Here is a 139,895-nt window from a genome sequence, read left to right as displayed (position 1 = left end):
AAAATGAGTATCATGAACAGTAACTGAAGCTTAGATTAAGTTAGAGTGTGTGTGTGTGTGTGTGTGTGTGCGCGCGTTGAATTCACCTTCTTTGCCAGTATCAGTGTGTCTTCCTTTCCATTCTCTGCCTTGGTGCGAATGCGCTCCGACAACTGGGTTACCTGCTCATAAACCAGCTCCTTCTCCAGCAGCTGGGCCTCTCTCTCTGCCAACTGTACCTCCAACTACACACAGACAGGCACAGAATTCATGAGTTGAACAAGCACAATCATATAGCTATGAGAATACTTAGTGAGAGAACTATAGTGGAGTTTAACTGTACCTGTTCTATCTTCTTAATGAGCTCTACAGGGGATGGATCTTCACCAATCAGCTTTTGTGATCGTTCCTCTAGATCCTGGTCCCCCAGGGCAATGATGCGGTCCTTACACTCTGACAGCTAGCATACACACAGCAGACACACCAGGAGAGGTCCATGAACTCAGAATTAACAGAGAATCCATTTCATCTTTTTAATTGGTCCCGCAAGCCCCCACAAATTAGCCATAATGATGTACTTTTGTTTGTTGAATTCAAAAACCTGCATTTTCCTTTGACCTAGGTTTAGTAGCTTTAGCTGATAATAGATCAAATGCATAGTTATTACTGATGCCTCTGCTAAAAAAAGTATCGTATGGTGGCAAGTAAGATTACGTTTTTATTACTCAGCCTCTTCCCTCTTTTATTAATTTGTGAAAGGAGAGAACAATTCAAATGTGGAACAGGCATCATTCACTTGACAACAACTAGAAAACACCTTCAGGTTGAGACACCTTCAGAGTTTATCTGTAAAAGATTCTTGGGGATTTTCTATTAATGTTTTGTAACAAACATGCTGTGCTTCCTGAAAGTCATACAACAAAACATAATTTTTTATGGGACAGTTCAGCTTTGAACTTATTTACATAAAGTCTTTAAGTAATTAGACTTATTCATAGAATCATGTATTCAAGAAGATCCTATACATTGTGAAGGCTTGGCTCTGAATGTGCACTGATGCTCGTTTATTGCTGAGCAAAGCTCAGTGTCATTCAGCTAATCATATACAGTCAGCCTGGACACACACACACACACACTCCATGCCAGTCACTTAGACAACATTTCAGCTGCTCCATTTATGTTACAACAGAGAAAACATCAGGTGTCGAGAAGAAGCATGAATGTATGTGCATATCAGTTTTGGCATTTAAAAGTGATGAAAAAAGCAATAAATGAATGGAGGCATTTTTTTTTAAAACATCAGCTCAATCCTCAACTTGAAGCAGACCTGACCAGACAACCCAGGCAGTGCTCCAGTCAAGTTCAGTGTTACAATAAAATATGGGAATGATGAGAAGAACAGAAATCTTATTCCTTCACACAATTCTCTGCCCTCTCAATAATAGCAAAGAAATTAAAACAGGTACCTCAGAGTAAAATTAAGCGTGGAACAACCCAAGCAACAAGAAGACAGATTTAGCCAAAAGAGCTGTGTGGTCATGCAGAGCTTCTCGAAAGTTGGAATTTGTTTATCATGCAATCACAAGATAGGAATTTATCCTGCAGTTAGTTTATAATGCATCCACAACTGCAGTGTCGTGACTGAAGTCACTGTTTTCAGGAAATCACCAACATGTGCAAATGACAGGAAGCTTGTGGCAAAACAGGACCAGGCCTTTCCCTAATGGAAGGCTCTCAGGCTTGCATAAGCTGTAAGAAAATCTCTTGCTAAAGTGTTTGTTTTAGACCACTTGATTTAGGAGATGTTGATTTTAAGAAAGCCTGATGTTTAAACATGGCTCAGTATAAAACTGGGTGGATTTCATCCAGTTCATTTATTATACTCGTCTCTCTGTGCATTCTTTCTACTAATGGTCAATGCTGCATTATCAGTGCAGATAGCAGAAATCGAACAGTTTCACACTTTTCATCTACACAACTCAATATTTACATTATTGTACATGACAATATGTTTTGTTTACATTAAATGCAGATACTGATGAGTGTCTATTTAGATAAATGCGTATATGATTTCATCAGCAGATGTTTATGGCAGTGCACACTAAGAAATTACTTAAAGTAGCAAAAGAAAAAAGGCCTGCATATTTAGTATTTGGTAGTAAGTAAATAAACACAATGTCATTACATTTTTCCATTTTAAAAAGTACGTACAATTCAGGCTTTAATGTTACACAGACTTTTGAGAAATTATTTGTAGTGTTCAATAGTTTTAGGAGAGTAAAGAACAAATCAACTCTACATTATATTGTGTGCTCTTATTACCTGAATCTGCAGTAAGGTGCACTGCTCCTCCAGAACTCTCTTGCACAACACCTGTTTCTTGGTCAGGTTGACTTTCCTCCTCTCCTCATTGCTGAGCATTGTGAGGGAACGGATCTCCTCTTCTATGGCCTGCATCTCCAGGGAGCCCTCCTGGATCACACACTCTTGCATATTCACCTTCTCATAATAGATATGCATCTCCTCCTCTCTCTTCAACAGCTGTGCACTCCTGCCAGACATACCAACCAAACACAAACACACACACACACACTCTTACCCAGGCTCATTTGTGAAGATATCTGCTGAAGGGCAACAGTCACATTCCACCCTTGGCTCGAGACCACAGGTTCACCCTTAACCCACCAGATCGCTTTGTTGGCTAAGGGTGAATATCCACTGGCTCAACAGCTCAGCTGCTGAGTTGTCTCCACCACCACCCTCTCAGCCCCTCATCACCGTGGTGGGCCGCATGCTGCCTCACCGCTTTTTCCAGCTCTGGATGACGGTGGCGTGGCTCTGGCGCATGCACAGCAGATCCTGCTTCTGGGCATTGATGGTGTATGTAAGCTGGTCTATGTTTAGCTTCTGCTCATCTCTCTGCCGCCGCGTCTCCTGGAGTGCCAAGGCCACTTTGGAGATGTCATTCTTCACGCTGTCCCTGATCGCATGGCTGTGGACACCTTTCAGACGGGCCTTCTGCAGCAGCCTGTGGAGGCACCAGGAGAATGACGCTGCTGTGTTGTTGTTTTTTTTTTACCCACACTGCACTGGGGAGTAGCAGTACCCCCTGACCTAAGAGCTGATGTTGCAGACTTTTTTGCACATGATGGCTAATACGGTATGCTACCTAGTCAAAATGACCTCTTTGTGTTCGAATATGACACCATGTACCTGAGCTACATTTTATCTAAGCTATCACTCATTTACACCCATGGCGGGGGGTAAACTGTGTGAAAAATGTTTTGTGTCCGTCTAACACCTCACAGTTATGAAAAGGATAGTCTTTACTGACTGAGTTATGAATTTGAGAGAACCTCTCTTTACTGAATGAGTTATGAATATGAGAGAACCTGTCTTTATTGACTGCAGTGGTGCGCAGGATCTCAATCTCATTCTCCAGGATTTTGAACTTCTCCCTCATCTCTACCATGCGCTGGGTAGCAGTCTGGATCAGGTTCACACACTTGTTCCGCTTGTGCTTGACAATGTCGTACAACTTGGCAGACACGCTCAGTCTGGCCACAACAGGGACACAACAGTATATGGTCAGCATATGCATACAGACTCACTGTTATATGAGCAGTCAACATATGTAACGGTTAGAATTTTTATGATGAATAATATTAGCACAAACGTACAATAGGAATACTAGATAGTATTCAAGCTTTTTCAAAAGGTAATGCAATGTACACTATGAGAAGGAAATAGAAGCTTAGTGTGTGATTTTCTATTTCAATTCCCACCCCCCCTTTTTTTTTTAGCAGCACAGTAGAATCACTTCCTTTTAACTCTTTCATTCTTCCAGGAGCTTACCGTGTCTGAATGTCCTGGTACTGCTTCTTGTGCTCCAGAATCTGTAGCTGTTTGCCCCGCACATCCTGTTTGATTCGGCTGTATCTTAACTGTAAAGAGATTGGTGTCAGTTGGCTCATGACAGCATGAGCTAGCTCATACAACCCATATGCACTCCAGAATCCATTTCCTCTTGGTCGATTTTTAAGAAGAGAACCTATGCAGAGCCTGCACAGAAATCAATGGCAAATGTTTTTGTTTATTTGAAATAAAGCCTGACGTGTTGCCTATATAAAAGTATGATAAGACATGCTTCTGGACATTCATAAGGGTGTGACATGGGATGTTCAGAGCAGTAAATCACTAGGTTACGCTTGACCTTTTCTTCAAGGTCGAGCGCTAGCTTTGGATGCAACTCATCATAGTGCACACCTAAGTGGCTATAGGCCCGTATAACTGATCTGTGTGGAGTGTTTTTTTTGCAAAAATTGCAGCTGTGGTGCAGAAGTGGAGTGGGGCACTGTGCCTGAGCTTTGAGCAGCTCGCGGCTCTTCTGATCTCTCTCGTCTGCTTTGATGTGCGTCAGGGCATGAAGGTGGTGCAGTTGCCCTCGGCGCCGATTAGACTCCCCTATCAGAGCCTGCTCCTGCTCTACACACTGCTGCACCACATGGACCTCAGCATCTGTTACTGACTGCTGCTCTCATGCACACACACGCACACATATACACACACAGACAATGAGCTGAGGAATTGAACAAAAGCTGAACATGTACAATGACATACCTGTGAGAATTTTTCGTGAGAGCTCAAAGGTTTAACTTTACCTGTTTAACTGTACCTTATATCAACATAAATGTCTATCAAACTTTGTGGACTATTAGGCTCTATACAACAGAGGAGTACCTGATGAACTAAGTTCAGTTTGAGGCTGTCTACTTCCTTTTGCAGATCCTTCATTTTCCGTAGCAAGTCATCATTCCCAGGCATTATATCCCTCTGGAAGAAACAAATATGTTTATTAGTGCTATCAAATTTAGAAATGGTATTACTCATGTCTTGCTCTACTGAAATTTATTTTTGTACCATACTCAACCAGTAATACATAAATTATTTTGTTCAATAAGCATATACTATGTTACAGCAGTCATGAATTTTACTCATGCCTGTGAAAAAATGTAAAAGTCATTAATCAGTGATCAGCATATAGCCAGTAGATTTAGATTATAGAAAACAGTACATTTGCTTTACACAGCAAGTAAAGGTTATCCTTCCAGATAAACAGGGCTTTTTAGTAAATAATTGCCTATTGTCAAATAATTATATCGGCTACAAGTTTGAGCTCTCTAACCCTGTGTTGACAAAGATGAAAGTGGCACTGATATAACACACAACATTTCAGATAATAGCTAATGGATGTATTCACTTGGTGTGAACTGAAGTCCCTATATACAATACCAGCAATCAAAGCTTGGCTGTATCTGTGTCAGGAGCTGCACTGGAGGGTCTCAAAAATCCCTTAATTTTAATTATCAGTCTACATTCTTCATTCTAATGTACTAAATATTTTAAGAACTGATAATACTTTGAACACTTTAGAAGTTTGAAGGCTTTGGTGTATCCATAGTGAGGCATGATAAATGTTCAAAGAATGCTGATTCGTAAACTATGATTTGCTGAGCTGCACTGCAAAAGATGATAGTCATATAAAGGAAAATGGACATATAAAAGTCATTTGTCAAAGTTACACTTCCTGTTTTGCAACTATATGTGTGTGCATCACATGAACAATCTATTTCACTTCCCTTTAATTGCTTTAGCCAACCACAACTGTCATGGTATTGTGAGCTGGGCATGGTGATGTCCACTCAGCCGTGCACTAGTGACTGACCTGGGCCTTGGTTTGGTTGTAGTGCTCCTGCGTGTGGAGCAGAGCGTCTCTGGCCACCTTCAGCTTAAGCTGCATCTTCTTGAGGTGCCGCAGCAGCCTCTCCTTCTCTCGTAGCCGGTGTGCCAGGGTCTCGTGGAGGGTCTTCCTCTCCACCATGCTGTGGCTCAGGTTGATGTCCAACACGCCTCTGGGTATCACAATAGCAGAAGTCATCAGAATTAGATCTACAATCAGCCCATTTCATTGAGAGAGAAAAAACAACAACAATAACCACAACAACAAAAAAATGCTATAACATACCGTGATTTTTACAGTATATCTTATTTATCCACTACATTTTATCCACCTCTGTCCCAGGAGGACGGTCTCCTTCTCCTTGGTCATTTCCATCTCTTTGAGCAGCATGCTGTTCTCCCTCTGTATGACCTCAACGTGAGCCCTGTGGCCCTCCAGTGTCCTCGCCACGGCCCGCCGTTCCTCATCCAGCTGCCTGCACTGCACCTGCATCCTCGTCTTCACCTCCGCCAGGTCTTGCAGCTGTTTCTCCAGCGCAGCCTTATGTGTATCCACGTCCCTGTTACACACACGCACGTGCATACACGCCCAAGCATATTCATATGCACACACGCACACATACACACGCATGCACACACACAAGCACGCTGCCTTATTACCTCCATCTTTGAAGATTTCCACATCACCACCTGCTCCTTGACACTTGGAGGTGACTACAGAAAATGCTGGACTGTCTCACAATCCTATATCTGGTATATTTATAAGTAGAGGCTTGAGCCACTTTGACATTACCCTACGAATCAAAAAGGCTTTAAAGTACTTGCATCTTTTTGCGTGTGATTCTCTCAATCTCTTTCCCCAGATGACCATGCATGGAGAGCAGCTGAGCCAGTTCAGCCTGTAGACAAAGACAACATGCACATCAAAGGTCAGGACAAATGGAGCTCTCTCACTGACAGATGGAGCTTACCTCCCTGCTCTCGATCATCCCCTTCTTGTCCTCTAGTTCCTGCTGCTCCTTCTGCAGCTGTTTGGTGCGGGCCTCCAGGTCTTCGGCTAAACCCCTGATCTCCTCCCGCCGCTGGGCAATCTCCTTCTTCATCTCCTCACAGCTCTCCTTCAGGGCCATGTACTTCTTCTCTTCATCCTAGGAGAGTACACACACCATCCAGCAATGAACATTAAGCACACTTAAGACCCGAATATGGAAATTAAAACACAATGAACACTACAACCACCCCATAATGTATCACACTTACTACAGGCTTGAGTTGGCTCCCATAGTCTTTCTCAAGACAAATCTTTTCCTCTTGCAGACTAAAAAATATGCAGAAACACATATCATAGGAACACATAGGAATTTTTTTCCCCCATAGAGATCAGATAGCAATTAATTATTCTACAGGAAAGAGGAACCTAAAAATTCCTGGAAATCAAGAGGAACCTGGAAAAAAAGGTTTCTGTTTTTCAGTTGCAGCTTTTTGATTTTTAGTACTGTTTGTGGTTGCTCAGCACTAAGTGTACATTTGCACCAACAATATATTGTGAAATTTGATCAGAGGAAGTCTTTAAACTTGTCATTTCTGAGTAATTTGGTGACTAAAAATGCTCACAGAGTTCTGGGGCCTGACTCATTTTGAAAATGTTCAAGTAATTAGGGAAAAAAAATAAAATCAAAGGTAGCTTGCATTTTTACACATAAATTGTTCTGACTGTATTAATTATTTGATTCCAAGGAAGTTTGAATTTGAGTGGTTTAAGGCATTTATATTTTATAGAATGAAAAAAGCTGGGTTTCTGAATTGGTTGAAAAATGTGAACTCAGGTTAATCAGTTGAGGAAAAATTTCACCATCAATTTACTGGTGACGGCAGTTGCATAAAATGCTCTCTGGAGCTTTATTTGTTTTTTTAACATACACTCATGGTAAATATTTAATGGATTTCAATTCCGTGCAATTTAATCTGTTTATATAAAAATCTGTTATCATATAAACAGTTAAGCCCACTGTGCTTGCTCAGTGCTAGCACTTGGGAATCAGCAAGAGAAAGGCAGTTGACAGCACAGTAAGTAAGGTGAATTCCTGAACTGGCTACGGATGAAGGATTTTTACAGGCATCCGCGGAAAGTCCATCTGGGTCTTGTGTGCTCACTGTCTAATGGGGTAAATGATCCTTTCTGCTGTTGCAACAGCATGGCCTCACAGAATATATGATTCACTTATATTGCTCACTACAGTGTCATGAAAGAATCTATTGAGTGATGATTTTAATTACACTGAATATTTCATTTATGATTCACCACGGACATAAATATCATATCTACTGATATACAGCCAAAGGCTCAGGGGTTCCATATTCTAGCATTCCTCCCTCCCTTACATATATCCTTATCCTGACCTATGATAAGACTTGAGGAAATAGGTTCCCTCTTCCAGTATGCGTCTGATTTCTATACAAACGTATCTGCTTTTTGGCAGAGGTGTTTTTGGACACAAGGAAAGAAGTGTTGAGAGGAGACAAGCGGAGGGAGAAAAAACAGGCTTGCGTGGTGTTGGCAACCTTTAGCAGCAGACTTCACTTGGCACAGTCACACTGCTATTTATGCACACGCACCCACATGGTTGCCTGGGGTCTTCCAGGGCAAAGGTGATGGTGTGTCTTCACTTGCCTTGTACACAAATGTACAAATATTCATTCCAAAGTCCCAAGGAAGACCATCAGCCAATGCAAGGGTCAGGTCAGAAGAACCCCCTACCAGTCGAGCTGGTACTGCATCTGGTACTCCCTCTCCTCGGCCGCTCGGAGCTCGTTGTGGAACTGGAGGATCTGCTTCCTCATGTGGCTGGTTTCTGTGTCCTGGCCATCTGGGAACAGCTCGGCCTTCTCCAGCTCCTGCTGCTGATGCTCCAGCTCAGTGCGGAAGTGCTTCTCCTCCTGCAGTAGTTTCAGCTCGGACTCTTGAGAACTTTGAGAAACAAGCAAAGCCACTGGCAGTTACTACTTGGTATGAATTGATAGTAGCTGAGCCGTTGTATAGTATGCTGTCTGAGCTGCTGCATAATAGGTTGAGTCAGGTCTTACCTCCTCAGGGTGGCATGCAGAAGATTGAAACTGGCCTTTAGTCGCACCATTTTATCCCCACTGATCTTCCCCAGTGCGAAGAGCTTGGGAGGATTTCAGCAAAAAATAAAATCATTACAAATATCAAGAGCCCCTGAAGAATGAATACATCCAGTTTGTCTTGGGCATGTTTGAGGAGCATCTGGAATACATCCACATGTTTGTAGATTCAGTCAGACCAGTGTTGCGCACTTGTTAGAAAAGTATATCCCCAGACTTGAACAAAAGGACAGACAAACAGACTGTTTTTTTTCTTATTCTCAATGGGTTATCATATCCATCACAAATGGAGAACATCTGTGTTTGTTTCCACTAGAAACTCTACGTCTGAACATGTTTTGAAGCAGTGTAGCATAAAGAGCTTCATACTTTTCAGAATAGTTTATCGTCAACATATGGCCTCGATATGCTGCTGATGAAATACAAATCAAAGGGCCATAAGTCTGTGGATTGACGGTTCAGGTATTTGCTGGCCTCACGGCAATGTCATTTAGGCACACACCTTACACAGCACACAGATGAGACAAATGGACTCAGTTGACAAAGAAAACCTCAAGCCCTTGGGTCCTGCACTGTTGCACTATGTGATAGCTAGGGCATGCAGCCATGTGATATGACCTAATTTAAACCTGATACTTGCTTTACATTTTTCCAGCTAAAGAGAATAGTATAACATTTCTGCATTTAACTACAGGTACTCTAATACCACAAAATGGTTATATCCATTGCAATACCATTTTGCTCCATGTGCTTATCTCTTCCAACATGTTTTTTTTTAGGACTGGAGAAGACACTTTCTTCAGTGATGTGTTTACTGCTTGCTATTATCACATTTAGGAATTTAAAGATATTATAAATATACTTAAAAGTACCTATCAGACACATGGCAGACATCAGGGAGGAAATGCTGGTCATGTATCTTGCCTGGCAGATTTTCTGTGTTGCCAGTTTCTATTTAAGAGTGCTGTTTCTGGAAGATTGTCTGAAGCAGGAGCACTCTAAGCCAGGAGTAAGAGTTTGCAGTTAGCTCATGGAGTTTAGAGCTTGAGGCTTTCATGTGCATGGTGGGCTTTGAAGTAAGACAGAGACACTTATGGATCAAATTATGTGCTGTTTGAAATGTGCACTTTAGCAATGGCTTAAAATGAAAATGGCCCAGTACAAAAGGTACAAAAGACAGGCATTAGTAAGACCCACACTTGTTATTACCGTAAAATATATGAAAACTGGGTAAAGAACAGGTGACAAAAACAATGTATCCATCTCACTATAAAGATTTTTGGACTGTCACTCCCTCTCTCCCTCCCTCTTAATAATATTACAAACTGGCTAGAAAAGATGGGCAGACTTCCTATGAATTAGTCCTGCTTTTAGGACTTACTTAGCACTTACTCAGAGACTGCGATAATGAATTCGTTATGAAACTATTTCTTTAAGAATAGGATCAGACAGAAATACTGACATTCCCCTCCAAACTTAATGCAGATGACAGAAATCAACAATATTACAGAAAGCCACAGAGGAGGCGTGTAAAGGAAGACGGTAATCTGTGGGCTTATATAACTTTTAAAGTGCTATGGAAATTCAAAGAATTCTGGAAAAGGGTGTGATTCCTGAGTCATGTTCTAAGAAAAAGGTTTAGTGTTGCTTCTAGCGCTGTTAGTTCTTGCTGCACTGCTGTGGAATGGAATTACACAATAGTTCTGCCCCACCCACTGTTACACTCTTTGTCTCTGCTCTGATATTAATGGCACAGCTAATGCAGTGAGAGGCACTTCTCTTTTTCTCACTCACACAGCTCGCGCTCTCTTGCTAGACAACACCATGCAACGGATCATGGTGTGTGTGTACAGTCTGCTGGCAATGGTGCTATTGTACTCGGACTCTGTGGACGTCGATGCCTCTGGCCTGCTAGAGAAAGCCCCTGTGTCCGACACCTGCCCTCAGGTGAGGATGAAGCCTGCTGGCCAGTGCAAAGATGAAGAGGAATGTCCCTACCAGATCACCCTCCCTCCCCTTACCATCCAGCTGCCCAAGCAATTCCGTATGCTGGAGAAGACCATGAAGGAGCTACAGAACCTGAAGGAGACAGTGAGACAGCTGAGGAGCATCTGCCTGGAATGCAGAGAGCAGGCAGACATGGGTCTGCACAAAGACAGCACAGAGACTTCTGATAAGGGCAGAGGGGACGTGCATACGAGAGGCCCCGGCAACGACAGCTCAGGCATTGCCATCCGGGACATACAGGTGAAGATGAGCCGCATGGCAACCAGCCTGAAAAATGCGCGAGGGCAGATCAACACCATGCAGGGGCGCCTGGATGAGCTCAGTCACCAGAGCTTGGGGAAAATGGAAGCCATGGTGATCAGTAAGGTAGAGAACATCACCAGCGTGATCAGCAGACTCAACAACACCTGCTCATCACAGTGCCCTGTACTGGCTTCCCCAGCACGTAAGTTTTATATATATCATCTCAACAAAGATTTACAAAGTTATACATACTACAAGTAATAGATAGCCATATATACTACAAGTGTACTACAGGTTATCTATCTAGAAAAATGCAGAACAATCTGAATCAACATTAATGGTTCTACAGAATCTAAGGCATGTTTTTCATTGTAAAATGAGATGATCAAATGTTTCTACAGAGGTACTACATGCAGTTTATCTGTCAGTGGAGATACTGCAGGTCTCTAAAAGAAGCTTTGCAGATATGCCTGTGAATTCTAAAAAATCAGCTGCGGAATGCAAACTAGTCATAATCAATTTTTTATTAACAAAACCGAAACGTGCCTTGTACCAATTTACCAGGAATCCCTGATGAATGTGAATAAGCCCAAGTGAATCCTACTGGATGTTTCCCTCTATCTTAAACACAGATGTTGAACTTTTAAGTCTGGCTTGAACTGAATAGTTCAAAGATTTCTCCACAATATATGCAAAATTCTTGCAAAGACCCAGTTATGTCTGGTGCCTGCAAACCAAGTTATCTAAAATTATGAAATGCAGAAAATTATGATAACAAAATTATGTTATGCGTAAATAAAAAAGCAATCCAAAGGAACTGGTCCAAGATAACATTGTTTAAAAAGCTCATCCCAACAGAACAGCTAAGAAAGAATTTGATTTTGGGTTAAATAGGCTTTTCTTTTGTATTACAATACTGTATTACTACAAAAGTCTTTGAATAAATTAAGTTCACTCTTGAAAAAAGTATCTGACATAAACTAAAAGAACAAACAAATTTCATCTCGTTCTAGATATCAGAGTGCCTAGTGACTGCTCAGACTACCAAGTCATGGGTCAAAGAAAAAATGGAGTCTACCAGATTACCCCTGACCCCAAGAATGGGACCTTTCAGGTGTTTTGTGACATGGAGTCATATGGCGGGGGTTGGACCATGGTGCAGCAACGAATTAATGGCAGCTTGAATTTCAACCGCAGCTGGACCGACTACAAGAAGGGCTTCGGGGACGTACATGGGGAATTCTGGCTCGGTAATGACCGGATCCACCTGCTCACCAAGACGAGAGACATGGTTCTACGCATCGAGCTTGAGGATTTTGACGGTGTGCGCGAGTACGCAAAGTATGACATGTTCTATGTGGCAAATGAATTCCTCAAGTATCGTCTGTCTGTGAGCGGTTACTCTGGCACAGCTGGGGATGCCCTGCACTTCAGCAAGAGCTTCAACCATGATCAGAAGTTCTTCACCACCCCAGACAAGGACAATGACATGTACCCTTCGGGGAACTGTGGCAACTACTACGGATCAGGCTGGTGGTTTGATGCCTGCATGTCAGCCAACCTCAATGGCAAGTACTACCACAAAAAGTACAAAGGCAAGAGGGATGGCATCTTCTGGAGCACATGGCACAACATGACCAGCGAGTACTACCCAACCAATTACAGGCAAGCATTTAAAACAGTCAAGATGATGATCAGACCAAAAAACTATGCACCCTAAGCTAATGTGTGTATTACTGTAGAAAACAGGATTTTCATGCATTCAAGCACCTTATGACTGCAAAAAACACAGTATTAGTAATAGTTGGAAAACAACTAAAGGGGAAACTTAGGGAAACAACAAGCAAACAAACAAACAAAAAATATAACAACCATGTTTGAACAAACAACAGCTAGTCTTGATATGAGTTAAGTATGTTATGTCACACCAAGAGACTTGCATACAGTGCAAATGGAAACATACAGCAAAATCCAGCTCTAAATGTTAAGATCATGACTTCTTATATCTGTCTTATACTGCCATCTAATGTTGCAGCATAAAGCCTTAAGAAACAAGAATGGGTTGAGTCAATAAGGAAATGTACAGTATTTATTTTTTATTTTAAGCACCTTTATAAGTAATATAAAAAGTCAACAATATTTTGTTTAAAAAGATGTTAAATAGCGGCGGCACCATCTAATTTTGGAATGTGTATGACAATATGTTTGTGATCATGAATGACACAAATAGCCTATAATAGCCTATTAGTCTGTATTTCCATATTATCAAAAATCTGAACTGAAGCACTTTAATCACATTTTGGTTTTCTATGTGTATTTTTCCTTGGTTTTATAAGTATTCATAAATATTCAATATTCAAATGTAGGTTTATCATAGCTTTTATTGAACTTTTGCCCAGTTCAGGTTTTTATCCTGCAAAACTATTGGAAGTTTTGTCCTCTTGAATCTGATTTATAATCAGGTTTTGAATCTAATTTTTAGATTAAAAGATATCAGTCAGTAACCATAAGAGAAACATTTTGTTTCATTTATATTATTAGCATTTTGTTTATAAACAGCAAAGTTAAAAAAAAACTTATATAATGATAGAAAGGTTGGACCAGACTGATGCCATCAGGGCAACAAGAATATCTGGGCTGCAGTGGTCCTGATGTCATAACCTGACCAGTAATGGACTTGATGAATGTTGCATGGCAACAAATGGAGTAGTTTGGGATTGAACACCTATAGAAGACAGGCAAATCTAGGATGGGTGTAAGGTGTGTATTAATGTGGCTAGTGAGTCTAGGTGCAAGGTATGTGCTTCTAATAACAAGGGTACATTTAAAGTCATTTAAAATGGTAAAAGAGGACACTGAAAGATAAAAATACACTGGAAACATTGTATGATCTTTGATTTATGTTTCCACACAGGTTTTTGAGTGGCTCTTAGTTATCTCTAACTGATCTGAATATCTGAAGTCTTATTTAAGTCTTATAATCTTGTTTCATAAATCAAGCATAATACTACTCAATTTACACAAAATTAAAATAAAAAAAAAAAAATTAATTCTGCAAATTCTGTCTCTATCTTTTTCTACATTGCCTCATGAAAGGTGTTAGATGAATAAGAGGGCTCATGTGAGAGCCATGACATGTGAGAACCTCTACCTCCTCCAGACACTGCAGGGCTGGACTGGCTGAGATAGGGTTAGGATGTTCTTCCTGTGAATCAGCCTCTGGAGCTAATGCATAGATGGGCTCCTCCAGCTCACTGGAACCCTGCTCCTCATGACCTCCGGCTGAAAGATTGCTGCTCCCTTTTGGATCACTCATGCTCTGCAAACACTCACAAAAAGTGTAGAGTACGTTCACATTTGGTGAGACCCGTCAAGTTTGCTTTTAGCGATGTTTTACTGGGAACCTATTTTGTACATTTCTCTGAAGGCTTCAATATGACATACACAGTGATACAACATCATGGGAAAAAATGAAACATATTCTCTTGCTTCTAGCAAGAAAAAAATAATACTGTTCCACTTAAAGAACGGTAAATTTTAATTTAAAAAGCATTGCCTTACATAGGCATGTAATTAATAGTCACCACAAAAGCCCCAGCTCTAGTCATTGGACCTGCACCATGTTTATATTTTTGGTAATAAGAGTGACAAACTGTAAGGAAATGACAAGGTAAAACTAGCCCAGTCAACTTTCTTTGCACATATAGCTACTAATGGTCCACAAGTAGGGCTGCCACCCGTCCCTTATAGTACCGGATCATAACGCCTCGATAAATAAAATGCTGCGTCCCTTACTGAATCAACACAGGACGTGATTAGTACCGTAATTTCATATACATTGTTTCATAGATATACTACAGATCGTCCTCACAGTACCAAATCCGTTTCACAAGAAACAACTGGAGAAGCTCATAATAAATAGAATGGGGTAGAGAATGACGGGAGAGAGCCGAGTGCGATCGTAAGTGAACGTCGTCTTTTCTCCATTTACGACAACCTTTCTGAGCAATTAAAAAAAAATGGAACCGGCGCTGTGTGGAGCTGGCAAGCGAACTCCTGATATCACTTTACTTCAACCTGTAGGGTACCAACTCAGTGATGAACAAACCTTTGGTTAATGGAGCAAGGAGTGATAAAAAGTACTTATGTATGAGCAAGTAGAGAGAGACATAAATTGCTTACTGGCTCCACACACAGTAAATACTGACTGAACAGAACTGCTGACAGACACAAAGAGACACTTCTTCTGACTAGATGACTGACTTATTGAATAACATATTCCGAGGAGAGAGAGAAAGAGAGAGAGAGAGAGAGAGAGAGAGAGAGAGAGAGAGAGAGAGAGAGAGAGAGAGAGAGAGAATTAACTGCTCCAGAGAAATACATTTTTCCATTTAATACTAATTAGCTAAAGGTGAATGATCGTAATGTTACACTAATAGTTTCCATGTTTTAGGAATGTTTCTCTAGTGTTAGCCATTTAGATAGTTAGACAAAACTAGCTAGCTATGTTTATTTCTCTTTCTGTTATTTGTTTCAGTTAAATTAGTATTACAAATAAAATTTTTAATCAACGAGTCACGTAATTCTCTGTGCTTTTAAAAATACTTGAAATAAAGCACTTTAAACCATATGCTGCTTTGTGTTTCGACATTCTTGAAATATTATAGCTACGCGTTTACATAATACTATTATAAATCCATAAAAACATGAAAAACGTTTAAAAACAACATTTTTAAACTGTAATGGATGGCGGTGGCTGTCCCTTGCTCATTCACACTGATGGTGGCAAGCCTAACCACAATTCTTTTTCTACTCCAGCTAAAATAACGGTAGCTAGCTAGTTAACCTAGCTAGGTTAACGTTAACTAGATTAGCTAGGGTTAGTTAACCTAGTTGGTATTCTAATGATTCTACAGTAGACACAGGACCCAAGAAATTCATAGCGAAGGATGAACCTTGGTTTATTGATAAATATTAGCTAGATTTATTCTAGATTTTCACTTAAAGTCGCAGCGTTTGTTGATATGGAAAGAAATCAAAAATAATGATAAACTCACAAATTCTCAATTCTTCTTTGCCTCATCAAACTACCTAGCTATATAGCAATATATTATAGAATATTTAATTAAATTCATTTAGCTATCGCTAGGTTAGCTAAGATAACCTAGCTAACCTAACCGATAGCTATCTATTTAGTTAGCTACACTAGGCATACCATACTAATTTAGCTAACTCGTTTAAAGCTATTTGACAGGCTTTGACTTACCGTTCAGCATCTATAATACAAGTTTGCTCCATATAATTAAAACCAAACTGATAAGTAAAAAACTCCGCTGTTAAACAATTTCCTAAATCTCAGTCTCTCTGTGGTCGGACGCGTGCATCTGTCCCCATAGCAACCTTTAGAGCAGAAGAAGGAATTAGTTACTGAAATATAATGTCCACTAGAGGACGTCCGATATCCATCTGTAGAACAATTTGCACTCTCATGGCTTGTTTCAAGTGTCCTCTCTCATCATTACGTTTTTAACGTAGTACTTATAAGTGTATGTGTGTGCATTTATATATTTGACGCATAATATACTTTACTATATAAAGTTAACACTATGCGCGTCCCTTCCACTCTTTTAAAAATTGTACATTTTGTTTGGCTACGCTACATTACTGTTAGATTAAAGGGTTATTGACACTAAGTACGTTTTTTGTTCTGATGCGACATCATAGCGTAATATTCACATTAAAGAATTTTAAAACACTATTGTTTCATTTCTGTTATATTTCATAAATGTGTGGCGGAGATTCTCCATGGTTTTTATATATCACCACTAAACAAAACAAACAGGCCATCAAAGAAAAAACACGCAGGTTTTTTCGTTAAACGATAGACGCTATTGCTAGCAAACGTGTTATTCTTCCCGGGCGCGAACAGGATACACTTAGATAAATATACAACAACTATAAACAGTGACCGTGTTACGAAGGGAACTCAGTGCTATGCTATGGTCCTCCATTTATTTCCTTTAACTTTTTAATTTTATAGTCTCTGTGTTGCTTTTAATAGCCTGGCTGCCTCAAATAGTAGGCCTACTGAATGCTGACGTGGGAAGTTGAGCTAGACATCGTGGGCTAAAAAAGTAGTCCCAATAGATATCTAATCAAGAGGGCATTTCACTGTGTGTAATATAAACACCTGCCAGATAGGCTCTGTGAATTTAAAGATTATACCTAGATTAAATTAGCTAATTTTAGCCAAATCTTATATTTCTTATTACCTTTATATGGTCCTATTGTACTTAGGTGCACATTAGGCGAAAATAATATGCTTCAAGGTATTTAACAGCAAATAAAACGACGTGGATGGCAAAACATATGATGGATTATTGTGACGTCTTTATTAGTTCAAAAACAGGCAGGGCTTAGCCACACTAGCCCATTTGCAACAACAGCCCGTGATAGTATGAGTTTATGGGACTGACATACAGTCGGCCTTTTCAGTCGCGCTGTGTTTAGCCCGCAAATCTGAATGGTTCCTTTAAACGTATTTAATTTTCAATTATTCTTTGTCTCTTGATTCCTTTAAACACTGTGTTCTTTGGTTTTCAGCTATGATTTTCTCTTGGTATACCGATTTTGACTAAGCTTCTACTTTGTTTGATAATCCTCTGGTTTTCACCAACTCTGGGTCTCTGGACTGTGTCGTTTTTCATTATGATTGTTGCGTTTGTGATTTGGTACAGTTTGGTACAATTATTAGCATCTTTACTAGCAACAATGTTGATTACTATACTCATAATTTTACAAGACTGTTCTTTCTCCTGTGTATGAATTGCCTTTGTTACATTAAACTCGGATTACTCATGACCTCCTTAAGATAAACAGTAAAAAGTTTTTTTCTTACTACCATTAAATATACACTGTCCAAATCTTGTTATTTCCTCTGATGTTCTTCTATCCTTCTTTATTTACAAGTTAAAAGAGTCAAACATTCTCAGTCATTGTCTCTTTGAGTTTTATATGTAGTTGTTACCGCATGACTAGATTATTGCATTTCTCTGCTATCTGGTATACATACCTATATTTTTAATGCTTATCGATTCTAGTATTCATTTAGCTTGATGGCTGGTTTAGAATTAAACCTATATTAGGACCATTAGGACTAATTTCCAAATAGACAGAAAAGCATTTCTGTAAATTGCCCTGGATAAATGTTGTAAATACACTAAATTAATTTTTTTTTAAACTATTGCTTGAGAATTCCACCACTTTTATCTTCACCCAGATCATAACCTGACTGTAATACCTCTCTCTTGCCCATCCTTCCTTAGCTTCTGGTCAAATGGAAAACATGAAAGCAGGACCGACAGCAAGATCTGCCTTCTCTATCACTGCATCACTACCTGTAGTTTAGAACTCTTAGAGAATTACCTTCTGTCCAGTTTTTTATGCTCTTCCTTTGCTAGCATCTTCATGATACTTCAAAATCTTCTGTGCATTGTGGGAGAGAGAGAGTTACTCTTCGTGACCTACCAAGAGAAGTCCATGTAAATGTACTGTTTAAACATTGTACTGTTCGTTTCGCACCACTAGGTGGTACTAGTAAGTAGAGTGATTTGCAAGATGTGTGACATGTGAGTGTCATTTAAGAGAGCTAATGCGATGTAATGGGCTTACCTCCACCAAAGTAAAATCTTTATGTGCTGTAGTCTCGTTAAGTAGTATTTTATTTTGTATGCATTTTATTACATTGATATATTACATTTGCGCTTTATTACATTATTATGCATTCAATCTGTCAGAACTTCAACATTTTTCACAATAGCCTGTTTTTAAAAATTGGGGTAAAACATAAAAGAATCTGGAACATCAAGGAGGTATCAGATGCATATAATGGGTTGCTCCTCACCTTTCTATATGAATGAGATAATCATTAATTTGGATGTTTATTAATTAAGTATTATTAATGGATTTTTCCAAACAATGACAAAATTAGTAAAGGGCACCTTGCATTTTTGCACTGGTGTTGAGCTTTTTTGAACATAAGATTTTATTAAAGGCCATAAAATATGCTGTTTTGCGGAATGAAGAATTGCCTTGGGGTTTATGAGAGTAGTTTTTAAACCGTGAACACTGATTCTGAAACTGTGTTTAAGTAATTGTCTTATTATTTCTTAAGCAATACGTTAAATCAACCTACATTACACATGCCACATTACATCATTCGTCTGGCAGTCCTTAGCAGTCCTGAAGAGAAAACATCTGTAGCTATATGAATCATTGTGTCCAGTAAAGAGTGGAAGAATGTTCCTTACAGAGACAGACCTTTATGAGCAGGCAAGAACTATAAAGGAGGCTCACCAAGCCCCCAGCAGTGACACACTTATAGTAACCCAGCAGAGGAGCTGAGACACAGGAAGCCCCCAGCAGTGACACACTTATAGTAACCCAGCAGAGGAGCTGAGACACAGGAAGCTCCATGCAGAGCAGGACAAGTGGTGGGAAAGCAGAGGGGGAAGGTGCTGGTAAGGTAGAGCTATAGATGTTTAGATAGAAAAAGACATGAGAACACGACAGAGGAACAGAAGCAAATGAAAGGCGCTATGGTTAAAGAGAGACAGTATGTATGAATGAACGCAGAGAAAAAAAAAGTTGAGTAAAGACAAATATGAGTGGTAGAAAACCAGAGCGAATGTGGAAAAACAGAGTATTGTCTATTATGTTTACTTGGGAAGATGGAAGAAATTATTCATATGTGACAGAGCCAGAGATTGAAACTCTTGGAGAAAGAGAAAAAAAGACAACTTAAATGTAAAAAGAGGCTTCAAGCCACACTGCGGGTATCCTCAGGAGGCCCAGTTCTCTCTCTCTCTCCTCTCGCTCTCTCTCCTTCCAGCCACAGCTATCCCAAGCAGCTACTTCTTGCCAGAGCTTCCCTGTGGTGGGAAACATGAGTTAGGAAGAAAAGCAGACATGTCTGGTTTAAAATGTAGCTTTATGATATAAACATGTGCTAGCCCAGATAAATGTTATTAATTCAAAAGACACTTCAATTGAAAATACACAGCTAATTTTTTTAGATTTGTCTTTTTGTAAAGATTTTAGGTGATTTTTTTTCTCTCCACATTGCTCACTAAGCATGAACGTCGAAGGGTATAACATTTTTTTATCTAGGTGGTAAAACTATTTTTTTTTAATCTGCACTTGTTTAGTTCACTTCCGTACTTTCTACACAGACCCGTGCATCACTCATGGGGTGAAAACAATGGCTAAAACTGATGACACTTATTTTCAATGGGATTTTTGCATTCCTGTAAATAAAATGCAAATGGTGCCTAAATTTGGAACATCTTCTATAGAGGAATTACTTTAATTTGGCACAAATGATGGTCCTGTGTTTACATTTATACTGAAAAGGATGTTTTCATGTCTCTTAGCTAATTGATGACAAAGACTGGTCATACCATATTACTTTTCTCCAAATATATATCAGAATATTACATAAAATTTAACTTATTATAATCTAGTCAAAAATAATTTGAAATTGGCTAATTTACATTTTGTTCAGCTCTTAAAAATAGCCTAATTAGGACACGAAAGTTTGAAGTAAATCTGTTTTTATGCACCCTTTTTTTTCTTTGTCTTTGTTTTAAATGTTGAGTGAAACCCGATGGGTCTCAGAAAAATATGCTATAATACACTGCATAATTATACTGAAACCAAAATTACAGTGTTGATGATACAGAACTTGAACTGACATGTTGTGATCTCACTGAACCTCAAAGCTATGAAAACATTTTGCCCTGGGGCCATTAATAGGAACCCTCAAAAACACCACAGAGGCAGAGAGAGGACAAAATGAATCATAATAGTAGTTCTTAACTTGAATTGGTGGAAACTTGTTTTTTGTAGATATACATAGGGAATGCACATAGTAGAGTTAGGTGAATGCACACAGTGGCGTTATCTTCACACTGGTAATGGGGGGGGGGGGGGTCTGCTCTCAGTATCATATATAAGACCCCCTCACTAAGCACCTAGGGTCCCTAACCCTTCTAGCATATAGGACCTAACTCCTTCTGAAGCCCTTCTTAAATGTAGACATTCAATTCATTTAAACAGTACGGTGTAATGAAAAGCTTTCTCACAATCTCATTTGTGTACATACATAGAGACCATGCTAAAATACACATAGACAGACTGTAAAGTCCAGACAGTGACAAACAGGTCAAACAGCATACGACATTGCACGGTGAGAATCAGATGCTACACCTAATGGTACTGATCAGTAAGGCACCAGAATAGTATGTTTAGGGAGTACATAGTGTGCTAACGCACATTGTTAACACAAGCAAGTCTAGTCTAACATCTGTGGCATATCAGTCTCAGATGGCCCCAGGGTCTTCCATTACCAGTGCAAGGATGGCATTCCTTAACATCAGGTCTAACAAATCTTTTTTAGTAAATGATTTTATAAACTAATACAAGCTGTTGTGTGTTTAATGTGTCTCATGGAAACAAGGCATGCAGAGGGCAGGGATGAAACTGTTCTCAATGAGACAGCCCCTCCAAGCGTTTTTTTAATCAGTTGTATGAATACATACCAAACTGTAAAGAAAAGAGGTGGATTGGCTGCTTGAGGAACATATTCCGAGACACTTGACATTCCAATACGCCTGACATTCCAGTGCACTTATTAACTTTCTTGTTTCTCTTTCATGTAGACAACGCTAAGAAAAATAATGCCAAAGAACTTTCTGCTTTCTTTGATACTTTTGGTATTTTGTAGCGTGTAACCTTGAATTAAGTAGGGCTTGACAATCTCATCCCTCTGAGAACACTAACAGGAGCATCTACAATACCTGTTTTCTATTTTGGAAGAAAAGCCAACAATGCAGAAAAGTAGGTAACTGCAAAACTCCTTTCGATTGAAAAAGGTAATGACTTTGCAAGGTTTTTAATCGTACAATTAGAAACATTAGATTTTTCAGTCAAATAATAAGACAATGTTATTTTCACTGTCAGGCTGCTATGTCACAATTTAATATAATTGATGGTAACACTTGAAGAAATAGATCAGCCCCTTTAATTGTCTGTGTCTTGATAGTTGCCAAATTACTTTCTTAACAACATATTCAACTTTTTAGCAGCTGATCTGCTGCAAGTGGTTAATGACTCACTCCTAGCAGGCATGTTCCTAAAACAGCTGCCATTAAGCCACTCCTGAAAATTTAAACTCCTAGTGCTTCTATTCTTATCAAATATAAATCTGTCTTAAATCTTCTTTTTATAAGTAAGATAATCGAGGAAGTGGTGTACAATGAACTAGCCAATTTTATTAATGTAATTAGCTATTTTGACAAATTTCAATAGGTTTTCCAACACCATCACAGTAATGATACTGGCCTCATAATGGTCCTGAATAATATATGACTGAATACTGCCTGGTAAAATGCAGCCTATGATAATACATGATCTTAGTGTTGCATTTGACACTGTAGCTATTGAATTCTTCTAGCCAGGTGGGAAAAATCGGTAGGACTATCAGGAACTGTCCTCAAATGGGTCTTCTATGGAAGGCTGGAGTTACTTTGGTCAGATTGGTAGTTATGAATCTGATAGGATAGCTGTAATATGTGGAGTCCCCCAGGGGTCACTTCTTGCTCCACTTCTATTCAATATTTGCTCTCACTAGTTGAAATTCTATACAAAAAATCTTAAAGTTATGCAGATTATATATGGCCCAATAGACACACTTTGTCTATAATTGGATCACATAAATAAACGGATGAAAATTGCATTCAGTTAAATATCTAAACGTAAATACTACAGTTAAAGAATCTCAGCAACACCATATTCAAAATGCTTCGGCAAGAGTTTTAAACAAGACAAAGAGAACAGAGCACATTACTCCAGTTCTAAAATCTCTACACTGGCTTCTAGTTAGTTGTAGAATTGTGTTTGTGATAATAGCATTTATGCTACACATAACTGGAACCAACTTCCCAACAAAGATTTCTACATCTAGGTTAAAAACATGTATATTCTCTTATAGATGGGCACTATATCTTGGTATCGCTTTATTTTATTATTATACTTTATCATTCTTTCTTATTATTTATTATCACGGCACTCCTGTGCAGAACTGCACCAAGAACTTGCCACGGTCCCAATCACCCACCTATTAACCCAACTCACTTGATCCTTATTTCCCCTCTTATTAGTTAAGCCCACAGGTTAGTGAAGTCAGCGATGCACACTGACAGCCCTTAGAGCGACGCACTGCTCCACAGCTCTGCGCTAACCAAAGCCAATGATTGTTTTCGTTTCCTTTGTTGCTGTATAGCAGCTTATCGTCCTTTATTATGATGGATAATAAAGACGCCCTTATTTCACCCTTGCCTGTCACTCTCTCTGTGCTGCCAGCATCACAAGTATTACACTATGTTTATTATTTTATTATAGTTTTATACTTTTTATTATATTTATCTTTATGTATTTTCTCACTTTCTTTCAGTTTATTATTAAATTATTTCATTGGTTTTTTTATTTTCTATTTAAATCAATTATATAACGTTATTATGTTTCTGTTTAAATAAACTGTTTAATGTGTTTTTTTTTTCTTTTTCACAGAATCCTTCCTGTGATGATAGATGTAATAAGATTAATCTTCTTACCCACTGCAATGAGATTACCCCATGTTGGTTCCTGCTACTGCTAAAAACCATAAATTGAATTATTTTCCAACCCGACAGAAGGTGCTAGTTGTTGGCCACACTACACCTGAGCATGGCACAGGCCAGCTATGGTTTGTTTTTTTTATGTGTGTGGGCCCACAGTTTAGTATATGTCTTTTTAACTAAGAGTTTAAGAGTTTTTAGTGTGATTTATTACTTTCAGAGATGGGTATGTCGAATGACTGATGAAAGGTTTTGAAAATAATTGTCTGCCATTCCAAGGTCTACAATATTTTTTCCTTTTCTTTTTTTTACCTGTTCTAATACAAAGTTGGGAAAGAGAAAGTGAGGGGGGTTTTGTGTGTCTATTTATGTACTGGCATGACATCTTAGAACAAGCCAGATGCTTGCGAGTTTTATTTGTAGCAGGATAAGCAACAATTGTAAAGCAAAACAGGCAATGTAATAGCCAGATATACACACCAGGGAATTGCTCAGTACAAACGATAGAACAGTGCTAATACTCCGCAGGGAATTAACGGAATCGGAGAGAATAAATAGCGTAGCAAAGATGAGACACAGGTGACACTAGTAAACTAGTGATGAGGATCTGGTGAGATTGTGCTGGGGGAGATGAGAGTTGCAGTCATGGACTGAGGGAGATTGCGTGACAATTGGGAATTTTGCTCATTTAAACATTTTATTTGGGTAGTAAGTGAATTCTTTAAGTATGTGAATAGTTTTCCCTTTGCAATGTAATAATTCATTTAAATTCTAAAGAGTCAGTAAATATTAATAATTCTAATACATACATGTATCTGGTTCCTACTATGCACCAAGGCGATAACTTCACAAAGCAGATAGAACATAGGTCCTCTCAGTCAGTTTGTTGTGGAGTCTAGAGTCAATGGCTGTAGCTTCTTCAGTCTCCCTAGTAATGTTCCAAAAGGTGGGTGTCAGCTCAAAGTGACATCAGCCTTGCAGACTCCATAATCATCTACACCTGCAGCTCACCAGGACATAAACTGTCTGGTGTAGTCTCCTGTGTGCTGTTTCAGTTTCAATTAATTTGCTGGAACTACACTGGAGATCGATTCTTTTAGAACTAAAGATCCTTGTGTTTTTGTGCTTTGTTTTGGGGAAGTCTCTCTAGGGCCTTAGGCTTGTGGACTCTTTTTATGCACTGATTGACTTTGGGATTGTGTTTGCAATCTAATGGCTTTTGTTTTATCTTGTGGTTAACGTTTTTTGATCTTGTGATTAAAATGCTTCAGGAGCCTCTCCATATTGTCTGCATCTGTGCTCAATCCTTTTTCATTGTGACAAGAAGATAGAGCCACAAATGGTGGCAGTTTCAAAACTTATGGAAGCAGTCTGGGAACTTTGAATCCAACCCCTATTTACTCCCAGTACAGCAGGCTTTAGTGGAGCAGGAGAGCATCAGCCCCTGCCCCTAACATGACTGATCTCAAAAAGCCAGTGTCATCTCGGTTTGATTTTGAATGTACATGTACGGGAGACGCCTAACTGATGTAAGGTTAGTGGCATTGGTTGTCTTTTACACTGCATTCAACCCAGTGTCTCGGCCAGAACACCACTTAAGGCCAGGATGAGTTAAAGACTTTAATAATAACGGCAAGTATTCCAGTAATAACAGTAATAACAGGTATGGTCATTGACTGTGTTCATGGTCTGAAACACAATACACAAATCATCTCAACTCAATCATCTTGGTATGATACATAAATGACAACATACATATTAACTTAAAACCATTCTCCATCAAGAACAGTTACTAAAGAAAATAACCATGAGTAATACTTGAGCAACATCTTGAGCAACATCTTGAGCTGGCACAATGACTCTGATAGAATGAGCGAAAGGCGTAGCTGCAACTAACATTGCTCAAACTACCAATATAACATCTTAACACATACAACACAGATATGTATGATCTAAGAAGGTAATGATACAAAAAATAAGTACATCATCCAGGCATCATAAACATGCTATGACCAAGGAAAGAAAGCACATGAAAAAAGCTAATACATCGACACTAGCACGAAACCAATACACACAAAATGCAGTGTACACACAATACATACTTGATAATAACAGTGAGACTGACATCAACACACATTACTAATGCCATTACTCACCTCATAATACAAATATGACATGAATCATCATTAACGCACAGCTTTAGAGTGAACACAACAGACATTCACCAACTAAATCCTGAATGATGATGTCTTAATGCATGTATCCATGCAATTAATACTCCCAACCAATTACAAATTACCTAACTGGGGAGTCATGATAGGTTGAGTAAGCAAGATACAAAGAACATCCTAAATATAAACCACAACATGAATAATTAACCTAATCTTGCATCACTACTGGGCCTTTTGTACAACTGCCCCCAAATTTATGAAATACATTTGCTCACAACAAAAGGCACTATGGTTATACACATAACACTGTCTTCATCTTCATCAGAGCGAAGAGCTGAAAGGACTTTCAGTCTGGCGACAGGTCGACGGGTCGACTCTATCCTTTACCTGAACATCAGCAGACCTAATGTGTCCATCTGAACTAGGGAGGACCTGTCCAATCAGCCAGAGAGCTCTGGGCAGTTTGGGGATGATGATCATCACTACAGAGTCCTCAGTCAGATCATCTGATGTAGAATGCCACTTCTGGCATGACTGCAGCCTGGTAAGTATAGGCAAATGAAGTATGACCGGAATGGTTTACTAGCACTTGTGAGCCGCTCAGGAGCTCACTCTTAGAATAAACAACCTGAGGCAGGAATCCATCAGGCCACCCCATCAAGATAACATCAAGATTCATTGGGTTAAGATTACTAATATCAGAAGAGACATTTTCCAGTGGCTTCGAGTTGAGAATGCTAAACCTTAGTGTGAATTGTCTGGAGAACTTCCTCTTGGACAACTTTGGCTCTCACTGTAGTATATACAGCGGTCTTCATTTAACAAATTTCTTGCTCCCATACACCTTCAAAGTGAGGTGCAGCAGGAGGATTGAGGCAAAATCCTCTATAAATCCTCTATAAATCTTCTATTTCACTAAGTGCTACTGAATTGCTGGAAACAGAAATGAGAATGCCTCTCAAAGCTCTCTCTCTCCTCCCCAGAAGTCTTTGCCCTGATCTGAGAACAGTTCTGCAGGTGTTCCTCTCCAAGTTTTAAATCTCCAAAGAGCCATCAAAAATGAATCAGTGTCAACTGACACGGTTGGTCCCCCCTCGCTTTGATGGTTTCCCTGTCGTGTGTGTTGTTTTGGTTCCCTTTTCTCCATCCATCGTTTGGTTTTCCACTCCCGTCATTGCTTTCACCGGTTCCTCGTTTCTAGTCTTGTTAAGTTCATGTATTTCAATGCTGTTTTTCCCTGTGTTTTGGCTGTTTGGCTGTATGTCTGAAAGCTCATATATGTATGCCCGTAAGTTTGTACTCTGTGTATCCTAGTCTGACTATTCTTCCTAGCCTCTGTTATAGCCTACATCCCCGGTTTGCCTTTGTGTGTGTTTGTTTGTTTAATCATGCATCCTCGTATTCTGTGTATTGGCTCAATGACCCTGGACCGCTATAACGACTCTGAATCTGGATTTGCCCTTAATAAATCTTCTCTGCATGTGTCCACCTCCTTACTGCTCACTATTACATCAACAGAGGTAAGAATATCCAAGTGCACAGCTCTGGTGGTCTCACACCTCTTTGTCACACAGTCCATCCCCATAGAGTTGAAGGCAGACTTGAACAGGCGGTGACATGCCAGAGGAAGATCAGCAGTCTTCAGTACAGTGGGTTTCAACTTCCACTGTGGTAATGCTTGGCAGTGGGGTGACTACTCTCATCAGCCGCACTACACAGCACCCGTGCTTTGCTCTCTAGGAGCTCCTTCTATGTATCACATTCAGATATGCATCCAAAGGGTCTGGCACTGTAGAAGCAATGCCACAGTGCATAGACATACAGAGCTTTGAGTGGTCAACCTCAAGCAGAGTTGCAGGATTACTGGCCACAGATCTGGACTCTAGGAGAAATGGAGAACCTTGGTTCCACCTATTGGGCTCTGTAACTTCTTGCAGCATCTTACCCCATGTTGTGTCATTGTCTGGGTTTCTGGCTGAATCTACATACTGTCAGGCTTGGAGATCTGTAAGGTCTTGGAGCTTTGTTACTTGCATGCTAACAAAGACCTTAAAATGGCAAGATTCAAACTTAAGCCATGCCAATACTGTCATGGAGACTGACCTTAGGACCATCATAGCTATGCTTAGTGTAACTCATTCCACAGGACCTTGGAATGCACCTGTAAGTGCAGCACAGAGTTTTATCCTGGGCATAGTATGCAGCCACTTGGGAGCAACTCTAGAGTGGGTCATCAGAAATGACAAGTAGGTTCTGTCTTGATTATTAGCAGTCTGCAGGTAGGCCACTGAGCAATAAGCATTCTTCAAACTGTCAAAGAACACATTTAATTATTGCTGGGTAGGCCACTGATGGCACCTGGTTTGCTGCTGGTCCACTGACGTTACTTGAACCCAGATGACAGGAGAAGGGGTCTTATCTTGTTGACTAGATGTCTGGACTCAGTGACAGTAGGTAAGCTCTGCAGACAGTCATCAATATATAAACATTTCTCAACTGATGACCTCACCTTGGTTCCTCCTTGGCTGTTCTCTGCAACATGGTGCTTCAGGGCAAATGTGGCACAGCAGGGGCTGCAGGTTGTGCCAAAGGGGATTACTTGCCACTCATATACTGCTACAGACTCATCTTGTGCCATGTCACACCATACGAAGCACGTTAGGGATCCTTTAAGTAGGTATTTTGACCCCGGTACTGATAAGAGCAGTTTAACACTAGTCAGTTCTCAACATTGTGTTTGACCATGTGGAGAGGGAACATACCACACTTCCTCCTCAGCCAGCATCTGAGGCTCGAGCTTAGTCACTGACTCTGCCTGAATCAGTTTCTCCATCTCTAGTTTATAGGCTTTGGCTTGCTCAGGATCTCTGGACAGTCTCCATTCCATACTACTCAAGCTTGCCATGATGCCATCTGTGGAGATGACTGATACTGTGCTGAAATAAGCTATATATTACCAATAGCATCCCTATGGATGTGGTATCAGATTGAGGCCTAGGTACAGGAAGGCATTCTGGTTGCTCTTTAACACATCTGTTAGTCTATCATTAGGTTACCAGTCACATAAAATAGACAAACAGAATGGGTCAACCATGAAATTGAGAAGCATTTATATTGTGTTGCTTCCCATAGCACAGATTGCTCATAACCAGCTGTCATGTCTTCATGTGAGATTCAGTATGCCTTTATGCCTCTGTTCTTTCACAGTCAACAACCACAGGTTGTAGTTTTCTCCTCAGAGGTTGTAGTGGTCAGATATGAGAGGGCCAAGAAAATGGGCAAACACACCTCTTAATGCCATGAACAGCAGGCCAAATGCAAAAAGACACCTCATTTCTGACCTGAACAGAAAATCTGACTGTCTTCATGTAACATTCTACTACATGCAAAGTCCCTACATGCAGGGCCCTTCAAGGTGAGATATCAACCCTGTGTTCTACAAGTTAGACTTACCAAGAAGTCTCTGGGTGAACCTGGTATTTTACATATCTCTTGAAACCTGTCATAAGCTCTACCCCATCACCGCTTGTTTTTGTGCCTCCTCCGTCCCACTTAGTATCCAGTGGTATTATATTCAACGATTTAGCAGCTGTCGGATTCTTACCATGTGGGCAGGGACTGGCATGTGGGCAAGGTAATAAAAGTATTTGTAGGTTTGGGCATTGAATAAGAAACCCTAAAGTAAAGCCTATGAATTGGAACACAGAATCGAGGCCCTTGTGGGGCAAGCCTAAGGCAGACCACTCTGGACTGTTCCCATGATAAATAACTTCCTTGTTATTGAAAGATCATTGTTTTTAAAAGACTTGAAAGTCTCTTTGAGAGTTCTGTGGCTAAGCAAGGTTCGTTATCTCACCACCAAGGACAGGGTGATGCTGACCTGCAACTTTATCTTGCAGGTGTTTGGTGATGTGAGTGGAGATCACCCTTGCTTTAAAAAAAAGGAAAATCTTCCAATGGGATATAATGGTGTCAAGCTTCATCTTTCTTAATGATGGGTAACTTGAACATTCTTGGATCTCAGTTTGCATATATTGAATAATATATGGTTTGGATATAATGGTGGATTACATAATCACTCCTGAAAACTGTATAATCATTTGGGTTCTTTGTGTGATTGTAAGACATTCTCAGGAGGATGCCTCAATAATGCTTGTTAATGTTGACCTGCAATAAAGAACGGGACCAGCTTTTCTTTTCAACTAATTCTCAAGTCTGCATTTTTATTCTTGAATTAAATAGAAATTATTATGCCATCATATAGAGGAATTTAGAAATGAGAGGTCTGCAAAGCCACTCAGACCTTTCAAATTCAGAAATTAATCTTCCTTTCATTCTCTCATTTCCACAATTAAACCTGTGGCCCTTCGCTCCTTGGACCTGCGCACTACCAATAACCAGCATAGGGTGACATGGAAGTTAAATTGTTCAATAAATGTAAAATTTACATTTAAGGCATTTAGCTAACACTTTTATCCAAAGCAACTTACAATTATGACTGAGTACAACTTGAGCAATTGAGGGTTAAGGGCCTTGCTCAGGGGCCCAACAGTGGCAACTTGGCAGTGGTTAGGCTTGAACCAGCAACCTTCCAAATGGCTGTTTCTCAATTCCCAGATAGGTACAATTATCAGCTAACTTGACTTGTTCACATATACCTTGACATATTTGCCCTCACTCCTGGATCATCACAGACCCTTCCAGATGTATAAAGGAACATGCTTAGTAGCACTGCTGTTCCTATGACTTCTACCAGGTAAGTAAAAGTTCAGTCTTAAAGGTGCCACAGCATTTATTCAGTATTTTAAATCATTATCTGATGTCTACATAGAAGGTATATGACTTTAATGAAGGAGAAAAATGCCCAGAAGCAGTTTTTACATGCCTATTTACATCCCTATGATTTGGCTCTAGAATGACACAAGCTGTTTTCCCTCTTGTTGGGCTCACTTGATGGGCTCATTTGATTAGCTCTGCCCTGATTGGCTAGTTTACAGTGAGGCACTGCGATGGCTTACACAGAATCATTGTCAAAATGATACTTCATTTTCCTCAAAATTTAACTCATTTCTCAAAGTTTAACAGGTTAACGTGTTGTCAAATGACAATTGTTTCCACATCAGTGGTATAGAAGCTAACATTAATTAGAAGGTGTGAGTTAGCTATAGAATAGATATCTCTAAGCAACCGTACTAGTTAGCTTCTGGGTTATGTCTTGTTTATGACATATAACCTAGGAATTTATGTGATGAAGAGACAAATAGCCTTTTATATTGTGGATTTATATGACAACATAGGCTTTCTTTGGGACACAAGCAGGAAAATAAAACAAACCTCTCTGTAAATAAGGTAGGTCATCATTATACAATATTTAGTTATATTTAGCTTGTTAGTAGCAAACATAACCTATACTAGCTACTTGCTTTCGATCTTGAAAAAAAAGACTCACTATGAAGCTTTCAAATTAAGATAATCTGGATTCAACCAACAAAAAGTGGATAAAATCACATAGCATGGTTGCCTACTTGTGGTTAGGGTTATGAGGCCAATAAAGTAGGAATTGCCACTCCATTGAGTGTAAAATGCTGTGTGAAGTCTGCTTGATATTTTATGAGGGTATCAAAAGTGCTGACATCCCCTTCACAACCTGGAATGATACATTTCTGTACATAATTTGCCATTTTTATTGTTACTCTGTTGTCGTAGTTGGTCATCATAATACCTCTTTTGTTTCTTCTGTGGAGGTCCATGTTTACATTTCCTGGGCCAGAATGTGGGCTGAATTAGGTACATTTTGGGTGCATAAACGTTAATGATTCAAGAGAGTTATGAAACAGTTTGGGAATTGTTCCATTAAACCACCGTCTTTTGCCTGTGCAGGATTTGCATTTGAAGGAGGAGACAACAGCATTTGAGGTTCACAGTATGTCAGTTCCATGTACCGAACTGAATATAGTTTAATTTAGACACCTTTGATATACATTGTTATTCCGAATGACAATATATAGTCTTTTTCATGTCTCTTGTGGTCTAGTATTATATAATATAGCAAAACAGTTCTCATGATGTTAGGCCTTTCTTGACATCAGTGTTTTGTTTTGTTTTGGAGACAATGGATTGAAATAGATCTGTAAATGCACAGCACCAGCTCCTGCATCAGAGGTGTCCAAAGGATTACAAAGGCTGATTTTAAATGTGGAGTGCATATGGTTCCTGTATTTTGTCCCTATCCTCTGTCCACTCACTAAAGGATATGAGATAAGGTGTCAGATGTGTATAACCACCTCACAGTGGTCCTCATGTTGACATTCATTAAGTGCATATAGAAACTTGTGATAAGAAATATTATTATTATACATTTCAGCTACTCCATGCTGTTTCTCTGTCCCTTCACAGCCTTCATGAGCACTTGGAGAAGATAAATAAACACCAGGATGTTTTTTTAAATTGACTTGTATAACTTGCAATAAGATGACTGAGTTTCTACAATGTAGAGTGCTGTTGGTTAGTGATACTGGAATTTAGCAAAGTGAGAGCATTTTAAGAAATGTTCTTTAGGTAGGATCATTTTGAGGTTCATCAGAATATATCAAATATATCAAATATATCTCTTTTACACAGACTCTTTAAATAACTAAAGAATATTCAAATTCCTCACTCAAAACAGTGACAAAATTACAGAGGCTAGGCCTTAGTGCCACAACATCCATTAACTCTACTGTGAGAGGTGTCCTGTTCCATTCATTCATTTTCCTTACCAGCTTGGCCACATTGTTTAAACAGTACCCTGTTTTCTACCCCAAATATGGCCAAAACCCCAAAATGCTGTAAAACTTTATTTAGCAGGGTCAAAAATTCCATTCCAGCTAAAAATATCTCATTACTGTCACTCAGTATTAACATAAAAAGCTGGGCTCTGATGATCTGTTGGATGGCTCCCTCAGTTGGGCATGCAGAGAAGATTGTGTCATGGTGGTGGGATTTGGGTAACATGGGAGTGAACATTCGGCAAAGTTAAAGTGATTGTGCAAAAACTCTGTGAACACTCTCTATACCCCAGAGTCCAAACATCTTTCAAGAAGGAACTGTGATAAATTACTAGAGACTCATTTTCTTACCTCCTATGCAACAGGATCATTAATGTCAAAAGAGAATAAATCTTGGTTCGTCTTGTGTAATTTTCATCTATCAGTTTTGCACTCACATTTTGGCACAAAAACAAACAAACAAAATATTTAGGAGTACTTTATGTAGACTGCAGAAAGCCTTGTCAGACTGTTGTGACTGCTATCTGTAATGTTTAAAGTCAAAGACATCTTAAATGGCTTAATTAGGAGAGGAAGGAAACATGATATAAGTCTGATAAGTCATGTATGCAAGCAGCTCTTTGACACTGGAGAATAAGACTGCTTTCTGCATGCAGACCAGGAGTAAGTGTGAGAAAAGAAAGTCAGAAGGGGTCAGGGGCAGAGGTATAACGTGAAACAGTACAGTAGATGCTGGCCTCTTCCTCAGTTAGCTCCCCTTTCAATTTTTCTGCAGCTGATTTAAATAAATGGTCTATGAGGAGAGGAGTGGGTGAGGCTGGCCATTAGTTGTGTAAAACCAGGGAAAAACCAGAGAAGAAGACAAAAGAGTGGCCGAGAGAATGTAGGCACACACAAACAAACACCCACGTCATCAATCCCAAAATTACAGTTGTTACCATTATTCTGCAGTATCATACCAAATACATCACAATTAGGCTAGTTAAAGTTTATGATTTAATTGTTATGAAGGTTATAGTTTAATTGCCATGGCATTTAGAAACTTTGGAAAACAGGAAGAACAATTAAATAGGTCAAACAATGAAACCATTTTATGGACCTATAACTTTGGAGAACTGCTGGTAAAATATTTATTGTATCTGTCACGGAACACTCTACTCCCATGAGTCATGTGGTTTGGCCCGCCCGCATGCAGTGGGAGGGTCTTGTTTGATTTTCCGTGTTTGTAATCACGCCTGCACACACCTGCGACTGGTTTTAATCTCGGTATGTTTATGTATTTAAATCCAAGCTGGTGTGTGCAGTGTTGTCGGTCATTGTTCATGTTTGCCCTTGTTCTTGGTGTCGTTGTCAATGTTCACCGTTTATGTTAAGTGCGAGTGGCATCGTTGTATTCGTTGTTCGTTGTCAATAAACGTCTGTCACTATCGAGGTAGTCTGTGAGTCCTGTTCCGCGCCCGCGGCACTCGGGCCGTCACAGCTGCTTGCGCTTGAATCTATTTAACAGCACTCTGAAGGAATAACGCATGCTATAAAACATAACTATATGGAAACCATTAAAATCTATAGTAAGGTTAACGAAGCAATTCTGCTGTTTAGGTATCTGCCATGCAGGCCCTTGTCCCCTACTGGATCTCAGTCATTACATTCTGAAGAATTACTCATCTGAAAGCAGTGGACCCCAAGAGGCTGACTCTGTACTGTCTGAGTACTGTCATGCAGGTCTTCATTCTATCAGATGGCCTGGAAAACTAGCTCAACTGTCGGCCAGCTGCAAATTCATTTTATTATTAAAAGACATGGTGATAAAGGTATAAAGGTGTACTCCTGACATCTTCTATAATTTTACTATCTCTCTCTCTCTCTCTCTCTCTCTCTCTCTCTCTCTCTCTCTGTTCAGATGAATATAAGCTGTTTGCATTGCAATAGGCAAAACATAATCTTTGGCATTTATGTCACGACAGTAATTAATATTGTATTTGTGTCACTACAAATCATTAATTCATGATAGAAATTATTTTTATTACATGTGCTGAGCAACTTTACCAAAAATTGCAGTCCAGTATTGATAGTTCACAGAAACAAAGAAAGATTGTAGCAAACAATATACAACAGCAGATGGAAAAGCAATAAACAGGAACTGGCTACAGGCTGAAAAAACAGACAAGCGACACACCAGCAACTGCACAACAGACTCAAAAACTCAGCAGGCATAAGATTATACAGATGACAAACACAGGAGCCTTTATATGGCGTCCTAATGAATCCACGAATAGACCCTGGTAATGATGAGGAGGTTGTTCTAGGGTGGAGCTGTAGTATAAGAAGGGAGGACTGGTCAGTGAGTTGGTGATGCTAAGCACTGATAGACTGGGACAGAGGACACTCATTTTAGCTTTATTGCATCTTGTCATAGTGTGACCTCTGTTTAAAAATGATGATTGTGTGTTTGGCTCAGGAAGTTTAGTGTTGCCTTATGTGCAGTTGGTGAGTCAGACGGTCATAATTAAAAATCAGGCAGGAGAAACCACACTGGCAAGGAATCAGAGGTGGTGAATAGTATAAGTGAGAAGGTAACCCCATGGAGACCTGGATTGAAAGGATGCCATGTTCTCTGCTCCTGGAGAGGAAGCCGGTGTGCATGTTCATGATTGCACGCATAGGGGACTAAAGCATCAGGTGGCTGTTTGGTCACAAAGATCTACTACCTTTTGCTACCTGTTCCCTGCTTCTTCTTGTCCAGGTTAGCATGCTATAGCTATGTGGAAGGGATTGTTCCCTTCCATGCTTTTGACTTCTCCCAGAATGAATGAGGAGTAAATGGAGAGTGAATGAGGAGGTGGGGGGTGGGGTGAAAGGGTAGTGAATGAGAAGAGAATGGGAGTGAATGAGGAGTGAACGTGGAGTGAATGAGGTGTGAATGGGGAGTGCGGTCAGTTGAGAGGTGTTTCCAGCAAGATAGTCCATACACTTTCATCTTGACAAGCCAAAGATGGTTCGCTTTCTTGTAAGAAAGATAAAAACAAGCAGGGTGACTTACTACCTGATTTTAGCATGTGAAAACACAAAGAACAAGCTGTTCTAGCTACTACCCAGACAGACATAAAGGTTTTTCCCACATAAAAATACACTGACCTAATAGTATTTCTCAGTTAAATCTGGAGTTAAATGCATTGCAGTACTACAACAGGTTTGTAGAAAAGGCCATTAACCCTAAGTTAAACTGCAGACATGATGTAGTTTCAACTTAAAGGCATGTTATGCATGTTATCAACTGGCCTTCATAGAACCATGAAATAAATGTAGCCACTTGGGACATGATCTGCCTGCTTTCAGGTAGAAGATTGGAAAGAGAAAAGTAATTTGCTATTCATCTTGAGCAGCCATAAGTGGGAAGGGTTTGGAATTCCTGCTATAGCAGTTAATCATGTACAGAAAAAGAACCCTGAGAGCGGTCCGATGTGGTTATTTGATTAACATCATATGAACATTTCCACATAAATTACACTGCTCAAAAATAAATAAATAAATAAAGTTGAACAATTTTATGAAAAAGCAGAGTGTTTATGTCCATGACATTGCACTACCACTAATGTGAATGATCTTTCCCCTTTGCCAATTTCAGGAATGTGGGAGAAGAATTGCATGTATCATCATTATTAAATCTGACTAGATGTTTATTCAAAGCTTATTCAAATGCTGGCTGGTTTTTCAGGTACCTCTATCACCTGAACAGATGGCAGCACTGCAGTGGAATTTGGGGAAGGAGGTGCCTGTTTTGCATCCTTTTATTTTAGCAAATCAAATAAAGGTAGAGACATGGCAGGATTTATGGTTGTGTGACTTGGCAAGAGGAACATGCAATTCCACCGTGAAATAGACTGCAGACACTACTGTGGAGAGCTGACTTGCAGGGACTAGTTGAACCCTAACTCTGATTTTCATAAAGGCATGTGTTAGAACTCCCTGTTTTGCAAACCATTAAAGCCTTTCATTGACTGTGCTAAGGTTTCAGTGTAGCTGCATGGAAAGCAGTCCAATGACTGGAGAAGAGGCCATCCATCTGTATTCGTCACACACTCACACCCTAATGTAGTCACATTCACATACACTACTTATGCTCCTTGTGGGTTCATCCAACCCCATAGTCAATCTAACTGATGTATTTTTAATGTATTTTTAATGTCTTAAGTGACAACACATGAATATTGGGGAATAACAGTACGGAATACTTCTGACCGCAGGTGAAGATCAGAGGCACATTTTTCTTGGAAGTACATACATGATGAAAAGGATTAGAATGAAACAGTCCGATGCTAAGTGGAGTTTTTCTGCCCTGAACTTCTTTTTGTTTCGACATCCTGCGCAGCGTTTAAGGCTTGTGGAAGTAAAAGGAGTGCCTGTGTTCTGCTGCAGACTGCGGATGAGAGGAAGATGCCCCCAGGCACTACATGGCACTCTGTTATAGCACATATGCTTACTGCTTGCCTTAAAACCACCCCAAAAGTAATTAAAGAACATTTCCATATAAACAACATAGACTTGCCACTGGGGTTCAAGCGCAAAGCCAAAGCAGGGAGGTTGGGCTCATTAGAGGAAAAACAATTTGGAATGTTCTGACCCATCAACCTAGAAATACCCATGACATCAGTGTTTAAAAAAGAGCCTTTGTAGTGCCACTTAGCCAGGGGTGCACTCTATGATGGTGACTGCTATTGTTTCTCTTTAAACCAAACAAAAAAGAGAAGATACCCATTAGAACTTTTTCTCTTAACGCCAGTTGGGGAGTGTTTGCCATTTTATGCTACTTTAAAGCCATAATTTGCTTTCAGGCTATATTTAAACTCAGCCTCTAGGCGCAAACACATACTGTTTTGAGAAAGATGGCCAACTCCAAAAGGGCAAAAGTGGTCAGGATTTAGAAGAAGTATGTTGTCTCCAAACCATTGTAAAAAAGGAGCAAACCTAAACTTCTTGTGAGTGTATCCTTTGAGTGCAGTAACATAAAATGCTTCTACACTGGCTTTTGTAGTCACCTGTCTTCCATATGTTTTGTCTTGTTAGAAATTCTATAACGTGGAACAGATTTGTCCTACATTGCCATACTACATTGGTCCCAATTAGCATGACACACGTCCAGATTAGCTGACTGTGAATGTGTATTTGTAAGATGGTACCAGGAAGTGAGATCAGCCATATGAGTCAGATGGTGGTGGTAAATTTTTTATGGGTTTAGTCTAGACGTAATCTAGAAAAAAAACTGCAATTTGATGGGTTATTTCTTTATATAGTCATTCAAAATACTATATTCTCATTATGGAAAGTGAGCACATTTAGGAGGTCTGGTTGTACAAACTATGCTTTAAACTTTGGTACAGATGTTGAACTGTAAACAGTTGGTTTGAAATTTTCACTGAATTCAAGTATAAAGCCGGCGTCTGGGAGGAAATTGCACATCTGCATGCATCCAGTCATGGGGTTTTGGAGCCTGTGAATCTGGGAAAAGAGGAGGCTGGTGACAAGCACACCTACACAGCCACTCTCCTTACATAGCCTAAATAGCTTGCTTGAAAAAGGAGCATGCATCATTATTCATTACATCTGCGCAAGCGTACTCAGGTAAGAGATTCCTATCAGGAAACAAACCATTTATGCATTAATATAAAAGAACATTATTCTCCTTTGCAAATACAGCCTGAGCTAAAGCACCAGTGTTGGCACTATGTGAAGATTCTGGTCAGGAAACCAGTGAAGCTGGCTGCAAACCTTGGACAGCTGTGTACAACATTAATCAAAGAAAAAGAGCAAGCACCACACCACAAGAAATTTCAAATTAGGTGCTGACATAGATGTCTCATATGAACATCACCATGAGACAGTTCAAAAGAGACTGTTTGGTCTGAACATTCTGTGTCTTTCGTTCCCAGCCCCTCTCTCTGTCTCATAAACACAAACACACACACATACAAACACAATGAAAGAGTGGTAGAGTATGTAATATGATGGAGAACACATCTGCTTGCAGCAGACCTGGCAAGTCCTCAACATGTCCCACAATCCTCTCTGCCTGAGCGTGCCCTTTAGAACAGCTTTCTGGCTTCAGTCCACACAGGCATTGCATTGTGACAAGCTCACTGGTGGGTCATCAGTGGTGAGAGACATGCAAATTCCCCCGCCCCCCCCCCCCCCCCAAAAAAAAAAACCGCACACACACAAACCCAGCAATACATGGTTGTTTTGAAGTTTTGAAGATGATCCAACTGTTTTGACAGATCTTTGTTACAAGAAAAAATTGTTCAATTGGTTTAATCTTCTTATCTGACAGCTTCTCCAAAAATCACAGTTCAAAGTAACTTTTTGTCAAAGGCATGGGGTTTCATTATTAGCCCAGTTATGGAATCAGTGTTGCCCACTAACATTTTACTAAAGTTCACAGTCCTCATCAGGCAGAGGGACATGATGATCAGTGCTCCTGAGGGAAAAGAATTTAACTCACAATGTGAAGTGTTGAAAGTCCAAAGCTAGTCACCAAAGCCAGAGAAGAGTGCTGTGAACGGAGTTTATGAAAAAGGAAGATACCCATGGTCAAGCAAACATTCTCCATGCAGCACAATATTTACTTTCGCTAAGACAAGATTAGTGCAGGAATTCTGGGGTGTTGGAAAGCCTGTCTGTATGTCCTTCAGTCTGTCTGTTAGCACCCTACCTGCAAAGAAAATTGTGCTCTATTACAGAACCAAATTATTCTGTATACATCAGTTTATAGGTTGGTCAAAACTTCCCTTTACATTATGTATGAATTGTTTAATGGAGGGCATTTAATGCCTGTAGCTTTGATAATCACCATATGAATATTCTAAGTCTGTATTCTGCAGTCTGTATCCTGCGGTCTGAATTCTGCAGTCTACATTGCTGTCTATATTCTGCTGGCTCGATGAGAGGCAAGGGTTGAGTCAGGCCAAAAACATATCTGCCTGCAAATACATGACTTATGAAATCATGTCTCATGAAGGCAACCACGATGAAGTAGTGAACTAATTCTTCAACCCCCCCCCCCCCCCCCCCCCCATGGTCTGTACTGGGCTTGCTTTGGTAATTATGGGAATACAATAACATGACAGTACTGCCCTGATCTTTGGAAACTTCTATGTTCCATTCTCAACAGCTGCAAGTAGGTATGGATATAGTGAATTTAGAATGGTACAGTTCCTGTGGTCCAAGGCATGTGTCCCTGCCAACAGCAAAACTGTATTTTAAGCATGGAGAGGGATTCTTTTACAATGATAAAAGTGGACTTACTAGTTAGCTGAATCCTTGAACTAATGTGTTTTTACTGGAATAATCATGGACATTTGATCCATATAATACAGTGTCATCTGAAAGTAATTTGGTAGCATCACAGGTTTTGCTGTTTTTCATCTGTACTACAGTACATTGGATTTAAAACAAAAAGAGTATTTTTTTTGTTTGTTTTTATTCTGCACTTATAATATGAGGATACCAACTTTAATTTAGGTAGATTTACACTTATATTGTGTGAACCACAGTCCATTTTATACATAGTTTGTTATTTGAACTGCATTGTAATTAAATGTTTTAAGATAAAGGGAATGGTAGGAAAGATGTATGAATGGTTATACGGAACATTAACACTGGCTACAAATGTGTGCACTGGAATGTTACATAACTATTTATATGTTATTTAAAATAATTTATGACAGATTATAATTTATAGTTTTATACTTTTTGGCCAACTTTCTTTTATCAATACATTTGCATTATAATGTGTTCATTTCAGGAATAAGTGAACATCCAGAAGCATGGACTAGACTGGGCATATGGGGGGAGGAGGGATGTCAAATTCCTGAAGACATAGAACAGCCTGAACACAGGACTCCCTGATACACAAAGAAAAACTGCAAGAAGACAAAAATACTTTTAAAAGGGTAAAGGTGACATTTGTCACATCCTTACAAAAATGGGCTTACAAAAATATAAGAAATAAAACACAGCAGTCCTACAAACAAGCAAACAAACAAACAAGCAAACATATAACTTGGGTCTCTGATGATACATTTTTTTCTTTGTTTGTTTTTGTACATGCTTGAAATGTTTCTTCTTCTTTTTTAGGAACTGCCAGAGTGGAGCTATTCCTTATTTGGGGGACCTAGAGACAGTTACAAATGGATTTTGGAAAGCAAAGGTCCTACTGGGGGCAGCTTGTGTTTTCACACTGGAGGCCTTGTTGGGAGGCTGCTCATTAGTGCGCTTGTGTTAGTCAAGGTCTAAGATAGCCCAGGCCCAGCAACATTGCCCTTCCTGGTGGTTTTTTTTTTTTTTTGCCTGGTAGTTTTATTTATGCCATTAAGTGAATTATGTGCAAGACACAGCTTTAAAAGAGATCAATCATTTTGAGAGGAATATGCCAGTAACTTTAAAAAAGATTCTGAAATTTTTGTTTAATGTTCGTTCGTTCAAGACAAAAATTTTATTGCAAAACTTTGTTTGCAAAAGCATTTTATTACCGAAAGAATGACTGTTTCTCAACTAGTTTTAATAGTGGTTTGGAGGCTGTTAGGCTTATCTGTACACCATTCTGCCATAATATGATTAGCACATACAGTAGGCTGGAGGCAGTCCAGTTATTCACTGCTGGATATGAGGGTTAGGCTGCCTGTGCAGAGGAGTGTTGTAATTTAAAACCGGCCAAAGCCTCCAACTGCACAGAGCCCCTCACACACACACATATACACACACACGTGCGCACCCTCACACACAAGCAGAGTACAGCAGGCTTCGTTCCAGCCTCCAGTACAACTCAGCGCTCCTTACGCAGAGAGCGCAGCATACCGGACTGAATGACACTGTGAGCGCAAATTCCCTGTGACCAGGTACCTGTGGCCTTTTTGAGTGTATGTGTGTGTGTGTTTGTTTGTGTGTGTGGGTGCGCACTCTGGGGGAGGGGGATCTATCCTGAGGAGCAGGAGATGAGGAGTTCCAGCACTCTCTCTACAATGTGGCACATGTTGCTGGGCAGCTGTGCTCCACGTTGGCTCTCGCATGCATGCGGAATCCACTCCGACTTTAGGACGAGGCTTCTGGGCTGGAATATGGGCACAACCTGGAAGCAGGCTCTGTATATATAGCTAACATTGCACATAAGGCGTAAATGCATTTGGTGGCTCTCCAAGACACAGACCAGTAATAAGGACCAAGCAGAGGAGGAGTTCTCAGGTAATGCTTCTTGCCTGCATGTTTAAGGACTGTGGTGTTCCCACAGCTGGAGTCAGGAGAGACAGACAGTGTGTATCATGGAGAATCCTTTCATTGGTGTTCGGTTTCCTTTAAATTTTTCTTTTTTTCTTCTGCTGGTGGGGGATTGGACTGAGTTCATTGGTTGTATGTCTGTGTAAAGGTGTTTCTGTAGAGGAAAGAGAATTATTAGAGTTAACCTTGTCCTTGATTACATTTGTCTTGTCTTTTTAGAATAAGTCTTAATTCAAAATGACATGTTAGTCAAAACACTATCAGCTAGGATCTTAAATAAATGAGAATAGAGCATATATGATCCCCTTCCTCTGCAGGAAATCTCAAATGGTTTTAACTAAGCACTGGAGGCTATATACACTCACACTCTCTCTGCCCCCTTCTTCACCCTTTCTCACTCCTTCTCGCTCTCTTCTGTCTCTCTTTATGCTCTCCACTGTCTCCCTGGATTACACTGATGGATGTATTTGGTCATGGTCGTGCACTCAGTGGTGTGGACATGCATAGGGATGTATGTGTTGAGAATAAGAATGAATAGGAAGGGATAAACCGTCTGCTCCAGACACAGCGGTCATGGCGAATAGAGATGCAAAGACTTGTGCAGCCGGCCCAGATGACCTGGAGAGAAGGCAAGTGAAAAGGGGGAACCCCTCCCCCCCCCCCTTTCCTCTTTGTGCAGTACTGTGACCTGTGTTCTGCGGTGCTTCCTGCTAGAGGTTTCCATGCACGCCTGGGGCAGCTTGCCTGGTTTTACTACGGCGAGTGGACGTGTCATGCCACGCCCAAACCCCAGGTCTGCATGCCTCCTGCTCATGCCTGCAGCTTCATCAACAGAGTTCACGTGACCAAGGCCTGTGACAAAATCCCCCCTGTGGCACTCAAAAGAGAAACCACTGCAGAACTGGCTGCTGCACTTCGGCTCCCCCTGCCAGGTCACTCCTTGCCTGGCCAGAGCACAGCGCCATTTCTTTGTCTGGAGAGGGTTGCTGGCGAACTATAATAAATATTTTACTGTCTCAACATTTAGGATCATTTATTAGTATTGTGTAACTGAATGTGCATTGCATATTGTCACTGCTATGGTTTTATTTTTTAACTGCAGTAGAACACACATACACACACATGTGCGTGAGTTATCTGTGAGATTCACCTTTGAAAACAGTGAATGCTGTCATAAAGGGGCATGCAGCACGTACCCTGAGGCATTATCTATCAGAGAAGTGAATCTTTCCAAGAGTTTTGTCATCCCACTGGCAACTTTACAGCTTTCTGGAAATGAATGACCGTGAAGGCCATTTTGCTGAATTATTGACCTGTAATATTACTGTGAGTTATAAACAATTTCTGAGTGTTCAGATAATTGATGAACCTACACGTGGCAATTATGTGGACCAGGGGAAATGTTGAGAGAAAGCGTGTGTGGAAAGAACACTTGAGCAAGAGGAGGAGCTTTTATGTAACAGGCTTAACCAAGGACTTCCAGGTTGGCTAGCACTCTGAGCAGAGCCTAGGACCTGACCATGTAATGTAGCCTCCTTCAGCTCCAGACAGTACCCTCCATGTGCTACCCATATGCCACAGTGCTTACATTGGCATGCTAGTCTTACAGTGGCAACCTCAGGTACTTCTCCTCCCAACAGAGCAGAGCATGTCCTGAGCAGCCCCAGGCTGGTGGGCTCTGAGCTCACTGGAATGCCCCCCCTCAACATGCTGAGGTGCAGACTGGAATGTTCAGCCTTCCAGCTTCATCATGCGTGCACACACACACACACGCAGTGACAATGCTCTTGGCATCGCTGAAACTTAGTGCATGGGATTTCATTTACCGCATCCTGCCTGTGCACTCATAAGTGGCTTATTTGCATGCTGAAAGTACAAAAGGCTCCACTGTGTCGATGATGGAGCCGTTTTTTTTAGTATCTGCTGATCTGGGATCAGTTGGATTGAAAAACCCACTGTGTGTATTAATGTGATCCTGCCCTAGAAAGCTGAACTGGATGCAGTTGAATTTGGTTAGCCAAACCAAAATCCTACCTTGGCAGGCGTTTGACTGTAGCTGCCACCTAAAGACAGTAGGATGGCGTAGGAGAGTGAAGCACACTAAGAAGGCCTATGCAGTGGAAACATGGCCTCATCACTGATCACTGGTGGTATTTAAGTTTGTGATGTGATGTCATGAGTGATGTTGTCAGTTGGGTCAGTTTTCCAAGTCGCAAACCAATTTCCCCTTTGAGACAATAAAGTATAAAGTGAAGAAGTTGTCAGTGTATTCAATTATATACAGTCAAACAATGTCTGTATATCATTTCCACTGTGTAAAAATATATTGACGCTGTGGGCAGAATTAAACAGTAGTATCAATCAAGTGAGAATATTATTGGATTGCATGCAACAATGTAAACGTTTATTGATGTTTTGTGCTGAATAAAACTAGGTTTAGTATCAGTGAGACTGGGTTGCATTTAAATAAAGGAAGTCTCTGGGTAAAGGAATTATGTAGACATTAAAGACCTGTTGAAAGGTTTTAAATGTTTTGTTACTGCAGTAATGTCATGGTTTATAATTTTATTTACACTGACTTTACATAAGATTTTTGCACTGACTTCAGTATTGATCAGGAAGTTGTGAATGGAACCTGGATATGACAGCAAATGCCGTTATGTGGCCAAGGTAATTCAGATGCTCATATAGTTAAGAATTTTATCTTGGAACTTTTAAAAGATTCATTATCAGATTACAAAAAAAACATTTGTTTTGTTTTGACTCTTGTTTCTGGCTATAGATGAACCCCTGAACACTTCTTAGCAGCCAGCTTTTGTGTTTTCCATCTCCATGTTCAGCTCTGTCTGAGAGATGCTGTTTGTTTCCAATCAGGGGCTTCAGCTGTAACCCCACTCGCTCTCCTTGGTGAGCTTGCTAGACTCCAGGCTGTGAAGATTCCTGAGGGATTCATCTCCGGTGAGTGACCCAGTCACAGCTCTCGCCATGCGTCTTCTCACCACTCTGCCATTGCTGGTCCTGGTGCTCAGAGCAGCTGAGACACGGAAGTCAGCCCGGAGCGGCCGAGGCCGGGCACACAGCCGTGCCAATGCCGTCAAGCGCTACGTGGCAGACTGCAAAGGGTACGTAGAATATGGGGCCAAGTTCCTCGACTGCCAGGAACACCGGCTGACTGCCGTCTTGCTCGGATGGCCGGAAGACATTGACCACCTGCTGCTGGCACAGAACAAGATCCAGGTGCTGCAAGACAACACCTTCAGCCACTTCAGGAAGCTGCAGAGCTTGGACCTGCAGCAGAACGAAATCTCCCTGATTGAGGAAGGTGCATTCAATGGTCTGAGCAAACTGACAATCCTGCTGCTGCAGCACAACCGCTTGCAGGTGGCCACTGAGGCCATGCTCATCCCCATGGTGCGACTCAGCCACCTGCGTCTTCACGACAATCCCTGGAGGTGCAGCTGCCAGTTAGACAGCCTCGTGCGCTTCCTGCAGGTGCCCAGCAACCGTCACATGGGCAACTTTGCAAAGTGCGCCGAGCCCACACACTTGTGGGGGCAGCATCTGAAGCAGTTGGATGCCACCTTGCTCTGCTCCCCAGAATTCCAGCCAGTAGCTCTACCATCAAGGCCACCCGGTATACAAAAACATCTTGATGCAACATTACTGTGCCACACCTATGTGTTCCCCAAACCACTGCTGGAGTGCAAGAGCAGAGGTGAGAATGGATTAACTTGCCAGAGTAATCCATAATGTCTTTAAAATTTAAGCATGTATTGTCCTTTTGCTATCTACACATACAATTTGTAGCTACATTACTTGAAAAATGATTAATATGTACACTATGCCAAGCAAATTTTCTTGAACCATCAACTATCTTAGAAAGCCAAAGTCAACATTAAAATCTTAAATATTTCAGCTTCTAGCCAAGTGTCTTATAGCTGGGAATTTTAGAAAAAAATTGAATTGTGATATATTGTATTTCCATAGTACAATATTTACTAATGTAGTTCTGAGTGCATAAAAAGGTGGTTCCATAAATGTACTGGCAACACACAAGCTCATTGTGTTAGTTCTGATTGATGGCAGTATTATTTTTAATTTTGCACTTCCTTTAGCACAGCTCAGTAATCTCCCAGCTAAAAGTTTCAAGCTACCAGCTATTTTAAATTTCAAGAACATTCCTCTAATGTTCCTTTTAGGTTATGAGAGCATTATGTTTTTAATCTTTTATCATTAATTGCTTCAGGTGTTCTTAATGATAATGCTAACTTTTTTTCTATATATTCTAAAAAATCCTCTCAAATTGTTGCAGTTCAAATGTTAAATTCAGATATTTTACATTCATTTTTCTGGGTTATTAAACATATTCTACAAAATCTTTTCAGAACGTTACATTTAAGTGTGAATGTTCTCAATGAACAGTTTAAAGACAACTCTAATAATAAAAAGAATGTTTAAGTAATGTTGCATATGGCATAAGAACTTTTGTCGAAGTGAAAATATAATAAGAAGACTCCATTAAAAGCTTCCTAACCTCCTAACTTTGTGAGAACCTTTCCATAATGTCAAACAAAACTCTGAGAATGTTGCTCTGTGGCTGGCTATAGATATAGGTGCTGTACAGTGTAACTGTACAGTGTAAGAGCGTTTGCTCTTTTGGGGATTCTGATTTTCGTCAACATTATACATTGTAGTATAATGTAGCACAAAAGGAGACTACATAAGATTTGTTCTACTCCTCTTCCTGATTTTGCTGAGTGAGTACTTGGTTTGTCCAATTAGAAAGGCATCTAAGCATCTGGTCAGAACATGCAAGCCAGAGAAATACATTTATTTGGAAAAGAGTAGACCTTTGTTTCTCAGATCATACATCTGGAATTCCCCATTAGGTCCCCTTGTGTTTCTGTTCATAATCTCCTATATATTGTACTTCATTGTTTCCAAAGTTGTTCATTTGTTTCGTAGAAGCCTGAAGACACTGTTTCTATTATGTATTTATGATATGCAGCTGAAGAAGTACTTTGATCAAGGGAGATGCATTTAGTGAAAAGATGTCTGTGAGAAGCAATGAAATGGATCATTCATATTTCAACAAAGAATTCTGTGTGCGATTTGTATAGTCTTTGTTGGAAAAGACAGTGACATCATTTGAGGGTTTCTTATAACAACCTCACCCCAACACCATCTTTGTTGCAGTTTGGAAATAGTGTTGTCTACTGCACTGGATCATCTCCAACATTTTCCACTGCACCGGGCTGTTTGGGAAGGCTTTCTATATTGTACTTGAATCAAGTTGCACTGAATCTCTGGATGTGTTGGCTACAGACTGACTCACTGTACTGAAATATGTAATAAATTATAAGAAGGAACATATTACAGCCAAAGACTGGTTTGATTGTACAGATCTCAGCCAGGAGCAGGAATTTGTCCTTATGAAGTAAATGAAGATAGATGGGTTCCAGAGGGATCTGAGCTTTCTTATTTTCAGTACTCAGAAAAGGTGAGTGAGCAGTGCAGCACAGGGAAACTGCCTGCCTTCTGTTGTGCCATGATGTCATTTTGCTCTGGGATCTGTCGATAACTGGCTGGAGATTTCTTTTGTCAGCAGAAAAAGTGAAACTGTAGCATAGGAATCTTGGAGGAGGTAGCAATAACAGAAGAAGCACAAAATCCCTATATCGGTCATTCAGTGATGGGTTTTTCCCTGACGTGAAGTAACGGCATGCATGTCCTGGTGCAAGCAGATCGAGACTGCAGAGCTCTTCAGCAGTGTGTCCCAACTACTCCAGGGCTTGTTAGGTTCAAGTTCAGTGTTCTGATAATGCGGGATTGACTGAGCCTTAAGTTGTAAAGCAGGCAATGTTATTCTGTTGGGGGAGGAAGTTGAACTATCCCTGTTTCACATGTCACCGATTCTTCTGCCCACCCAGTTCAGCCCCTGATGATAATTCATTATGTTGCCGGCATTTCATATGGCCATGGACACTACGTTTAAAATGTGTGCTACAGTTCAAATAATGGCGTAATAAATTAAAGCAACCAAGAACAGTTAGTTGGACTTCATTCAAGTCCAGAGGCTGTGTTTGGGAACACACAAAGCTAAAAGTACTTGTAAAATAAACAGTGGGAGAGTTCCATGCCCACTTGTTATTGTCTCTTTTGTGCTTGGCACTTAGTTTCAACTCACTGTTTCATTACCATTGGATGACAGACATCGGCTTTATTTTTAGCTCTTTTTTGTTGCAGTTATTGTTGTTATTCCATTATTAGTAAGTTTTATGAGAATAGGTTTGAGCTTTTAGACCACCAACATTGACCAAACTATATAGAGCCTGCAGCTATGAATGTGGTAGCTACCTCCATCTGTGTTTAGACTGCTGTAAATCATTTTGAAACACAAAGAGTACCATGCAAGCACATGGAAAATCCTGTGGCATAGGATAATTTCTCACGTCTCTAAGGCTTTAGAGACAAATCTATAGACCTGCTCTTCATACCAAATCGAGCATCAGATATTTCTACTGCTTGTCCTCTTTTGAAAGTGAATGCATGGTTTATTTATGTATATTAACAGTTAATAGTTAATTAATGGGACACTCTGTTTTCAGGGCTGAAGACCATTCCAGCTGATATCCCAGCAAGCATTGTGAAAATGGATCTATCCTTTAACAACATCACACACCTGAGGCCTAAAGAGTTTGTTGCTGTCAAGGACCTGAAGCTTCTTAACCTCAGTAGCAACGGCCTAGAACGCATTGACACAGGTGAATCGGTGAATCGGAAGAGTTCATAGAGTGTTTGAACAGAAAACACACCCCTTGAGTCACTATGACATCAGTTGGCTGTGTTCCAGAGTAGCTTATCTAGTCCAGATACCATATTACAATTCCAGAATTTGGTTGTATTGCTGGGACTCAAGTTTGAATCCCAGCTGAGCAGACATTTCAGTCTGCAAGAGTGAGACAAAGTCATTATTCTCATTTTAACAAGAACCCTGAAGCTGCTAGTAATGTTCTCAGTACAATAACCTTTTATTTATCACTATCATATCATCATTACGTAGAGGCCAACCTTATAAATAAAAACAACAGAACTGTAAATGTATCCTACTGTTCTTTCATTTTTTACATACATAGGTTGCTCACTATAACTCTCTCCACTCTAGAAAGCCACACCAATTATTTATAGATTGACAAGCCAACAAACCAAGCCAACTACTCATAAACTGACATAGTTATAAGATACCCAGGCCTTTCAGACTTGCTCTGAAAATGTAACGGAATGTGATCCGATTACCCACATGAACAGTCTGCCTGGATATGTAGTGTGCTGGTACACTAAGGGTGTGTGTGTGTGATAAACAGATACTGCCAGACAGCAGCATAGGTTTCTTTACAAATGCTACCTGCTTTTTTTAAAGCTAATTAAGTTTATGGTGATAAGACTGGCCACATTGTGAGATTATTAGCATATTTCATGATAATTATTATTCATTAATGAGTTCCTGGAAGTCCACTTAGCAAACAATATGGACATTATATGTAATTAGTTCCTCCCTGTCTAAAGCCTCTTTAAACACACTCCAGGCATCGTATGAATGCAAGGTGTAAACATAGTTGCTAACCTGTTAGTCACACAAATGATCCTTATAGGGACTGTTTCTCAGAATTCAGATACTGTGTCAGAGACCACACAGAGAACTGCAAAAATACAAAATGGTGAATCTGTTTATACATTATAGAATACTTACACTGATTTGACCAGATAGCAACCATCAATCACTTGCTGCTTACTATTAAGAAATCAGAATGCAGACAGAAAAAGAAAGCAACTGAAACATATTTTCTTTGTTTGTTCCTGTTTCAAAGAAATTTGAATATGGTGCTTTCACAGTGGATTAAATATTGAATAGTCAGAAATATTGAGCCATAAGATAAACAACTGATTGACCACAGAACCACTGTACCTAATTCAACTCGACTCCCTGTTTCTGCTCTCCTAGATGCCTTTGCTGGCCTTCTGTACCTGCGAGAGCTAGACCTCTCTAATAACAACCTACGTTACTTCAGCTACGGTGTTCTGGAAGACCTGTACTACCTCAGGATACTGTCTCTGGGTGGCAACCCCTGGATCTGTGACTACAACATCCACTACCTGATCTACTGGCTGAAGCACCACCCAGCTGTTGACTACACTGGTCTGGTGTGCAGCGAGCCACATGAGTTCCAAGGCTGGCCTGTGGAGAACTATGTCAAGACCTACAACGCAGAGTGCCCCAAAGACAAGCAGGTGGGCTCACAGACAGACACTGCTCAGCCAGGCCTGACATCCCAGGAGCTGATTGCAGAGACTGAGGAAGTTCCAGACCTGCTGCCCAACCCGCTCAGAGATAGACGACGGAAGAAATTTGAGATCATTCGCCTGAATTAAAGCAAGGACTCTAAGCACTGTCAGTCTTTCTGGATGAACTGTAGACTTTCCCTGAGAATAATTCAAATTTTGTCTGCATCAGATCAGAAATTAAACCTTTAAATCATCTGTATCACAGTTTGAGAAGACATTTTTAGTATATGTTTCTGATCAATTGTTCTGTAAACTAAATCATAATAATAAAAGTCAACCCTTTTTTTTCTACTGCTGGGTTTCTAATGTCTATTAGTTAATAAAATGGAATATATTTTTTTCTGTCGTGATAACATACAGAAACTGAAACATGACACTCTTGCCTTACAGCTCAAGGCAAAAATACACTCATGTTCACATGCACATACACATGAGGAGTCCTTTGATGTGCATTCCATTTAAATGTTTGCAACAAATAAGTGTCATATCCTGTGGAAGTTTTGTCTTTTAGAGTGGGTGAGCAACAGACATATCTTAAACATATGCAGATGTCTGCAGTTGAGGTAGGGGGATGGGGGGCGTATTAGTCTAGCCAGTAGGCTATCTCCATGCTGAACTGAAACAGATGCAGAGGAATAACTGAGTCATTACCTAGAGTGTAACACCAAAGCATGTATAGAAGCTGTAAAGAGTGTACCAGGATGTCCCTAAAAACAAAAAAAAACCCAAAAACAAAACATAACTGATTTCTCAGTATTTAATTGAAATGATAAATGAATAGCCTTTGATCTGGAATATCAAGTTTATCTGCATGACAGTATAGCCATTCTGTCCCCCTTCTTTAATGCAAACATGAAGAAATGTTTATTTTTACTGGCTTTGCATTCTATTAAATACTCCATCTTTTCATGATGCTTTCATAGTGCGCTCTTTAACGTTAACAGATGTATGCATTAATTTTATGTCTAAAGATGAATCATTATGAATGTTGAAAACTCATTAGCAGTCAGTGTAGGCCTATGATGAAACACAAAAGAACAGAAAAAGAAATATAACATTTTCAAAGAATCAGACTGAGAGAAAAAGATTTTATCAAGGCAGGGCACAGGAGTTGGGAACCCAAAACCTCATAACAACACACTGCTATCCAGTTGGACAGCTATGACTTTACACTGAGTCACATACAGTGATGTATAATTCCTACTGCGGACTTCTCAGGATGCTGACAGAAGTTTTGTACTCCTCGAGATAAACCACGGCCCTCTGTGCCCCCCCCCCCCAAAAAACAAAACCTACAAAAATAGCTTTCCTGGAAAAAACACAAATATAGAATAATTAAAATTCAAATACAGGGCCAAAATAACCATCATGGAGTTAAGTTCCAGGGGAAAACGTTCCAAAAATAAGAACCATTTGCCAAGATATAAAAAGTGATGTGTTGCATGAATTAAAAGCTCTGTGTCTTGGGATTTATGATCGAACAGGAGAATACAAGGCTAAATCTTTGGTAAGCAACCAAACGGCCTACATTACAAATACAGTTCTTACATGTTTATATTTATTTGCTTATACTTTGTATTTAGGCATCAAGTCATTGTAAGCTGTGTACGATTTAGCCTATTAGAGGTGAAAGTTATGAGAACTGCTTGAATACGTAACCAACATACAATCAGCAGTGTACAATGTCTCCCCCTCTTGTTAAGTAAGTGGCACGCCAGAACGTAATTTTCCATATTTCACTATAGAAAACGTTTTGAAATATTTATGTAGTTTTTTTTTCATAGTAACTTATTATCGTACCAGGCAAAAGGTTGTTAAGAAGTCAAAAGGGGCTATTTAGCTTTGATTTCAATACGGTTTTTTTTTAGACTTTTATTTTGTATTCGAGCTTTATCGATTTGGCGGCCATATTGAAAATGTGATACTGTGGTTTTTGCGTTGTTAGGTATACTTTACAGGAGGTAACGTATATTTATAAATTACATGAATTTACATCTGGTGCGAGAGGAGGAAAAAGTTATTTAACATTATTCCACAATACTTTGGTTCACTTTTCCCGGTGTTAATCCCTGTCCAGTACACTTTATTTGAAATGACCACTGCTAACATAAGTAACCTAGCTAGCCAACTGTTTAATAGGCGACTGGGATTGCTAACTGGGATTGCTATCTACCTAACGTTTGTTAACGTTAGTTAAGTTAGTTCGCTTGTGAGTCAGTTCACGGTAGCGTTAAAGTTGTTATTTTAAACAGTGTATGTGGCGTCAGGTATGTGTTTAGGTGAGCTTCATATGATGTCTTATCTGATTTCGTATTACTTTATATCCATTAGTTTGTAGGTGTTAGCTAGCTAAATATTGCTATTGGTTGAACTTCTGATGGGTAAAACCGAACATCGATAAACACGCAGAATAACTTATACCTTTCCATCCTGCTGTCTTGTTCAGTTGCCCAGACAACACTGGAACCTTTGCATACCCTCTGGTAGTTAGAAGACATTAGCTAGGTTCGTTTCCACAACAGAAAATGAAATCACTTGAGACTAACCGTGCGAGCTGAATGGCTGTCAGAGCCACCACTTTAGAACCAAGGGGACTCCTACTGCCTTGGTAACGGGAACTGTGCACTTGACTTTCCTTGATTAGGCACTCATTCAGTAGCAGTTTGGTCATAATATGAACACACTCTACACTGTCTGACAAAATTTGCAACGATACTTGGCTGGGCTTGCTGTCCTTGCTGTCAAGGTCGCAAGTAAGCGTCCTTAGTTGTGCAGAAGGTTTAAAATCTCTTCTGCTCTTCTGTGCCTCTGTCTCGCAAACAAGATGAACGCTCCTGCAGTGGGACAGTCTCCTGTGATGTTTCCAAACCTGGAAGCTGGTGGGAGTGGGAAAGCATCAGCGCTGCTGGCAGTGCCAGTGGGGCTTAGCAGCTCAGACATGGAGCTCCAGAAGCTGCTCATCGATGAGAGGATGCGCGGCGAGAATCACAAAACCAACTACCAGACCCTGAAAGCTGAGCACACGAGGTATGAGATTATACCATGGCTACCTTAGGCAGAGTAGTAAAGGCCTTTTTTTTTTTTTTTTTTTTTGGTGGTCACATGCTGTGATGATTGGTTTATATTTGTTCTGAGAGCTGCTACAGTAGGGTTACAGTATTTTGATACCTTTTTGGACTGTGTGTGTGTATAGACTGCAGGATGAATACACACGGGCACAGAGTGAGTGTAAACGCCTGCTGAATGAGAAGCAGGCAGGCCAGGAAAAGCTGCAGCTGCTTCTGGCAGATCTGAGAGGACAGCTACTGGACAAAACCCGTGAGCTGGAGGAGCTCAGACTGCAGGTCCATAAAATAATACTAAAATGGGAGAACTGCAGCTCTGTACCTTGTTTTCTCCTGTTATAATATATTAATTATTTGCTACATCACAATGTGTTTTTTGTCGTGGTAGGGTCAATACAGATTTTTTTGGTTGGTTGTTTTTTTAAACAACCTTAGTTAATTTGTGGTTCGTTTGTTTGATTGTGGATTGTGAGTGTGAATGTTATTTCACTTGTGAATAAAGAGAAAATGGCTTTGTTAATAGGGAAAATGGTTTCTAAAAAAGATTAAAAACTCCTAGAAATGAATCTCTTGTGCCAATTTGAGCACTGCTATTGAAAAATGCACAAGGGCCACTGGCACTTAGCAAGACAATTATCTACTTAACAGAACATCTATAGAATTGTGTGTGTGTGTGTGTGTGTATACCTGTGAACATGCCAGGCGGTGACCCCTCAGCGGCTGGAGCTACTGAAAGCCCAGGTTCAGCAGGAGATGGAGGCTCCTATCAGAGAGCGCTTCAGTAAGCTAGAGGAGGTAAGAAATATCTGTGTTTCTATACTTTAGAGAAAGGATTACTAAGATGTCTGTTACAAAGCAGAATTTCTCTATGTTCTGTATATAAGATATTTCCTTATCTGTAGCTAGGCTACCCTGGGTTAGAGCCTGAAGGGTTTTCTGAACTAGTATGTAATAAAGGTGGAAACAATCACTGATTATCTACATATCTTCTTCACAAGAGTGTTCTGCACAACTGTTGGTTCAAAACAGTAAAACTATGTGCTGAAGACCACTTCAAAATAAGTCAAGGGGGTTTATAGCATCATGTTGTGCTTTGTTAAACAAGTGTTCTTGTTTAAATATGGAATTATTTAAAATGAGTTCTCTCTCGCTCTCTCTCACTGTTGCAGGAAGCAGAGAAGTACAGATCTGAATACAACAAGTTGCGTTATGACATCACTTTCCTCAAGTCAGAGTTTGATCACCAGCGAGAGGAACACGAGCGCATTCTAGAGGAGAGAAGGATGCGATACAGTGCTGAAGTACGTCTTCTGGAAAAGAATATTTGCTTATGTGCAAAATGCATAGCATTTATCCCATCCATCTCTAATTTAGGCTGTCTTAGTGTAATTCTCTGTGTGTGTGTGTGTGTGTGTGTTTGTATGTATTTGTTTATCCATCGTGTTCAGCTGTCACATCTGGAGAGGGAGAAGGAGACCCTAACTGCACAGCTGCAGAGTGGCGACCCAGCACGGGACGGGAGGCGAGTGGAAGCCCTGTTAAGGGAGAAAGCCCAGCTGCACCAACGGCTGCGTGGCTTGGAGGCCGAGGTGGCCGAGCTCCGTGCCGAAAGGGACAACTCTGGGGCGCAGGCCGAAAATGTGCAGCGCATTCAGATCCGCCAGCTAGCAGAGTCCCAGGCTGCAGTCAAGGCCCTGGAGGTGAGCAGAAAGACAGGTGCCACAGTCCATTGATGTGTGGTTATGTTCAGATCCATTGCCTTTTTTTCAGTTTCATAAATTTGTCTCCATTTATACCCCTGTTTAGGCTGTTTGTTCCCCCCCCCCCCCATTTTTCCCCATTTGCTATTAATACTTGATCATTATAATTACAAAGAATATTTTATGTAGTCATGAGACGTTCCTTATTATATAGTTAATAAAATAAAATTAAATGAATTAGAAGTGCTTGTTATTGATGCCACTGTTTGATGCACATGGTTATGATTCAGTCAGAGAAGCAATCCTTGCGCATGCAGCTGGAGCGGATGGACAAAGAGCTGCGCTCTACCCAGGAGCAGAACACCCTGCTCACTGGCAAGCTACATAAAGCCGAGAGGGAGAGCAATGCCCTCAACAGTCAGGTGGGCACATCCTGCCTGCTCAAAGAACTAGATTCACCACAAGTCCACCACAAGCCCAGAGTAATTACATTTTCAATATTTTAGGCATTTTGTAATAAATTCAATTATTAAACAGGTTGAAGGGATGCGCCACACACATAAGCTGGAGTTGGCTAATGTGAAGCTGGAGTGTGTGAAGGCCAGGGGAGAGGTGGAGAGGGAGCGAGACACACTGCAAGCCCGAGTGGAGGGTAAACCACAACATTCTTTAACCCTGCATTCCTCTCACCTTCCTTAAGTTCAATCATTGTTCTTTTTTATGTTGATTTTTTTTTTTCTCACTCAAAGTGTCTGCTCTCAAGAACAACATTCTCCTCACATTCTCCTCAGGTCTGCAGTGTGATCTTGAAGTTTTAAAGGCGGCTATGCAGAGAAATAAAGAGATGCTGTCCGAAAAAGAGCGGGAAATGGTTCGCAGGGTACAAGCAGCAAGAGAGGATGAAATACACAAAATGGCTGTCATTCAAGAGGAGAAGTACATAGTTTTTGGTTTTTTTGGTTTTTTTGGTTTTTTTTTTGGTAAACTAGAAATTACTTATGCATTTCGCCCTTTGTTATAAAAGTCTTCCACATTTGTTTTTATATTTGTTTGCGTGTGCATGTATCAGGTTGGAACTGGAGAATCGACTTTCTGACTTGGAACAGCAGAGAGCCCTGCAGGAGGCCACAGGAAACTCCCAGAAAGAAGAGTGGGAGGATCGTGTCCGTGCTGCGCAGCTGGGGGAGGAGGCTGTCCGCAAGGAGCTGCAGAATATCAGGTGACCTCTTCATACTCCAGTGTTGGAGCAAGACTATCCAGACAGGCTACTGGTTACTTCTTGGTAGCCCCACACCTCATTGAAATACAAACCATATGCATGATGGAAATGGAATCAGTCTTTCCCTGAGAGATGCTGGGAGTTGATTTTAATTCTAAAAAAGATCTTGTAAGTGCATATGTATAACTCAGAGGCACACAGTTCCTGGAAGTTAGATAAGGTTGAGCTCCATGATGTCGGGCATTGAGATGACCCTTACCTTAATAAGAGACTTACCGAAATAGGTCAGCCAAAGTATATTTAGATTACTTTCTTACATACTGATTATTTGGTGGGTGTCTGTGTCCTGTGCAAAGAGCAAAGGTGCAGCAACAGCTACTACAGCTAGAGGAGCTGGAGAGACAGAAGACTGAGAACTCAGAGCTGAGACAAGTAGGTAGCAAATCCACACACTTAACTGTAATCAGTAAAACATGAAATCAAAGAAATCTTTGGACACATCATACATGTCAGATGTTATAAAAATAAATGTGACTGACTGATGTGGTAAGCAATGCTCGATTATTTATACATGGTTCTGCTCATCTCAGCAAAATACACAGCTGGGTCTACAGATCAGTACTCTGTCTCATTCGGAGAGTGAGCTTACAGAGGCCAATGGTAGGCTGAGAGAGTGTCTAGAAAGGCTGAGAGAGGAACTAAGGAGTGCTCGCACACAAATGGAAAGGACCCAGCAGGAGGCCGAGAGGTACTCCCCATATTCCTTCATGGTTTCATCATCCATTGTCAAAGGGGAATACGGGGTAGAATGAGGGGGGTTCTCATAGTGCTTTTCTTAAATGTGAAAAACATTGGGTGCATTCCATTGCCTTTTGTTTCCCCATGAATTCATACTGCATTTTTGAAGGTTGGGTCTGGAAGTGAAACTCTGTTGCCAAGCAATAGTATTTATCTGCTGGTCAGCTTTTTGAATAAAATGTTTTTAGCTAGCTAACATGAGCTAATATTACTTAATTGCTGAATATGACCAATAATATGTATGTAAATGAAAAAACACTAATCTCCTGTCATATCTAACACTTTTACTATGTTAATTTAGGATCATTTGACACTGCAGTCTTTGCTTTATATTTATACCCATCAAAAAAGGCTTGCCCTCCCATGCGTCTGATAAGAAAAATGTGTATGGTATAGGTTATTTGGTCACCTTCTTCAAAAAAACTCATGCCACCTGGAATACTCCAGGCATCTTTGACACATTAAAAGCTTTAAAATATGAAGAAGTTTATGATGTGAAGAATTGCAAGGGTTTTTTGAAAGTGATTACCAAAATCAGTGAGCCTTTATGTATTGTAACCTAACAACGATATCCTACATAGTATAGCCCCTGATTGAGTCAGTCACTTCTATGAATTGCAGTTACTTAAACTGTCCTAACCATGGTGACACTGTTAACAGTGCTCTTATGGTGAAAGCATTGTTGTTTTCCGCTCTGTTGTAGGCTGGTGGAAGAGAGGCGAGTAGAGTGGTTGGAGGAGAAACACAAACTCCAAGATAGAGAGGCGGAACTGCACGAGAAGCATGACCAAGCCAAGGAGCGCCTACAGAGGGCAGCACTTGCTCAAAAGAAGGTCATTCTCCTTTGTTTTCAGGACTGAACTGCTGTTTTCTTTTCACTAGTGTCAAGAGAGGGACTGCGCACTATTTTCTTGTTGTTAAAGTCTATCCATCCACCTGTCATACACTGCCTGCCCAAAAAAAGGTCACACACTCTAATATTTCATTGAACCACCTTTAGCTTTGATTATGGCACGCATTCGCTGTGGCATCGTTTCCACAAGCTTCTGCAATGTCACAACATTTATTTCTGTCCAGACTTGCATTAATTTTTCCCCAAGATCTTGTACTGATGATGGGAAATTTGGACCACTGCGCAAAGTCTTCTCCAGCACATCCCAAAGATTCTCAATGAGGTTCAGGTCTGGACTCTGTGGTGGCCAATCCATGTGTGAAAATGATGTCTCATGCTCCCTGAACCACTATTTCACAATTTGAGCCCGATGAATGCTGACAATGTCATCTTTGAATATGCCCATGCCATCAGGGCCACATTCCTTCCTTGAAGATGATGTTTCCCCACTGTCCTTCCACTTTCAATAATGTGTTGGGACAGTTCCGATTTTAGTAGTTTCAGCAATCTACTTGTGTTTTCTCTGCTTGTTGCATGCTAATAATATGACTCTTCTGAAACAGATTAACATCTTTTCCATGACCACAGGATGTGTCTTTTGACATGGTTTTTTAACAAATGATAAGCTACTCACTGCATCAGTTAGGGTTAAATAACTTGTTGCCAGCTGAAACATAATCACCCATGCAGTAATTATCCAATGGGAGGCTCTTATCTATTTAGTTAAATCTGGATGGTGACCTTTTTTTGGCCAGGCAGTGTATATAAGCATTACATTGTGTGGGTATTTTTCACTGATTTCAGCCCTTAAGTACTTTTAGTCCATTAACCTTTTTTTTTCATTTTAGAGAAAGACCATGACAGAAGCTAAAGAAAAGAAACTGCAGAATAAGATACAGCTGCTCGAAGCCAAAATGGAAGAATTGGAAATAGAGGCTCGTGTGGCAAAAAAGTACTACTTTCCCTGGGAAAATGTGATTTGTTTATTGGAAGATTGTTTTGTGCATGGCTAAATCGTAAATATGTTTGTTTTTGTGTGCATGTGTATTGCAGAAATTCATCCTACTCTGAGGAGAACACCCATCTTAGGAGACGTCTAAAAGAGCTGCAGAGGAGACACAATGAGTTCCGCAGGCTGTTGCTGGGCAATCAGATGAGCTCTACACCTCTCCCCCACTCTCTGCTCATCCCAGGCCCAGAGTCCAGCTTCTCAAACCTGCAGGTAAGTTGGAATACACACTATTTAAATGCAGGCAAGACAGTAATAACAGTAATAACAATGTCTTCTTGCTGTTTAGCCTCTATCCTCTACTCGTCATTCTCTATACTGAACTCCTCTTCTCGCTCCGGCACTCCCATCGCAGGAGGAGCAGCACCAAAAGGAGCTGTCCTTGTTGCAGAGGAGACTGGAGGAGCTGGAGAACAGTCAGCAGCAGCAGCTGAAAGAGCTAACCACTCCTCAGGTTTGGGATAGACAGACTGACGCAGAAAGACTTCCAGGACCACAGGACAGCCTGCCTCACCATTGAACCTTTGACACTGTGAGACAAGGGCTATTCATACTGTGCCAAAGACCAGTCACAACTGGGCTCAAATGCTGTACTGTTAATTTTTGATTCCTCGATCAATTAGGAGTTACAGGGAATTCTTGGATAAATATTTATTTTTATATAGCATTTGTAAGTGTTACTGTTTTAATGTTTACATTTTTAAAACTATTTTTAAAAATATCTCAATAGGTGCTCTTTTTTTGTATTAATAATAATCTGATTTGTACAATAAATTGGGGGCTTATATTCTAGTATTTTGTAATGCATATGTCATTTTCATGGCAAATTTTAATTTATTGTTCCTGATATTGATATAGTTCTCAGGTGACAGGTTATATTTCTGGGTGTTTCATACCATACATGTTTTATCATTTTGAAATAAGTTCTTTTTTCTATATCTCTATCCTAATGCAGTCTTTAATATAAAGGCCAACTCATGATGGAAGCTGATAAAGGTTGATCTAATGTACACAGGATAGAAGACTCCAGTACAGTTGGTTCACTGACTTTAGAGTGTAATAGTGATGCCCAGAGTGATGAATTTCCATTTAAAATTGATTGTAAAATATATGGCATTCTTTTGTCGTCTACTGTTAGTCTTGGCACTTTACTAAATATTAGCTCTATACTGCAGTTTATACAGTGTGTTAAAAACAGAAGTCATGACACCTTAAAAAGAACTGGGATTGAATCTGCAATCATGAAACCCTCCTAGAAAGAAGAACCTGAATGGATCTGATAAATACAGACGCATTTCAAATGCTTTTCATTGGAAAACCGAAAGTGCTCTTCAGTCAGCTGGTTATTTTTCTATCCTCAAATAGCTATTTTGATAATATTCAGATTATTCAGATAATAGTCAGAATTCTGGCACACACAGCACTTTTGTCTACTACATCTGGTCTACTATTTGATTTTAGTACCACCTCTTACACCATAGATTATAAAATACTCTTAGATTTGGGAATGGGATTGGAATCTTAGGAACGGTGCTAAACTGGTTTTGGTCATATTTGCTGGAAAGGATCTGCTTTGTTGAAGTTTTCATTTACAGCTTTTATCAGACACTTTTATCCAAATTGACAATTGTTATTGTACAGTTCAAGCAAATGAGGGATAAGGGCCTTGCTTAGAGGCCCAAAACTGGTAAATTGGCAATGCTGTGCTAACAGCTTTCTGCTTTCTCATCCAGTACCTTAAGTACTGAGGTACCACTGAATTAAACAAATGTGTACAATTGTATGTGGAAGTCAGACCTGAGTGCTAGTCAATGTCTGAGACCTTGTCAAGAAAAATCTAAGCCTTGGCAATGCTTAGATAATCATTTTTTTATTATGAAAGTCAGTAATTGATTTAGCATATTGTTTTATATTTGATTAGCTATAGACACTGTTTACTACATCCAAAAAGATTTCATTTTGCAAGGTGCCAAAACTGTATCTGAATAGCTTTTATTCAACTTGTATATGAACTTTGGGTATGCGGAAACTGGTGGTGGCAGGAGAGCTTGGGAATCCACTTGCATCCCATGCTCTTTGAAGTCATCCGGTTGAGCAGGAGCTCACAGTTAAACCCCCAGCCATCCCTAGAGTGCCATTGAGCCCCCTCCACCAAATCAAGGTCCTTTTAGGAATAATTGGCCTGGACTCTGTCAGGCCAGTAGACCAAAGTGCATTGCATTACCGCTTTGTATCAGTCCTGGTGGATTATGCATTTTGATACTCGGAAGCAGCACTGCCCCACAACATCTCAGCATGCATTCTTCATTGTCCTTTCCTGGAACCATTCTGGAACCATAATAATACTTTAAATTTGGGTGAACATATGTCCTCTTTTTCCTAGACATGTTCTCTTTTTTGGACCTAAAAATGCCAAAAATGTCCAGGATTTGTCTTGTTTCATGTTCATCATGTTAACATTTACTTTCTACAGTCACCATACAATGTGTGTTTTTGCATTTCTTTGACCATTCTCTGTAGGTCCCACCTTCTTGCACGCCACAATTGGTTGATCATATACACACCTTACATGCGATCATTGGTCAGACTGCTTCACAGAAGCGTATGACCAGGGAGAATGCATGAAGTTTCCCTTCTATATGATCTTTTCTATGATGCCTTATTATGGCCTAAAAATGCCCAATCAAAGAGCCGATTGATGGTTGGGCCTCATTTTCTGCAATGTCCATTTTGTCATGTCTAGAAGCGTGCAGGTGACATAAGAATTTTGCAAAAATCTTTCACTTTCAGCTCAGCACTTAGGCTTAAATTACTTTTTAGGTTTGAAATTAAAAACATGAAAAACAATGCACATATGTCTTGTTAAAATGGCATTTTCTTATCTAAAACATCTTCAGGAAAGTCTAGTTGGACACAGCAGAATTACTGAAATGTGTCTAGTGAAAAGTGGATTTTTATGACAACTGACAGCTGAATGAAGAGGAATAAGATTATCTGCCCATATAGGCTCTGAATTTGTACTGGTCCTACATAAGTATGTAAATAAATTTGTTAAAAGTGGTTATGTATGCATATCACCCTTCTCCATCCTCTTTTTTGAAAACCAAAATATGGTCATCTTACTTAAAGTAAACTCTGGAAGTTGTCCAGCAGAGAATCAACAGACTTGGATGGTTCATATGGGGCTGTGCACATTTTGCTGATGAAACGTGTAGCTGTGATATCATTTATAACCCTCTTCTCATAACTGACCCATCTGATCTTGAGTTCTAGTGTGGCCCACGTATCAAAGCACACACAGTAATGATCTGACAAAGCTACATCCTTAACAAAGGCTGATATGTTGAGACCTTTTAAGACTTTGAATCCAGAGTGTGATGGTGGTGTGTGCTACCAGCCATATGATGACAGAGTCCAAAAATATCCTATGACACAGGGATCCTTGGTATAATTATCTTTGGGATTTTCAATATGTATATTAAAATTTACATTTACATTTACAGCATTTAGTGGACACTCATCATGGCGACTGCAATAACGACAGCCAGTGCTATGATTCCCACACTGACACTTATCACAATCTGCAACCACATCTGATTCTGTGAATCAGTCAATAATCATTATGATTTATTTAAATAGTCATATAGCCAACTGCAGGAGGAAGAACAGTGCTTTATGATATTAAGGCCAAACACTGGGTAACTGCCTGTCAGATATAGAAAACAATTACATTTACGGCATTTAGCAGACGCTCTTATCCAGAACGACTTACAAAAGTGTTTTGTCGTTTACTCATAGAATACATCCTAGCCAGTAGAGTAGGTTAGAGTCCAATATACCAATGATCTAGAATACTGTAGAAATACAGGGATCATGCCTAGAAGTACAGAATGCCTAGAAGTACAGAATACATAAGCTCTATCTTAGACAATGATAAGTGCAATAAACAATACTAGAATTTGTTAAGTCAACATCAGTGTAATAAACAATACCTTACAATAAGTACTTGTTTTAGTTAACCCATATAGGAGCAGGGTCAGTGGACATTTAAATATTCCATGAATAGATGGGTCTTCAGTCTGCATTAGAAGACTGCAAGGTACTCTGCTGTCCGGACAGCAAATGGAAGTTCATTCCACCATCTAGGAACCAGGATGGAGAATAGTCGCAATGCTTGTCTTCCATGAGACTTGAAGCATGGTATTTCAAGCCAAGATGTACTTTAGTTTCAAAGTACACAAGGTATAAATCAGGCTTTGACCACTGACCTCATGTATGGAGGGGCTGCTCCATTTTTGGCTTTGTAGGAAAGCATCAAGGTTTTAAATCTGATGCATGCAGCTACTGGAGGCCAACGAAGGGAGAGCAGCAGTGGAGTGACGTGTGAACTTCGGAAGATTGAAGACCAGTTGTGCTACTGCATTCTGAACAGGTTGTAGAGGTCTGATAGCTCTTAGAGGAAGAAAAGCAAGTAGCCAGTTGCTGTAGTCTAGCTTTGAGATTACAAGAGACTGCACAAGCAGGGCCTAATCCTTCATATGTTACAAAGGAGAAATCTTCAAGACCGGGTTAGATTTGAAACATGAGTGGAGAATCACAACTGGTTGTCCAAAGTTATGCCCAGGTTATGAGCAGCTTCAGATGGTGATATCAGGGAGTTCTTGAAGAAAACTGTGAGGTCATGTTAAGGGTTGGGAGTACCTGTAATGTACAGAAGCTCAGTTTTACTGGGGTTTCGCTGTCAAGTGGTGGGCTGTCATCCATGACAAAATGTCAGTCTGGCATGCTGAAATACATCTGGAGACCTGCATGTCAGAGGGTGAAAAATAAATAAATAATTGAGTGTCATCAGCATAGCAGTGGTATGAGAAACCATGAGAAGATATACCAAGAGAACGAGTATACAAAGAGAAGCGAAGAGGGCCTAATACTGAGCCCTGTGGGACACCAGTGGAGAGTCTACATGGTTTGGATATGGATCCTCTTCATGTTAACTGACAGGACCATCCCTCCGGATAGGACTGAAACCATTTCCATGCAGAGCCAGTCATACCAAGCCTGGAGATCACCAGCAATTACAAATGGTTAACATAATAAAACATAACATATCTGTAAATTCATAAAGAAAATCTGCCTTTGGAGCAAAGCACACAAAGTCATTTGGAGGCCTGTAGACCTCTACTAGTAATATTCTTTGCACCCCTGTCAAAACTGCACAGAGATATTCAAAGAATATAAAGTAGCCAAATGATAATTGCTTGCATTGGAAGAAACCATGACATAGAGCAGCTGTACATCCATCTTTCCAGCTGGTACAAGAGGTATTTATAAAGTTGAAGTTTGCTGGTGCTGATTTTGGTGGTTAATACGGTTGTGGCAATACATTAATTTAACCATGTTTCAGATAAAGGCATAAAATCAAGCACAATTATTAATTGAATGAGATATGTTTGTGATTGATCTAATATTGAGAAGACCTAACTTACTAACTTGTGTAATTTGCTCCAAAAGCTGAGGCTCACATTTTACATATTGCGGGTTGGGTATATGGTTGGATATATTTACAGTAACTGACATGTACTCCCTGTTTTTTCTGTTTCCGATAAGAACCGGAACGGGAGAGATTACAGGCACACTGGGTCCGAACGTCTTTTGAAAACGTACTGCTGACATCATCACTGTAGCAGCAAGGACCTGGAGATTATCACTGTGGCATGCTGGGGTGTTTTCTTCTATTACAGTGGATTATGGTGGGTGTCCTGCTGACAATGGGGTGGACAGCAAAGCTGCCTTTCCGGGGGTTGAGGAGCTTGTCTATTTCTTTGAGATACTGCAGGTGGTTGAAGAATTCGACACTTCTTAGGGTAAGGTCTGGGGGATGGAAGTTGTGATGAGGCAATGGTTTTATGCTGTACCCGAGGGCTAGTTGAAATGGAAAGCAAAAGCCTTGTCCCAGCTGATACCAACTTCTCCATAGTTGCAAGGAACTTCAGGTGGGTGATGGGGGGAGTGAAGATGGAGGACAGTGTAGAGTCCTCATGGGGATGTGGTGTCCCCAGAAGCTGATAAGCTTGGTCATCATCATGCCAGCTATGTCAGTGGTGGTAAGATATGTCTCTGGAGCCATAATATCCACTGATACAAGGGAGCCATTGCCAATGCATCTCCACCAATGGGGGAGGATATAGAAAATTAAACACTCTTCCAAAGTTTTGACACCCTTTTGTTTTTGTGTAAAAAAATTATCTCTTCCAATTCTCTGTCAATAAAGTTAAGGTTGTTTGACCTACAGCTTTTATATAGCCCAGTGTCCAAGTATCTTTGAGAAAATATTTGTTCATGTATGCAGAAGACCATGTTGAGCTTGCTAATTGTGTTGAAAAGATTATTGAAGTCCCTTTTTAATAACTCATTAAATCTTTCTTTTGTCATTATTGCCAACATGCACGATAATCTACTTCACTTTTGTGTATTCAGCCAGTATTGCTGGAACCTTTTCTTTCATATCAGAGACTGTGATGTTCAGCTCACATTGAACTATGAATTTCTGGTATTTCACCTGATAGAGTTGGCCCCAATTAAGTGTGTGGCTGCTTTGTCCACAGGCTGCTGCCCTGTGGATGTGCTGGGGTGCTCTGGCTGGTATTTTCACTGCCTTTGCAAAAATCCACACTGAGGCCTTGCAGTGGTTCAAATCTGTTCTGCTAATGGAGTGATTCCATGTACTGCTTTCTCTGAGCAGCAGGGTTAGCTTTAGCATTAACATTAACAGTAGATGAATGGGTGATACTAGAGGGGGTGGAAGACACGACATGCACGACATGTAAGATATTATATATTTTTCCTGTGTTGGGATTTAACTTTAGAGATGTGAACTGTCTGGTTCTTTTACGTGCAGTATGTTCACTAAAACTAAGTTAACATTTGGTTAAACAGCACAAATTCTTATTTGTTTTATCTAGATCATAAAGTGGGCTCACATTAAGGGAAAAAAAGTAATCCCTGCTTCCTTTGCGGTAAACTTTAGCGCCTGACGCTATACACATGTGTAACGTTTCAGTCATCCACAAACTACACTCTTAATTTGCGCTCCTCCCCTAAATGTCATCAACGCTCTGAAAGTCAAAACTTCACAAGCAGCCTGTATCGCTCCTTTACGTGTGCCTTACGTGTTATCGGTTTTGTTAGAAATAGGAATGATTTGGAGACTTACAATATTGGCGGTTGCATGTTTACTGGTCCTCGGCGAAGCAGGTGCACCTTATCTGAAGCGCGATACAAGAACAGTGACATTCTCCCGGTCTGTTATGGACGCACAGCCTAGTTACTCTCGACGAAAACGGGACGCCTGGTCAGCAAAGTCCAACTTCATAGCGTGTAAAACACCCCTCAGCATTAGAGAGCAAACGGTCCTGGAGAGCAATACGTATGAGGTAAGAATGACAATTATTCTATGTTTAATAAGTATGTTTTAGTATTGCCGTTTCTTAACTCTCTCGGTCCTCTTTAAGAAACCTAAAACACAAACCAGAATGAAAGTGCTTTTCAACAAAGGAAACTAGTCAATTATCAGCTTTCTTTTCCAATATTCATGAGTATTACTATACTATCAACAGAATTAAGCATTATTTTATTTTAATCATTCTTTAGACGGGGTTTCATGGAGATGATGGCTCTACTTTTACTCTTACATGGGTAGGGGATGGAACTGGGGTAAGACACTTTATTTAATCTCTTGATAAGGTAGATTTGTAAATGTATTACACAAATGTTATGTGGAGATACTTTAGGTAACATTCATATGTATCACTGTACTACCTAGATGTTCACTTGTTTTGGATAAAGCATTTGCATGAGGAAGTGGTAGCAAATCACCCTTTTGTGGTTTTTCTGTTTGAACATGAATTTCTGTACTCACTTATAAACAGACTCACTTATAAATTTAGTAAAGAAAATTTTGTCTGATTTATGTCAGGTAATTCTAGTGTTGTCTACAGTCAGTGCACAGCTTGACTCATTTTATGAAGGGGGATCCACTCGACTTTACAGAAGGTTAGTGCATAGAATTAGGGATTCCCTGTCTGTGGTACTTTTAAATTAGTTTTGCTGATCTATTTGATATCATCTGACTTTAATTTTCAATATCAGCTCTGTTATAACCTGATATTTCTGCTTTCTCACAGTGCAGACTATGGAAAATCATTTCATGATATCTCCCATGCCATCAACAATTCCTTCATAAGAAAGGACTTTGGTATAGGAGTGGGTCCTGGGAATTCTCAGCAGGTATGCAACTCTAACATCTGTATGTCATGTTTTACAAAAGAGTCTAATGTTCTCGAAGCACTGAAACACGGAATCAGTGTGGGGTGGTGGACCAAACAACAATAATGCTTTGGGAAAATGGCTCTGAAGCACCACAGCATGCTTGAGCCACTGATCTATGAGAAAATGGTTTGATGTAGTCTTTCCTAGTCACATTAGTCACTCTTTAAGTACAGAGGCATTTGCACCATAGGTCAGTGTCTTTGTGTGTGGTTGAGATGTTTTCTTGTTAAAGAAAAAACTTATGACACAGCTTACTGCTGTCACTTTACTAATAGCGAAAGAGTGGTTGCCATTAACCACAACCATGCTCATGAGTCTTTAAAACCCATAGCCACAATTTTGTTTCCACTGTTATGAGGGAGGGGACATAGATGAGAATTTTGACTAACTTTGTCATTTGAAAAGTGTTACTTCCTTGAGCCATTGTTGAGTGGTTTCCTTAGCGCGTCGATAGATTCTGATCGTGTTTATTCTTTATTGCACTCTAAAACTGGCCCAGATTGCATTAGGATATATCATATTATATTATATTATATTATAGTGCATTATATTATATTATAATACATTATATTAGGGTAGTGGGTTTGATGACTGATACCTGATAGTTTTATAACAGCCATGATGATGTCTTTGCAGGTGATTCTGACAGCTGAGCTGCCTAGTACCAAGACCCCAGGAGGAGTCATATTTACCTCGGTGGACTCAGGGGTGACTTTCAAGTCAGTGCAGCTGCCGTTCCACCCAGCCCAACTCGTATCTTTTCACCACCAGAACCCTCTCTACCTGCTAGCAATTAGCACAGATGTGAGTTGGATGTTTGGTCTTGCTAATGTTTGACTCCTGTGAGTCAAAAATCAAGCACAGCTGAATAATTTAAGTGCCCACCAGGTCTAGTATATATAGTTGCTTTCTAAATTGGAATCTTAAAGTTGTATCTATCTATCTATCTATCTATCTATCTATCTATCTATCTATCTATCTATCTATCTATCTATCTATCTATCTATCTCTCTCTCTCTCTCTCTCTCTCTCTCTCTCTCTCTCTATATATATATATATATATATATATATATATATATATATATATATATATATATATATATATATATATATATATATATATGTATGTATGTATGTATGTATGTATGTATATATATGTATGTATGTATGTATATGTATGTATGTATGTATATGTATGTATATATGTATGTATGTATATGTATGTATATATATATATATATATATATATATATATATATATATATATATGTATGTATGTATATATATATATATATATAGTTTATATACTATATACACTTATATAGACTGATGAAAGCACAGATTTGATTGTTTATATAAGTCACAGCTAAATAATGGATGAAACAACTGGTCTAGCCAAGGGATATAATGCCGTTAACGAAACTACCTCATATATCAGTATGCCATGCAAAAACAAAAAAGTTAAAATCATGTGTGTATAATGCAACCTTTCTTGCCTTTGATGAGCCTCCATCTGTGATGCTTCATCCTTATATCTGCCTGTGATTTATTATCATACAACATATGAACATAGTGGGGCATTATAAAGGCAAAGGCAAAACCAAGATTTTATCTCCAGAGAAAATTTCATGACCCTGATTCTTGTAACATTTTTGCAGAGTAGTCTATGGCTGTCACAGGACTTTGGGAACAAGTGGTCTAAAATCCATGAAGGAGTCTATTATTTCACATGGTGAGGCCAGACAACATCGCTCCTACAATGCTTTAATACTATTATGCAAAGCCATTTAGAAATGCTTCTTTATTTATGGACTATAAACATTCCAGTAAAGATGTTTGCCCCATACATTAAACACAAGTGGCAACTAATCTTACAGTCAACTGACTTAACAAATAATAATAAATAAAATAACAGAATCACATCTGGATTGGGAATTTTTTTCTACACATTAAAGTTTTGTAAATTAGCTATAGGTATACTTTTAAAGCATTCGACTGCATTGAGCTTACCTGGATTTTAATTGTGATACACAGAACAAATCTGATCACAGGGGTTATATGTGAGATGTTCTGCACCAGCTTGCAGTGACTGTGGCTACAACATTGACAGTGTTTGCAGACTTACTTTCACCTAAATTATGCTTAAAGAAACTCTCTCTGCAATTCAGACAGATTTAGATCCATGAACATTCCATAGCAGGAATGAAGAGAGTTTTTTTTAATTGTATTCTTTTATTATGCTGCAAGATTCATTTCTGGTTCATCTCCAGCTTTCTGGAATTATTGAACATAATCACTGATTCATCTCCACTGATAACAAATTCTGGCAATTACTCCCTGAAATCTAAAATTACTGTACTGTACTAAAGCGATCCTCATATGTCATTAGCCTGTAAATCCTTGTTTTCTGACCATGACATTGGGCCTCTGAGCTGTTTTTTAATCTTCATATACCTTTTTCCTTTTTTTTTTAATCTGAAGGGGACGAGGCATCACCCTTTTTTTAAGTTACAGTCTGGAAGGCACAGGTAAGTTTGCTGTAACAATTTGCTTTATAGTTATTCCTGTAAAACACATAGAAACTGACAATTAAGGTAAGTAATAAAATTCACAAAATAAAAGTAAATGAAAAACAACTGGTATGAAATAATACTAGTATTGACTGTGAGCAGAATAAAATGGTGAGAAAACAAAAAATACAATCATTTCTAATTTACTTCATGTTTTTTCTGTTGCGTTCTGTATTGTAAATGTTATAAATTGGGTGCAGCGGAGGCAGACAAACGAGGAGAACTTCTTTTAAGACGTACACAGGACCTGGGTAGAACCTTCACTACCATTGCTCAGAACATCTTCACCTTTGGCTACATTGGGCGCTTCCTTTTCACCTCTGTCATGGAAAAACAGGTCGGTAAAAATAAAGGGGGCATTATTAACCATTTCACTGGGGGTTATACCATGTATGACTATGTACGTGACAAATAAACCAAACTTGAAACTAACACACATACACTCAGAGGAACACGAGTTTACAAAATGCCCAGTTGTTCACTCCCCCAGCCCCTATCTACACCCTTTGCTCTCCCCACCAATCAGCATTTAATATTTGACAAGTTATAATAGGCTGTGTTTGCAGTTATAGGCTTATGAGTATAATGTGTGTTGGCAGGGATCTCCTCGGGTTATTTATGTGTCTTCAGATCAGGGTGATCACTTCAGCAAAGCTCTGCTACCTTCTGCCACCACAGAGCAGGTGAGAGTGAGTGACCGGTAAACAGGCTAACAGTCCTGGCAGTGCACTAACAAAACATTGTCTGCTTTATCTGACCTCAAGCTTTTAGTGGTAGATTTAAAATGATAGATTTTATTAGAAAAAATACTAATGCATCTGTATCATACATTGTTCATTCCACACACCTACATACACTTACACACAAGTGTGTTTTTGTAAGGATGCAAGATCCAGCTCAGTAGGCTTTTATATTGCAACATGCTGACCTGCTGATTCAACAGGAAAAAAGTTTCTCACAAAGTTTAGAGGGCCTGCCACACACACACACACACACACACACACACACACACACACACACACACACACACACTTTTACACATATCCAGACATACATAGATCCACACTCCTCTCTATGAGTCTCTCATTATCACACCCAAATGTTTCTACTCTCTGCTTCCAGTTCTACTCAGTATTGGATGGTGATGAAGATATGATCTTCATGCATGTGGACAGCCCTGGAGGTACAGAGATTATTGTACTCTATTTTCCCCAGTCATTCTTTTAGTGGCCGTGCCACTGAAAATACCATAGCATCTGAAATAACAATTGTGGCATGTGAGCCTTTTGCTGATAACTCTTCCGTTTGACACAACATATCACACATTTGTTAGTGTTGCTATATACTGGCTAAACAGGTCCCATATACCGCTGACAAATCAGACTGTTTCTGCAACTAGCTGACAACAGACAACACACTCTTTTGGGCTAGAGCATACACTGTTCATATTTCAGTAATCCTTGAGTTTTTTTTGTGCTGGAGATTAGTTAACAAGATAAAGCTTAGCATGGTGTTCCTTTTCCACTGAAATGCAACTACAGTGGCTTTATGGGCTTGTCAGATTAGCTGACAAGTGAGTACATGTGTCAGGGTTCACCCACATCCACACATAAAGAGAACCAGAAGACGCACACACACGAGAAAAAGAGAATGTTTCATAGTTTCAGTTAAGGGAATACAGGAATGCCACTTCAGATTATTTGCATACTCCTTCTCTTTTAAAGCTGTCAATTGTGTGTCAAGTGTGACCTCTCATGTTTGTAGATCAGTCTTATTTTGGGACAGTCTACACATCTGATGACCGTGGAATCCTCTACTCTAAGTCTCTCGAGCGACACTTGTTTGGCGGGGAAAGCAAGAGTGACTTCACCAATGTGACCTCACTGAGAGGCGTATATCTTACCAACATCCTGAAGGAAGGTATAGTCTCCCAGCTACCTACTGTGATCATTTAGGGCATTGTTTCTCCACTGTTGAGGCAGTGGAGTTACCAGTTAACCCTGTTAACCTGAACCCAGACATTAAAACACTGACTACAGGGTAGTCACCATAAGGACTAGGTTTAGAGCAAAGGCCGTGTAGGCCCTTAGGACTGTTTAGAAAAACAGTGATTGAGGACATGAAATCTAAGGATTCCTGTCTAATACTCATATCGCAAATTAACAGGTTTTTACCTACTAATAAACTTGGTCACTTTGTTACAGATGAACGAATTTGTTCAGTCATCTCCTTTAATAAGGGTGGAGAGTGGAGATCAATAAAAAAGCCAAACAATGTTGAATGTGGAGGAAGCACAAAAAGGGTATGTATGCACAGGGCAGTATAACCGAAGGTCACAACAGAGAGTAGGGATAGTGATGAATGTCTTGTGTTTGTGTGTTCCAGTGTTACTTACACATCCATGGAGAGCACAGCCACTACAGTGGCATTTCCCCTATGTTGCCTCTGTCCAGCCCGTCTGCTATCGGCCTGGTTATTGCCCACGGTATTAGCCCCACCCAACTCTAAATAACTTTCACCAATTGGCATTTGCCACCGATTATAATAATCTACGCCATCTGCTCTCACAGGCAGTGTTGGGGAGTCCATTTCAGCATCTAGGCCAGACGTGTACGTGTCTTCAGATGGAGGCTACAACTGGATGTGTGCCCTGAGGGGGCCTCATCATTACAGCATTCTGGATTCGGGAGGCCTGATTGTGGCTGTGGAGGCACACAGAGATCGGCAGGTTCAGTCTATAAAGTAAGACCTGTTATTCCTGCTGCACACGAGGGACAGGAGTTTCCTGCAGGGCTTTCTGTCTCTTTAATACAATTCCATGTTGACATTACAAAGCATATTTTGACCAGGGGATGTCATCTCTGAGAAAATGTAAAATGCTGCTTTGCAGCTTATTTATATATCGTTAGTAATGTTTGTACATATAAGCATCAATATCAACTATATGAGAACCTGTGTCTGAGGTAGGATCAGGTTTGCAGATTACATAACATGAACAGTTTTAGTAACATGATCAGTGAACTTCACAATAATTGTCTGTATAAACCCATTTGAAATCACTGATGGCACAAGTTGGGATTTTTTTTTAATGTGCATAGGTTGATTTTATTTATTTATTTTTTTACAGGTTTTCCACAGATGAGGGCCAGTGTTGGAAGACCTATAATTTCACTCAGCAGCCCATCTTCTTTGCAGGCCTGGCATCTGAGCCTGGCTCAAAGGCCATGAATATCAGTGTGTTTGGCTACCGGCCTGATGATGACGCTCAGCCCATGTGGGTTGCAGTTACCATAGACTTTGAGCAGCTGGTAACCAGAGAATGTAAGAACAATGCTTTATCCTTTTATCAACTTTGGCAGTAATGATTATGAAAAGTTGTGAATATAGTAAAATGGCAATTGTTTCTTTTCTTTTCACTACACAGCCACAGTGAATGCTTTATATATACATGTTTTAAAAAGGTCATATTAAACTGTGTATGTATATTAATGTTTTACGTGCTAGGCGATGAGCAAGACTATGTGGAGTGGCTAGCCCATTCAGATGAAGATGGGGCCTTTGAAACTGATGGATGTGTCTTAGGCTACAAGGAAAAATTTAGGAAGTTGAAGAAATTGTCCGTCTGCAGAAATGGCTGGGACTATGTCGTCAGCAAGCAACAGAGCCCATGCCCTTGCAGCAGGGAAGATTACATGTGGTAAGAAGATAGCTCCTTTGAGTTGTAATACCCTGTGGCATTTACCACGCAAGAACAGATGAAAAAATCTGCAGTGAGACAGCTCTGTCTCTTTATGACAGTGATTATGGTTACTACCGACACGAAAACAGCTCTGAGTGTGTGAAGCAGCCTGATCTCCCAGACAAGACACTGGAGCTGTGTTTAAATGGAGAGATGAAGGAACTTCAGACAGCAGGGTATGGAACACGCCGTCTAATGTTCTTCTGTCTCACCTTCTCATACTTATGCACGCCCACAACAGCACAGCTCACTATAATGTCTCGCTTGCATTACGTACAGGTACCGTAAGATTCCCAGTGATAAGTGTGAGGGTGGTTTCAGTCCTCCACGTCAGATGGATGTTGCCAAAAAGAACTGTGGGGACCCCAGTCAAGCTCCCTCTATGAGCCTTTATCCTCGTAGTCCAGTATGTAATATAACATTCTTTTACTTTCTCATTCATAAATAGTGAATAATTTGTAACCAAAACTTACTTATTGTAGGATATTGTTTATTACACCGATGTTGACTAACAAACTAGTACTTATCATTTATTACACTTATCATTGTCTAAGATAGAGCTTATGTATTTTGTACTTCTAGGCATCGCTATTGATCCCTGTATTTCCCTGCATTCTAGTTCATTGGTATATTGGACTCTAACCTACTCTACTGGCTAGGATGTATTCTATGAGTAAACGACAAAGCACTTTTGTAAGTCGTTCTGGATAAGAGCGTCTGCTAAATGCCGTAAATGTAATTGTAATTGTTTTCTATATCTGACAGGCAGTTACCCAGTGTTTGGCCTTAATATCATAAAGCACTGTTCTTCCTCCTGCAGTTGGCTATATGACTATTTAAATAAATCATAATGATTATTGACTGATTCACAGAATCAGATGTGGTTGCAGGTTGTGATAAGTGTCAGTGTGGGAATCATAGCACTGGCTGTCGTTATTGCAGTCGCCATTACAGTTCGGAGAATGAACTTCACGCAAAGGTACAACATCAGAGTCCACTGGTGTACTTGAGCAGTCCGACACGCTCCTTCCTCAGGCTCATTGTCTCCACTCTGCCCTCTCCAGGGCGACGGCATACCGCTTCTCTGCTCTCCAACTGAAGGAAGAGGAACAGTGCGCCAGCCCTGAGAGTAGACCCAGCAGTAACCCTGGCAGTTTCCACGAAGATTCAGATGATGCAAGTCTGACGTTCATCTACAAACTATACTTTATTTTCATCTTAAATAAAAACAAACATCAGCAACAACAAAAAAACAAAGTAAATTGTAACATAAGGAACAAGTAGACTGAAACTGATTTACAATAACAAAATGTTAAGGAAGAGATGCTTCATGTGGACTTTGTGGGTTTTTTTTTTTTTAATGAATTTTGATATTTAACACTGACCAATGTACTTCTACTTTGTTTAGGATCTTATTGCATGACTAATCTCCAAGTCCTGAGTGTTCGAGCTGACCTGCATCTATGAGACTCCAAGCATTATGTTTCAACCTGTTACACTAGATTATGATGAAAGCACCGGAACTGAAAAGTTAGGAAGAAAATGCGGGGACAGTGAGCCAAACTATTTATTTAACATTTACCTATTCATATCAATAAATTAAATACATTCTATGCCAAACTATTGAACAATATATTATGAGTTAAACTTAATTTCCACATGCAGTGATTTTAATTGTGTAGTTTACTGCCTTTAGAGCTGCTACTGAAAATATTTTCCTTAAGAAGTGTAGAAAAGACCAAGCTTCTGATGTATCTGCCATGTACTTAAAATAAATATGCAATATTTCTGCAGCAGCCATTCTGAGTCAGTTCATAAAGTTAATACTTAAAGCACATTTAGATAGCTTTGAAGATACTCAACACTATTATTTTCAAAAATGGAAGCTGCTGAGTCATTAGAAATACTTCTTTGTAACAGGAACATAATAGCTGCAATTATGTTGACAAGCTATGTTTTTAATTTTTTTGAAGCATCACATTTTTGGCATCAGATTCATAAGACACGCTAAAAGACATGTCTCTAACCGAAGTAAGTCTGGTTCTGTGTACGAGGACCTGAGCATAGGTGCAGGGGTGTCTGAGGCTCAGGTGGAAGCGCAAGAAATCCCAGCAATGTGTAGCCATCTAGTAAATCACCCTGAATGTGCTGAGCTTTCACCTGGCTAGAAAACTTGTAACTTTGTTTACCAATCAGTCAGCCCTGTTGTTAAGGAGGATCAAATATCATTTAAGGTTTTTAAAGGATTGTTTTATTGCTATCTTGCACACTTTATATACAATATAAAGATAAAAAAAAATACTGAAGCAAAAAGAATAGGGTTTAATAAAGTAAAATGAGAGAATAAAGCAAAACAAAATAAAAATGAGGAAAAATTAAATAGAAAAACAAAACAATTAAAAGTACAGATAGATAAACGCAGAAGACTCTTACTAAGGCTAATGTTAATGTTAATCGCAAAACAGATATTTAGGCAAAATAGGGAATGTTTGTCTTTTCTTGGCGTCCGAGTGAGCTTATAAAAATACTTCTCAGTGTTCTCTTTCCCGTTTCATTTCTTCTGGAAAGAAACGCCACCAAACGTGCATGACAGCATTCCTTTTATCAGAATACGCAAGATAATTCAAATCATACTGTACGCGCATTCCTTGTTCTATGACGTGGCGGATTGTTACACAAGTTATTTTAATTTGCCGATACGGTTACAATATATTATCTAGGTAATGGCGATTTTAGTACGTAGTGACGAGTATGAATTACAATGGTGTTAAAATGGTGTTACAGTGGTATTACAATGGGCAAAATAATAATAATAATAATAAAAACTATTCATGAGAGAAAATCTACGAAAGAGCTTATTGATAGTGATGATGACTAAGAATAAGATTGTTAGCTATAAAATTAGATTTTATAGACTGTAACATTGTTCCTGTGAATGTTAAGTCTGTAAAAATGAACACTAATGAAAATGTTATCGTTAGAATAGATAAACGACCGGCAATTTGGCGTGATTCGAATTCGGAGAGCCAACATTAGGACTGTTAGAACAGTCCAGTATGTCAGCCTACAACCTCTACTTTGAATTTTTATGTCGTTGTACCAACATTAATGCACCTGTACATACAACCAACAAAAAACCGAAAAAAAACCCCAATAACAATATTAATACTACTACTATTATTACTACTACTACTACTAATACAATTTGGCATGCTGCGGATGACCACGCCCCCTTCCCGTCACTGTTAGTAAACCACTCCTTGTGCTACAGCTCGCTAGTTATGTTGCAGTTGGACGTTTGGGGTTTTTCTTGTGGCTACAGTGGCCGTGTATTAGCGGCGTAAGTTTGCTGAATAAGGTTAGTAATTTGCTGTTAGCTTTCTAGCTAGCTAGTAATTTGACGAAGCTCGGCTTTTAGTTACATTTGTTTATTCATATGACATTTGCTAACTAGATAACAGTTCTTGTCAGGCAGCTAGCTGGTTAGGTTAGCTATAGCTACCAAGTTAGTTACATTTTCGTGTGATTATATGGTTAGTGAGCTATTTTATCTGAGTGTTTGGCTATGTAGGTTAGTTACAGTGAGGGTACCTATAGCCCACTAGTTAGATAGCTAGCTAGATAGGCATGTCTCCTGGTATTCCGGCGTAGGTTGGTAGCTAGCTAGCTGCATACTGATATGTTGTGCTCACATTATTAGCGTTATGGAGTTTAGCTGACTTCATAGATTTAGCTTGCTCAATTCCGGCGTTGCTAAATGTACTAGCCAGCTAACTAACTTAATAGTCAGTGGTTAGTTGCGTAGCCTCTAGCTAACTACCTCGTTATCCAAGTAAATTTTAATTAACTCGCCAGTGAAGGTAGATCTCTGATACTGTTATTCGCTAGTTATGCTAACTGCTTAGCTAGCTAACCTAAGTAACTTCCTTGTGTGTTTGTATTTCAGGTGTTTGAATTATTCCTGTTGACTTAGCCACCTGTCCTTTGTAATTTTCCATTGTAAACGTATTGTACGTGTTGCCATAAAATGATGAGAGCAGGAGGTCAGTTCTATTTTTGTTTTACAATATTGTTTGTAGTTACTTATTTGTGCGGTGGGGATTTGAGTTGTTTTTGTTTTAATTCAGTATCCCTGTGCTCTCTTACAGGAATCTTGAAGCTTGTAGCACTGGTTTCTGTCTCGTGTCTGGCTGTTTTCCTGGCCTTTGAGCTTCTAGAAATAAACTTTTCTGTGACACATTTATTTGGTAAATATACCCAAACTATGATAAACAACCTCTGATCAACATGTTTCACTTTTTGTAGAATACCTAATTAAAAAATCTAGTTACCTCGTAGAGTCATGGCTGTCCAGCACACTAAGGTGAAATTATTTGATTAATGAGACCTCCAGTATCCTGTTTAAATGAGATGTTTCTCTTTTCCCCTCCTACTGCAGGATCAGCACCAGTGCAAGAAGGCCGTGAGTATACTCACCAAATTTGTTTGTCAGGGCCCCTTCACCACGTAGTTATTTATTAATAAGTAAAGGTTTATTAATATAAATATAGTTATTGTTGTTGTTGTTGTTATTATTATTATTATTACAAATTTAGGTATTTATTAATAAATATAGATATTATTCTGCTTTTATAAAGGTATTTACCAATCCAGTTAAATTAATTCAAGATGCAAATTTATATATCTAAATGTGATGACATGTATGGAGTATATTGCTATGTAATGTCAAAAGTATCAGGCAACAAACCTTTAACTGATCTGTCCTTTTGTAGCATGTTCTCCAAATGGAGTAAAGAAATGTAATTTTTGTAAACATCAGGATAACTTAACCCATAATAGGCCTATATATTGTCTTAACTTGACAGTCAATGGAAATATAATATTGGCCTAATATGTTCAAGTGCTGGGATCTAAAGCGTCCTTTCTGGGCTTCTATGTGGCACTGTAGAATGGGTGTGTTAACAGGATCTAGGTATCAGATTACAACTGATTCAAGTAGTATTGTTAAACTGATTGTTTGCTCTGTCATTTATTACAACTTGCTTTGATCGTGTCTGTTCCTTAGATTTAGATGATTAAAAATAAAATTTGGTTACCATTCATTAGTCAAATCCTGAAATCCCACTGCTGTGTAGAGATTAACATTTTTATGCTATCATACACAAACCATCTAATTACCAAAGAGACAAATGAGTTGAGACGATTGTGAGCCAGTTTTATGAGTTGACACAGTTATGAGCCATCAGGAAGATATGTAGAACAGTGAAGTGGTGTGTTGGGTGTGAATTTTTGAAAGTGTTACAGATTATTAATTGCAATTACACAAGTATGTTTTCTGTACATGTATGTATGAGAGTGTCATATTCCTTCTTTATAGCTACCAGACCAATACGGTACAAATGCAGTCTCTTAAAGCCCTGTCCTGAAGACCATTTCTCCTTCAAGATAGCAAGTGGTGCTGCCAGTGTAGTTGGGCCCAAAATCTGCCTGGAGGACAATATGTAAATATCTTTGTATTTCCTGGCTTTTCCATAGTATGATTTTTCTCAGCTATGCTATCCCCAGTGCATTGTGTGTGTGCCACTTCATTGCTTTGAAATAACCACTGCACTGACACTGATCAATGTAACAGGATGTGATTTCAAGGGCATTCTCAATTGGTGGTCTAAAGAAGAGATGAGCAATATGCTGGACAAAAATGTATTGGATTTTATACACATGCTGTTATACAAGAAAAAAAGTACATTTTTTTTGTAGAAAAATGCAGTGGTGATCAGTCTTTCCTGCAGGATCTCTCTATATGCCTCAGATTTATTCTTTCCTTTCTAGCTTATTTCACAGGCTTTAGAAACATGGTATGGACATTACAGAAGTTTGGCTTTATGGTTGGGGATCTGTGTTGGTTTGGTCCTATAATATTCAGTCATTGCCAAGATACCAAAACTAGGCTAAGTCAGTCAAGTTTCTTTGCTCTAAAATATCCTTTTAACAGGCTTTTGTTAGAGTATTGCTTCAGAACTATCTTGGAACATCGTCATCTGTTCCAGAGTGAAAATTGATCATCCCTAAGAGACCAAAGAGAACCAAGACAGACAGGTTACCCTGGTCTCAGGAAATTCTTATTTCATTAAAATGTAGGAGTGTCATTTCAGTGCTAAAATAGTCCATACTGAAATGTTAGAATTAAGATTGTGTTTAGATCATTTAACTGATTGTCATTCAGCTGAGAACTGTCAGTGGTTGGACATTCAGTACATGGAGCAGTTTATCCACAGATACAACCGATAACTGTAATACATGTGTCTTTGAAAAATTTTGTACATATTAATGTTTTCCTCAATGGAACAAATTGACCAAATTGATATCTCTTATTCCCCAGATTGATGAGTGGGGTGAAGAACAACGTGGGCAGGGGTATAAACATCGCTCTAGTCAATGGTACGGTAGCTCATTAAGGCTTAGGCTTGAGCAAATCACTACCACTTAGAATTACTACAATGTACCACATTTGTGTATTATTACAGGAAGGACTGGTAAACTTATCAAGACTGATTTCTTTGACATGTGGGCTGGAGGTACGTATTTGTTTCCTCCGTTCACATCTCCCTTTATTTTTTTACAAGGACTTTATATCATTAACATGTTTATATAAAACAAAACAAAATAACAAAAATAACTCTCCAGATGTCAACACACTTATCAAGTTTCTGAAGATAATTGAGGATGGAACAATCGTAATGATGGCCACGTTTGATGATGCTTCTACAAAGTAAGTTTCCTTGTAGCTAGGATTTGAAGATGTTGCATGGAGATTCAACTTTTTGTGAACCTATTTAGATGGTTACTTATTTTTTTAAAACTGAAACTATTGTTTAAATATTTATTCCTGAAAAGTATTCGACTTTGATGTTTAAAAATAGAGGCAATTTTTTTTTTTTTTTTTTTTTTTTTAAACACAGACTTAACGATGAAGCAAAGAAATTAATATCGGCCTTGGGCAGCTCAAACATCAACTCCCTCGGCTTCAGGGATAACTGGATTTTTGTTGGAGGAAAGGGGATCCAAACAAAGAGTCCTTTTGAGCAGGTGAATTTAATGTTACAATTTTAACAGAGGAAGCTGTAGCCTTTATATTTTGTTTGCAGTAAAAAGCATATCATATAAATATCAGCCTGCTGGACTTTGCTGTCCAGTGGTTCTAAGGTTAAAGGTCTATTCAGAGCAAGACTTGAGAGGATTAGTAGTATGTCATTAAATGAAACACCGATAAACCTTGCGTTTAATGTCCTTAGTACATCAAGAACAATGCAGAAACCAACAAGTATGAAGGCTGGCCTGAGGTTCTGGAAATGGAAGGTTGTATTCCTCGAAGGCAAGACTGATCCATGTTTTCTGATCAGTCTTCTTGGACCAAATTATCTACCGTTGATAAGGGGGTGGGGGGTTCTTCAGTAAGATTTTAAATACTTCCATATTGTTAGCCTGTCCTCACTATATGCAAAAGGTCTTGGAATCTTTAATTGAAGCACAGGTAATGTCAGTGGTTGCCCAAACCTTTTCAAAACCCAACTGAAAATGCTCTTATTCATTGGTTAAGTCGGCTGACAATCCACATAGGTGTGCCAGTCACGTTCCTATAGGCAGTGAAATGCATTGAATTTGTGTCATAATTATAGTCCTGCTGTTGTCACTACAGTATTTTATCACAATTGGTAGTACAGGTATTGGTTTTATATTTGTTTATAACAGGAGAAAAAAAATGGATTTGCAATTGGTATCAGCAGTGATCAGTGCCAGGAATTGGTATCAGCAATAACTTTTGAATATCTGAAATCCTGCAATATGGGAATGCATAAAATATGGTTCATATGAAATGTGAAATGAAGTCTGCAGATGTGTGCATACGTGCATTAGCTTGCTTTCTCTTTTCCTAACTAGTCATGGCCTATGGACATTGACAGCTCATTGCTTCAGTTAGATGCTAAAAATGTAAGGTCAAAAAACTGTTAGCATTTATTGTTGGATAGTCATCTAGCATTGTTAGTGCTTAGCACAGCTATATTAAATCCAGTTGAATGTTTCCATATTATTTAGTAATTGATGTGGGGCATTTGACTTTCCCATGAAAGTGATGGAAGCTGCTGCTTTAGTGGTGCTGACTAGTTTGTGGCTTGCACATTTTAGATTTTTGCCTTTAAGTGCACTCCATGAGTGTTGCATGCTACATTAATTTTCTATCTCTGTGGCATTTTCCATTATGGTTGCATTCATTCATACAGCTGTGTAGTGAGTAAAACATTTATTAAATTCACTCCATATACTTACTGTTCCTTATATCTTAAGAAATTGAATTGAACCACAATGCAGCAAAAAGCTGACAAGTATTTTTCTTAATTTCTGGTTGGCTGAGCATATAGCTGAATGATTTACTTTAAAATCCATTGCAAGGGCAGCATGGTGATTATTAATAGCAATTTGTATCAGCTACTTTTTTCATTAATTTGAGGTCACTTAAGTAAATTAGTTGAATACTCACATCACTTATGTAGTGCAAGCTAAGAACCCCCACCCCCATATAAAAAATATAACTGCACTAAATGTGTGCATCACTGTTACTGACCAATCAGCCAGTCAGAAAACTGTTCAAATATATAAATAACCAAAATAGTTGAATGAGGATGGAGAACTGGAGAAACTGTAGTGGTTTCATAGCTATTTTATTATTTTGTTTTTGTCCTGTAAGGCTTTAGGTTTAAATGACTTACTGATTGTGACTTAGTTTTTTCTTGGTGGGGAATTAAGCATTTGACAATCCTTATTACTAGGTGTTTGTCAGTATGGGTCATCCCATACTCGTCTAATAATATAGTTTTGATTATTTTTTTATTCATATAAAAATAATCTCCAACATATGCATAATTTCTCTGCCTATTTAGAAATATTATAAATGTATTGCCAACATTGAATCGGTCAATGCAACCTTTGCCGCAACAGCTCTCATTGTTTCTGTAGTTATTTTTATAGTGACCAGCTCAGGTTATTCAGCTCGAGACAGAATGCAAAGTAGTTCAAAAATCATGTTGTAATTAGTGTTTGGTACTATGCAATATCTTGGAAAAATTATCCTTTAAATCTTCCACAGCTATTTTTAATTCCAGGTTTGGGGACCCCATGCACCGAATATTCTTGTGGTCCCTCTTTAAAAAAAAAACAAGTTTTCCGATATTTATCCTGCACTTTGTGAGCTAAGTGAGGGGTTTTAATAGGATGTGCTGGGCATGGCATCTCTACTACTGGAATTAGAGCAACAGTTCTCATCATAAAACAACTAGTTGAGAGCTACATTATATAATATACAATACCCACCTTTTACTTAGTTGTACAGACCTATGGCAAAATGTAGCTTGGAGAGCTGATCTGTTTATGCCTTATGTTTGAAAATTTGTTTCATTTACAGAAAAGCTAGTGTGACATGCTTTTACTTTAACATTTTTTTATTTAAATAACTTTAAATACATTTGTATAGAACATTTGTGTTTTTGTCTTTAATACAAGTAGCTTTAAGTTGATACATTATGTACAACAGGACTTTTGTATTTACATATGGATTGATTTATCATTTGAGCGGAAAAGATCAGGTGGTCTTGCTATAGAAAGACTTGTGGATTTATAGGTTTATAATGTTGCAAACCCCAGCACTGCTAATGTGGTCTGTATAATGCCTTCTTAATGTTGTAACTGCAATCAGTCCATTATCTGGCATGTTATAAAATATAATGTATTTAAACCAGGCTTGCCTTTAGTTGAGCTAAAGCGATCGTAGCCACCTTAATGGACTGGTTGTATGCTGTGAAGAGGTAGTTTTGTTCCCTCCATAATTAAAAGAACCATCGATGTGCCTTTTTACACCAAACAGATGTAATGGTGGGACATTTCTAAGAGCTATTTTTGGGAAATATTAACTTGTACTTAAATTATTTTTATTGTTAAAAAAAACGATTTGGTCTTTATTAAATGTATGTGGCGTCTTCCTGAGTTTGTTGTATTAATTCCTAAAATCTAAAGCCAGAAAGACTAGATGAAGCTCACCAAATTGAGTATGCATATGGAACTGTTCATTGTAATGTAACTTCATTGTAATTAATTGATGGTAGTATTAGGGAACGAAATTAAGGCTATGGTAAAAATGTATCATCAATATACATACATAGATATAGAAAAGAAACACGAGTTATGCTAGGTGAAATGCCCATTTTTAAATTATGTTCCCATGGTGTATACTCATGGTGGCATCCTACCATTTTGAAGTGTTTCTTAATCACCTTGAATTATGTGCAGTTTGTGTTCCCTGCTGCCAACACCTCTGATTCAAATCAGCCATTTAAAGAGTTTAAAATGGGATGTATAGCAATGAAAAAATGAATTTTGCAGTAGACATACTTGAGGCAGGCTTTGAACAGATTCTGATTTTTCATAGGACATGAGGTGCTCAAGTTAATGCGTGAAAATGTTCACCTACTGATTTTTTGCTTCACAATATAAATGGGGTTGCATGATGTGCAAACAAATTTTAATTTTTTTTTTTCATTGATTAAAATAGTTGTCTTTTTATGGATTTATTATATGGGCACATGTTTTTCCTGCTTCTACCCTAGTGCTTTTACTCAAGTTGCATCTGTTCGATGGGTTCTTCTATCCCTGAAATTTCAAGAGGCTAAATTTAATTAGAAACGAGTGAGGTATTGCAAGTATTGGCTGCAATACACTAGATAAAAGGTAAATTAAACTTTTTGGCAAAAAATGATGACAAAGAAAAGTGAATTTCATATGGATCACACACCTAAGCTTTAAGTATAACCAGTATCCTGTGTATAAGCTGCCCTTACACCAACTACGCTATGTTCTTATAAACTTAGTCATTCAATCAGGAGCCCAATGTCATCAAAGTCATAGGTGAGACTAAAATTCTGATGCGCCATAGCAATGCAGAGCTCAGGGTATACACTACTGTAATTTAGCTCATTTGTAGAAATAGAAAAATAAAAGTTGCATGAGGGCATATGACAAACCTGATCAAAAATGTCTTTGGAGCATTGACATGTAAGCTAATCAAGGAGGGTACTCCCTGAGACTATATACTGCAACAATATATTTTGAGAGCAATACTTCAGCTGGTAAAGAAAATGCCTATTAAAAGGTAACTGGAAGGAATGTTCACGAACCTGTATTTATGCAGACATCAACTGGCTAACGGCCTGTTCCTTGATATCCCTTTGAGGAATAGGTCATCTTTAGCTGAATGCCTGACAGTTTGATGGATAGTAAAATATGATAACACATTTATTAAATTTAATGCTGAACATGACTATCAAACAAATCTGAAAATATCTATCAAAATATATAGTTAACAATGCCATGTATAGACCCAGTCTATACAGAAGTCAATGTAGATTTTCCCCCATTTTGGATATAATCAATTATAATTTGGGGGCCTTTTTAAAAAATGAGCATCATTACTTACTAACCAGCATACCAATGTTTTCTTCCTTTCCAATGCATTGTTATTTTTCATCAATTCATTATTAGCATAATGCACTCTTGTGGCTGTTAACATACTAGCTTTTTTAAGCTGTGACGCTGGGCCACAGCTTTATGACCCTCATTCTATAACCATAAAAATACACATGCTCTACTGGAATATTCATAAAGCATCCTTGAAACAGAAATCTAGGAAGTCTGTGGTTTTATCAGCCACTTGAAGCTGCAGTAATTAAGTTCTGAACCAATGGAAAATCTGAATTAAAACAAAACTTTAGTAAATCACTGCAGTGTCTGGCCAAACATGCATTTTTGCTAACTTGCCACTAAAGCTGATGGTGCAGCATAAAAAGTGATTCTGATTGAGTTTTTTAATGAAGACAAACTCACAAAAAACAAAACAAAACAACCCATCACTGTATGTAACAGTCATAGCCCTGAAGCACATACCCAGATTTGAGTGGTTCCCCTGATCCACCATCCCATTTAACCTCATGAAGTGTTTGATTATTTGAATTAGGTGTGCTGAAAGCAGGGAAAGCTCTAAAATGCACAGGAACATTTCGGCACCCTGCAGGACTGGAATGGCTGCTGTCAGGTCATGCATGACTGATTTCCATAACTTATTTACTGCAGCTTTATAATTCAGAGAAGAAAACCTTGTTATGCACCCATGTATGGGGTAAGCCCTATATTCAGAGGACCATTTTATGTGGGTCTAAAAAACACCTACAGAGAACCAATCCAGACACAAACAAACAGAAAGCAGTATTTGGTTGCTGAGGATCACATAAATTAGACTCTCTACAATATGTAAAATAATGGTTAAAGAGAAAAATAAGGTTCTTTAAACAGTATACAGTTAAAGAAAAGGCAACACATACTTTTGGCTTTGAAAACAAACCTATTGAAAATTTCAGATAAAGAAGTAGAATCCAATGAGGCTTCATATGCCAGCGGTAGAGAACATAAAAGCTTACAATAATGGTGTTACACTGCATCAAGGGTGCACAGGTTTCCACATGAACTTAACCTTGTTTAAGTTTGAAATAAATAATTCAAAATCCCTATCCTGTAATCCCACAGATTTGGTACCATCTTAAATTCAAAGATATGATGAACAAAAAATTGATTAAAAAAAAAACAAAAAACAAACCAAAGTTCCTAAATCAAATGATGGCCACAATAAATCATCACACAAATGGACATACTTGAGCTAGGGACCGATTCTGAAAGGAAGGAAGGATAAATGAACAACTACTTTAACATTAGTATGTCTGTTCTTATGGTACAAAAGCATTGTTCTTATTGGTCTTACAGAAAGTATAATGTACTTGGGACCATTCTGACTGTCTTGCCTATGGTAAGAAAATAAAATGTTCAAATAGGAATATACACATATATTAAAATATTGTGGGAGAAGTATTCACATAATGCTTAAGTTTCAAGAAAGACCATTTACTGTGGCAACTTGTTTCACGATTATTGTAACCTACTGTAAATATTTTAACTTGACCCAAAGGTTACATATGTATTTACCTCAAAGAAGTGCTTTATCAGGGGACAAAATATTTTAGTTAAGCAGTACATTAGATAATATAGGATTAGGCAGATATCATTTTGTTGATGTGGAGAGGGGAAAAACGGCATGGACAACACTGAATACAATCAGAAGGCCTAGAAAAGATGTCAGCAGAAACGAGTTGTTGTATATGCTTGATTTACAATATTCTGCATGCAAAAGAAATAAGAAAATCCTGATTAAACTTATACTGGAACATCCCACTGCCAATGCTAGTTTATCATGTGATTTGAAATTTAAATAAAATGCTAAGATTTCATTATTGCACACAATGAAGACAAGCAGTGACACCATCTGTGAGTTGAAATATCGACCCAAAACCCGAAATAAAGACTCGCCTCAAAAGCACTTGAAAACATTCAAGTATCTGTTACAGAGTCTGGGAGATTACAGTCTGTCTTCAACAAGGAACCAATTGGATGCTTTCTACTAAAAATTAAAAGTTTAAATAATACTTTAGTTGTGCTTAAATATACAGTGAATGCTTGCATAAGTGCTTCTTAAGCAACAACATTTTGATTTGAGTAAGGACCTGTTGAGGCATAATTACATAAGGACCTGTGCTTTCCTATGAGGGCCTTCATATCCCTGTTTCTACAGTCTGTAAGTAAAACATCTTCCAAAAATGAATTAAAAGAGGGGAACCAAACCAAAATAAATGAGAAAAAAAGCATTTTTAAATCATATCCTTAATGATCCTGTAAGTAAAAGATCACCGCTACATTAAAACTGTGCATATTTCATACAAAGTTAAAAGGATTAAAAGACTAACTCCTCTGAGCACTGTTCTGGTTACTGGTTGGGGTTACATGCCCCTCGCCTCTTCTTTTGGCGGGTGCTGATTGGCAGTATCCAGGTCCAATAACATGGCAGCATCATTTACTTTAACACCAAAAGTGGTACTGAGGTTTTGGGGGTTAAAAATGGAAGCAACAAAGAGTGGGTTTAACTGGGGTGTTGATTAGCTTTTCAATGAAAGCTCGGTCCATTCAGATCGGTCCATTGGGTGTCGTCATTTCAGACGGTACATCAACTCTTGGGGGAGAGGAATAAGAAAGAGAATGTCTCAGATGTGTTAGAGACAATGACAGATTACTTTGCAGATGTTATGACCAAATGCAATATGTCAATACATCCTTATTTTTTCAAATTCTTGCTGGGATGTCCTTAAAGCTTTGTAATATCTGCACCAGCACTAATCATTTTACTACCATTATTATACTGCTTTAAATAAATATGCCTATTACATCATGGAAAGAAGAGGGTTGTTGGGATGTAGCAATGCCTTTAGGTTTCAAAAGGTCAAATGTGAAAGTGTCTAAAAATATTTTCAAAAATATGTTTTGAATCAACACAAAATACATGACGTGTGACTATACTATAGTTTCCCGTTTTTCAAAAAGTTGATTGGGGTGTTTGAAAGCTTATCCGACTGGAATGAAGAAGCAAAGTTTCTCAAAGTTTTCAGCAAAGCTGTTATGAGCAATTATAAACAAGGCAAATTTTTATGAACTTCTTAGAGGAAACTAATTAACATTTATTTTATTTATTCGGATTCCTTTGTTAATTCTTTTTGGTTTAGCCTGTTTTTACTGTAAATCATGCCAGCATTTAAGTGTGTGTGTGTTTTTTTTTTGATAAACTGGAGCAAGTTCACCTGGTAAGTTCAGAAGTGACTCATTACCTCTTCTCTGTCACAGTGGTGTTTTCCGAGTCTCCTGTGGGTTCCTGAGCCTCTGGAGGTGTTGCAGACTCTGTGACTTTCAGGGGCCCATCGCAAATGGTCAGCTTTTCCATTGACTCAATAGGCACCTCACTAAAAGTTCCCCCACACACCCATAAAAAAAGTCAGCTTGCAAGACTCAAACCATTAACTGCCCCAAACTCTCTGAATGATTTGAATGATTCAGCAACCATAACCAATCTCCCTCCCCAAGCAGGATCTGTTGTGTTTTAGTTGTAGTGACACTGCCTGTAGGATGTGGTAATGTTTTTGCATTACACTTCTGAATAATTATGTCTGAGGAGCTACCACTTGCAACACCACAGGCCTTGTCCCATATGCTGTGACAACAGTATACCTCTGGGCTGCTGTTTTCTGGTTGGCAGCTATTCTTGGAGAGCCCTCAGTCTTGTCATTTCCCATTTCCTCTTCGCTGTCAGAGCCTCCAGAAGAGCTGCTATCTGAGGCCACCAGAGGAGCCTTTCGCCCGCCGCACAGCTCCCACTCACCTGCACCTGAGGTGGATCTTTATTTACAACCAAGTATTTACTGAAAAGCTTTATGAAAACCACAAATGAAAGAATACTCACTCTTCTTCTCTTGGTTCTGCTCAGACTGGCTCTTGGAGTTCCTGGAATCTGAGCTGGGGGGGGGGGGGATTTGTGGAATATATATGGATGCATTTTCTTTTCTCAATGAATCAGACAGAATGTTTAGGACATTAGCTGTGCAAGTACTTCTAAAGTTCCTGGATGTCAAACTACACATATGGATCAGACATCTCTAAACAGGCTCTGGTGTCTTCATCATACCTCTAATATAACAATATATGGTCAGACATAGTAGCTGGTTTAGAAGTTTACCTGCAGAAAGGCTGGAACTCAGTGAATGTGGCCCACACTGTATCCCCCTTCTTCTCACTGGCCTGCTCGGGGGCAGAGCCCCAGGAGGAGCCATCCCCTGCCTCGCTGAAACTTGCTGTCCAACCAGGACCTTAACACACATGGAGACACATGCATACAGAAACAAAAGACTTACTGACATTCATGTTTACATTCCAACCCGCACACCTGATTCCACTTATTTGTAAGGAAAACCTGCACGCACACACTACCCCTTTGTGGATCAGAAACCTCTGGTAACCCCATGAAACCTGTGGCTTGGAGGAAGGCTTACTCTGTGGAGTCCGTGGTGATGAGGCCTTCTCGCTGCCTGGTGTCTGTATAGAAGGCGGACTGGCCCCTTCCTCCTCTTCCTCTTCCTCCGAGGCCGACCCGCGGCCCCTTTGCCCATTCCTCACAGGATCCTTAGGGGAGCTGTCTGATGACAAAGACACCCCAAACCTGAGAGACAGACGGACCAGATTAGTGATTTAAATCTTTAGGCACAAGATAAGTTTTCCTCAAAGATGTAACAAGAACTAACTAGCTAGCCCTTGTTAAAGCATGATGAGCAAATCTACTGGGCAGTGGTAACTCAGTGGTTAAGGTACTTCACTAGTAATCAGAAAGTTGCCAGTTCATGTTCCACCACTGCAACACTGCCACTGTTGGGCCCCTGAGCATGGCCCTTAACCCTCAATTGCCTAAGTTTTATTCAGTCATAACTAATTCGCTTTAGATAAAACTGCCCAGCTTAATGCCATAAATGTAAATATTTGTCCCCATTTTTAAATACATAAATTATGATAGTGTACCTAGATCGGGATTTCACTTGAGTTGCATAGTTGATCGCTTTATCTTCCCAAATGTCCTCCTCCTCTTCACAGTCATCAAACTGCTGTATTCTCTCTTTATAACATGCTTCAAAAGCAGCAGCATTGGCCTAAAATGACATTATTTTTTATGTAGCAACTTAACATTAAAAAAGGTTTAAATGAATATATATTTGACATGTCTCCAGACACTTACACTATTATCATCTGCATCAATATTGAAGTTAATCTCAGCAATCCGATCAAAAGTAGCACTGAAAACAAAAGAGAAACCAAACTCTGGGGCTGTATCAGCACAGTATGACAGGTGTAATTGCTTGAAGATGCTCTTTTAATTAAGTTTTTCTTTTTTCTGGGGAAAAAAAGAAACACACAAGAAAACTTACTTGATGTTTTCATCATGCTCACTAAACTCCTCATCGTTGAAGCCAAACTGATCTACAAAATTGGCAGTCATCTGCTGGATCTGATAATCCGAAAATGCCTGTCAGTGAAACAGAAAATTTAGGAAAATGCCTGTCAGTGAAAGTGAAAAATTAACAAGAAACCTTGAGTGGTAAACTTAAGTTTTATGATCTGAGAGCATTACTCCATTCCAAATTCCACATGGCTGCCAGAAAACTTCAGCCAGAAACACTGCTCATGAAGCTCATCATTGACTAGTTATGCTTACCTGTTGGATAGACAGGTCATTGGGGAAGGGACTCTCTAAGTCGTCGTCCTCACTGGAGGAGTGCAGGTTGTGTGTGCTTACCTGCAACAAATGTAGGTTGTAAAGCGACACTACAATGCCAATGAATTGTCATTTATCTGTCACATATATAGAATGCTAGTGAAGAAAAAAACAAACAAACAAAAAAACTTGTAACTAGATAAAAGAACTGGAATAATTCACAATGCACTGCCATTTTCCATTGGCATTCCTTTGTGTCTGTGTGTGTGCGCGCGTGTGTGTGTGTGTGTGTGTGTGTGTATGTATTTATACCAAGTCCACAGTGTTTTTCCTGTTCGTTTCCCTCAGAGTTTCACCCACAAAACTCTCCCACCTCCCTCTGCAGTCCTCGGGCAGCTCTGTAAACAAGAGGAACCCAGTTGTAATATACCCTAAATAAAACTTGGGTAACAGTGATTTATAGGGCCATTATTGTACAGACACACACAAACCAACAATTCCTAAAGCTCATACAGATAACTCAAAATCCGTGGAACCCAAATCTGCAACTAAATTTAAAGCGCATATATATTTGTGTGTGTATGTATGTAAAAATGCAAACCAACCTTTTATCAGATTATTAATCTGAGACTGGACCTGCCCTTTCTCCAGGTTCTGAACCACAGTGTTGGCAATTCTAGTAAGGTGACCCATGTTACCTCTCCTGGTGCCGCCAGCAGCCCTACCGGTATCAGCATCACAGCAAATCACATTGTAAACAGCACAAAACAAGGACACCTACTACATAGCCATCCATAAATCAGTAAGAATTGTGTAACTCATACTGAATTTTATCGTTCTCCTCCCAAGCGTCCAAGATTCTTTGCACCAAGCGGCACTGCTGGAAGAGCTGCAGGACGTATAAGGACATAAACATGGACTTACATGACTAACAGCACCAATCTCAGTACAATACAAGAAATCACTAAAATGTGGGGAGCAGCATTAACATAATAGGAAACCGACTCCCTGGGGAAACCCCCCTCAGCCCCCAGATGGTCCACATTTCTGTTACACCCCAGTTGAGCTGAGCAATCAAGAACACTGAATAATTGATGCTGCCGCACCACGAGCAGGGCTGGAGCTAAAATGTGGACTGTCTGGGAGTTCCTGTGGACAGGGCAGATAAACACTGCACTCTATCAAAGTACTTTCAAAATGAGACTCTAACTAAGTCAGTCACGTTTTGGCCATCATGGCAGTAACATAATGCTGAAAGCAAAATGCAGTGGTAATTACATTGGCCACCAAGGCGCCATGGATGGGTGTGTGTGCAGAGTCTGTGCTGCTGGTCAAGTCTGGAATCTCCTGCTCAGTCTGGCTGTCTGAAACTGGAACAGAGTTCTCCTCGTGGTTCTGGAGAGCGGGAGTCTGCAGACCCGCGTGTGCAGAGTGGTTCAGAATCGATGCCACACACAGCTCCACTTGGAAGTGCAAGAAGTTATTCCAGGTGTATTTAAAGAATAAATCCTGCAACCAGAAAGAAAAAAATATATATATAGTAAGTCATTTTAAAACTTTTTTTTTTAATATAAAATTAAGCCTCACCAAGACCACAAACTCTTTCCAAAAGAAGCCTGTGTTACCAAATATCTATGCCAAACATGGAAGTCAGAAACATAATGATGTGCAGCAGCAGCTCACAGAATTAAACAAACAGCAAAAAGCAACAACAACGTGGTCTTGTGTCATGTAGCGATGATGCAAGTATCACTCATGCCTCACCAGCAGCAGGTCCATGGTGTTGAGTCTACAGAGTTCCTGGCAGATGCTGTGGTCACTGCTCTGCAGCAGGGAGGCCACCAGTCTGGCCACATGAAGGCGGGCGTTCCCCAGGGGCTGCTCCAGAACGCCGACGGTTGTGAGTATTGCACTTTTCTGCACAGGAGAGATCAGGAATGGAGCTGATGCACTTTAAGGCTAAGACCGGTTTTGCTTCAAAACTAATATGGTTAATGGAAGTGGTATAGGACATGCCTGTACCTTCGGAGGGTCCAGTAAGAGTTGCTGGAAGTCTTTTAGATGAGGCTCAATAGCACGGAGAATACTGCCGCTGACAGTGTAAGACCTTTCACATCCCTGAGAATACAGCTCCATCAGACCCTCCAGCCTGAAATGGAGACAGGGCGAGAGATGGAAGCCTCAGTTCAATGTACGTTTTCCAATGAATATGAGTATGAGTGATGCACATTAAATAAATGGTGATGGTGATTCATCAAAGGGAAAGTGAATCGATAATCATGAATATAAAAGGGAGAGGTTTCTAATGTTAAGTTTAAAGGGGACTAGCTTTGCTTGTTACACTCACCCTGACCTCCTCGACTCCAGTAATGTAAGAAGCACTTGAGTTCCATTGACTATAGAAGCTTCAGTCTTCTCCCCCTCAAACATGCTCTTCAAAAGCTGCGCCACATTCTCTTCTCTAAATACAAACCAGGCTGTTAAGATACACTTTTTCAAAAGTTAAAAGAAACATTCTATCTGATCCAAGTTGAAAGTTGCCTCAAACAGCATTATGTATGGGAAAGAAATGTAGGTGTGTTCCAAGATATACTTTCCAAAATGCTTAAAATACTATTTTTCAATATAAATACTATTTTTTAAACAGGTGCTTCGTCAGATAAGTATGTCATTTGTGAAAAAATTAATATACGCACACGCGCATGCACAAAGATGCCAACACTAAGATGATCATCATTTGGCAGATCACAGTAGAAAACTCCATAACACTGGGCATCTAAGATTTGTCCATAAACTGTCTGACCAACTACATTTGGGCTAAGTGGAAAATGTAAATAAGATTTTTTTTTTTTAAATAAACACTTTCTTTAGGAAACATTTATTGTTCGTGTTGAGATTAAAACAGAGCCCAAAAACATAGCCATAACTACCTGGGCTGCTTGTGAGCCAGACTGGAGATCTTCTCTGTAAAAACTGACAAGCAAACTTACGACTCTAGGACTACCAGTAATGGGTCCGGCTCAGTGGCCTCTGGCATCTGATTGGCCTGGTCTCGACTAAGACGGATGATGTCACAAAGAGTCTGGGACGCATTCGATTGTCTCTGTTGGAAACAAGGGACCTTTTTTACGTACTTGAATGAAAAATAATGACTTCAAAACAGAAAGCATTTAGGCTATTAGTTTTTCATATTCAGCATACACAACAATACATATCGCTCTAGGACACTTCATGTTAATTTGATCAGTTTCTAATTGGCATCAACTGTAATTAAACCCAACACCTTGTTCCAGCCACACACACAAAAAAAAACAACCAAAAAACAAAACAAAAACATCCAAACAAACAATAAACCCCAAAAATAATAATAAAAAACCCCACCCACCTTGTAAAAATAAGTTCCTGTGGTCATATTAAACAGAAGAGTAACATATACTCAATCTTTCTATTCACATTATGCAAATCAAAAGAGCAGATCATGTGAATTCAGCCTCTCAGCTTGTCTCACCTCTTCATCTCTCCCTGTGTGCATGAGCTCAGTCAGCCTCTGGATCAGCCGTTCCTCATTCAGCCACTGCAAACAGAGCACATGCTAAAGCTTTGGGTGAACGCCACATTAAGCATATACATTAGAAAGGAAGAACACTAAACACAGATGCTTAAAAAGGTTCAGTTATAGTTCATTATAATTATAGTGCAGTCAAACAAAAACAAAGCAGCAGGGAATCCAGGAGAAAGGGAAGAAGTGCTTTCACAAGACTTCGCAAGTACATGTTTCAATCACTTCTGCCAAAACATTATGTAATATGTAATCACTGTGCATGACAGGGCTACATGAAAACTGGACATGCGAGGTCAGTAGTGAATATGGAAGCTTAGATTCCAGATACTTCAATTTCCATGTACGATTAAAGATTACAGTTCACTGAGACAACCTTAATGTAAAGTCACTTTTACAGTTATAGCATTTTGCAGATGCTCATATCCAGAGCGACATACATATCTACTAGTAAGACAGTATGTGTGCCTTGGAAGAATGAAGCCAATTACCTTTGTGTGATTAGCACCATGCTCTACCTTCTCTACAAAGGGGAGCTACAGGATTTAATTGAAAAGGTTTGATAAAAGCCTTCTGAATAATTACCTCACTAATAAAATGTCACCAATGAAGACTGACAGTCATAAAAGACCTTGCAGGTGAAGAAGCAGAGGCCTGCTGCTTAGACATCCCTTTACTCCAATCTGCCTAGCAGTGCCAAAAAAGGCACCATTAGTTACACTTTCACATACGCAGCAGTCTGTTCGAATCAAATCCAAGTGTGTTTACTTGCTTGGTTTTGATGGTTTGGGCAGGTATAAACACAGTGATCAATTTTGTTGTGGACCAAAATCAACTAATCAGTGCAAAGAGTCACTTCCTAGTTCTAACACTAGTGCAGTTCAACCATTTCATTGATTTTGGGGATTCTTTTGAGGGATTCTTAAGATGGTGGTTCATCAGAGGAGTATTTCATTTGTAAAGTAATTAATATACCAAAATAAGATACAATATAAAATCTAAGGCCAAACAATTGCACTTGCTTAGTAGCAAGTATGCTAAATGAACATTTTCCAATGGCAGAGTGGTGCTACTTTAAGGTCTTTAAGTAGCTTGTGGTTAAAACATTTTATCAACCAAGGAAAATTAGTCAATGTTACATTTCATTTTCTTAATTCTCCCTCTCTCTCCCTCACACACGTATATATAATTTTTTTTCTGTAGTTTTTTTTTTTTTAAGTGTGCGCTACTTTTCTGTTGTGCACACAAACCTTCTTTATATTTATATAATACACACACACACACACACACACACACACACACACACACACACACACACACACACACACACACACACCTATTAAGGAATATTTCCTATATTTTTACATTTCAGTTAATTTACAGTGGTTTTAGAGTGTTTATTTGACTTGTAGCGCAATTTCTGGATCAAGAGATTATGTTTTACAACCGCGGGGATAGTTTAGCAATCTCACATGCTATGGGTATTTTGTGAAATACACATATTTTCATTTATTTTAAATGTTTAAATGTAATCCTACCACTCCATAGCACCCTTATGGGCATGCCTCTCGAAGACTCCCTAAAGCATTTACATGTATTATATTGCTTTTAAATAATTATTATGCATTAACAAATTGGCCAAATTAACTAGATCAATTAAAAATACAGATATACAAATAAACTGCATCATAAAAAACACAGGACAAATAAATAAATTCTCTTTCTAGAAATGTATACTGTGTGCAGAATTATTAGGCAGGAGAGTATTTTGACCATTTTTATGCATATTTTCCAACTCCAAGCTGTATAAACTTGAATGCTTATTGGATTTAAGCATATCAGGTGATGAGGGAGGGAGGTTGTGGCCTATATCAGTGTGTGCATAATTATTAGGCAGCTTCTTCTCCTCAGGCAAAATGGGCCAAAAAAGAGATTTCACTGAAAATTGTTAAAAATCTTTCAGAGGGATGCAGCACTCTTAAAATTGTTAAGACATGGGGGGTGTGATCATAGAACCATCAAACGTTTTGTGGCAAATAGTCAACAGGGTCGCAAGAAATGTGTTGAGGGGGAAAAAAAAAAAAAAAAAAAAAAAAAAGACTCAAATTAACTGCCAAAGATTTGAGAAGAATCAAATGTGAAGCAACCATGACCCATTATTCTCCTGTCATATTCCAGAACTGCAACCTACCTGGAGTGCCCAGAGATACAAGGTGTTCAGTACTCAAGAGACATGGCCAAGGTAAGGAAGGCTGAAACCCGACCACCACTGAACAAGACACATTAGGTGAAACGTCAAGACAGGGCCAAGAAATATCTGAAGACAAATTTTTCAAAGGTTTGATGGACCGATGACACAAAGAGCGACTCTTGATGGACCAGATGGATGGGCCCGTGGCTGGATCAGTAACGGGCACAGAGCTCCACTTTGACTCCGACACCAGCAAGGTGGAGGTGCGGTACTGCTATAAGCTGGTATTATTCCAGAACTGCAACCTACCTGGAGTGCCCAGAAGGTGTTGATGAGCTAGTTGGACCTTTTCGCTAGTTGGACCTTTTGATGAGCTAGTGGGACCTTTTTGCGTTTAACATGGTCTCAAAATCTACTCCCAAACCTACTGCCAGTTTTTAGAAGACACTTTCTTCAAACAGTGGTACAGGAAAAAGTCTGCACCTTTCAAGATGATTTTTATGCAGGACAATGCTCCATCAGATGCATCGAAGTACTCCACTGCATGGCTAACCAGTAAAGGCCTTAAAAATGAAAGAATAGTGACATGGCTCCCTTCCTCACCTGACCTAAACCCTATTGACAACTTGTGGGCCCTTCTTATATGGGGGATTTACAGTGAAGGAAAACAGTACAGCTCTCTGAACAGTGTCTGTTAGGCTGTGGTTGCTGCTGCACAAAAAGTTGATCGTCAACAGATTAGGAAACTGACAGACTCCATGAATGGAAAGCTAATAACTGTTATTGAAAAGAAGAGTTGGCCATTGGTCAACAAATTTTTTTTTTACGTGAGAAATGTTTATTTGTAAATTTTGAGTTGTTTATTATTCTCACTTTAACTGATGAAATTATTCTCACTTTAACCGACATTTAAATTTTTCATGTAGTTGCATAATAATTCTGTACACTAATAGTTGCCCAATAATAATGCACACATATATTCTCCTAAGAAAGCCAAAACCTTACTTTTACTTTCTTAAATATTCTGGTGTGAGGCTTATTGACATTTTAGATTGACAGAGAGCACTGTAGTTGTTCAATAATAATAATAATAATAATAATAATAATAATTAATAAATAGATAAATAAATAAACAATAATAATGAATCTTCAGAAATACGACTTGCAATTGTGCACACAGTGTATGAAAAAAGTTATATTCCATCCAGGCCTTAGGTTCAGAGTATTGTGATTTCAGTGTTTGTACAGGTCCATCTCCATCATTAGTCCAACCATTTACACCCACTCTGTGAATGCAAGCTCAGTGAATTATGCTTTTTTAACAAGTAATCATAGACTAGTTTATGATTGCCCTTACATTGAGGACCTCTTGTCTGAGGGGGGCCGGCTCCACACAGCTGATGAGTCGGAGGAGCAGGTCCATCATTGCCGATGCATCTATGTGGTTCAGCACCAGACTGATAAAGCTGTGTTTTTTCCTCAGGAATGAAATCACCTGGAGGGGTGTACATGCAGGGCTCACTTAAAACGCATTCAGCTCTTAAATGCTAATAACTGTTTCAAATCAGACATTCCTTTGATCATATGAACTCTGAGATGCCCTCTTAACTAATGTCAAGAACTATAGTTACACTTTAAAACACAGTTTCACTCTGATAGGCACTTGTGCACAAGCAAATGCGTGCGCACATGAAAAAAGGAATAATAAATATATTAAAAAATAGAAAAAATGCACATAGCACCACATGTACACACAAAAACACATTTCCATTGTATGTGTTGAATGTAACTCAGAATTCAAACAATATTTGGACTTCTGGCTAAAAGAACACCTCTACAGATTTACTTGACGGAGACGGTCAACATTTTGGAGGATGTTGAACGAGGGCCTACCTGCTCGGTTTTGCGCGCTATCAGGTTCCCGATGGTCTTGCTGAAGAAGGAAGCCAGCAGGGGGTTGAGAGGAGGGTCCCGCTCGAGGAAACTGTAGAGCTTCTCTAGGAGAGACTCGTCTCCACCCAGCTTATCATTAATGACGGTCATGTCAGAGATGAGGAGTTCACATGCGATATTTGGAAACCTGGACAGACAGAAATTTCCATACTTATTCCAAGATCCAGATAAAGCACTTTTCCAAAAATGCTCTGAAAACAATGTATTTTGTTAGTTGATAAAATTTTAATGTCTAAATTTATAATACTGCACTTCTGGCATTAAAATGCAACCTATAAATATATTAATGACCATTATAATACAAAATACAGAGTAATAGCAAGCAAGTACATTATTAGATTTAGCTAACCACCTCTGGAGGTTAAACAGGCTTGCACTTTATTGATATAGCAGCTAAACTGCAAGTGCAATCTAGCTAGTAGATGTGAAAATGATGATCACTGTAAAAGTTACCCACCATTAATCAAGAACCAATTCCTGATATTTTATAAGAATCATCATTAGCAAGCTAAAATACATGTCCCATGAGCTCTTAAGAGCTGCTGGGCTGGATAATACACCCTCATCCAGAACTAAGAAAGGACTTATTTCTTAAATGCAGGGGAAACTGAAGTTTTCTGATGTGTTAAATATGAATGTTGTACTGTGCAAATATGTGCAATACGTTCTTGTTATCCAGGCACATTATGTTAAAGAGGCATTGTTTCAGACTGCTATTTTTAGACACAGATAAAGGAGTTTCCTGTTTATTTAAAGCTGCCATTCAGAGAAAAAACAAACAAACAGGAAAATAAAAAGAAACATGACTTAATGCTGCACGTTTGCATCCAACCTTTAAACGAGGCATGTTAGGTTAGGGGACACCAACTGACACTGAAGAACTAACACCAGCTGTGAGTGACAGATGATCGCCTTCCGTCACCTCACTGCCGCCCTTTGCCACCTGTGTTTGCACTCCAACGCACCAAACAGAAAACAGCTGATGAACAACATGCACATCCACGCTACACCTGCGCAGTAGAAAATAACTCTGGTGCTGGGAGGTGCATTAGTCTGTCTATCAATATCGAAAGGAAACCCCTGCTGCCTGGCGGTGCAGGCTTCTTATAACGAGTGTACTGAGTTCTGAGTGACTCCCACCGCTTCTTGAGCTCATTCCTTCCATAAAATAGCATATGGTAACATCAAGGCAATGACAAATATCCCACATGTTCTCTATAAAGTCAGCACAACAAAACTTTTTCAATGCAGCAAAACATAACGTTACCCAATAACACTGGATCGGTATGCCAAGCCACAATGCAGCAGCAGCAGCAACAGCAACAATCCATTATACAGTTTACGCCTATATTATCTTATTTCGTGACTAAACAATCAATCAATCAATCAATCAGAAAACTCTCCCTCTTGGCTGACTGCCAACGCTGAGTGAAGGTGAAATGCCTTGAAACAGCACTGACCAGGACCTACTATAGGCAAAGATGTGGAACACACCGTGGTGAGTATGGTCAACCGTTGGACATTGACTCCCACCCACAACCTGACACTGTCCGCTGGCCAGTAGTTGAGTCAGTGTGTCTCTAGCAATAACCAAAACTGTATTTTCCTTGCCAGTACTTGTATACATGCGACGTCATTGTATCTTCTATTATTTACGTCACATGATTTGCCTATTGTGGCATATTTCTGTTGTAACAGAGAACCTGTGATTCCATAAACTGTTTGGATGTGCTACTGTTTGGAGTTACTGCGTGACATTAAAACAAATAAACAAACATGTCAACCTACTTGAATTTAAATAATAATAATAATAATAATAATAATAATAATCATCTACTCTGTGGTCTTTTCCCTTTTCACACTAAATCTCTGCATAATGTCTAATTGCCACTCACCAAGGACCCCATAAGGGCAAGGGTCATGTTCATACAAAAAACTACCAGAAAAGAACCTTTTTTTCATAACAGAGAAAATAACAGGGTAGAACACACTTTAGAAATGCAGAAATGTTTATTTTTATACTACTCTCAGATATTTAATCCAAAAAAGAGAAAGGTCTTGTTATAAACCAAATATTTGCAGATTTTAAATATTAATTACTCTCTTTCTTTCTAACTATTCACTCTTGAGAACACACATAACAAATGCAGTTCTACAGTTTGCATAATGAAAGCTGTGCTGATGCCCTCCTCGATCCACTAAAACTTAGCTGTCTGACAGTGGCTGCTTCCTAAATCAGTTAAATCAAGCCATCCTTTCCCCCACCTTGTCTGTACACTACGGATGAGCACTGGCCCACTGCATAAACAGACCTTTCCTCTGTGTGCAACATATATAGCATAAACTTTCCAAAGGTGAAATGGTTAGAGGAAGGGCGCTAGATATTAATTTTTTTCTGAAACGACTGGCCCCAATTTTCACTCTCTCCCACACATACAACCAAATGTGATGGAACAACTTTGGTAGTACAACTATTACCTATCTATAGCATCTGCACATTTGCTATCTATATGTAGTGAAAGTTAAAGTTTTACTGTTATCAATAGTGCAATTTGATTTCATCTGTAGTAATTTAATGACTACTGTTAAATGGATTACACTGAGTCTAACAAAACTAAGTAACTCATAGTAGGAGGTTCTACAGTAGATTCTAATTTTGTGCACAAATGCATGACAATGTTAAAGGATTTATTTACTGTTTTCCAAGCCAAACCTTATTAAAACTGTGGTCCTCCATTAATTTATAATAGTGAACCTCATTGATAGATTTGGCACAGAAACTTGTTTCTCCTCAGCAGATTTTCACTGGTCTTAAAGACAAATCAGTGAAACAATTATGTAAACCTTCAAGTATTTTTTTACCTTTGAAAACAGGAAACCCACAAATCAGCCATATAAGAACAAACAATCTAAGGGTTCTATAGTGTGAGTAAATCAGTCACATTTGCTACTTTTTAAAAATGCAAATGGATCTTTAATTAAAAGATTTGACCTGAACAGTCCACTGTTTTCAAGTTACATCTGAATTTTAAATGTATAAATTCACGTGAAAAAGGTTGAGGCACATGGCTTTAGCAGAATGTTTTACTGAAGCCTTTGTACAATAAACATTTACGACTTCTTACTTGAAGCGCGTTTTCTCCTCCAGGTCAGCAGGGGGCTCCTCCGTGATGAGGCTTACCAGCTCCTGCATGCAGTGGTCCTGGGAAAGGAAGAGCAGGAGCCGGCGGTTCTGGGCCTTACACTCCTGCAGCACATCTTCCTCCTCCATCAGCTCTCTTAGAGTCACGTCCTCCCGGTCCAGCAGCTGGTCAATGTGGGAGGTGGTGTGCAGGTCAAACTTCCAGAACATGGCGGCGTCAGCTGCAGGAGGAAGCACAGACCTGGAAACAAAGCCAGAACATTAGTAGGCATGTGCTCAACATACAACACAGCCAAATATCTATCCAATCAATATTCCTGCAGAATCACAGGCAGATCATCACGGACCTTAAGAGTCATTATGAGATACGTATTGTGATGTCAAGTATATACTGAAAAATTAAAGAAAAGTATTTATCAAAATGTTGAGTATAACAACATACAACATTTAATAAAAAAATCCATCAGAACATAAGAAACCCATTACAGAACATATCATATAGAGTGTAGAAAGCAAAAACAAAGTAGTTAGGGAGTCATGGCAAGCAAGCCATGTTTAGGCTGTTTAATTATAATTTAACTGTTCCATCAGCCAATCAGCTGAACTGCTATAAATTCAATATCCTACAAGCAAATGACATGTCTTCTATGAACAGAATGATTTACCAGCAGATGAAATCAGTGAATCCTTAATTACACCTCCTCCACAGGCAGACAGGCATTTGAGTGGCAAAATGCAGAGAGCAAGGAGCGGCCTGGCATGAATCAGCATGGGGTCCACTTCTCACCAAGGCCTCCTCAGTACACACACACCTTAGAAGGACACTTGGAGAGGACCAGAGGTATGAAATAGAAAAGAGAGATACAGATAAGAGAGAGAAAAAGAGAGAGAGAGAAAAAAAGGAAAAAAGAAATGCATCAAACAACATACAATAAATTTCAAGGCATGTCAATGTGCAGCATGCAATCACAGCAAGTATTAAAACATCACTAAACTGTACTAAATCAGTACTAAATTGTAATTAATACAAAACTATTAGTAAATAAACTACATTAAAATAAATTATGAACATCATAAGAGATTATATACAGGACTAAAGTTTGAAACAATTCAGAGATCACAAGCCTGCAGTCTGCAATGGCCTATACAGCAAATCAATTTGAGAAAGCTTCCTCACACAGAGAAGACTGTACAACTCCTTTTCTTGCCAACAGTAAACATGCAAACCCTGGAATGGACACTCGCATACACAGATACACTTCCTCTGGGTCTTCTGCTTTAATATATTAGTGGGTAAAACATGTAGGCTATAGGGTTTTATTCAATTTGGCATGTGCATCAGAACACTAATGCAAAAATAAAGCAATCATAAATCTCTCATGGGTAAAAGGTCACACCATCTGACAACATTTATGCCAAAGGAAGCAGCCACCATCACAACAATTCATGTACATATGGTACACTCAAGGGAGCAGCTGGTACATGTTTCCTTAAGCATTAAATACCCTGGTGATGACAAATGAAAGGAACACTATGGAAGATCACACAAGGCCCACTAAGTGGTACACAACTGTAGAAGGCACACGACTTACCATCCAAATGTCAGAATAAATAATTTACCAAAAAGGGGGAAAATATAATTTCCTGCTTTTATGTGGATATCTTACACTGCAGAAGCAGAAGTGTCCAGCTTGCAAATATTAACATAATGTGTAGCTCAGTACAACAGCAATGCCTTGAGTGTTGCTAGTTAGCTCCAAACAGGAAAAGAAAATCTAAAATAGAACAGTGCTTTGGTGACTTTAGACAATTAAGGCCATAAGGCACAGACCTGAACAAAGCCAAGAAGAATAACATGACAAGAACCTGGGGCAGCAGTCAAGAGCAAAAGAAGCAGCTAAGTTTTGTACAACTCGGCATTGTCCAGAAACAGCTTACTTGGGAAACTGATACAGCAACTTAAACTGACCACCAGACCTTTCTGCAATGTTTATGCCTCACAGAAGCCATTAAAAAGTGCCAGCGCGAATTCGTTCAGTGGTTATAGGCGTTTTCAGTGCGATATTTCCAACAGTAAGTTAGTGTATTATTAAAATGTGTATACTTCTGTAATATTGTGGTTCTGATCATGAAAACGGAGCTAGTGAACATTAGTAGCTACATAAGTTGAAATAGACATGACAGTATCTTGACAGAACTTTTCAATAATTCGCTTATTTAAGTACAAGTGGTTTAACAACTCGACTTCAATAAACACGTTCGGGTCCGCAATATTGTTATAAATGAGCAGAACTGTTATTTGACGGATATAAATATGCTCTATCTTTAGCTATCTTAAGTGTATACGTTCTACCAGGAACACCAGGCCTTTCTAAGCCAGGTTCCTAGCTAGCAAACGAGAGCCAATATTTAAACATCGTTAGCTAGCTAGCTTATTACTGAAACTTACTGTCTTGCGAGCGAGTTGGACGTTTTATAAGTTTTGGTACAACCGACTCGCGGGGTGCGTAATAATTTCGTTTTATAGCTAAGAAAATCGGGTGGGGTTTCGTTTGAAGCCGGTAACTATAGCCAGCTTGCTAGTTATCTTAGCTAGGTTAGCTGATCAACAACGTTTGAGAAGTAGCTCGTTAGCTATAGCGCAATGTCCCCAGCTAGTAAAACTCAAGTTTCAAGTACTGCAATGATTGCATGACCGTCGGATAATATGACAAGAGACAAGACGTTAGAAATCTGACAACATGGCTGAACAGAAAATCAACGGGCAAAGCTGAGATCGACATGTCTTCGATTTTGTACAAACTTACCTCTAGCTCAGTGTTGAGTTGATCGCTTACTTAGCTTAGCTTCAGCGGAGAAACCGATTTGTTTTGCCTGTAAAGCTAACTAGCTAGCTTGCTACCAGTAACGTTACTGCCCAAAACTACTCCGTTGTTTTCGTTCCTACGGTCTTTCGAGAACTAGCTATCTCTCCAAAAGGTGATACATGGTGTTTCTGTATTTCCTACACCTTTCGCTATAACAAACCATATAGCTACCAGGCTCGACAGACTCGGAGGCTCACATGCAAGGTAAGGAGAAAAAAAAATCGGTCATATTTTCGATTCAAAATGGCGAACTCTGTCACGGGGGCGCGCGCTCTCGAATTATTTACTGTACAAGGCTCGCGCGCTGATGTATCCACCGAAGGTCCTCTCCGCGCGAGGGCGCTAACGGTCCAGGTCTTTAATACCGACAGTGGCGGTTGAGAGCTGCCTGGTGAGAATGAAATGGAGTTATAAATCGTGATGGATCCCCTCGACAGGCCCGAATCTCTTAAGGAAAAATTTGAATCATCATCATCATCTGCAGCAACAAATAGAGAGACGTCGACATGTGCTCCGTGGGCCCGATTCTCCACTTGGCTGGAATGTGTGTGCGTTGTTACCTTCGACCTGGAGCTCGGTCAAGCCATAGAGGTATCTGTCCAGTGTTAGATCGGTCAGCTAGCTGGTTATATTTAGCTAGATGCAGTCTGGCTCTGCATCTGCTTTGCTAAAAGTGTTTACATGGATAGCTAGCGCTTGCTAGGTAACAGTAAGCTTGCCTGGGACTTACTAACTAGCAAGGTTAGTTAGGTTTCTAGCGAAGAGTAAATAGATTCAGCATACAGATGTCCGATAATAGACATTGAAAATAAAGCTAGGTTGATTTGGTCCGCGTTATCAAACTATATACGTAGCCTAGCTGGCTAAACAACCAGCTAACCACTTAATCACAAATGCAACAGCATCCTCGCACTGTGGACTGAAATGCTTTCTCTTGTTATCTCACAGCTTGTCTATCCACATGATGTAAAACTTACAGAGAAGGAGGTAGGTTTTTGTTGTATAGTTCTTGGCGTTGAACAGTGCCCTGCATTATCTGTATTTAAAACGCTTTACTTTCTTTCTCAGAAAACAAGCATATGCTACTTATCCTTTCCTGACTCCTACTCAGGTGAGCCAAGTTAAGGCTATAGTCTAGGGTTTCTGTGTCAGTGCTGAAGCTGATATGGCCTGAGTTATCAGGACCTGCCTCTAACATTTAAGCTTATTCCATTATCTTTTTGTAAAACATGAACAATATGTTATGTTTAAAAATATTTAACTGAGGAGATGAAATGTTTAGTTAAATAGGAAATCTTATGGTTTCAAATATTACTCTTAATTCACACTCACTGATATGAAAAAACAGATTTAAAGTAATATTTGAACAGAAAATGGCTGACTATTGCAAATGCAGAAATTCATTTTATCCAGTAAGTATTATCGTTCCTTGCCTTTCACTTAATATATTTTAATAGATTTGCTTCTAGATCTGAAACAAGTGTCAGACTCATGTTTGTGTAGGCAGTTCTAGTCCGTGCCTTTCTATGCCAGACTCCAGTATAGGCTGTAGCATTCTGTTTCACAGGATGCCTTGGAGACACACAATTTAGCTTTAGGCTGCGGCAGTCTGTGGGACGAGTCAGTGGCTTGTGGTTTGGAGAGGAGGATGACTACAATAGGGATGTGCCACTGATACTGCAGGTAAGAAATGTATGGATAGGAATCTGTTAGAGATGAGATTGTACCATGTGATTGACCATTATCTCCACCTTTAGGTTAGTTGTGCTCATGCTTTCAATAGTGGTTTTAGATCAGTTCATAATTTTTCAGACTACTTCCCTATTTGTATCCTTTTGTTAGAAGGAACTGGCACATTTCTACGGCTATGTGTACTTCAGACAAGTAAAAGATGTCTCTGTCAAAAGGGGCTACTTTCAGAAGGTGAGTGCAAGAGCTGAAATAACTTACATGTTTACATGTAATATTTACATGTGTAAGCAGGCATCAGTTCACTAAGGGAAGTTACAAGGTAGGGTTCATAGAATGGAACATATAAGGCACCTTTTACTGTGAGATCAGTCTGTGTCAATGAATTTAGCTTTTGCTTAGTTACTAACTTTTGTAACATTACACTGTATTGTTATTTAGAAGATGCACCTGCTCAAAGTGTGCACAGCATCAGTAAATAAATAAAGAGTACATTACCTTAGACTTGGTTTTATTTAAATGCATAGCAAGCTACTAATTTATTCTATTCTCAGTCAAATTCCAGACATTCAGCAATAAAAGTACCTGATTTTAGATTATGTGTTTTTAAATTGACCTTTTATTTTTAAGTGATTGAGGAACCTGAGCATAATTACATGTAGGCTAAGTTGGCAATTTTGGAATTTTTTTTTGACAATGAAGCACAGCAAAAGTTTTTTTTTTTTTTAGTTGTTGATAAAGCTGTAACCTCACTGATTTTCTGACTTAAATGTTTATGCTGACTACCTGATATACAGCTTCACCCATTATTTTCCAATCTATTCAAGTTCTGTTGCTGAGCCTTTGCTTATAGCCCCTAGCAATGTCCTTTACTTTTACCTGCCTCACAATTAAACAATAATATATTGCTATATATTTCTCATTTATGGAAATACTGAAAACTCAAGAGTCTAGAGCCAGAAATACCACAGAGACTAAGGACTTTTTAATTAAACTAGTAGGTACAAGTAAATAATCAACTGGACATTTCTTGTTCACTCTGTCCTAGTCACTGGTCCTGGTTTCCAGACTGCCGTATGTGCAGTTGTTTCACTCCCTTCTGCAGATTATTACTCCTGAGTACTTTGAGAAGCTAGAGCCTTGTCTTGAGGCAGGTAAGAACAATTTGACATTATTATTTATGGTAGTAAGCATTAGAAATATATATTGGGGGATACTAAGTTACCTGTATGTGAATCCTGTTGTGCAGATGTTTTGTAATGTCTGTTATTCAGTAAAGCAGTTTGTTTTTCAAGCTTTTTGAGGTTCATGATTAAAATGTAATTCAGCACTTAATTTAGAATAAAAAAATGTAATGCATGTTGTGAAGACACCATTCAACCCTACTGAGATGAACAATAAAAACATTTATTCTGCATTTTCATAGCTACTAATCTAAAGATAAAACTCTTTCAAAAAGTTTCATTTATACTTTTAACTAGTATTGTATTGTAATTGTGTTCACAAAAAGCCTTTTACTAATTGTTTTTTAGCTATACATCTGTGACCCTCCAAGGAGGGTAGTATCAACAATACAGTGATATTTAATATTTTTTGTTACACAGTCCTTAGAAAGACACAGTCCTTAATTTGTAATTTCTCTGCAGTGTGTAATGAGATTGACCAGTGGCCTCCACCTGTGCCAGGGAAAACCCTCAATTTACCTGTGATGGGCGTTGTCGTGCAGGTGAGGACTCACTAGATGAATTCATGGATGTCAGATTTGTAGGAATAACCATTACAGAAACAGAAATTGTTGGATCAGTGAATTATTGTTGTATAAACATTTTAAATATTAAATCCATATTAAATCCTGTAGTTGTAATTTGTAGCTTTAAATGTGACTGAGTGCAATCATGCTCATGACATCAAAAGGAAAGAAAAAAAAAATCACCATGCGATTACCAGCCGCTGAGGGGGCAAATTCAGATTTTGCAGATTGGGACATCTCTTTTTCCTTTAATTTTTTCGAGGCCCTTTAACTGATATTTACAGAGATAAGGATTTATGCTATGTGTGGTCGATCTAATGCTCTACTTTCAGGTCAGGATTCCTTCAAAGGATGACAAAGCAGGGGGAAGTCCTACCAGGCAGGGACAAAAGGAGGTAAACACAGTTTTTATATGTAAATAGAAAAACAGTAGGTATGCTAAGGCTAGCGTGTTAATGTTTCTTCATTCCTTCCTTCTTCCTGTGGTGTTTAGAATCTTCTCCCAGCTCCAATGGTTCTCCCTACTGTCCATGAGCTTGATCTTTTCAAGTAAGCGTGATGCTGTCTGCTTACATGGGCTATAACGGTTATTTAACTATCAAGTAAATAATGTCACTGATCCTGTATAACTTTTACCTAATCAGGTGTTTCCAGTCTATCTTCATTCACCTCCAGATGCTTTGGGAGCTAATGTTGCTAGGAGAACCGATGGTCGTCATGGCACCCTCTCCAGCCATCTCCTCAGAGACTGTACTGGCCCTAGTGAGGTTTGGCCACTAACTTGCTGCTTTTCTTGCTCTGTTTCCCTACCTGCACACATCAGACTGTGAGAGTAGAAAGAAAAGGCATTCAGATGTATGAAACAAATCATACAATTATTTAATTAACAACTTGAGCTCTTCTGTGATCAGTCATACTATAATATGTTATGCTGTTTTGCTTTATAGGTGTTGTCTCATAGCTGCTGAGAGTAAAACTTGAGAACATTTATTTTCTCTTCTTTCCAGCTCTATCGGCCCCTTGAAGTACTGCTGTGATTTTCGCCCTTACTTCACTATCCACGACAGTGAATTTAAAGAGTACACTACCAGGACTCAGGCACCGTAAGCATGCATAATGACCTTCTAAACACTCATTAAAACAAACTACCTCACTACTTTAACAATTTAACCATTAACCTTGATGATTTGGGTATGTCCTGTCAGGGCATCTCATTTTGATCCTTATTTTGTCCTGACTCGATCTCTTCCTTCATGTTTTTTTTTTAAATACACCCAGGCCTAATGTAATACTGGGAGTTACTAACCCCTTCTTTATCAAGACCTTCCAGTGCTGGCCTCACATCTTGCGTCTTGGGGAGCTGAAAATGTCTGGTAAGCGTATGCTCCTTCTGAATCCCTTAATTCTCCAAAGACAGTTATGTTCTATTACACCATATGTTTGATCACTCTCTAATTTCAGGAGATTTGCCAAAGCAAGTGAAGGTTAAGAAATTGTCCAAGTTGAAGACGCTGGACACAAAACCAGGTACATCTGAAAGGATTCTGCCAATAAGTTACCTAATAAATATCTGCCTTCTCACTCCTGTTTTGTGTTTTTGTATGTACATCAAGGTATATACACAGCTTACAAAACATTTCTTCATAAAGACAAAGCACTCATCAAGCGACTCCTAAAGGTACACTAGATTCTGCGTGTGATTAAAATTGTCATATTATTTCAGTCATTTTCCCAGTGTAATTTTTTTTTCTTTTTTTTTTTCTCTGTCTCTCTAGGGAATTCAGAGGAAAAGGCCTTCAGAAGTACAGAGTGCCATCTTGAGGCGATATCTCTTGGAACTAACGCAGAGTTTCATCATTCCACTGGTAAAGTCCCTTTTCATCCATTGTTTGCCTCATATGAATCACTTGTTGCATAATTAAGATTGCTAAGAGAAACAATCCATTATAAAATTATTGGGACGAGTCTTCTGCTTCATTATCAACCCCACACCTGTCCTATTTAACAGGAGCGATACTTAGCCAGTCTGATGCCACTGCAAAGATCTGTGACTCCATGGAAGGTTAATTACAGTACTGTATAATCCACCCACTTACTCACTTGCTCACTCACATTTTGAACTATTTAAAGAAGCTTCAGTGTTGTTTCCTCTCACTTTTTAATAATTAGTGTGATTACTGTGATTTTAATGTTCAATTATCAGGGAAATTTAGACAAGGCAAGGTATAGAGAAAATGAAGGTGTTGTATGTGCGTGTCTTTCAGACCCCTCCTCAGATCCGCCCTTTTAGTCAGGATGAGTTCATGGCCACTCTGGATCATGCAGGACCGCAACTTACCTCAGTGCTCAAAGGGGACTGGCCGGGACTTTATAAGTAACACGCTTTCCATTGTTGTAGCTTTTGTTTAGTTGATTGATTTGGTTAATTGGTCCATTCATTGGTTAAAAATGAATGCAGTTTCATGACTGGGCAGAGCTATGTAAAGCTAATTGTTTTTCGTATAAACAGGCCATCACTTCAGTAGCGTGAAAGATACAGTTATAATGTGCAGATGTTTTATCTCTCCTCTTTAAGGCGATTCTTCCGCTCTGCTAACTTTGATGGATGGTATCGTCTCAGACACAAGGAAATGACACAAAAAGTTGAATGCCTTCATTTAGAGGCCATCTGTGATGCTGTAAGTACTGACACCAAACCAGTACAGGCAATGAAATAAGAATAGGCAGTTCAGCAGAATAGATTCTCTGCTTAAATATATTAGGATTGTTATTTGCTGATGACTTCATCTTTGTTCTGCTATTTTCAGGATCTACTGAGTTGGACCAAGGATAAGTCAGAGGTGGAGATCGTTGACCTCATTTTAAAATTGCGGGAGAAATTGGTTAGTGACGTCACTGAAATTTCAACACTTGTACTGTACTGAAATGACAATAAATTACACTTGCTTGTCCAGTGCAATATGGCAGTACAGTGGCAAGAAGTAAGACCAAGAGTTGACCTGACCATAATGTTTTATTGTTCTCTACAATTTCCAATTACTATAAAAATTATTGTGAATTTATATGAAAGAATACTAACAGATGTGTATTAAAAACCTATCAGTCAAAAAGTGAGCTTGCATCTTTGTTCAGTAGCTGAACTGTCATAACACACTTGTTATTAAGGTGACCAAATTAGTCAGCATGTCATTGCATGAAGGTAAGCTCTGAGGTTCACACTGTTTCCACAGTGGGACCAGGACCGTGAAATTATGATGAAGGTCAAGCTGAATCGATGGATGACATTTGATTTCAGTACCACATATGAAAGTGGCCCTGATTTTAATTGAAAATGTCAGATTCCTCTAAATGCAAATATATGTTACATATGGAGTAAAATACTGGATTTTAACCACTTTTTATCTGCAGTGTGATCATAGCCAAAAAAGTTATTTTAAGAATTCTCTGATGGCTGTTTTAGAAACCTGTGTTCTTCAGAAATCCTTTGTGCCAATTTCTAGCTCCAAATCATAACATTGCATAATTACACCTGTAACCCAGTGCACCTACCTGACCCTTCTACTGTAGGCTGTATGATAAGATGATTAGATTCACTGAGTTTGCATACAAGTGGCATTTGCGATCTTAAGTTTGTCTGAGCTGCTTTTCTCAGCCTGTTCCTTTGTGCTCCACTTAGTTTGTTCTCTCTTACTAGCCAGCATCCGTATGCTCCCCTAGTAGGGACATAAACGTATGGCTTCTGTGTAGTAATTAGCTATCGGGCTCTTTTTCTGTGAAACAATAGAACTAACTGTAGGTTTCTTTCCCACATGACAGATTAGAGCTCGTAAGATACAGCTTCCAGTAAAGGATGAGCTCCTGGAGAAACTGGAAAGCTACATTCAGACTGTGATCAGCTCCCTGCCTGAGGACCTGCAGACAGTACTGCACAAACATTGATAAAGAGCCCCATTCCAAACTCATAGACACACCAATCACTGGAAGAGTGGCACCCTGAACAACAGAGCCACTTACATCGACGGCAGTTACCAAGAGACTGAGAGATGGATGCACAAAGGGCAATGCTGAACAGATACCAACACCCCATTTGACTTGAAGGTAAACCTTGCAAAATTCTGTAGAGCAAAAAAGGCTTATATTGCTATGATAAATCAATAGCATTGAGGGTAAAGTTCCCTTAGAAAGCCTATTTCTGTTTATTCTCTGCCTGGTCTTTTACAAATGATGGTAACAAACAATTATTGTGTCCAAGCTAGACACTTCTCTATGTCCACGATTATTTTAATTCATTATGTAGTTGCATTTCATAGCAGTTAAGTGCTTAAAATACTGCAGTAGCTGATTCAAGCAAAACCTGTGGAAATGCTTTCAGAGCACATTTTTCAGGTTTCTTTAATGCCTGTGATTTATTAAAATGCTCAAAGTACATTCAGAGAGAACGTTTGAGGTGGGTCGGTGCACTTAGCCAACACAGCAAATATGCCACTTGCGTTGTCAGGTAGTTCTGTTTGTAGAAGCAGTGCACTTCCAGGTCTGAATATATGTAAGGAAAAAACAATATTAAAATGCAACCAGTTGTCATGTTTCACTTGTTTGTTGTGTGATAAAGCCATGCACAGTTTAGTGACATTAACTGATTTTTTTTTTAATGAAAAGTGTGTTTATAACAGTGAAAGAATCCTGTTGTATCAAAAGAAAATGTAAGAAACTCATGTTTTGTTTTGTTGTGTTTTTTTTAAATTAAATGTTTAAGCACTTTTGACATTTAGTTTGGTTTCATTTTACTCATACTGGTGACTTAAAAACAAAGTTGCTATTTTCCTCGTTCAAAGGGAAGTTACCCTTCATGCTGCTGGTGTCTAATACCTTATGTGAAGCGTTTCAGTTGTCATTATAAATGGCTATGTTCAAATTTAGGTTTGCAGAATATTTTACCTTACACCCTTTAACCCAGAAGTGTTTTAACATTATGTTAGGTTATATGTTAAAATGTCAGTTGTCATCAACTATGATCAGCACAGTATCTTTGATCTCATCCATGGCAGCCTCAGTTTCAGTGCCTGGATAGGCAGTGTTGACTTTGCTGTCGAAGTCCATCTGGAGTTTATTTACAGTAAAATCATTTTTTTTCCCCCTTTTTGTTATTCTAATAGCCATGGTGATATACATTCATGCTCAGAAATTTCGGTTTATTGTACTTAATTCCACCAATGGAACTGTATAAATCATACTTGGAGCTTGTTAAGACTAGGTAGGTCATAGCATAAGGTTTTGTTTGACCATTTAAAGCAAGTTAACAGTGGTAGGTGTGGAATGTTGCATGGTGCTGAGAAGTGAAGCACATGTGGGGAAATGCCTTTCTTAGGACACTGCTGCATGTTGTCTGCGATTCAAATGGCATTACAAGCGTTTTAGGTTTTAGACTACTGCATACCAGTAATGGGACATATTACTCTAGAATGAATACTTTTTAACAAAAAACACAGTGACTGATCTGCTTCACATCTTTTTTTTTTTTCTTTCTTTTTTTTTTAAAGGCTTATTTTAGCACCTTTGTCCTGAAAAGTGCCATGTCACTCGAGACTACCTTTGGAAAATGGAATCAGAATTTAAATCCTAAGAAGTAAATCAAAGAAATAATTTGCTGCAGTATTGCTATTTAATTCCTTATTTTACTGTTGAGAACTTGAATTAGCCATTTTCACACAAAGTATTATTGTTCTTGTTTATACTATTTCGGTAATTTGTAAATATTGCTTTGTATGGTTTGTGTGTTGTGTTTGCTTAAGTGGAAGACTTGTTATTAAAAAGATTTATAAAAGGTTTTATAGAATAAAACTGAACAGTGTGATATTTTGTCATTTCTTCTTCTGCTTTTTTTGCATATCTATTTTGCATAACTGCATATGTACGTGTTACCATGAACCCTCAAATTAGAATTAATCAATTCATGACACCCTGAAAATACCTGTAGATAAGATGAATGCAATGCATCTGAGCAGGGCATCGGGCTGCACTCATGAAGGTTCTGTATTGTTGGAGACTTAAACTTGTGTTTGCATTAATAGTATAGGTTACATACAATATCAGCATACTTCTGTTGTATGGCTTAACTCTGTACCAAGTTCCTAATATACTGATATATTGTGAAAGGTTTTTTTATATATATATTTTTAACATCAATCTTTTATGCATTTTATATATATTTTTTCTGTTTTGTATGCTTATCTGTTACTGACAATACTACAGAATTCACCTCGTTTGGATTGTAATTTGATTGTATGAGTGGGCTAATGAAAATGTAGCAATTAAAAAGTGATACTGATGTTTCATATCTCCTCATATTTTTAAACATCTTTTTAAAAACTGCATTGGAATGAGAATTGTGCCACTCAAGTTTAATTTTGGAAATTAATTTAGCATTTTTATCATTTGTATTTAGTGAGTTTTAATTGTTTCATCATTTGAATTTGTATATGAGTTTGAAACTGAATTTGATGAAGCAATAATTCACAATATTAATCACATTTCATTTATGGACAAAAGAAAAACCATCTCTCAACCATTCAGAATTGGCCATGTTATCAAATTGACTGTGGCAATCTAGAGACTTCAGACTTGTCATAACAGCTTTAGGTGGCAGTAGAAGACTCCACCCATATAGTGTGTCAAAGTTGAATCTATCTAAAGAGCTGATACTGAGATGTGTGGGGTACATTGTTTTTGTTTTTTCCATTTCAAATCTTTGCACATATGGAATGTAAATTTAGTTTGGTTAAATTAATCATCACTTACAAATTCAAATTATGAAATGAAAACTTCACCTTGACAAGATTTGAATTTTGTATTTGCAGATTCCAATGTAAAACCTATTTAGCACACTATCATAGTACATATGTCTGACTCCTTTATCCTTAAGAGAATAATTTTATTTTTAATCGAAGTCAAAAATATACATTTGATTAGATACATGATCCATTTATTGAAAGTTGAAAAACTATCAAATATAAAGTTAATAGTTACTTTCCACAAAAAGACATTTTTAGATCTGAAAAAGCTGCAGGGTTTCAACAGAAGTCATTAACAGCTCATCCCTGGCTATGTTTCCATGCATACAATAATACAAATGTGGCCAATTTATGTAAGGTAGGATTAAATTATTTCAACACACTGGTTACCCTAATATTCCTGTTTACATAAATGTTATAATTTATTTATACATATTGCTTTGTAAACTTTGTATTGTCTGTTTGCTTAAGTGAATGCCTTACTATTCCAAAACTGATTGAAATCTGCAGTAATGTTTTCATTAGTTCATCTGATCAGCAGTAGTCACAGGAAAAGTTGACTGACATAAGCGTGTGTTGGGTGTTGTGATTGTAGTGGTCTTGGTGTAATTAATTAAAAAAAGAATTCAAAATGTGAAGAAACAAAGACTGAATTGACAGAATTACTAAACAATCACATAACAGAGTCAGAAGGCAAAAACACTGAACAGCTTGTTTTCCACCCTTTACATGCTTATCATCATAAACAGCTTTATAATAATTAACCGATTTTAACTAGCCAGGGGAAACATTAACATTATACCAAGGCTACACTTTGCAGTGCAGTGGGTCTTCAATCCTAATATTACAATCATGACCATCTGAATAGTAATATGCATGGAAATGTAGAGAAACTATACAAGGTTTAAGAACAAAAACAGTGGGTACAAAAATCTGCATTATTTACAGATTTTTATTTTTCATTTTATATTGTCTAACTGAGGTTCATACATTATTGCAAACAGCAAATTAGCTGACTGCCTTCTTTGGTGTTAATATTTGTGGAATTAATTACATGCTTCCATACAAGTTTAAAAGGTAGTGGTTACATTTCTCCTTAGGGAACAAGGATGTGCTGATCTTGTATAAGTAAACAAAATAATAGTCCTCTCCTACCAAATGTCTCTCCTCCTGAAAATACCTCCTACCAAATGTCAACTTGTTTAGTTAGTAGAGATCTGAAATAAGTATTCACCTGGAATGCAAAAGGCCACACAAATTTAATGATTGCAAGCTTTAACAGAACAAAAACAGTAATTAAGGTTTAAAAAAAGAACTATTATAAACTTTCATAAACCTCAAGATAGAAAACTGTAGTCTTGAAAAACTAATTAATTAATTACAAAATAAATAATCTATCTGCCTTTCTAACTGTCACTGACTTCATATCATCTCATTCCACCTGTCCACCAGTTCTGTGTTTGCTGCTTCACAACAGCCTGCTTTTCTTGAGGGCTAAAGTGGAGGATGGTCAAGATGGCTGTGAGCGTTTGCTGGCGCCCTCTGAAGTCCTGGAGCGTGAGGAACCTATAGATGACATTCTTAAGGTACTCCAAGTTAGCTCCATCTCTGCCCTGGTCGCGCACGCACTTGTCTAGCTGTGCTTGTAGCTTGGCTACTTCCTCTTCATGTCTCTCACTGTTAGCAATCAACTTTCCTTGCAGCTGACGAACATCTTCCTCCATCCGATGCTTCTGCTTGCGCAGGGCAGTGATCTCCACCTCCTTCCGAGCCAGCTGCTCGGCATACAGCAGCATGGTAGGCTCGTTTGGCCCAACTAGCTTCAGCGCATGGGCGATGATCTCGCTCTCTCCATCTGCCGGAACGCTGCCTGCAGTGTCGTCCCTTTCCACCTTACCTCCTCTCTCTGCGCCACCATCGCTCGTGCCCCACCCTCGATGGCCTCCAAGGCCGGCCGTCGTAGCAGCTCGGACTTGCTCCAGCTCCAGGTCCTTCTCGGCAAGCAGAGCCATGGTGCGGTCCCGCTGCTTGTGCAGCTCTTCCTCCAGGAGCAAGAAGCTGTCCCTGTGCTGAGCCTCCAGCTTCTCCAGCTCCTGTTTATGGGCCTGCTGAAGAACAGTCAGGCTCTGCTGCCGATCCTCCAGCTGATGCTTGTGCTGCGCCTCCGCCTCATCAGCCTGGATGCGCAGGTTGATGTACTTCTCTTTCAGCTCGGCCAGCTGGTCCCGGGCCTCCTCGAGTTCTCTGGCTTGGCTGCCGTCCTTGACATTCTTGTTCTTCAAAACTACCTGTGCTCTCATTTTGTAGCGCTCAAATTCCTCCTTCAGCTGCCGCAGCTCTTGCTGGTAATAAAGCGCAGAGGCCTTCTCGCCATCCGATGCCTCGCTGCCTTGTCCGATGTCTCCCTCCATCAGCTTCTCAATCTCCATCGTCTGGTCTTGAGATCGCTGCACGGCCAGCTGCAGCATCATCTTCACCTTCTCCAGTTTGTCCTTTAGCATGTTCACATCCATGTTCGCTTCATCGAGGCCGAGGTCTGACACAGCTGGCCTGGTGCTGGCTGCGATGGCTAGGGTTTTGTTCTCTGTATCTAGCTGAAGGATGCGCTCCCGTAGTCTCTGAGCATTCTGTTGGTCCTTTTGCCTGGCTTTTTCACAAGTACCCAGCAGCTCTGAAAGCTCAGAGACTCTCTCTTCTAGACTGGCCACTCTCCCCTCTTCCAACTGTACCTGCTCTCGCAAACGCTCTTCTGCCTGAGCGACCTGGAAAGACATGTGAATATAGAACACATGAATCTTGAGTGCATTTCACTTTTCTTATTTAGTGTAAAATGGTTTAGGATTTGTCCTACAGTATAGCCTTCTTCCTTTAGTGAAAAGGCATGTAATGTAATCTCTACTAATATTTTGCACAAAGAAATGTTGTATAGAACAGGACAAAACATGCTGAAGCACATTTTTAACTGATCATAAATTCAATTCAATTTAAATTTGAATGAATTTAACTGAATTTAAATTCAAGATCTTTGCAAACTAAATAAATTAGGCCATAGAGCTTCACAGTTATACAGTCAGATTTATGTATGACACAGTAAATCCACACCTTCCTAATTTCCTGCTGAAGCTGCTGGTTGAAGTGTGCTTTGAGATCGCCAATCTCTTGCTGCAGCTCCTCCACCCGTGGGTCAGGCTTGCTCCTCTCAGCCTCTGCAGCCTGTAGGCTTTTTCTAAGTGTTTCACACTCCCGAGTAATCTCCCTCAGCTGCTCCTCATAATCCAGCCCTCGGTCTATGGCCTGCATGGTTTCCACCAAGGTCTGCCTGGCATCCTCCAGTTTGAGCTCGGCATCCTGCCTCTGACTCCTCTCCTCCTGAAGGAGCTTCTGGAGCTCACGGAGCATATGGACATGGTCTGCCTGTTCCTGCTCCCGCTCGTGCTGCTGCATGATGACACGGGCCTTGCTCTCCGCAAGCTGCTCCTGTAAAGCGTGGAACTCTGCCTGGTGTTGCCTATGTGCCTCCTCCATTTTTTCCTGCATCTCCTCCAGCTCCTGCTTCATCTTCCGTTTGTCTGCTTGGAAAGAGGCCTCCATTCTAGACTTCTCTTGGGTGACCGTGGCCAAAGAGGTGGTCAGGGTAGACAGTTGGGTCTTGAGTTGGATTACTCGACGGTCTGCCTCAGCAAGCGCAACAGGTTGCTCCATGCCTGCACTGCTGCTAGAGCTGACGCCGCTCTCCGACCCACTTGCCTCCTCTGACTGCTGGAGAATGGGTCCTTCTCCAGAGCTGCTCTGGTCTTCTTCTGCAGGGTCTCCCTTAGTGCTGTTGCTAGTCACACTGGTGGCCGTGTCAACAGACGCTGCTGTGTCCAAGCTGTCCTCACTATGCTGTGAACAGTGGTCATCCACAAGTTCCGAGGGCACTGGGCACTCTGTATGGACACTGCATCCTCCCGAAGATGGGACATTGCTGATCAAGTTGACTTCTTGAGATGCAGTAAGGACAGTCAGGCTAGCTTCCAAAGCTTCTTTCTCCTTCAATAAGCTCTTATAGGCTCGGACAACGTCTTTCAATCTGGTCTGATAGTGGATGAGCTGTGTTTTCTGGGCCTCAATTGTATCAAGCAGCTCTTTTTTACTTGGGCCTCCACCAAAGCTCATTCCAAACTTCTCCATGTCCAGGACAGACTCAACTCACATTCACTGTCGTTTCATAATTAAAACGGTAGCTAGCTAGAATATGGGAAACTGTGGATGTCTAAAAGAGGGATTAATATGACAACTGTTGGATACTGTTGTTCTAGAGTTATATTAAAATTAAATGACTAATACTGATATTTAAGCAGAAAACCAAGCAAGTCAAATAAACTTGATGCTAGGTTACAATTGCCACTTATTTAAGCAAGTGATGGCATAGTTAATAAGTTTGAAGAATAGCCGCCAAATCATTAGCTAGTAAACTGATCTGCAAAAAATAGTATTTAGAGGCATTTGCGTCACTAACGTAAAGTATCTTGACGGTTACCAAGCTAAGCTAACTAGGTTAGCTATCTTCATGGAAAACTAGCTAGGTATGCTAGGCTATTCAAGCGGCTAAACATAAAGTTAGAAATATGAGTAGATATTTTTCTTTTAGTCATACGTTACGGATATATCCTTATCATAATTGAATTATTAACATGTATAAATAACTTAAATACAGTTGTTGTACCTTAATAGTCAAAGTCTGTTACGTGTCAACAATCCTCATTTCGGTTCCTGCTTCTTTTCTCCCGGCCGTTTTAGGAAGTTACGTCATAATTTCGTTGTATTCTGATTACCGTTTTTTTTTTCTTCTCAAACACGAACGTCCAAACGTATAGAAATATTTAGATTTTTCCTTTTTTTCATAATGCAAACGCCCTCACAATAATACAACTTGGGAAACTGTATCGTACACATTATATCGCTCACAGAATGCAAAACAAACAAAGCAGTAAACAAATACATCAATTGAAATAAAGAACATATTAAAAAGAATAAAATCAAATGCAACTATTTCGGCCTATACAAAAATAACATTTTTGATCAAATATAAAAGCATCTTTCGCCTGCTGTTCTCTTTACGTCATGAGTGCTGTTTTAAAACAACGAGACATCTTCATAATATGCTAAGAATTTTCCACCTCAAGCTTCACTTTCAGAAATATATAGATTGTTTATAATTATAAAGTAAGGAACATACGAAATAGAATAAAGTATATATTTTATTTAAATGGATCTGGAACTGTGTCAACATTAGACAGATAACTAGAGAAACAGAAAGTTTTTTTAAACTAAGCTTTTGTTTGGAAGCAATAAAATATAAGTGGGATTTTGTGAACTGTGTTGTAATGTAGACACATAACAGCGATTTGAAAAAATACGTAAAAACGTTTAACTCTGTATCATTTAAATAAAGTTTAACATACAAAATACAATACTGACGTAATTTCTTCCGCGTTGGCCTGGACGTGGCATCTGAGGACGCACCTGTTTGGTGTGGATACACAGTATAGACCGGCCATACTGAGTACCTTCTGTTTTTATAGGTTTTTATTATTAGTTATATTTCCTATCAAGTGAGATCCTTATACAACATGGGACTCACGATTTCCTCGCTGTTTTCCAAACTCTTCGGAAAGAAACAGATGCGAATACTTATGGGTGAGCTAACTAGCTAACAGTTTGTTATTTACATTCTTAACTTATGCTATCTAGATCGCGTTAGCGACATTTACTAATATCAGTTTTCTGTTTTCACGCACATCTGCTCCTATGACCAAGGCTCAGTTGCTAGATAGATGGTTCTAATTTCTTTTCATCCATAATAGTCTGAAAGCGTAACTAGTTTCAGTGTTTCAAGCCTCTTAATACTTGATACACCATTTGTCATTGTCTAGATACTCAGTTACAAGGTAACTAACCAGTTGTTCAGGTGTATCTTTTCATTTCAGTTGATGCATTTAAAATTCGAGAGTTGTACAGTAAATCCGTCAGTTGTTTGTAATTAGTTTACCGTGTTAGTGGATTTATGTAACATTGTAGTTGAAAAGCTTCCCTTTTCGCAAAATCTGCCCTTTACGCACCCTTTATAGGGCCATTTAACCTTTTTACAAATGAGTTTTAAAATACTATTTGAAAGTGCTTTCACCACATACAGCCGTATTTATTTTGCATGAATGACTTACTTCCTACTCCGAGTCATTAGCTTGCATAGTTTCTGTATTTATCATCAGGTAATGCTAATTCGCATGCAGCATTAACATAGTTCAAGCCTCAGACGAGCTTATTGCAACTTACTTCACCCCAAATGCTGCAGTGTACTGACAGTTTGTTTCTGAACATTTTCTAAGATTTTTTTTTGTTTCCTTTAATTGCAGTTGGTTTGGATGCTGCTGGAAAAACTACTATTCTGTACAAACTAAAGCTTGGGGAGATTGTAACCACCATTCCAACTATTGGTAATCCTCCATGTGTCGATTTGCTTGAGATGCCGGGTTGCTCCTTTGTGAAATCTAAGGAATGTTTTTCATGAAAAAAAAAGAGCATTCTTACCACAAGTTATTTTCTTTGATTTTGGCATACCTATTTCAGAATGATATTATTTCAGTATTAAAAAGGAATTGTGTAACATTTGGTCATTCGTGGTTGTAATTTCACACACAAGAACTACATTTTCTGTGTACCTTATTTAACATGCATGTACAATATGTTCTGTTAGGTTCTACTGCATAATTTACAGTAATTGGGCAACCTATGGCTTACTGTAAAAGGATATATTTCTTCTAAACAGGTTTTAATGTGGAAACTGTTGAATATAAGAACATTTGCTTCACTGTATGGGATGTTGGTGGCCAGGACAAAATCAGACCTTTGTGGAGGCACTACTTCCAGAACACACAGGTACAACTCATGGGTTCCATTCTCACCTGCCTTTGTGATCATGGTAGTGACACAGAGGTCTTCGAGCATGAGGTTTCAGTTATGCTTAAATGGATATTTTCTATAATCTAGCCTTGTTGACACACACACACACACACACTGTTTCTTTTGCAGGGCCTTATATTTGTGGTGGATAGCAATGACAGAGAGAGAATAGCAGAATCTGCAGAGGAATTGTCTAAAATGGTAAGATTGTGACAAAAGTAGTCAATTCTGAAATGTTTGTGAACTTCACTATGTCTCAAAGAGAATTTAAGTCCATCATAAACTATTAAAAATATGCATTTATTAAATATATTTTAATATAGTCCAGGTCTGTTATAAGAATATTCTAATACTCTTCATATTTAAACAGAACAAGAACAAGTTTTAATGGTTCTATTTTATTTAAGCACTTTTTTTTTTTTTTTTACATGTCTGCCACCTGCCCTCTTGAATATCTAGTTACAGGAGGATGATCTCAGAGATGCAGTGCTGCTTGTATTTGCTAACAAACAGGACTTGCCCAATGCTATGGCAGTGAGTGACTTGACAGACAAATTGGGTCTACACAGCCTCCGGAGCCGAACTGTGAGTTTGTTCATTTTATTTGTGTACTGTTCTACTCCTGTGACAGTTCAGATGCTCCACTTCTGTGCTATCAAAATTAATGGAATAATATATAATAATTATATATTAGTAAGTATAATATATAGTATAAATAATATACAAGAATAAGAATATCAGAATAAGACCAAATATACTTACTCCAGGTACATTTGGGTACAAGTAGAAATATACCTACCTTTTCTATAGAGCACAGTTTGTCCCATTTTAAACATTGAATAGCTTTGTGTATGTTATTACTCCTAAACTTTAGCATGCAGCAAACTTTTTACACATTGCAATTAAGCTCCTCATCCCCTTCTGTTCCACCAGTGGCATGTTCAGGCCACATGTGCTACTCAAGGCACAGGTCTGTATGAGGGACTGGACTGGTTATCCAATGAACTGTCAAAGCGCTAAATTGTGAAGAAGACCAGGTTGGGAAGGACCAGAAGACAAGCAGTTGAAAGAGAGTGAAAGGATAGAAGACAGAGATGTGCCAGACAAGCATTTATCTTGAGGGAAACTCACTGGTGTCGTATTTGTTGGGTAGTACTTGAATGAACTTTGAAATCAGTTCCTGTTCTGAAATGTTTTCGCCACATTTCTTCCTCATTTTCCTCAAACCGGCACTCTGTACACATTTTTTTTTTTTTTATTCCACTACAATTCTCTATAGTACAAGGTTTTGAGTTGCATGTTCTAAGACTATGAAACACACAATTATTTGGTGTTTGTGAGAATTAATGATGTATTTTAGGGGTGTGGGTTCATTTGGACATTAATAGGAAGAAAGGTTTTTCTCCTTTAGTGCAAGTAATTCCATAAAGCAACCTCTGAAGACAAGTTCCATTCCATAAGTATATGATGGACCTTCTGTCACTGTAAGGGCCTTTGATGCAATAAAGATACTTTTTAAACTGCAATCTGAGGTCTAATCACACAAGGGGGAAAATATTATATATCTCCAATTATCACATTCAGTTATTTATAAGGATGGAGCACACCTTTGGAAGAATCTATGTTCATAGTCTGGCACTGATCAGTGCAGACCACAGGTCTTTTTACAGATAAGTTCAGAGAATTAAAAGATTTTCTTTGTTTTGATGGTTTGGTTTGTGGTACTTCCAACCAAGCAACAGCTTCCAGTAAGAATCAAACAGGAATCACTCACACTAGAAAGTAGTGAAATTATGTATAAGGAGGGTGTTGGATGCATGACACCATCTTTGGTGTTGAGATGGAAGTGCATTGCATTGTGGTGGCAGAATGATGACAACTAGAGACTGACACCAACAGGTGTTACAGAGAGGTTTGTTTTAAAAAAATGTACATCTACATAAAAAAATACCACTTTAAAGTCAAACAAGGAACCTCGTGTAAAAATGACCTATTCAACTCTAATGCACAGCAGTTTATTTAGTATCATTATTGTATTCAATATCTACTGCTTAGTCCAGCGCCAAACAATCAAGCATGGCATTAGCACTGTAAATAATCCACACTGCTACCTCACTTATAGGGCTGGCCAAACTGAATCACCAACTTTGACAACTCTTCTGACTTGCTTGCTTTCCCCAGGGGATGGAAGAAAGCAATCCAATTGCACTGACAATAATACTTAATCAGGAGGAAAAGTAATTAATAAAAGTAAAAATCAAATAGTGAATTGCAAGAATATTGATTCCGAATTCTTATGAGAACAGGGATATGTACAAAAACGTTCATTAAACACTGAAAATATTACACGAGCTTCTGGGGGAAAAAAGTGCTCAAACAAAACGCCCAACATTCTAATGCATAACTAAAGTACACAAACTTAGTTCTGCATATCAACTCTCACATCTAATACAAAATATAACTACACTCAAAGAATGGTGTCACCAGTAAAAGAAAAAAAAAATTGGATGCCAAATGCAGCCTCTATTCCATAAATGAAAAATCAAACAAGTTCCATCTACCAATATTTTGCAATTGTTATACTCACACTTTGTCATTTTATAGATATATCTGTTGTATTGTGTTAACCATAATTTAAAGTGTAATCAAATCTGGACAGAGACCTTAATCAGTGAAGCCTTTTAAAGCTTGAGGAGAATGACTTCATGAATGGATCATACATATTGACACCCATACTCACTCTTGAGTAATTCACTCAGAGTAGAGTTGACGTCATGTTTTGGGTGCATATTTAATCAAAGGGCACTCAGTTTTTGTTTGAGTAGTCCAAATTGTATCTTCTAGACAGCCACAGGTTCCCGTTGGTTGTTCTGCCGTTTTACTACAAACACCTTCTGTCCGGAGATTGTGACAACATAAACATAGTCCTCAAACATCACTGTGGACAAAATTATAGCATGATTATGAGATTTTTTTTTTAATACAGTAAACCCTTTTCTCTTAGCAGGCATTTGCGTAGTTTTTGAACAGGGCTGCGTAATATAAACTACAACAAATCTACACTGCAATAATACATCTACATATTGCAATTGAGACATTTCTTGCAATATATTAAAACTCACTGGTGAAGATGACCACATAACTAAAGATTAATGTACATTAATTTAACCAAAATTATTTTCATTTATTGGATCATGTGAATGCAATGATTCACCAAAAGCACACACAGAACACTTATCTGGAATGTCTGAGATTGGTTAGAATGTTCATAGCACACACACAAAACATTTTTAAAGGGCTCATTTGCATTTTGCAGCTTTCTGCAATCAGTATCATGTAATATCATGATAATGATCAACCAATGATTTTTTGTGCAACCCTATTGTAAGAGTATTATTGACAGACTGTGAGACTCATTGCAAATTACAGCATTATTAACACCTGACCTGACATGCGTTTGAAAGGAGGCTCTGCTGCTCCATGAAGTTTGAACCGACAAGCTGTTCTGACCATCTGCATGATCACTCCTGCAGTGTGTTCATCATTTTCCAGCTCTCCAGAAGACTGACATAAAATAACACAACAATAAATAGTCAGTCACTATTTGGAGGAATTCTACTGTAAGTGCATCCTGTAAATATGTTACAGATAAGAGGCGGTTTCAGTACTTCAGTAAAGATGCTTAATAATGCCTCAGCTATTTTTCTTTATATCAAAACTCACTGCAAGGACGCCGTCCTCACTGACCACCAAATATCCAATCTGGTCAGGTATTCTTTCCAAACCCTGAGTCAGTGCAGTGGTCTTCCGCGAGGAAAAAAAGGCAAAAGCAGGGGGTGAAATTTCAATATGAAATCGACCAGCTAACTCTTAATGAGGCCACTGCTAGCAAGCCAGTTAGCTAACCGCTAGCTAGTTACAAATATACATTTCGGATAAATTCCAAGTCAGGTCGAAGCCACTTACAAGTTGACAGTATTTGGACACTCCAAATAGTTTTTTCTTTTTTTTTTAAGAAACATATAGGAAGCCCATTAAATAAAATAAATGTACATACCATTTTCAGTTCACGTTACAGAAAGTGTCAGGAAAGCTCGTCTGGCTCGTAAGTCTCACGTGACGGTTCGAGCCTTCTTCTGCGTTAGTAAATGTGCATACCGCCACCTACTGTATCGATGCCTGAGAAGAAAGGTATTATTATTATTATTATTATTATTATTTATTTTTATTTTTTTTTAAATTATTATTATTTGGACATTTTAGTTTACAACAGTCAACAGTTTCATCGCTTGAGGTATCTAGCTTTAGTTTAGATGACGGGAGGGTAAAGCGGAAGTGAGTGGGACTGTCAGCTGACTTGAGCATATGAGTCAGGGAGTAAGTTAAAACGGGTACATTTTATGTCCATTACCTGATCCAATTGGCCTGTAAAATACAGAAAAAGCACAATGCCTGGACGGGGTAAATTAATCGCCGTTATAGGTGACGAAGACACATGCACCGGATTTCTGCTCGGAGGGATCGGAGAGCTAAATAAAAATCGAAAACCTAATTTCTTGGTCGTCGAGAAGGACACCAGCGTCACAGAGATAGAGGAAACCTTCAAGTAAGCTCTTTTTATCACTCAGTATTTTGTCTTATTTGACCTATATTTTATTATATGTAAAGTTTGGCATGTTATTTTCAGCATTGGTTTAGGCACACTTAAGAGAAACTACTTAGCTGTATCGATTTCGACAAGACAAACGTTATGTGGCTAGTCAGTGGCGTTGCTTAGTCCTAGCTGGCTATGCGCTACCATTCAGTGTAATAGCTAACTATCTAGCTTGCTTGTCACTTTTATCAATAAGCGGTTATCTAAATAAACTCCAGGACCTTCTATTCAGGAGAATATCTAAACATAGCTTAAGGCTCGAGCTGACCCTATAACCTTATGTTGCTTTGGGTATCCTCATTATCATCCATTTCCCGTAGACGCTTATCTTACTGTTTTGATGGTCACTGTAGCTATAAATCTATAATAAACTCAACTAAACTATGTGTAGGAATAAGCTCGGACAACACACTGTCTAGATGTGTATATTGTGTCAGATAATAAGTCCTGTTTCATTTCGCAAACAGGAGTTTCCTGGCTCGCAATGACATTGGGATCGTTCTTATCAACCAGTTCATCGCAGAGATGATTCGTCACGCCATAGATGCTCATTTGCAGTCCATCCCTGCTGTGTTGGAAATTCCCTCAAAAGAGCATCCGTATGACGCGTCAAAAGACTCCATCCTGCGCAGGGCTAAGGGAATGTTCTCTGCGGAAGATTTCCGATAAGCAGGGGCTCCAGTAAGGTCTTGACAAGGAAGGAGAGAGGAGGCTTGGTAGACAAGTTGTTACGCGGTTATGGGCACTGGACTGGAAGAGTCTGATGATTTGTTGCTGTTTTGTGGATTGTTCTCCTGGGTCTTGCCTGGAATATACTTTAAATATGGAAAGCTTCTATAAATTTAAATGTTGTTAATGTGCATCTAGTTTAGTGTCAACCTGTCGTTTGAAGCATGGAAATGTTTTACCAGTGTTCTCAAACCACACGGCAGTGTGCAATTTGTAATTACTGTTAAATTTTTTCTCCTCATGAACTAAGTAGATATGTTTAGTTAATTGTTTCATAACACATTTGAACTAAATTTAAAGCTACAGTTACAGATTTTGATTTAGCTAAATTCCACCCAGATTCAGCCACATAGGTAGTGCTTTCTCTTTAATCCATGCCCCTCATCTGACCATTTGTCAAAGCTCCTGAGTCCAATGAGATGCATGTTCAGTGCTTATGCTGTATTCATAACAACTGAGAACTGAATTTTCTGATTTCCACATTAGAGCATTCACAACTTCATTCATAATCTCAACTGTTTGAAGTGGGGGGAAATTGACACTCTTGGTGTGCAGTACTTATTTGGCTACTGTATGAAAAAAAAACAAAAAACATTTCAGATAGCTTTATATCTTGTACACAAACACCCAAGAAAGAAGGGCATAGATTCATGTTGGATACAGTAATTCAGTGCTAACAGCACTGAGACTGCAATTTCAGTCTCCAAATTTCTGTGTTGAAATTACAAGTTGGCTGGTTCAAGTTGATTTTTTTTCTTTGAAGTCAAAAGCCTCCCAGTTCCTACTTTGTCATGAATGTAGCATTAGCTTGCCCCTGTTTTTGCTGTGTGCACATGTGAAAAACATGTAAAGAAATTTCCTGACTGGTTAATACTGCCAGACCCTATTGCATTTTTTGTTGCTAACTGCAGCATGTCACAGACCTCTTTTTTCCTGTACATCTATAGGTGCTGGTGTGGGTGAAGCCTCTAACATTCTTACCATAGCTGTGCTTCAGCATTAATTTGTTGAGTAAAATCATACTGACTATGACACTGACGATGCATCCAGTTTTACTTTGTTTGGATTTTTTCTTTGTGATAATTATTCAATTTGATTATATGTTTAAACAAATGTGTTTAATTTTCATTAAAAAAATATGTATCATGTCTGTCCTTCTATTTTTCAGTTTATTGGTCAGTGATTTGCCCCATTAATTAAAAAATGAACACACATACTTATATAAACACTAAAGGTAAAATTCACAGACTAATCAGAATAATGTCCATCATGGATTCCAAGTGAGGTTGGGAATCTAGGAGTGATGATCACTTCCCTAAACATCTTGGTTTTTTTTGTATTTCACAAGATGTTCCTGGAAATGACTAGCTGTTTTAGAGTGGGAGGGTCACCTATATATTACTCATGCAAACTAAAGTTAGCTTGCTAACCCATGAGTCCAGATCTAAGGTACAAACTCTTGTGATTCTATATCATCACTGGGTAATTCATTTAGACAAGGATGTAGTCTTAACGTGTCTGAAGCTTTTGTATAGGTTGTTTTCAACTGAAAATGTTCATTGCTAAAGACGATCAGAAATTTCAGTACTGAGTAATAATGATATAACATGATATCATTTATATGATAATATAAGAAAAGGATAACTGATGAAGCTTTACTGATAGCCAATCTATGATTTGTCTAGCATATGATGTTGCAGTAGGCTTGAATCAATGGATTGTTTGTGTCTACAATGAAAGAGGAGCTGCAACCTTCAAAAACAGTGCTAGTGTGTACAAAGTGAGTTATTCTTTAGCAAACAGGTGGAGTCCAAGGCCTTTCACATAGACCTAAAAGGTAATGCACTTTGTTATTAGATCTGTTCTCACTGCTATCCAACAGTGAGACACTGGATTTGATTTATGTCGGTGTGTCTGACCACTAATCTTCAGATCACACAGAAAGCCCTATTAATCTACCATGAAGTTTACTTTTCTTTCTTTTTGTTTACTAAAGCTATGTAGAACTGTGAGAACCATCTACCTCAAACAAAAGATGCCACTGTACATCAAACAAAAGCATGGGAATTTTAAAGGGTATTTGAAAGGAGCGGGTCTGGTTAAGGTATTTAAATGTGCACTTACGCGATCCAGGCTCATTAGTTCAGTAAGCTGCTGCTCTAGCAGACTGTGAACATGCCTACTCCCTGGGCCTTCAATGCACTTCTTCTGGGTACTGTGATTGGATCACCCATCTACTATAATAGCACAGACACCAGTATGAGGTAAGACACTGACGATTAACATGGGCTCCAGCAGAATTAGGATGTTCACTAACTTTAGATCTGCTATAAAAAATACACTTTTGGGATGTGTAATTTGAATTCTGGAAGGGTAGATGTTTGAAGGTAAAAATAAAAGTCACTATCTGTTTCTTTTCATTTAGTGACCATGCTGTTCCCTTTTATACAGTTAGCTCAAATACCAACTCTTCCAATTCTACACAGTAAGTATTATGATCTCCTTTTCTGCAAGGCATGGTTGGACATAAATGGGAACATGGCTTTTGCAAAAATATTTTCTTTATGAAACTGGTGCAATTGTCCTGGCAGTGAGAAATTTAGAAAATATCTAAATATTTCTAAATGCCTTAACAGTCATTGAACCTCTCTTATTAAGTATGACAAGGAACTGTGAAAAAATCTCAAATGGGGTTTATGAAAGCCAAGTGAACATACATCAAAGACATGCTTATACTTTTCAGAATAAAGTGATGTGCTGGCAGACTACCTGACCAGTGTGAACATTTCTGACTGTTTATCGTATTAAAACTCTCCTAATAAAATGTCTAGGATAGACCTTCATTATTGCAGTGAAGAACAAGAAAACAACAGTGTAGATTTTCTAATGTGTTCTTATCTTACTGGCACATATTTATGGTCATTTCGATTGTTCATGAAAACACTGTATTACAAAGTGCTTGGGGGTCAAATCTGCATTTAGCCTCTTAATGACATAGCCTTTCTGTTATTTATAATAGTGAGCTTGGTACAACCTTTAAATCCTGTGATAAGTTGCATAAATTCATTGTATTTAAATGCATTTTTGGAAAGCTGTTGGTGATGTCAGAGAAGTTTGTTTGGGGGTCTAAACAGTGGTTATTTTAATACTTTTTGCAGGAACTGTACGGGCCTCATTTGTGATAATCAGAACTATACTTTGTCTGATCCTCCAATGTGAGTATCCTGTGCTTTGTGAATGATGTGACATCCCTGCTTGTTTGAAGTGTATCACAAACACTTGTAAGCAAGAATGCTTTGGGTTCAGAATGATTTAATACCTGGTCAGCAGCAATCTCGCGGGCAGAAACTGGCACGTGATGAACAGGATAGAGGGGCACTGACTAATTTTGCAGCCACTTATTACAGTGTGTATATCTCAAACCTGTAATAGGTGTGCCTAAAAAGTGGTCACTGAGTCTAGTTGCAAGGGAAGTGTTTGATGAAATGGGTGCTAATTGCAGAAACTATATTTATAGTATGGACAACCCTATACTGCATTTTTTCCTTTACAGAATTTTCTCCTTCTTCCAAATTGGGAACAGAACAAATCATCTCTTATTCTAAGTTTTATAGTCTTTACCAATACGAATTACAGGTAATTAAAAAAAAATTAAAAATAAACACAAAAAGCAAAGCTGTTTTATATTTTTATTTCAGCAGTGGAACTGGATTTCATGCCTTTATGAAAACATGAAATAAATGAGTAAAATGATAACAAGAGTAAATAAGTATAAAGTCAAATGCTTTTTTATTTGACTTTTATTTGACTTATTTGACTTTCAAATATTTTGAACATAATAATAATAATAATAATAATAATAATAATAATAATAATCTTTATATAGCATTTTCTACCTAGATTTAAATCAAATAATTCAATAATAAATAAATAAATAAATAAATAAAAACGATGTATATGCCAGGCCAATCAAGTATGACTAAATTTAAAATCCTCCATAGATTTAATACTTTTGAGAATAGTACAGTTTAGGAAGAGAAAAGCTTCCACCAACTCAGTTGCATGTAACCCTAGAGATTAAAAGTAGGTCTGCCTCAGCAGACTAAAGTGGTCAGTATCATCTATAGAGTATCAAGAGATCAGGAAGACATTCTGGAGAAAGCTTACTGTATTTTGCTGGTAAGCACATGTCTGCTGTAAACTGCACTCTGAACTAGATGAAGCTTAATGAAACAAGCAGTACAGTCTGAGAGTTTTAGTGACGTTACTTAAAAACATGCAAATAAAATACTGAATCAGGGGGCTACACCATGGCAATTAACCATAGCATTTGGTTTAAAAGAATAGCCATCAACCATTAAATCATCAAAACTTTGAGCAGATTTAGCACCCTTCTTAGTACCCCTAAACAATCTTTGGTTAAATCAGTTTTAAAGAGGTAAGTCTCTAGTCATCTAATTTTTTATTTTATTTTATTTTATTTCATAGTCTTTCATTTTGCATAGCTGTGTTGTCTGAAGTAGGCTGAATTGATTGGTATAACTGTGTGCAAATATCATCAGGGTAATTATGAAAGCCACTACTGTGCTTACGAATTACATGTCCAATGGGCTGTATATAGAACAATGACAATAAATGACCTAAAACAGAACCCTGAGGTACACCATATTAAAATTAAAAATCCCAAAAATCCCCATTTATGCTAACAAACTGATAATGGTCAGTTCAAAAACAGGCAAGGACATTTCTCCCTTAAACCAACTGTGGTTTCAAGTCTTTCCCATAAAACATCATGGCCAATAGTATCAAATACTCAGGTCTAGCAGTACAAGAAGAAAAGCACATTGATAATCTGAGGCAAGCAGCAAATCACTGATCACTTTAGCCAGCACAGATTCAATAATGTATATGGCTTAATAATGCCATATAGATGTATTTTTGCTAATGGTGTTTTGAAATTATAAATACCCAGGTAGATTCGGTAAATGTATTCTATTAATAACACTGAAATTATGTTAAAATATCAATATATCTATATTTGTTAAGGCAATTGTATTATAGGTTAACTTGTTAAAAAGAAAAGCCTATTAAGCCTATTAAATAACAGTCCTATATTTTATGCACCAACTACAACACTGGTTGAGCACAATGTTAACATTTTCATATATTCATATATTAATTCTAGTTTATATATATATATATATATATATATATATATATATATATATATATATATATATATATATATATAAACTAGAATTAATATATGAATATATGAAAATGTTAACATTGTGCTCAACCAGTCTCTCTCTCTCTCTCTCTCTCTCTCTCTCTCTCTCTCTCTCTCTCTCTCTCTCTCTCTCTATATATATATATATATATATATATAAACTAGAATTAATATATGAATATATGAAAATGTTAACATTGTGCTCAACCAGTCTCTGTCTCTCTCTCTCTCTCTCTCTCTCTCTCTCTATATATATATATATATATATATAGAGAGAGAGAGAGAGATGTTTTATATCTGATTCCTGTTGTCTGTAGGTAACAATGTTCCTTATTTTTCTCTGCCAGGTACCTATCTTACATAACAACCGTATCAGATTCTGCCAAAAAAAACCCCAGGTGAGTTGACCTCTGAATGTCTAGTAGCCAGCATTTTTGGGCTTTGTATATATAATGTATCATTACCTTGAAAATGATTGTGCTTAGGTAAAACTTTTTCACTTGTGTCTGAGGTAGTAAAGCAGTGATGTATTCTTTTTTAGGTTTGGATCTCCAATACGTAACTGCCTCTTGCCTACATGTGCCGTGCATCACCTGAGTGAGAAACTCCAGACTGGGGATGAGAAAGCTGGGAGCGCCACACGCGACCCGTATGGAATAGGGAAGAGATGAGAGCTTCCATCCTACCTATACATGTAACCTGGGCACATATTCACTGACCTTTTCACATTGCAATAATTGCAATATAAAACAATTTATATATGATAAATGTGGGGTCAAGTGTTTTACTACGAGGGTCAAAGGTGTGGGAATTGAATAAGGTGTCAAACAGTGCTGCAATGATGTATGTGTCACCAAAAATAAAAATAAATTTTAACTTGAGAAACCGAAGCTACAAGTAAGATCATTAATGTAAGCTGTAGATTAGTCACATGTAATCATAATGAATTACACTGTGAAATACACTGCAGCTATGTTCTTTGGGCTATGAAACTAAAACGTTTCATCTCAAAATCTTATTTAGGTCTGGATTAATGGCAAATAGCCCACAGTGTAGTATAAAATGTTTTCTTAAATCTTTAATAACAACTTATATAAATCCTGTACAAGTTATACGTATCTACAAATTCTACGACAAAGCTGTGAACAGAGCTGCTAATTGTTAACAGACTGATTATTAATGTGATTGCTCCACAGAGAGTAACTATCTATACTATAATATACTATTATATGCATATACATATAGTCATGGCCAAAAGTTTTTTGACTGACACAAATTTTGGTTTTCACAAAGTTTACTGCCTGTTTTTTTTTTTAATCCTTTTATGTTTATATGGTATTGTGAAGTACAATTATAAGCATTTCATAAGTTTTTAAAAAACCTTTTGCTGACAAATTCATCTAGTTTAAGCAAAGACTTAATATTTACAGTGTTGATCACCAAATTGCTCCTGGATCTGTAAGGTTGGAGGGTTAAACAGGATGCGGGGACGAGGCACGTTAACCAAAAACATACGCTTTAATTTAACATTCATGACTCAACACATACACATACACACTACTTGGGTCAAACACCAACAACTTCAGCGTTACAACACACATGACAATTGCACACAACAAGGATCAGGTGAACGACACGAGAGGGCGTGGCAATACAGACGCACACGGAGATGTTTGAGGGGGAGGGGCCATACCGTGACAGTGCACCTGTCTGTCGGACTGCGGCCCCGAGACCAACGGCAAAACGCGAGGCTGGAGGACCGGACAACCCACCACGGGCCAGCATGAGCAGGGCAGCGGGGAGAAGGACAGGGACCAGGACGATGACAGACACAGGGACGCACACACTAACGGGGACAGGCACAGACACAAAGGGGGACAAAATGACCGGTACATTCAGTGTAATGGGGACAGACACGGTGACGGGGACAGGCACATGAATAACACCACACATATTAAACAGTCCGGAGAAGGGGGAAGGAACCCTAGCCAGTCCCCCAGTAATCCCCTGGGTTGGAGACCAACCAGCTTGGGGGGATTATCCCTCGCTGGCGTGGGTAGCGGCGACTGTCCTGCTTTTGGTGCATGCGCGTCGGGAAGAGCACCATCTGTGTTGCCCGGTTCCGGTGCAGGCACTGGTGCCGCTGCCTTTTTGCCTCCACAAGGCTTAGGCGTAAGCGCATGTGCTCTTGGGCTCTTCGCCTTAGGCAGAGGAGTATCCTCCTCTGACGATGATGCCTTCCTGCTAGCCACCTGGGGCAGCCTGCTTGCTCCGGGGCGGCGTGCCCTGGGCGGAGCCTTGGGTGCTGGAGGCTCATTGTTCTCAGAGCTTTTGGTGTCGCTACGGGAGGGAAGATCCCTATGAGGGTCCTCTTCCACCTCCATTGGTGTGTCCTCCTCACGATCGGACCCCATATCTGATCACAGACAGACGTCGCTTACCTTCCCTTTCTCTCCATAGTCAGCATAGCCCCCATAATTCTCCAAGCAGGGGTCGTAGGACCCAGCGGAGCCCATCTCCGAGTGCCAGTTCTCATGGTCCGGCTGGTCTCCTTAGGACTCCGCAAAGTCCGACCCTGGACCATACACAGGGCCCCCCCCAAAAAAATCGTTCAGCGGGTTCCTCCCTCCTTCTGGATCCTTGGAGCGAGGCCAGGATGAGGGAAGGTCTCTCCGCTGGATAGTGGGAGTCCACGGAGTCCAACTCCGAGGACTGGAAATTGTTATACCAGTCCCGGTCACCAGACGTGGTTCCGTACGACTCCCCTGCTTCCGCACCTGGACCACGCTCACCTGAACCTGCGCCTGGAGTCAGGAGGGTGTCCAAGAACACGGGGGGCTTCGCTGCACGGGCTGTGGGAGGGCGTTCCCTTCTTTTTACCTTCACATCCGTCGTAGGTCAGTGTTTCTGTAATGTTGGACAGTTAAACAGGATGTGGGGACGAGGCACGTTGAACAAAAACATACAATTAAATGTAACATTTACGACTCGACACACACACACACACACACACACACACACACACACACACACACACACACACACACACACACACACACACACACACACACACACACACACACACACACACACACACACACACACACACACACACACACACACACACACACAACTTGTGTCAAACACTGACAACTTCAATGCTACAACATGAGACTTATATACACGCATGACAATTACACACAACAAGGATCAGGTGAACGACACGAAAGGGCGTGGCAATACAGACACACATGGAGATGTTTGAGGGGGAGGGGCCGTACCGTGACAAGATAGTTGGGAGAAGTTGCTCTTGGAAGATATTTTGATGCCATTCCTTATTCATGGCAGTGTTCTGGGGCAAAATTTTGAATAAACCCACTCCCTTGTATGGCAGAAGGCAGGTGTGAGGCGAAGGCTTTTGGAGGATGGCTTGGTGTCAAGAAGGGCAGCAAAGAAGCCACTTCTCTCCAAGAAAAACATCAAGGACAGACTGACATTCTGCAGGAAGTATAGGGATTTGACTGCAGAGGACTGGGGGTAGTTATTTTCTCTGATGAAGCCCCCTTCAGACTGTTTGGGACATTTGGACAAATGATTGTCTGGAGAAGATGAACGCTACCATGAGTCAGACCATTCATGTGTGGGGTTGCTTCTCATCCAAGGGAGTGGATTTGCTCAAAATTTTGCCTAAGAACACTGCCATGAATAAGCAATGGTATCAAAACACCCTCCAAGAGCAACTTCTCCAGACAATCCAGGAACAATTTGGTGATGAACATAATTTTTTTCCAGCATGACGGAGCACCATGTCACAAGGCAAAAGTGATAACCAAGTGGTTAGGTGAACAAAACATTGAAATTTTGGGTCCAAGGCAAGAAAACTCCCCAGATCTCAATCCCATTGAGAACCTGTGGTCAATCCTCAAAAAGAGGGTGGACAAACAAAAACACAGAAACTGCTGAGTGATGATGTGTTGATGATGTGTCAAAGATCAAATTAGGCTTTGGAAGTAAGCAGGAAGGATGAATGACCAAATTAGGCCTTTGTGGCAAGTCCGGGATTGAGGCCAAGATAACACCTAAAGATACACTGTTATTGTGATGGGTACCCGGTGGGATGAATGAAGCCATTGTTTAAAAAAAAACAAAAAACCTACAGTCTGTGATTTGGAGATAATGGTATCAACTTGGGTTATTGCTTTGCAATCTGTTTTGAACATAATGGTGGAAAATCTGAAGAATACTGTGTAATAATAAAAAGGTTATGTAACTGACCTTGATGAAAATGTATAAAGACTGAACCCACCTGAGACTGTTAGACATACTGTGGACTATGCCTTGTTCATGTGTAACAGTGAGTTCATCAATAATTATTGGACCAGCTAAATTAATTAATGAGTCTGCCTCTTTATTTCTATTTATTGTGTATGAAACAAAACAATTGTATACTTGAGGAAAATCAAGGAACGACATTGTGATTAAATCCAAGCACTGATTAGGCAAGAATGGGTTGCCATCAGTCAGGATTTTGCCCAGGAGCTGATATCCAACATGCCAAGGTGAATTACAGTCTTAAAAAAAGAATGGTCAACACTGTAAATATTACGTCTTTGTTTAAACTGGATGTATTTGTTATTTCACTATAACATATAAACATCTGACAAAAGGCTAAAAAAAACTGAGGCAGTAAACTTTGTGAAAACAAAAATTTGGTCAATGGACCCCATGGCAATGCCCACCTGTCCACTCCACTCCATTTTTCATTCAGCAATGCATATAATATGACTGCTCCACAGCTACCTTACAGACATAGAATTTGTGTGTGTGTGTGTGTATATATATATATATATATATATATATATATATATATATATATATATATATATATATATAGAGAGAGAGAGAGAGAGAGAGAGAGAGCGAGAGAGAGAGAGAGAATGAGTGGGTGAGACTGCAATTCTGGGATGCAGGATTCTATGCAGGACTTTCAAGCTCCCAGGACTCTGCAATGTACCTGAGCTTGAAGAAGACTGCCAGGAATGAGGAATCAATCATTCAATCAATCTATCTATCTATAAATAAAGCAAAAATATAAGACTGCTGTCATTGCATAGTGTACATTCAGGACCCTCATTATTCAGCGGAATAATGATGTAGTTACCACAAGAGGGCAGTATGACATAATTTTAAATGAGTATTTTCCAAACTGTAGAGGTTATGACTAACATTTCTAGAAGCATTTTACACCGATGTCCTGCTCGGAATTCATGTTTTATAATATGTATTAGAACCTACATTAAGTATTGTAATTATGTTCCTTGATACTGGGGAACGTCCTCTCCTCCAAAACTACACTCATGTTTTGAACTAAGTATTAAAGTATATTCTCTAAATTATAAGTGCGCACACTCACACACATTTAATGCACATTTACCTGACGCTTTTATCCAAAGCGACTTACAATTATGAGCGAGTACAACTTGAGCAATTGACGGTTAAGGGCCTTGCTCAGAGGCCCAACAGTGGCAACTTGAACCAGCAACCTTCCACTTACAAGTCAAGTACCTTAACCACTGAGCTACTCCTGCTAAAATGCAATGCTCCTAAAGCATTGTCTGTATGTTGTAGAGATAACATATAATTGGCTTGGTTATTCAATGCCCAGATAATAATAATAATAATAACAATAACAATAACAACAACAACAACAACAACAACAATAATAATAATAATAATAATAATAATAATAAATTCAGTGCAGACACCAAGTACTGGAGTACTTTTTATGGTGAAGATGGATGACCACATTTATACCAATGTGTACACACTAATAAATTCAAAATGTAATCATTCACCATCACATCTACTTAAAAAGTTCTAGTATCCACATCCATATAAAAAACCTCATATTTCCTCCTTCTTTCAGGTGAGTTCTTAGATAGTGTGTATTTAGATGCCTTAAACAGGCCTAACGACACCCATGCTGAATAATCTTGCTTGCACAATTGCTGCTGTCTGCAATACTGTCTGTCCACAAGGAAAAAAACAAAACAAAACACAAACAATAATGTTTCGGTGTTTCTGTTAGAAAAAAAAAATGGAAAAGGACAGTTGTTTAGAAAGCCTTTGAACAACTAGCCCAAGGCTCCCATTTTAAATGCTTACCGCCAGGTTTTTACAGTTGGTCTGTTACTGGTAATAAACACGCGTCCCACATGTTCGTGGTAATATTCACAGACTAGGAGACACCAATCCCCAGTTAAAAAGGAACCATGTAACAAACCTCCCTTTCCACACCCACTGCATTCATGCGTCATTAAACATGTTATCGGTATTTTCACTCTAACCATATGTGAGGTTTACACACCAAATTACCTTGAAGTGGTTTCATTGAATCGCGTTTCCTCATTTCATTGGTAACTCAGTGGAAAGTTTGGTGCCTTAAAACCTTAAGGTTCACCATCAGATGTATTGTGAAAACGAAGACTGCTAAAATAATTTAGTGAGAGATTACTGCTAGCAGTGTGGCTTTCTTACCTCTGTGCAATAAACCACAAAAAAGCTCAGAGAAAGTGTTTGTAGCTGTTCTCTTATCAAGTTCTTATCATTATAGGTTTATTAAAAATCATTAAAAGTAAAATGCACATAAATATGCGAAAACATGCATCAATTATAGTAACAGGTCGAGGTAATGGAGATTAGCTGCCTCTATCTGACGGCTGTAATGCGGAGCGAACGTAAGGCGGACGCAAAGGCTGAGAAGAGCGAGATTTATTATTGGCAAATCCAAAATCAGGGTCGTAATAATGGTCCAGGTTCAATGACTCAACATGACCGGGATACATAATTGTAGGGATGAAAAACAAAACACGGAAATAAATGTTTACGGTTTACGGAAAGAAACACGATGGAAACAGTGGACTACCAACACTGTTTCCGCTGAAGCTTAAAATCTCTCTGATCTGCTGAGCTGCACGCTGTGCCAATTTTGTATGACACAATCAACCAATCAGAAATAAGTAAAGAAATAACTTTATTCTGAACTGCAAAAATGCGGTTTTGTGATTGGTTCAGAGAGAATGGAGCAAGTTATAGAAAAGGATCCTTTGCTTGCTTTGCACTGGCAGTGTATGCTCAAGTAAAACCTTGGTAATTTCCTTTATTTTAAAAACACCACAGAATTTGGAGTCATTCTTATTCCTGTGATGTTATCAGAGATCATGCACAAAGCCAAAACATTATTAACATGCTCGAGGACCTTTCACTTTATATCATGGCCATTTTCCAAAGCAGCACTGATGTAAGTTGATTCTGATACCAATGATTCTAAATTATTCCCATCTCATCTTATCTCTCTGTCTCTCTCTCATACCTTGAGGATAGAAAGGGATCTTGATGGATGTTAGTGTTTTGTATTGCCTGTCCTCCTGGCAAAGCACAGATTTTTAATGGTGAGGTGGATTAAGGTGTGATGCATCCAGGAAACTGAAGGTTTTGACCACATCCACACACCCCACATGCCTACAGCCAGGGAG

The 139,895-nt window shown here is 39.0% G+C and overlaps 13 protein-coding genes across 29 annotated transcripts in view; 9 read left to right on the top strand and 4 right to left on the bottom strand.

Annotated features, from left to right (window-relative positions):
- Positions 1-16,631, bottom strand: part of ccdc146 (coiled-coil domain containing 146) — an 18,415-nt gene extending 1,784 nt beyond the window's left edge. Inside the window, exons 1-17 of the mRNA XM_027014269.3 lie at positions 16,358-16,631; positions 14,243-14,410; positions 8,803-8,885; positions 8,477-8,686; positions 6,979-7,036; positions 6,690-6,866; positions 6,544-6,617; positions 6,051-6,278; positions 5,705-5,891; positions 4,720-4,812; positions 4,340-4,510; positions 3,835-3,923; positions 3,372-3,536; positions 2,783-3,007; positions 2,302-2,530; positions 323-439; positions 87-224 (exon numbers count right to left, since the gene is read on the bottom strand). Of these exons, the coding sequence (XP_026870070.3) occupies positions 87-224; positions 323-439; positions 2,302-2,530; positions 2,783-3,007; positions 3,372-3,536; positions 3,835-3,923; positions 4,340-4,510; positions 4,720-4,812; positions 5,705-5,891; positions 6,051-6,278; positions 6,544-6,617; positions 6,690-6,866; positions 6,979-7,036; positions 8,477-8,686; positions 8,803-8,885; positions 14,243-14,407 (2,409 nt within the window). The 5' untranslated portion in view covers positions 14,408-14,410; positions 16,358-16,631. The remainder of the gene's footprint in view (positions 1-86; positions 225-322; positions 440-2,301; positions 2,531-2,782; positions 3,008-3,371; positions 3,537-3,834; positions 3,924-4,339; positions 4,511-4,719; positions 4,813-5,704; positions 5,892-6,050; positions 6,279-6,543; positions 6,618-6,689; positions 6,867-6,978; positions 7,037-8,476; positions 8,687-8,802; positions 8,886-14,242; positions 14,411-16,357) is intronic.
- On the top strand, positions 10,522-18,795 carry fgl2a (fibrinogen-like 2a). 2 transcript variants are annotated; one of them, XM_027014267.3, is made up of 3 exons: positions 10,522-11,293; positions 12,105-12,756; positions 18,417-18,795. In XM_027014267.3, exons 1-3 carry the CDS (start codon positions 10,666-10,668, stop codon positions 18,634-18,636), a joined length of 1,500 nt encoding a protein of 499 aa, XP_026870068.2. In that variant the 5' UTR covers positions 10,522-10,665; the 3' UTR covers positions 18,637-18,795. The 2 variants fall into 2 exon arrangements, with proteins under 2 accessions (XP_026870068.2, XP_026870069.2); XM_027014268.3 differs by lacking the exon at positions 18,417-18,795 and having other exon boundaries at positions 10,530-11,293; positions 12,105-13,055.
- A 22,281-nt stretch (positions 18,796-41,076) lies between these two features.
- On the top strand, positions 41,077-50,604 carry lrrc17 (leucine rich repeat containing 17). 4 transcript variants are annotated; one of them, XM_027014277.3, is made up of 4 exons: positions 41,077-41,594; positions 44,845-45,685; positions 48,579-48,734; positions 49,973-50,604. In XM_027014277.3, exons 2-4 carry the CDS (start codon positions 44,956-44,958, stop codon positions 50,398-50,400), a joined length of 1,314 nt encoding a protein of 437 aa, XP_026870078.2. In that variant the 5' UTR covers positions 41,077-41,594; positions 44,845-44,955; the 3' UTR covers positions 50,401-50,604. The 4 variants fall into 4 exon arrangements, with proteins under 4 accessions (XP_026870078.2, XP_026870079.2, XP_081568699.1 ...); XM_027014278.3 differs by lacking the exon at positions 41,077-41,594 and adding an exon at positions 41,602-41,937; XM_081712573.1 differs by lacking the exon at positions 41,077-41,594 and adding an exon at positions 42,542-42,599.
- Positions 50,605-52,196: 1,592 nt separating this feature from the next.
- On the top strand, positions 52,197-60,125 carry cep83 (centrosomal protein 83). 6 transcript variants are annotated; one of them, XM_027014249.3, is made up of 16 exons: positions 52,198-52,274; positions 53,138-53,340; positions 53,507-53,657; positions 54,081-54,173; positions 54,548-54,679; positions 54,827-55,078; positions 55,369-55,500; positions 55,616-55,730; positions 55,870-56,014; positions 56,148-56,297; positions 56,654-56,729; positions 56,888-57,045; positions 57,799-57,928; positions 58,836-58,939; positions 59,041-59,209; positions 59,352-60,125. In XM_027014249.3, the coding sequence occupies exons 2-16, from the start codon at positions 53,138-53,140 to the stop codon at positions 59,514-59,516; spliced, it is 2,175 nt and encodes a 724-aa protein (XP_026870050.2). In that variant the 5' UTR covers positions 52,198-52,274; the 3' UTR covers positions 59,517-60,125. The 6 variants fall into 6 exon arrangements, with proteins under 6 accessions (XP_081568694.1, XP_081568697.1, XP_026870050.2 ...); XM_081712567.1 differs by lacking the exon at positions 52,198-52,274 and adding an exon at positions 52,316-52,921; XM_081712566.1 differs by lacking the exon at positions 52,198-52,274 and having other exon boundaries at positions 52,963-53,340.
- Positions 60,126-66,105: 5,980 nt separating this feature from the next.
- Positions 66,106-75,433, top strand: si:dkey-159a18.1 (sortilin). Of its 5 annotated transcripts, none has more exons than XM_027014264.3 (21): positions 66,106-66,429; positions 66,647-66,709; positions 66,972-67,048; positions 67,180-67,282; positions 67,961-68,128; positions 68,983-69,056; positions 69,806-69,852; positions 70,095-70,231; positions 70,494-70,577; positions 71,017-71,077; positions 71,659-71,814; positions 72,099-72,196; positions 72,280-72,379; positions 72,465-72,636; positions 73,022-73,215; positions 73,399-73,591; positions 73,693-73,809; positions 73,913-74,039; positions 74,524-74,612; positions 74,698-74,809; positions 75,042-75,433. In XM_027014264.3, the coding sequence occupies exons 1-21, from the start codon at positions 66,193-66,195 to the stop codon at positions 75,054-75,056; spliced, it is 2,424 nt and encodes an 807-aa protein (XP_026870065.2). In that variant the 5' UTR covers positions 66,106-66,192; the 3' UTR covers positions 75,057-75,433. The 5 variants fall into 5 exon arrangements, with proteins under 5 accessions (XP_026870065.2, XP_026870064.2, XP_081568689.1 ...); XM_027014263.3 differs by having other exon boundaries at positions 74,506-74,612; XM_081712563.1 differs by lacking the exons at positions 74,698-74,809; positions 75,042-75,433 and adding an exon at positions 74,253-74,326 and having other exon boundaries at positions 74,506-74,613.
- A 1,432-nt stretch (positions 75,434-76,865) lies between these two features.
- Positions 76,866-83,661, top strand: fam3c (FAM3 metabolism regulating signaling molecule C). Its single transcript, XM_027014266.3, has 10 exons — positions 76,866-76,991; positions 77,580-77,676; positions 77,782-77,880; positions 78,072-78,095; positions 79,011-79,134; positions 80,013-80,071; positions 80,158-80,208; positions 80,318-80,402; positions 80,593-80,719; positions 80,926-83,661. Exons 2-10 carry the CDS (start codon positions 77,661-77,663, stop codon positions 81,013-81,015), a joined length of 675 nt encoding a protein of 224 aa, XP_026870067.1. The 5' UTR covers positions 76,866-76,991; positions 77,580-77,660; the 3' UTR covers positions 81,016-83,661.
- Positions 83,662-84,960: 1,299 nt separating this feature from the next.
- On the bottom strand, positions 84,961-104,817 carry ppp6r2a (protein phosphatase 6, regulatory subunit 2a). The gene is made up of 24 exons (XM_027014265.3): positions 104,516-104,817; positions 102,374-102,532; positions 101,692-101,949; positions 98,507-98,693; positions 97,971-98,108; positions 94,372-94,437; positions 93,854-93,966; positions 93,211-93,324; positions 92,886-93,012; positions 92,628-92,780; positions 92,142-92,372; positions 91,688-91,752; positions 91,469-91,584; positions 91,176-91,261; positions 90,864-90,944; positions 90,577-90,674; positions 90,387-90,444; positions 90,173-90,300; positions 89,653-89,819; positions 89,340-89,469; positions 89,067-89,119; positions 88,835-88,991; positions 88,438-88,569; positions 84,961-87,788 (listed from the first exon to the last, which is right to left on the bottom strand). Exons 3-24 carry the CDS (start codon positions 101,916-101,918, stop codon positions 87,743-87,745), a joined length of 2,673 nt encoding a protein of 890 aa, XP_026870066.2. The 5' UTR covers positions 101,919-101,949; positions 102,374-102,532; positions 104,516-104,817; the 3' UTR covers positions 84,961-87,742.
- A 9-nt stretch (positions 104,818-104,826) lies between these two features.
- On the top strand, positions 104,827-114,339 carry dennd6b (DENN/MADD domain containing 6B). 3 transcript variants are annotated; one of them, XM_081712560.1, is made up of 20 exons: positions 104,827-105,166; positions 105,524-105,562; positions 105,644-105,686; positions 106,143-106,258; positions 106,418-106,498; positions 107,313-107,418; positions 107,911-107,990; positions 108,347-108,409; positions 108,508-108,563; positions 108,659-108,781; positions 109,022-109,117; positions 109,293-109,387; positions 109,476-109,541; positions 109,628-109,692; positions 109,790-109,879; positions 110,023-110,076; positions 110,279-110,388; positions 110,590-110,692; positions 110,822-110,896; positions 111,831-114,339. In XM_081712560.1, the coding sequence occupies exons 1-20, from the start codon at positions 104,996-104,998 to the stop codon at positions 111,951-111,953; spliced, it is 1,755 nt and encodes a 584-aa protein (XP_081568686.1). In that variant the 5' UTR covers positions 104,827-104,995; the 3' UTR covers positions 111,954-114,339. The 3 variants fall into 3 exon arrangements, with proteins under 3 accessions (XP_081568686.1, XP_081568687.1, XP_081568688.1); XM_081712561.1 differs by having other exon boundaries at positions 105,101-105,166; positions 105,644-105,987; XM_081712562.1 differs by lacking the exon at positions 104,827-105,166 and adding an exon at positions 105,924-105,987 and having other exon boundaries at positions 105,548-105,562.
- A 499-nt stretch (positions 114,340-114,838) lies between these two features.
- Positions 114,839-119,578, bottom strand: gcc1 (GRIP and coiled-coil domain containing 1). Of its 2 annotated transcripts, XM_027014280.3 has the most exons (3): positions 119,511-119,578; positions 117,905-119,057; positions 114,840-117,564 (listed from the first exon to the last, which is right to left on the bottom strand). In XM_027014280.3, the coding sequence occupies exons 2-3, from the start codon at positions 118,973-118,975 to the stop codon at positions 116,230-116,232; spliced, it is 2,406 nt and encodes an 801-aa protein (XP_026870081.2). In that variant the 5' UTR covers positions 118,976-119,057; positions 119,511-119,578; the 3' UTR covers positions 114,840-116,229. The 2 variants fall into 2 exon arrangements, with proteins under 2 accessions (XP_026870082.2, XP_026870081.2); XM_027014281.3 differs by lacking the exon at positions 119,511-119,578 and having other exon boundaries at positions 114,839-117,564; positions 117,905-119,501.
- A 703-nt stretch (positions 119,579-120,281) lies between these two features.
- Positions 120,282-123,273, top strand: LOC113579986 (ADP-ribosylation factor 4-like). The gene is made up of 6 exons (XM_027014260.3): positions 120,282-120,484; positions 121,201-121,281; positions 121,614-121,723; positions 121,877-121,948; positions 122,207-122,332; positions 122,681-123,273. Exons 1-6 carry the CDS (start codon positions 120,418-120,420, stop codon positions 122,765-122,767), a joined length of 543 nt encoding a protein of 180 aa, XP_026870061.1. The 5' UTR covers positions 120,282-120,417; the 3' UTR covers positions 122,768-123,273.
- A 473-nt stretch (positions 123,274-123,746) lies between these two features.
- lamtor4 (late endosomal/lysosomal adaptor, MAPK and MTOR activator 4) lies at positions 123,747-125,991 on the bottom strand. The gene is made up of 4 exons (XM_027014262.3): positions 125,805-125,991; positions 125,471-125,551; positions 125,194-125,311; positions 123,747-124,685 (listed from the first exon to the last, which is right to left on the bottom strand). The coding sequence occupies exons 1-4, from the start codon at positions 125,805-125,807 to the stop codon at positions 124,588-124,590; spliced, it is 300 nt and encodes a 99-aa protein (XP_026870063.1). The 5' UTR covers positions 125,808-125,991; the 3' UTR covers positions 123,747-124,587.
- A 108-nt stretch (positions 125,992-126,099) lies between these two features.
- atp6v1f (ATPase H+ transporting V1 subunit F) lies at positions 126,100-128,280 on the top strand. Its single transcript, XM_027014247.3, has 2 exons — positions 126,100-126,353; positions 126,869-128,280. The coding sequence occupies exons 1-2, from the start codon at positions 126,196-126,198 to the stop codon at positions 127,068-127,070; spliced, it is 360 nt and encodes a 119-aa protein (XP_026870048.1). The 5' UTR covers positions 126,100-126,195; the 3' UTR covers positions 127,071-128,280.
- Positions 128,281-129,251: 971 nt separating this feature from the next.
- LOC145657640 (uncharacterized) lies at positions 129,252-133,244 on the top strand. The gene is made up of 5 exons (XM_081713867.1): positions 129,252-129,394; positions 129,556-129,615; positions 130,289-130,345; positions 132,708-132,758; positions 132,902-133,244. Exons 1-5 carry the CDS (start codon positions 129,306-129,308, stop codon positions 133,029-133,031), a joined length of 387 nt encoding a protein of 128 aa, XP_081569993.1. The 5' UTR covers positions 129,252-129,305; the 3' UTR covers positions 133,032-133,244.
- The last annotated feature ends 6,651 nt before the right edge of the window (positions 133,245-139,895 follow it).

This window comes from Electrophorus electricus, chromosome 4 (assembly GCF_041902795.1).
Source record: "Electrophorus electricus isolate QZ-2024a chromosome 4, ASM4190279v1, whole genome shotgun sequence".
Taxonomy (NCBI): domain Eukaryota; kingdom Metazoa; phylum Chordata; class Actinopteri; order Gymnotiformes; family Gymnotidae; genus Electrophorus; species Electrophorus electricus.
This window is presented reverse-complemented; position numbering and strand designations above follow the sequence as displayed.

Bases quoted from the DNA above. Each gene is read 5' to 3' on its own strand.
- fgl2a (XM_027014267.3), top strand. From the start codon at position 10,666: ATGCAACGGATCATGGTGTGTGTGTACAGTCTGCTGGCAATGGTGCTA. The intron at 11,294-12,104 runs GTAAGTTTTATA...ATCTCGTTCTAG, and splicing joins TGTACTGGCTTCCCCAGCAC to ATATCAGAGTGCCTAGTGAC. The intron at 12,757-18,416 runs GCAAGCATTTAA...ATCCTTCCTTAG, and splicing joins TACTACCCAACCAATTACAG to CTTCTGGTCAAATGGAAAAC.
- lrrc17 (XM_027014277.3), top strand. From the start codon at position 44,956: ATGCGTCTTCTCACCACTCTGCCATTGCTGGTCCTGGTGCTCAGAGCA. The intron at 45,686-48,578 runs GTGAGAATGGAT...CTCTGTTTTCAG, and splicing joins GCTGGAGTGCAAGAGCAGAG to GGCTGAAGACCATTCCAGCT. The intron at 48,735-49,972 runs GTGAATCGGTGA...CTGCTCTCCTAG, and splicing joins CCTAGAACGCATTGACACAG to ATGCCTTTGCTGGCCTTCTG.
- cep83 (XM_027014249.3), top strand. From the start codon at position 53,138: ATGAACGCTCCTGCAGTGGGACAGTCTCCTGTGATGTTTCCAAACCTG. The intron at 58,940-59,040 runs GTACTACTTTCC...TGTGTATTGCAG, and splicing joins GAGGCTCGTGTGGCAAAAAA to AAATTCATCCTACTCTGAGG. The intron at 59,210-59,351 runs GTAAGTTGGAAT...CTCCCATCGCAG, and splicing joins CCAGCTTCTCAAACCTGCAG to GAGGAGCAGCACCAAAAGGA.
- si:dkey-159a18.1 (XM_027014263.3), top strand. From the start codon at position 66,193: ATGATTTGGAGACTTACAATATTGGCGGTTGCATGTTTACTGGTCCTC. The intron at 69,057-69,805 runs GTGAGGCCAGAC...TTTAATCTGAAG, and splicing joins GGAGTCTATTATTTCACATG to GGGACGAGGCATCACCCTTT. The intron at 73,810-73,912 runs GTATGGAACACG...CATTACGTACAG, and splicing joins AAGGAACTTCAGACAGCAGG to GTACCGTAAGATTCCCAGTG.
- fam3c (XM_027014266.3), top strand. The intron at 80,403-80,592 runs GTAAGTTTCCTT...TTTTAAACACAG, and splicing joins TTTGATGATGCTTCTACAAA to ACTTAACGATGAAGCAAAGA. The intron at 80,720-80,925 runs GTGAATTTAATG...TAATGTCCTTAG, and splicing joins CAAAGAGTCCTTTTGAGCAG to TACATCAAGAACAATGCAGA.
- ppp6r2a (XM_027014265.3), bottom strand. From the start codon at position 101,918: ATGTTCTGGAAGTTTGACCTGCACACCACCTCCCACATTGACCAGCTG. The intron at 92,781-92,885 runs GTACAGGCATGT...TCTCCTGTGCAG, and splicing joins TCTTACTGGACCCTCCGAAG to AAAAGTGCAATACTCACAAC. The intron at 90,445-90,576 runs GTAAGTTTTCTT...TTTTGTTTTCAG, and splicing joins GAGCATGATGAAAACATCAA to TGCTACTTTTGATCGGATTG.
- dennd6b (XM_081712560.1), top strand. From the start codon at position 104,996: ATGGATCCCCTCGACAGGCCCGAATCTCTTAAGGAAAAATTTGAATCA. The intron at 109,542-109,627 runs GTACATCTGAAA...ATGTACATCAAG, and splicing joins GACGCTGGACACAAAACCAG to GTATATACACAGCTTACAAA. The intron at 110,693-110,821 runs GTAAGTACTGAC...TGCTATTTTCAG, and splicing joins TAGAGGCCATCTGTGATGCT to GATCTACTGAGTTGGACCAA.
- gcc1 (XM_027014280.3), bottom strand. From the start codon at position 118,975: ATGGAGAAGTTTGGAATGAGCTTTGGTGGAGGCCCAAGTAAAAAAGAG. The intron at 117,565-117,904 runs GTGTGGATTTAC...ATGTCTTTCCAG, and splicing joins TTCAGCAGGAAATTAGGAAG to GTCGCTCAGGCAGAAGAGCG.
- LOC113579986 (XM_027014260.3), top strand. From the start codon at position 120,418: ATGGGACTCACGATTTCCTCGCTGTTTTCCAAACTCTTCGGAAAGAAA. The intron at 121,724-121,876 runs GTACAACTCATG...TTTCTTTTGCAG, and splicing joins ACTACTTCCAGAACACACAG to GGCCTTATATTTGTGGTGGA. The intron at 121,949-122,206 runs GTAAGATTGTGA...TTGAATATCTAG, and splicing joins CAGAGGAATTGTCTAAAATG to TTACAGGAGGATGATCTCAG.
- lamtor4 (XM_027014262.3), bottom strand. The intron at 125,312-125,470 runs GTGAGTTTTGAT...ATTTTATGTCAG, and splicing joins GTGAGGACGGCGTCCTTGCA to TCTTCTGGAGAGCTGGAAAA. The intron at 124,686-125,193 runs GTCAGGTGTTAA...TTTTGTCCACAG, and splicing joins TCCTTTCAAACGCATGTCAG to TGATGTTTGAGGACTATGTT.
- atp6v1f (XM_027014247.3), top strand. From the start codon at position 126,196: ATGCCTGGACGGGGTAAATTAATCGCCGTTATAGGTGACGAAGACACA. The intron at 126,354-126,868 runs GTAAGCTCTTTT...TTTCGCAAACAG, and splicing joins GAGATAGAGGAAACCTTCAA to GAGTTTCCTGGCTCGCAATG.
- LOC145657640 (XM_081713867.1), top strand. From the start codon at position 129,306: ATGCCTACTCCCTGGGCCTTCAATGCACTTCTTCTGGGTACTGTGATT. The intron at 130,346-132,707 runs GTGAGTATCCTG...TTTCTCTGCCAG, and splicing joins ACTTTGTCTGATCCTCCAAT to GTACCTATCTTACATAACAA. The intron at 132,759-132,901 runs GTGAGTTGACCT...ATTCTTTTTTAG, and splicing joins TCTGCCAAAAAAAACCCCAG to GTTTGGATCTCCAATACGTA.